Source organism: Mytilus trossulus, chromosome 9, assembly GCF_036588685.1.
Source record: "Mytilus trossulus isolate FHL-02 chromosome 9, PNRI_Mtr1.1.1.hap1, whole genome shotgun sequence".
Classification (NCBI taxonomy): Eukaryota; Metazoa; Mollusca; class Bivalvia; order Mytilida; family Mytilidae; genus Mytilus; species Mytilus trossulus.
This window is the reverse complement of record NC_086381.1, coordinates 12,482,196-12,626,374: the sequence shown is the minus strand read 5'-3', so window position 1 is coordinate 12,626,374 and position 144,179 is coordinate 12,482,196. Positions and strand designations below refer to the sequence as shown.

General features: G+C 31.2%; 7 protein-coding genes across 9 annotated transcripts; 4 read left to right on the top strand and 3 right to left on the bottom strand.

The window, feature by feature from the left end:
* The first annotated feature begins 36,825 nt into the window (after positions 1-36,825).
* Positions 36,826-46,319, top strand: LOC134683597 (uncharacterized). The gene is made up of 10 exons (XM_063542905.1): positions 36,826-36,919; positions 37,843-39,675; positions 40,008-40,117; positions 40,604-40,810; positions 41,075-41,188; positions 42,638-42,736; positions 42,997-43,074; positions 43,868-43,978; positions 44,528-44,611; positions 45,986-46,319. The coding sequence occupies exons 2-10, from the start codon at positions 37,863-37,865 to the stop codon at positions 46,043-46,045; spliced, it is 2,676 nt and encodes an 891-aa protein (XP_063398975.1). The 5' UTR covers positions 36,826-36,919; positions 37,843-37,862; the 3' UTR covers positions 46,046-46,319.
* A 2,147-nt stretch (positions 46,320-48,466) lies between these two features.
* Positions 48,467-71,654, bottom strand: LOC134685139 (uncharacterized). Its single transcript, XM_063544607.1, has 8 exons — positions 71,403-71,654; positions 63,456-63,616; positions 62,919-63,095; positions 61,491-61,640; positions 60,442-60,631; positions 58,564-58,655; positions 56,386-56,496; positions 48,467-55,416 (listed from the first exon to the last, which is right to left on the bottom strand). The coding sequence occupies exons 1-8, from the start codon at positions 71,545-71,547 to the stop codon at positions 55,210-55,212; spliced, it is 1,233 nt and encodes a 410-aa protein (XP_063400677.1). The 5' UTR covers positions 71,548-71,654; the 3' UTR covers positions 48,467-55,209.
* Positions 71,655-77,243: 5,589 nt separating this feature from the next.
* LOC134685137 (V-type proton ATPase subunit C 1-A-like) lies at positions 77,244-90,217 on the top strand. Of its 3 annotated transcripts, none has more exons than XM_063544604.1 (13): positions 77,244-77,419; positions 78,559-78,701; positions 80,347-80,414; positions 80,684-80,769; positions 81,883-81,977; positions 82,721-82,812; positions 83,222-83,320; positions 84,266-84,334; positions 85,421-85,513; positions 86,554-86,647; positions 86,998-87,095; positions 88,084-88,210; positions 89,075-90,217. In XM_063544604.1, the coding sequence occupies exons 2-13, from the start codon at positions 78,570-78,572 to the stop codon at positions 89,168-89,170; spliced, it is 1,149 nt and encodes a 382-aa protein (XP_063400674.1). In that variant the 5' UTR covers positions 77,244-77,419; positions 78,559-78,569; the 3' UTR covers positions 89,171-90,217. The 3 variants fall into 3 exon arrangements, with proteins under 3 accessions (XP_063400674.1, XP_063400675.1, XP_063400676.1); XM_063544605.1 differs by lacking the exon at positions 77,244-77,419 and adding an exon at positions 77,510-77,529; XM_063544606.1 differs by lacking the exon at positions 77,244-77,419 and adding an exon at positions 77,567-77,585.
* A 6,699-nt stretch (positions 90,218-96,916) lies between these two features.
* Positions 96,917-110,679, bottom strand: LOC134685136 (dynein axonemal assembly factor 1-like). The gene is made up of 14 exons (XM_063544603.1): positions 110,598-110,679; positions 108,197-108,350; positions 107,678-107,774; positions 105,812-105,903; positions 104,104-104,325; positions 103,683-103,849; positions 103,151-103,225; positions 102,381-102,445; positions 101,671-101,756; positions 100,636-100,851; positions 99,362-99,409; positions 98,413-98,444; positions 98,018-98,080; positions 96,917-97,603 (listed from the first exon to the last, which is right to left on the bottom strand). Exons 2-14 carry the CDS (start codon positions 108,327-108,329, stop codon positions 97,130-97,132), a joined length of 1,770 nt encoding a protein of 589 aa, XP_063400673.1. The 5' UTR covers positions 108,330-108,350; positions 110,598-110,679; the 3' UTR covers positions 96,917-97,129.
* Positions 110,680-117,416: 6,737 nt separating this feature from the next.
* Positions 117,417-120,824, bottom strand: LOC134683596 (sulfate transporter-like). Its single transcript, XM_063542904.1, has 2 exons — positions 120,728-120,824; positions 117,417-120,404 (listed from the first exon to the last, which is right to left on the bottom strand). Exon 2 carries the CDS (start codon positions 120,402-120,404, stop codon positions 118,167-118,169), a length of 2,238 nt encoding a protein of 745 aa, XP_063398974.1. The 5' UTR covers positions 120,728-120,824; the 3' UTR covers positions 117,417-118,166.
* Positions 120,825-122,068: 1,244 nt separating this feature from the next.
* LOC134685135 (uncharacterized) lies at positions 122,069-126,984 on the top strand. Its single transcript, XM_063544602.1, has 3 exons — positions 122,069-122,298; positions 122,583-123,307; positions 126,787-126,984. Exons 2-3 carry the CDS (start codon positions 122,718-122,720, stop codon positions 126,857-126,859), a joined length of 663 nt encoding a protein of 220 aa, XP_063400672.1. The 5' UTR covers positions 122,069-122,298; positions 122,583-122,717; the 3' UTR covers positions 126,860-126,984.
* Positions 126,985-131,517: 4,533 nt separating this feature from the next.
* LOC134685134 (sulfate transporter-like) lies at positions 131,518-138,840 on the top strand. Its single transcript, XM_063544601.1, has 2 exons — positions 131,518-131,717; positions 136,499-138,840. The coding sequence occupies exon 2, from the start codon at positions 136,534-136,536 to the stop codon at positions 138,616-138,618; it is 2,085 nt and encodes a 694-aa protein (XP_063400671.1). The 5' UTR covers positions 131,518-131,717; positions 136,499-136,533; the 3' UTR covers positions 138,619-138,840.
* Positions 138,841-144,179: the final 5,339 nt, after the last annotated feature.

Here is a 144,179-nt window from a genome sequence, read left to right as displayed (position 1 = left end):
ACACTGTTATAAATTTAATTCTAGTCTAATCTGGTAGGTCACATTCGTGAAAAGGTGAGGGTATTAGGCCGGTGATTTATAAAATTTTAATCGTCAAAAATGGTACACGGCTATATCATATATCATTGGATTTGGAAATATGTGTACTTTGAGAATCTTCTGGTCGTCAAATGAAAATATGGTGCAGTTTTTCAGAAATCTTGATCAAAGGTCATATGTCGTTTTCAAGGAAAATTAAAATTGAATATCTAACTCCAATTAAAATACCCTTTTTACAGTAGAATGATTGAAAACTTAAATCTATTGTCTTCCTTATTCAATTTGTCATCCAAAAAGTGGAAATCCATCATTATATGAGATTTCCGAACACACGTATGCGACTGTACAAAAAGGGGGGTAGTTTTCAGTTTTACATGATGTTTTTTTTTCAAAAACTAAGAGCGATCTCAGTCAAAACTTAACAAAATTCATAGAAAATTATGAAAAATTATGTATTCATTGATATAACCATCTAGTATACATCAATGAAAGTGAAAACTTAAGTTTTTGCCATATACGTTGAACTCGGTTCATGCAAAACAGACAAAACAAATTATTTCAAAACATACTTATAGCTGAGTTTTGACAATGTCATGACAATTTCTATGAAATAAATTTGTATCAATAGGAAAATAAATCATTTTTTAGATAAACTTACAACTTTTAAAATGTACATTTTATGAAAGAATAGCCTATTATTCGTTTGAAAATGAAGAACGTTTCGGTTATTCAATCCCAAACTAAGTGACGCAAGATCATTTTTTTATGCGGGATATATTGACATAGCACTAAATATACCTATAACTTTAATCAGTAATTCAGACCTCAAATGACTTTCGTAATGTGGGGACGTTATAACGACGTTTTTACCATTGGCTGGAATACGTATGTTCGCAAGAGGAAGTTTTAGCAAATCTCGAATGTCAGTATTGGTCCGTAGTGTTTAATAGAGAACACGACCAAATGTTTAAGTCACAAATCCTATAGCCTTAATACTTAAACTGTTAAACTTCGGACATTTAACGTGTTGTGCCTTGCAATACAGTGGTGGTCAAATGTATGTGTACCACATATAGCGAGCTTTTATCAATCACCATTGGACATCATCGTCATTGCTAAATACACTTTGGCCATGTCAATCTATTTTATGGGGGACATAAAACAACTGAAACATCAGTGCATCTCTAGGACAAATGTCAAAAGAACCCTGTATTGAAAAAAACGTCTTGTCCTGCTGCTTGAAACTCAAAATATCTGTAAATAAAAGCCAAGAAAAAAAACCATCTGAGATCCGCATCGACAGTATACACTAGCCATGATCACATGACTGTATGTAGTCTATGCAATGTTTCCAAATTTTGTGGTCGTTATGCCTTACATTCTGGTCTGTATAAGTGATTTGATATCTGAACTAGGGATGTATCACACTGCTGATGGTAAACAAAACTTTCTTCTGTGAATGATCTTGTAATTTAGAATACAACTGTTTGACTTCCAGTAAAGGTTCATAGTGTCTCTATGACAAATAAGCATTAAACAGCCTTAACTTAAATATTCTGTTTTAGAGAATGAAATCCTCGTCTTGGTTGTAATTTTCTTAACAATAGATGCAAGCATATGAAAGAGAGACAAAAGATACCCAAGGGACATTAAAAGTCATAAGTCGAAATAAGCTGACAACGCCATGGCCAAAAAATGAAAAAAAACAATAGTACACATAGCAGAACCTTTGATAACCGTGACTTCGGTTTCTTGACTTGAGCCGGCTGCCATTTTGTCTGTATGTCTCAAAAAAACACAGGCAACAGTACGTAAGTTACCCATGGTTATGTTTAAAATAAGGCCAGGAAAAACAAAAAAATAGTTCAGTTTGGTTGTGTCAACAAATGTTACCCGTGTCATGCGAATCAAACGTATTATTATATTACAAACAGGAATGGAACACAAATTAATTGCAAGTTTTCAGATATGATCTGACACTTAGTATCTAAAAATTGTAAACCGCAAAAAGACGTGCTAGTGAGTTGGGCCACGACAGAGCTTATGTATCATTATTCGTGATACTGTAATATAAAAACCTATTTTGTGTCTTTTTCAGTCGTAAGTTCTTCATATTTAAGTACATGACACCAAAATTAAATTTCCACGTTCGACACTCATGTGTTACAATTTAAACAGAATTTTCTAAACTTTCCGGGGGCACACGAGATTACCTTCTTTTCAGAATGTTTCGTGTTAATCTTTGGTGGTATATTTAAAGTTTTGCAGAATTTTGTTTGTCATTTACGTCGTTCACCTAATTTAACCATGCCGTTTTGATATTATTGTCGACTAATATGTTTGAATATCCCTTAAAATTCTGCGGCCTGTTTTAAGTAGTCAGGGGTACACCCCTGTCCAAGAAGACTGTATTGACTCAACAAGCACCAGCATAGGGTATCATTTGAGATATGTGCACATAATACGATGGCGCAGAGAAGTGTAGTACATTGAGACCTAGCTGGGGAATTGACATCTGGAAAGTTAAAACCGCCCTCCAAAGGTTGTCATAGATTTTTGTTTGTAGTCGTTAATCCGTCTCAATATCAAAGAAAAAGGCCAAGATATGAAGCGAACATTCTAATTTCTGTAGTATCCTTTATCACTAGCTAACTGGGAAATGTAAGTACTGACTGACTTAAATGTAGGTAAAAAAGAGAAAGGTAATCTTCAATATATCTGAATTTTAAAATCATAGAACTAAGCTAAAAGGTTCACTTTAGGTCTTTAAAAGGTTCTGCATTTCAAATTGCAGTGCGAACTGTAGATATCACTATGCCATGTAGACTTATGCATTATTCGTATCCATTTTTATTATAAACAATTTTCTAGCGAATAGAATGAACCCAAAATGATAGATGTACATCTATGATTTAAAGTGACAATTATATGCGCAATCTTGTGTATATTGTATCATGAAAACAATAAACTGTGTCAAAATACCTCAATTTACTGTACGTTTGTAAAATAAATCAATTATTCTTCTTCTCCATTTAATAAAAATAACAATATTTAAGGTATTAAAACGAATGTTTGCTTCTTTGAAATGATAACGCAAAGTTGCAACGGACTTTCTAGTTTTGTTATCTTTTTGGGATTTTGTCGGATCCCTATTTCTTAAATAAACCATTGAAAAACTTATTTCGCCTTTTACATAAATAAAATCAAAATAACACAACCTTAAAAAAGAATTACGGACACCAAAATAATTCAACTAAATAATAAAACAAAAACAAGTAATATAAAGTCCAAATATTACAGGAAAACTATGTCCCAGCCCAATCATGGACGGGACACAACTATCCGGAATATTTTTAAGTAAATGTTTGATGAGAAGAGATTTCTTAAGTTAAAAAAAATATCGTTTTAAACAATATGACCTCATAAAAACATGTGTACATGAAAAGAAAAATTGTAGTTGTATTACTTTATAGTAGATACGATATAATCCATTCATCAGCGCTTTGTTGTATGATGTTGGAATCGGGTAAAACACACAATTTTCCCGTTAATAGTAGTTTTTACCTTCATAATTTGTCGTCAAAAGGCTTTGAGGATTACCCTTTTTGCCTAATGCATAGAACATTATGTTTCACGTTTAAATAAAACAAAAAAGAAAGATATGCGATGGCAGCTTTTGAATAAATAGCCAAACTGCATGCCACTTCTGATCTGCATTTGATGTCAAATTTGCTGACTAAAAGCTGAAATAAAAAAAAACCTGCACCATACGACTTTTTGACGACCAATCTTAAATTCAAGTAAAATCATTTTTCTAGGACTGTGCCAACTTTTAGCCGTGTACCATGAAGTAAAATTAAACTCCTTTAATAATCGACTTTTTCCTATTCTGTCACTGCACTAAATTGTAGATAAGGATAATATCCGATATCATCTGTGAAACGGTTTTTCCATAACGGATCATAACGGACTACCATCTGGTGATGGTGTCCGTAAAATTTACGAAGAGATGATTTCAACTTCACCCTTTGGAACTCTTGATTTAATAGCTTCATTGTGAGCAGCAATCCTCCATCAAGGAAATCATGATTTCGCTAGTTCGATGTGATATATTCGTTCAACATATATAGTCACCAAATTTTGTATTATCTATTTATTTGCCTGTAGGCCTGCAAGCTCGTCTTGTACCATATCACATATTTCCATTCCTACAATGACTGGCCCAATAATATTCAAAGATATAACAGGAGATGATTATCTAAAATAAAACAAAACAAGAAACAGGAAAAAACGGTGGGATATAACGCAATGAATCAAGATATTTATGTTCAGGGTATGACAACACTATTGTGTTTCTTTAATGTTCAGAGAACATTTATTGCAATGATGGCCGACAAATGTGAAAGAATGCCCGCATCACATTGATTCCTTGGTATTAAACCTGATACAGATTACCATACCACATAGGAATACCGTGTTATAGTAATAGAAGAACAATAATTATAGTTTTCTATCAAATTGAATTCATTGCTTTAGTATTTCAATAGCTGTCGTGTTATGTTGCGTTATTTAAAAATGATACTAAAACATAATCCGTGAAGCACATATCAACATCCAGGAATTCTTCAATTTTCTGAATTACATAAATTTTAATTCAAATATCTAGGTCCAATCAAATTTTTAAACTTTTCTTTCTCTGTACGCACAATACAATTTGGTGCTTAGATGATCATGTTTGGGGAAAAGATATCAGGCCAACCTTAAGTGCATTATGAAAAAGTTAAACTTATTTTCTCCTATTTGGTCAAGGTCGTTTGGTGTACCTGCTTTTCTGCATGTTGTTGATTAGTTTGATTGTTTAGTGGAACATCGTTGTTTAACTTGGTCAATATTTTGATTTTTGATAAAGATAGCAACAAAAACCAGAATTGTTGACCTAGATTAAACATAGCCTTGGATTTGATCGAAAAATATCTGTAGAGTATACTATGGGTTATTTCTTCGTTTTTTTGGCGATGCACTTACTTAAAAGGACTTAAGTTTAACATACAAATTAATGAGACCACCCAATTATCAATTGTAATCAACAAAAGTTGTTCACAAAGTAACAAATTTTACTGTTATAAAGGTTATGGTACTTTGACCGGATGAAAACATGTTTTAAAATTATTGTGACTATCATCTTTCTGACTTTAATTATTATATCTTTTAATTGTCAATATTAGCTCAAATATTCCTCCCCAATTATCTTTTGGTTAGAAATACGTGTTTTTACAAATCCGGGTATGGACTTCGTATCTACGTGTCAAAGACAGTTTTCAACAGATTATCTTAACAATGGACAATAATTGCTTAATCCATAGTTACATGTATTTATTTTATTATTCTGTTTTATATATTTCTTAACAATCATTTATATTAAGTTTTGGTAAGATTCTTTGCCCATAATAGATATAGGAAGATGTGGTGTGAGTGCCAATGAGACAACTCTCCATCCAAATAACAATTTAAAAAGTAAACCATTATAGGTTAAAGTACGACCTTCAACACGGAGCCTTGGCTCACACCACACAACAAGCTATAAAGGGCCCCAAAATTACTAGTGTAAAACCATTCAAACGGGAAAACCAACGGTCTAATCTATATAAACAAAACGAGAAACGAGAAACACGTATATATTACATAAACAAACGACAACTACTGTACATCAGATTCCTGACTTTGGACAGGTGCAAACATTTGCAGCGGGATTAAACGTTTTAATGGATCCAAACCTTCTCCCTTTTTCTGAAACAATAGCATAACATTACACAACATAGAAAAACACACGATAAAATATCAATTGGCAGACTTAACTCAATGAAAAAACGTATGATTACACAATGAACGAATAAATTTGATCTGCGATATCTGAATACAAATGCAAAGTTAATTAAATATTAGAGACAAACATTCATGACCAAAAAGCTAACAAACAAATTCAAACACAGGACATCACTGAGAAATATTTAACCAATCAATGTTCACTTTAGAAAAAAAACCCGTTTTTTTATAATCTTGAAGTTTATACAAATGTTGTAAGAATAAGTGAAAAATTGAAGATATTACAAATAATCAAACACGGTTCAAGCTACACCTTTTATTTGTTTATATATTCCTGTAACTATTCTTTTTCAAGGGCATAAATAAAGACAACAGTAGTCCACCGCTGTTCGAAAATCATAAATCGATTGAGGCCTGAAAAAAACAAATCCGGGTTACAAACTTAAATTAAGGGAAACACATCAAATATAATAGGAGACCAACGACACAACAGAAACACAATACTAAAATGGAACACTCACAGAAACGAATTATAATACTTAGTATAACGATTGCCAGTTTCCTGACTTGGTACAGGACATTTTAAGAAAACAATGGTGGGTTCAACCTGGTTTTGTGGCTAGCTAAACTTTTCGCTTTTATGGCATACATCTAGACTTTAAAGTATTATTTTATTGATAACTGCTCAGTGATTGAACAAATACATTGTTGTGATAAAATATTAGAATATCTAGAGAAATTCTTTGTAACAATATGGTATATTCCAAACAAAAGTGAAACATTAATGTGCTATGCTAAGGAAATGAAGCAATATTGTGAAATGTAACTGTACTTTTTCTTACAACACCTTTACCAGGTCTTAAAAATAAAATTATCAATATCTTCATTGCTTAAATTAACAGTTTATAAAATTAAACAGAACAAGCAATGAAATTACAAAAGTACAACGGGAAACTGACATGTCTGCAAAGTACTCGCCTGCACATTTTTGTGTTAAACACTGACACTATAAAAAACAATATGGAATCAAAGAAAACAATATATATTCATTCGGTGTCAAATAACGTAATTGTTTTACAACAGGAAATTATTCAGGGTAATTTTACGTTTTATAAAGATATCAAGTTTCTTTACTATTTAAAAACTATGAACTGTGCTACCAACCGATTCTTTTTAAAACCGGAAATATATTTAAAAATTGACAGGATATTTCTTTTTAATGAAATAAACACAGTTTATAAAAGTATCAAATCAGTTGAGACTGTCGTATTAAGTAAACATACTATAGAATTTATTTTCGATTTTGAGTTTCGAAATCTGATACGTAGCTATTCATACTGTTCTACATAAATGTGTTTGCCGTATCATATCTGCTTTAATTATATATCATCTATTGTACACACGAAATAATATTATATAATAGTAATGGTTAGATAGATTCTCTTACACAACATGAGACATATCACACTTACATTTCGTCTTGCTCTCTGAATTAGACATATCACACTTACATTTCGTCTTGCTCTCTGAATTAGACATATCACACTTACATTTCGTCTTGCTCTCTGAATTAGACATATCACACTTACATTTCGTCTTGCTCTCTGAATTAGACATATCACACTTACATTTCGTCTTGCTCTCTGAATTAGACATATCACACTTACATTTCGTCTTGCTCTCTGAATTAGACATATCACACTTACATTTCGTCTTGCTCTCTGAATTAGACATATCACACTTACATTTCGTCTTGCTCTCTGAATTAGACATATCACACTTACATTTCGTCTTGCTCTCTGAATTTTAAACACAAATTGCAATACCTTCGTAAATGTTATAAATGTAAAGTTTTATTCAAAGTCGGTGAAAAATAAATCGGTAGTCATTTAAACCCAGAGGCGGATTTAGGGGGGGCAGGGGCCCGCACCCCCCCTTTTTGGGAAAAAAATTGGTTGCTTATATAGGGAATCACTGAAGTGTGACCCCTCTTAGGTCAGTCAGTGGGCCCCCACTTATGAAAATTTCTGGATCCGCCACTGAAACCGACACAAATTGCACGATTGATATTCGAACACTTGTTATAATCATTTTTGTTATATACAAACCTAAAAGTTTACAAATGTTACAATCAGCATGCACATTCACGCATTATAAAGTAGAGCAAAACAACAAAGATTTCAGGAAGGTCTGGTCGAGTATAGTATGTATGTTGTAGATTACCCATCAATAGAGGTCCGAAGAGGGAAATATCTATTGATTTAGTTCATTTTTCATTCATCAACCCCATTTCAGGCAAAATTTTCCTTATTTCCTGAAAATCCTAAATTCAACACACTCCTACAAATTGATGACAAACATATCAAAGACATAGAAATCTCACCGTAACGTTCGGTACAAATTATAGCTTTGAATTGAAAATTATGATTATATCAATTGGGTTAACGAAGGAAAGGAGGTCAATCATTAAACAACAAAAAAGGGAGGAGAAACCCAATAGACACGAATCAAAGAAAAACAGACCAGAAAGAAGCCAAAAGAAAAAACACGAATGGTCAAACATTGGTCAATGAAACATCACACATAAATCCAGAAACTGAGATGCATGTATCCCATCAAAACTAAATACGCTGTTTTCCTTAAATATCTAGAATTTTTTCTAAATTGCATTCCTTTATTCTTAAAAATAAACTACCGTAAACTTTTTGAGGATTTTTTTAATATTGAGCCGGCAGACATATTGGAACACAGCCAACACTTTGTACAAATGAACTGAAAAAGATTTGAATTTCTTTCAAAAATATCTTATATCATCGTTATGCAACACTGCATATATACTTAAACTTAATTGAAATTACATGATATATGATAGGTCAAGACTCTAAAAATTGTATACCATCATTAATCACTTGCATTTTATACATTGTATGCAAGTGCAGGTAGTTCAACGTGCTCCAAATATCTTTCTTATACCAGACAATATTTAGATTCAGATTGCATGACAAATAGTGCGACACTATTTAACTTTGAAAACTAAAAAAGACTTACTGACAAATTAGGCATGGCTGTTAAAAAATAATACATGTGTACATATATATGTTTAACCAGGGAAATTTTCAATTTTGTTTTATTATTATACTCAAAATTACAAATTCTATAAAAGACAAAAACTATTCTACACAGCGACTGACTGCTACACCTCAATAATTATTCGTGTGAAACTGCATATACCATATATATTTTTCCTTACTGAGACGATAAATATATAACTAGTACCTAGTATCCTCTTTACGGAATGACTGTTATCTTCGTATTTGATCACTTAAGGAAGCCATCTCATTTAGAAGAATGAATTTCCGGGTAAATGATAAGCACAGTTTGTCCTTGACTTTCGTGTTTTGAAAGCAGATTTCGAATGTCTTCTCGCTTCTTTTTTTTTTGGATCCTGCATAATAAGTTCAAATATATATTTGGCGTTTAAGTCATGTGGATTCGGACAATCCTTGTCGTCCAAGTTGATTGCCTGAACATATCCTTCAGATAAACAAATTATTATATAGTGTGCATGATTGTATCGGTTCCGAAGCCAAGGTATATTGGTCTTGTTCACTAACAAATCCCTTACTCTTAGCCAAAACAAACGTTTCTCTGGAAAGATCTGTTTTACGCTATGTCCTTGACGTTGTATTTTTAACCCTAAATTAGTTAAATCAGCTTTCGCGTCATCAGTATCGGAGATGAAAATATATTTGCCTGTAACAATTAAAATGTCATTATCATATATATGATAACAAATAGACAAAACTAACTCTATAGGTATATTGTGATACATAAAATTAGTTAAGTCGAATAATGTAATACATAAGACGTACAATTAGTTCCAATGCCTCGATTCCATTTAGTACTTGCCTCATGAATTTGAATGAAAACAATACACTGTATAACAACATCACAACACCATCACAACAACAATAAACAATTTAACAGGCAAAGGAATAAAGTATTCATTGACAATATAAGAATGATTTGTAATTTGTCTAGTGAGGAGCAATCTCACTTAAAAGGTATCAACTGGGCAAAATACGTTATTTATCTAAGATAACAGGTCGTTTTGATATTAAACTAATGGCAGATCAACGTAAATTACAAAAAAAAAATACACAAAGGATCAAAACTAATTTCAATATCTATTTCTTATGTTTAAAAGCCTCATCAGTGCTCTCTTTTATAGACAAAACATGTTTTCCATTATGTTAACTTACATGGACGAGAAGTCTATATGGCATATGTCTAACGAAAATGTCTTTATCTAAAATAAAAAAAAAAATAAAAAAAATCCAAACTTTTTTCAAATGTTTTAACAATAATTTGCTGAAAACGTCTGTTCTTATTAAGAACCATTGGGTTCAAAGTTTAATTTACAGTACTCAGCATGCTATGCATACTGCAATCCTCCTGCATCCTATAGCTTGGTAGTTTGTGTAACATTTCAAACATGTGAGATCGAACCAGCACTATAGGAGCAAACTCCTTTTACAATGAAGTCATGTATCTAAACAATCGACTAGCTTTCAGAGAATGGATCTTAATCAAAACGTGTACAAATGACAAAAAGGAGTCCAGCTTTCAATATTTACAATGGTTTTCTTTCTTTTTCGCAAGATATGTGTGAGTAACGTACCCTCTGTCTTCATTTACAACCAACATAGTTTTACTTATTAAATTGACATCTAAAACATTTATTCATCATTGAAATGTCAGTTTATTAAAATTGTCGTTTGTTTCCTTTAACTGTTCGGCAGATGCGTCAGTTTCATTTTATTTGGTATATCAACAACTTCACAAACGTAACAATTGAATGTCATTGACTTGATGCTCATGAACAAATACTATTATAGTTTTAGCCATTAACCTTGGACGCACTATATGGTCAGAAACTGCAACGAGAAAAAAATAAACACGTACCAATCCCCGCTAATTCAAATATTAAATTCACATAACATAAAACAAGCATAAATTATCGCTATTATTGTCCTTGCAATTCGTCTTATGTTTACTATTAGAACGAAATCATATACTATTAACAATAAAAATATTATGATAAGCACATACCCATGCCAGCTAATTTCTTTTGAAAAGACAACTTCCTAATACAGTATTGACCCTTTTCGGGTATGTGTGAAGTCGCCTTTGCTTGTTCGGTTATCTGAGGCTACTCTTATCATGCGATTTGTTATTGAATACCAATGGTCACTAACATGGAAACTATATTTGTTATTTGTGGATCGCCCACATGAATGACGACACCTCTTTCCTTTCAAATAATGAAGACAGAAGCTTAAACTGTCTAAACATGCGTTATACATTTACCATAATGACTATATAAACTGTTATTTTGTGTTTTTTTTCCTCTGTCCAAGATTTTTTTAATCCTTTTAAATTTCAAATTGGTAGATCTCCACTTATAGAAATTACATGTACCTGAAGTATAGAGAATTTGAAAAAAATAATATAATGCATGTATAACTTGAACAATAATGCAGGATAACTCAAAACTCAAGTTTATAATATATAGATGTTTATTTTGTTATCGAATGTAACAGAAAATCCATTATTTTCTTTCTATCCTCACAATGTAGAAAAGAAAATGTGTCTTACTAATTTTTAAGATCTAATACCTACACATAATAATCTGTACATACTACATTGAGGTTTAAGGTTACTAGGATGATACATTGATATACTGTTCTGTACAGGTTCAATTTAATAAACTTGAATAAACTGGTGTTTTATTCGCGTCTACTCAATTTTCGATTTTTTCGCAACACCAAATGAAAGAAACAATACACTGGTGATTATAATCATAATTGTTGAATTGATAATTATTATATTTTACTGTATAAACATATTTATCATATACTTAGACTAAATAACATATGGTTTTTACTGTATGATAATAGCATTAAATTAACGTAAATTCCATATTTTTCGAATTGGTGCTTAGCGGGCTGAAATGAAAAGTTTATCACATGCTTCGAGTGTTACCACATGCATTTCCGTAACGTTATCGCATGGCATTCCGGTGAAACTCGGCAAAACCCGGAAAATACACCTCAATGCTACGTTTTCACTGAAAAACATTACAAAATAGTGTACAAAACAATTATTTGGATACTAGAAAGAAAATTTTGTAAAATGATTAAAAAAACAAAAACAAAAAAAACAACAATCAAATTATTAATTAAATGCCTTTTTTTAAAGTTTCAAACATAATTCGATAGAAAGTTACTTTAAAAAAAAAGTTGACTTTTCCAAACAGTGTTCATTATGTTTATTTTTTAATTTTTTTTTTTTTTTTTTGTCAAAATCTAAATGTTTTTCTTCTCTGCAGATGCATATGATAGAAAGATTTCATATCGAATGTACTAAGTTTGGGATCCGACGTCCGTGAACTTTTCACTCTTTGAACTTCTATTTGGGAACCACGTAAAAGGATCAATATATGAATCTGTGATTTTTCTCCATCGTTGAAGCATATGATAAAAGGATCATAACATGTCATTTTTCATATCGCATGTATTATCAGCCCTCGGTCAACACCAGCCCTCTAGCCATGCGGCTCTTGGGCTGATATTGAACCTAGGGCTGATAATACATGCGATATGAAAAATGCCATGTAATAATCTGATAATATACAGAATAAGTTTAACGCACATCAACTGATATAAGGTAACTATCAAAATCGTAAAACAATTTCAAACAATGATGGGTTTAATTTAAATTTAAGTATTGAACATTTATCTTAATCAATTAATAGAATTTATGTAATATACATAAATTCGTTGTTTTAATCTCGTCCGTTGCAGTGCTTTCTTTATATATTCATATATAGTCATTAAGATGTATAGTTATGACGCCAATTTGACGCTAACGTTGTTTTTTTTTAACTTTGAGCTGCAAAAAAGCAGACGTGTATAATTACACAGAAAAGTATTTTGAAAATATCCGCACTCCCTCCACTTTGTATAGTTAAACCATGTATTTTGTTTTGGGTACTGCTCTTTTGTTCTTTATATTTTCAGGTACATGTATTTACTAGTACGAAATTTATTTTTGAAATAATGCCAGTTATATTAAACAAAAACAAGCAATGAAACTACAAATATACAAAAAAAAAGAACAAGTCAATCAATTTGAAATAATGTAATTTATATTAAGGGTTATTTATATAGGTTCACTCAAACAAATTAGTTTTATATACACAAAACTATTTTTCACGTGCACCTTATGGTGCCTCATGCATGAAGAGTGAAGTCATATAGCACATGCCTATTCCATTATTAATTTGCAATGGAGTAGTGTGGTCGATTCTATATAAACTAACCACCACCTCCCTCACCGCCACCATTGTTTCTTATATTTAGAAATTTATAATGTACTACTAACTTGCTGTCTCGATATATAATATCTTTTAGGTCAGCATATTTTAATAATTATTAACTCAATTTCCCCAGATTTGATGCAGAATTATTGATGTATAAGTTGCTTGTCACAGTTAATGGGACTTAAAGCAGTTATTTGGTTAAATTTTCAATAGACCAGACACATGCTAGAAGTTTTCGGACACTAACTAACAACAGATCCCTGTTCTAAGTCAGTCCTGACGCATGTCACTGCATGGACTTCTATCACTGACGTTTTTGATCTACATGCTTGTAGTCATAAATAAAAACAGGTCCAGCAGTAAGTGCAAGATTGAAATTAAAGTCACCGTCATATCGTTATTCAGAAGTTCAAGCATGAACTTAGATCTTCCGATTGATTTGGAATTAATCAATCACTGTGACAGTCAGTTTTGTTGAAATAAAAACACCAAACGATGTTACTTACAAACAGATAAACAGTGATTATTATACAAAACCACGGACTCTTATTGTAAAGTTCCAATTTTTTTCTGGAAAATAATTACAGTAACCTATTGTTTATGACTTTCATAAAGATTTATTAAGTTCATCAGCTTATTTCAAATACGAAAAATGATGCAACAATGCAAAACTGTATTTACTATCATTTAAAAGCTATCCGTTTGACGATTAGGACCAACTCAAAAACCTGTTTGTACAAATTGTCGAATACATGTTGACTATATCTAATAACATGTTTTATAGTAATTAATACTGCTTTGTATAAAGGTGTTTGTCGTGTCAAGTCGACTTTATATAATTATATCATCTATTGTACTCATAACATGACATTCTAAAATAATTTACTTACATATTTAGTTGTTCTAATTAGATAGATTCTTTTATATAACATGAAACATATCACATATACATCTCGACGTGCTCTCACAATTTTAAACAAAACTTTTAATACTTTTGTAAGTTGCATCAAACATAAAGTGTAACGTTTTATTTAAAGTCGGTGAGTTTTATGACACATTGATCAGTATGGGTTTAACCGATATAAAATGCAAGACTGGTATTTGAATTCTATGCCTTTCTTTATCAATCATTGCTACTGTGTCTATCTTTTATTCCTATTGTATTTATTACTCGTATAATATGTATAGTATTCTATAAACGATTTGATTTATATGCATGCTCATTATTGATTTTAAATTGTGTTATGCAGAAGACTTCATAAGTATGATTTTACTGTGTCTCATCTGTTTTGACTCTTATTCAGCAAAATATGTCAAGCCAACTCTTTTCATGAGAAAACACAAATTTGATACATACAAATGTTACAATCATCATGAAAATGCAAGCATTATAAAGCAGAGCAAATAGCACCAATAACTTTCTGTAAATTCTAGTCGGATATAGTACGTATCCTTTTGTAAGCTGTAGATATAACATGTTATCTTCAATGGCATAATATGAGATTGAATGGCGGAAACTATATACTTTCAGTACATTTCGGAATTATTATCGCATCTTAAGTTAAGGAAAATACTATGTCCACAACACTGCTGTGAAAGATAACAATCATACAATACATAGACAACTGACTGTAACGTTCCGTTCAAATTATAGATTTGAATTGAAAAAAACTATGAATATATCCAATTAATCAAAAAATTGGAAAGGTTAATCTTTTTAAACAAATAGGAGAAGAGAACAATCAAAACAAATTTCAATGAAAAATAGACACGAAAGAGGACAAAAGAAAAAGCCACAAATGAACAACATTATAATTAGTCAATGAAAAAAGACTATTCAGCATTAATCCCATCAATAAACAACGATAAACTATAACAAGTTTTTGAGGAAAGTTTGAGGTATTCGTTTTTGCTAATATGCACTCCACTTTACTCTATTAAACTACGATAAACATTTTGATTTAGATGTTTAAATAATGGGACCGACGTTTTGGAATACAGCCAAAACTTTGCACAGTTGCATTCAAAAGGTTTTATATTATATTGATTATCGTTATGCAGCACTGTATATATGTTAACACTTTTAAATTGATACCACATATTGTGGTGTCAAGAATGTATATAATACATCAAGACTTTAAACTTTGTTTTGCCAAATAGACACTTCTATTCCATGCTTATTATATGCATGTGCAGATAGACCAATTTGCTTTACATTTGTTTTGTTTATTCCAGACTATAATTAGATAGCATGATTAAATGGAGATTAATTACTTTTTAACTTTGTATTTTCGACTTGAGGATAGTATGGGTTTTCCACATTGTTAACAATATTTGGTTGTTTTTTTAGTCAAGATCAGTATTATAAAGTATGGTTTTAATGTTCCAGCAAAGAAACAAATCGTATCGGTATTCGATAAATATCTGATAAATATTGACAATTATACTTTAATGTAATTGCTACTAAGTAGGATCACCGAAGATGTTCAAGTAATTGTCAAGATAAATGACAAACCAATAAATGCTCTGGGTTTGTTTTCATATGTGACTGGTGCTAATAGATATAAGAAGATGTGATATGAATGCCACTGCGACAACTCTCCACCCAAGTCACAATTTGTTAAAGTTATAGGTCAAAGTACGATCTTCAACACAGAGCTTTGGCTCGCACCGAACAGCAAGCTACAAAATGCCACACACATGACTAGTGTAAAACCAATTAAATTGGAAAACCAACGGTCTAATCTTTATAAAAAAACCAGAGAAACATTCATTAACCGAATCAACAAATCATATGAGGTAATGTATATGTATATTTTGAAATATGTGGCCTTTGTCATCCTGTAAATAATTTACACTTACTAAAAGATATCATTAGTGAATCAGCAGCTGCTCACAAATATTTATATCAAACCTGAGTTTTCTCTATTTTTTGTTGGGTTTGTATGTTTTATTTAATTTATTTTATTGTGAACGGTTGAGTGGACATATCAAGTTTTGAGTTAAATATATTCCTAAAATCACGAAATATTTCAATTTGTTTTTTATTTTTATATTCAAAGTTATAAATTTATTTAATATCAACAATACAGGTATAACAAACATCAAAAATGCATTAAGATCATTTTCAATAACTACTTTGTATATACATATTTCTATAAGCGTAATGAGATGCCTCCAAACGACAAGTGTAACATTTTATTTAAAGTCGGTGAGTTTTATGACACATTGATCAGTATGGGTTTAACCGATATAAAATGCAAGACTGGTATTTGAATTCTATGCCTTTCTTTATCAATCATTGCTACTGTGTCTATCTTTTATTCCTATTGTATTTATTACTCGTATAATATGTATAGTATTCTATAAACGATTTGATTTATATGCATGCTCATTATTGATTTTAAATTGTGTTATGCAGAAGACTTCATAAGTATGATTTTACTGTGTCTCATCTGTTTTGACTCTTATTCAGCAAAATATGTCAAGCCAACTCTTTTCATGAGAAAACACAAATTTGATACATACAAATGTTACAATCATCATGAAAATGCAAGCATTATAAAGCAGAGCAAATAGCACCAATAACTTTCTGTAAATTCTAGTCGGATATAGTACGTATCCTTTTGTAAGCTGTAGATATAACATGTTATCTTCAATGGCATAATATGAGATTGAATGGCGGAAACTATATACTTTCAGTACATTTCGGAATTATTATCGCATCTTAAGTTAAGGAAAATACTATGTCCACAACACTGCTGTGAAAGATAACAATCATACAATACATAGACAACTGACTGTAACGTTCCGTTCAAATTATAGATTTGAATTGAAAAAAACTATGAATATATCCAATTAATCAAAAAATTGGAAAGGTTAATCTTTTTAAACAAATAGGAGAAGAGAACAATCAAAACAAATTTCAATGAAAAATAGACACGAAAGAGGACAAAAGAAAAAGCCACAAATGAACAACATTATAATTAGTCAATGAAAAAAGACTATTCAGCATTAATCCCATCAATAAACAACGATAAACTATAACAAGTTTTTGAGGAAAGTTTGAGGTATTCGTTTTTGCTAATATGCACTCCACTTTACTCTATTAAACTACGATAAACATTTTGATTTAGATGTTTAAATAATGGGACCGACGTTTTGGAATACAGCCAAAACTTTGCACAGTTGCATTCAAAAGGTTTTATATTATATTGATTATCGTTATGCAGCACTGTATATATGTTAACACTTTTAAATTGATACCACATATTGTGGTGTCAAGAATGTATATAATACATCAAGACTTTAAACTTTGTTTTGCCAAATAGACACTTCTATTCCATGCTTATTATATGCATGTGCAGATAGACCAATTTGCTTTACATTTGTTTTGTTTATTCCAGACTATAATTAGATAGCATGATTAAATGGAGATTAATTACTTTTTAACTTTGTATTTTCGATTGGGGATAGTATGGGTTTTCCACATTGTTAACAATATTTGGTTGTTTTTTTTAGTCAAGATCAGTATTATAAAGTATGGTTTTAATGTTCCAGCAAAGAAACAAATCGTATCGGTATTCGATAAATATCTGATAAATATTGACAATTATACTTTAATGTAATTGCTACTAAGTAGGATCACCGAAGATGTTCAAGTAATTGTCAAGATAAATGACAAACCAATAAATGCTCTGGGTTTGTTTTCATATGTGACTGGTGCTAATAGATATAAGAAGATGTGATATGAATGCCACTGCGACAACTCTCCACCCAAGTCACAATTTGTTAAAGTTATAGGTCAAAGTACGATCTTCAACACAGAGCTTTGGCTCGCACCGAACAGCAAGCTACAAAATGCCACACACATGACTAGTGTAAAACCAATTAAATTGGAAAACCAACGGTCTAATCTTTATAAAAAAAACCAGAGAAACATTCATTAACCGAATCAACAAATCATATGAGGTAATGTATATGTATATTTTGAAATATGTGGCCTTTGTCATCCTGTAAATAATTTACACTTACTAAAAGATATCATTAGTGAATCAGCAGCTGCTCACAAATATTTATATCAAACCTGAGTTTTCTCTATTTTTTGTTGGGTTTGTATGTTTTATTTAATTTATTTTATTGTGAACGGTTGAGTGGACATATCAAGTTTTGAGTTAAATATATTCCTAAAATCACGAAATATTTCAATTTGTTTTTTATTTTTATATTCAAAGTTATAAATTTATTTAATATCAACAATACAGGTATAACAAACATCAAAAATGCATTAAGATCATTTTCAATAACTACTTTGTATATACATATTTCTATAAGCGTAATGAGATGCCTCCAAACGACAACTGCACAGCAGTGTTTGTATTGGCAACTTGCGTCTATTCACTAAATCATCTGACCAGCAGAATAAGGTTTATTTACAAAAAGATTCTCTTGTTGAACTATATTAACAACTATTCAAATTGAGTTATCCTTGAGCAAATTCGCTATCGAACGGAATCGGCCGAATCGAGACCAGTGCAATTATTCTCAAATGTTCTCAGTCGTAGTAATCGTCTTAAAATAACAAAAAATGTCAATGAAAGACAAACACTATGGCACAGACGGAAGGAGAACAACTGCATTTACCAAAATCTTACTTTTAACATTGATTGCATGAAATGTCCATGACTAACGAACGATAGCTTAGTCTTAAATTTAAATTTAAATTCGCTAATTGCTATAAGATAACGATTCGTGTGCAATTTTATATATCAGTCGTACATTTCCTTTAACTGGTAACTGAGAACTTTATTATATGACTATTCCTTTTAATCAATGACTGTTATCTTTGTATTTGACTTATAAGGGAAGCCATCTCATTTGGAAGAAGGAATTTCCGGGTAAACGGTAAGCAAAGTTTGTCTTTAACGTATGTGTTGTGAAAGCAGATTTCGATTGTCTTCTCGCTTTTTTGTGGATCTTGTTTAATAAGTTCAAAGATATATTTGGCGTTTAAGTAATGTGGACTAGGACAAACTTTGTCCAAGTTGATGGCCTCAATATATCCTTTTGATGAGCAAATAATGATATAGTCCGCATGTTTGTATCGGTTTCGAAGCCATGTGTATTGGTCTCGTTCACTTACAAATCCTTGATTCTTAGCCGAAACAAAAGATTCTTTATGAAGGTCTGTGTTCACAGTGTGTCCCAGGCGTTTTAGTTTTCCTGCTATTTTAATCACATCTTGTTTCACGTCATCAGTATAGGAGATTAATATACTAATGCCTGAAAAAAAATATAAATGTTAATGTTTCAAAACTAAAATATCTAAATAGTTTGTGTAGCTTATCTAGGTCTATTAGATTCTTCAACAATAGACACCTTCCAAAATTGCAGATTAGAATATAATCCAGGAAAAGATTTTTTCAGTAAAATGACTTGATCAAGTTCACTCGGGTATAAGAGATATAGTCACTCATAAATGTATATTTTAAATAACAGGATTTGCTCACCTAATGTTTTGCATATAAATACGAGAACATGTCGACTAGCAATGACGTATTTGTGTTCATTAGAATTTCGACGACTGTCTGATGGAATATCACTCCATCACGCAATGCAGTCCAGAATATTTGTTTCAGAACAAATAAAAGGTGCGTAAATGTTCTATCATAGATTATCAAAATGGTGAACACTTCATTGCGAAATACAAGACCGAGAACTATAAGTTATCATCATGTCAAGAAAGAATCGATTAGATTTAAAAACCTTTAACCATACTTTTTTCACTCACCATGTTCACAATACAAACTGCTATGAATATCTTACTAACTTTTGGGTTTGAAGCTTCTTACGAAAAGACAAAACGTGCGTCTGGCGTATATACTAAATTTAGTCTTGGAATATATGATGAGTTTATTTACAACCACTGGGTGGATGCCACTGCTGGTGGAGATTTATTTCCCCGAGGGTATCACAAGCCCAGTAGTCAGCACTTTTTGTGCTGACATGAATTGTCATTGATATGGTTATATTTATAAATTCACTGTTTACAAATTTTTGAATTTTAAAAAATACTAAGGCTTTTATACATCAGGCATAGATCACCTTAGCTGTATTTGACCAAACTTTTTACGAATTTTGGTTCTCAATGCTCTTCAACTTCGTACTTTATTTGGCCTTTTTAAAAAAAAATATTCGAGCGTTACTGATGAGTCTTTTGTAGACGAAACGCGCGTCTGGCGTAGATACTAAATTTAGTCCTGGTATCTATAATGAGTTTATTTACCTGATTGATCAATGGAGGTCCTTCTATTTCCAGGACTAGTACTTAAGTTTGGATCAGAAATTGATGGCACTGAAAGCCTAGAGGAATCGATTTCACTTGCATATAATTTTTCAACAGGTGTACTTAATCTTTTCCGATCATCTCCGCTACATGAGTTTTGAACCTCTCCTTTTCTGCATGTGCACACAGGTGGTGTTTTACATGTACATTTAAGTGTATCTTTATTTGAACATGAGTGTTTACTTGTAATTGAAGACTCCATAGCAGACAAATGAGAATTGCCGTCAGGACACGCTCGAAGACTGAACGAACTTGATGGATTTTCCGAGTAACTAACATAGTCTGTTTGCACATTATTATTTATGTTTCTTTCATCATTCACAGGCACGTGTCTCGTTGTCCTAGAAGAAAAATTGTTTGACCTTGTCGTGTTCATTGGCTGATTTCTGTATTCCCTAGGCGGGTAAGAAGACAATACTGTTGTTTCTTCTGGGTCAAGCAGTCGTCTTTCCTCGCATTCTTTACAGTTTCTATCGTTACAATGACATTCACATTCGGACGGATGGATCCAATCGGGTTCAATTTCCATGTGTCCAGGTTGGAAAGGCTGTACATTATTTGGTAATCTACTTTCATGTAGCAAATGAACGGTATTTTCATGTCTCGAATCGTTTTGTCTTTGTTGATATGGTATCCTGTTGTTTTGATTTGTTCCGAAAGGGGGAGACCTTCCTTCTACATATCTTTGACGATTAGGGTCATTTTGTATTTGTCCATCTGGTGTTCTGTCGGGTTGGTTATGGTTAGTCCGGGGTCTGAGGCTGTGTGGATTTGGTAGGGAAGTAGAAGATCTATCTGCCGCATACCTTTGATTGTAAGAGTGATTGTTAATTTGGGAACCCCGAACATCCCTTTCTCTACACCCTATACAGGTGCAATTGTGTTCTGATGCAGTAGATGTGCTAGGATATCTCATCATATCATGGTTGTACATCTGAGTAATATCTGCAATATACATATTCCCCGTTTGAATGGTTTTACACTTGTAATTGTTGGGCCCTTAATAGCTTTTTTTCGGTGTAAGACAAGGCTCCGTGTTGAAGGCCGTGCATTAACCTATAATGGTTTATTTTTATAAATTGTTATTTTGATGGAGAGTTGTCTCATTGGCACTCACACCACATCTTCCTATACCTATATATGATTATTAAGTGTACGTTTTGGTTTAAATGTTAGTATGTCTTATTGTTTTATAGATTGTATGATTTTGTCGTTACAGTTCTACGTTTGGTATGTTAATGATCGTCAGCCAAAACACCGACAACTGATCGATTGATCAATTTTCGCCTTGATTCACGCTACCGGTCCGAGATTACATAAGAATTTATTACAGATACAGAACAGAAATGCAAACTTGTTCTTTGCTCTTAGAATATTTCTAAAGAAAATTTATTTAACAAACAAAATAAATCCAAACGTTTTCTTTGCTATCTTTTCAAGATAAAGAACGAATTTAGACTGTATGTGTGCTTTATGTTTTATTCGGGGTGTATTGTGTTGCTTTATTTCATGCACATTTTGTTAATGTGTCGTCTATATACCAAACAATATGTTGACATATACTAATTTCAATCGCAATGTTTACGTAGATCTGATTCCTATATTTGAGAACGTTTGTGTTAAATGAAACATATCAATATATCATTTAAGAATTGAATGCTTCTTTTTGTAAATTTATTGGGGTGTAAAAGCGTTGACCGAAGTACATTTTGTATGAAGCGCGGAAGCGCTTCATTCTAAAAATGTACGCACGGTCAACGCTTTTACAACCCTATAAAGTTACAAAAAGAAGCATTCAATACTTATAATTACATTTTTTAGCTAGGATTATAAAAACACGATTTTCATGAAGTTAAATTTTTAAGTTCACCTGTGCACTTTATTGTAGGACCTCGTGTCATCATGAATGAAATGTTATTGTTTCATGCAGCTGCTTACGAAATAACATGTGATGTGCAATTAGCCAATCAGAATAACGTATTATAATGAAACATACATCTAATGTAATTATTATTAGATAAAACAATATTTCATGTTAAACAAATTAATAACTACACTATCTAATAACATACCTTTGTAATGGTTTATAAAGATGTGGCGAGTCGCTGCCCCCATGTTATCCAAAACATATTGTACTTGTCCAATTGTAATTCCTAATTTCATTAAGTGTCTAAATAAAAGTTTGGTTGGTCTCTGGAATATTTGATATCGAAACGCCTGAAATATATATATATGTTACGCTACTATAGAATTTATCTAGTAACAATCATTTTGTTTCTATCCCATAACATAATAATATCTAAGTTTATATCGGATTCCTTTTATTTTTTTCAATATTATAAAGGTGAGTTGTAAATGCCAGTGATAAAACCAAACTTTAATAAAAAAAAAAAAACATATCCCTTAGGAGAAACTAAATTTTCGATGATTGACAGTAACTACCTTAGGTTTTTTTAATTCATGGATATTAATGGTAATGCGCGATGAATGTGTCATTAAGTACTAACACCAAAGCTACAATCGGTTTTTAAAAAATAGTAAAAAACTCAGAAGAAATTTACCTGTACTCTGCTTGTATCAAGGTCTAGCTTATGTTCATGCTCTCTATTTATCTTCTCAGCAAATAACTCCATGCAAACAATGCCAGGTACATCTAGTATATCTGCCAACTTTTCTAATGCGCTTTCTGGTAAATATTGCAAGCCAATGTAGTATAATGGATACTGGGAGATATGAAGGGGATAACCTTGTGCCATTTTTATCTATCTATAAAGTAAAATATAATTTCAACTTAATATGTTGAACAATGTCTGTTTCACTTCATAAAAGTTTATTTCATAATGAATTCGATGATGTTTCCGGTACATGGTCATCGAACTCTAAACATAATGAATGTAATAGTTATATTATTAACACGTGTTATATTCCATAATTGCGTTATAAATGTTTAATGCGCTAATGTCTATACTGATTTTGACAAAATTGGGTCATTATTTAAATGTATCTATATCTATTTATCATAGTGAAACACAGGTTTTCTCCAAAATTTCTCTACTTTCCAAGAAGAACGTTCGACAAATAGATAGCCATAACCGTCAATGTGTATGTACCTACCACAGGATACTTCATTGATCTGTTTTTGTTTGTTTTGTTCAATGATATTAATCCTTTTTTTTAGAAATTCTTTTTGTGTCACATAAAGATCACATCTAGCTAAGAAAAAATATGGGAATGTAATACTTTTCTGTTCTTATACTTTTTACGAGGCAATGAAATAAGTATCGATTGGTAACAAAAAATACAATTTATTTCAAATTTGTAAGAAAAGAGCTTGTTTTTTATTCATTGAGTAATCATTCCCCGTTTTCAGAGTACTAAGTAACCAACTGACTCAGTCTGAAAACTTATTGGATGTTATGTACTATATTTTGGACAACATTTAAATATTTGTGCATGGCATTTAAATAAAAATGCTCGTAAAATACAGTGTACACACTGAGAATTTTCTTGCTACTATTAATAAATTTAGGCAATTTCCATTGGAAATTTCCACACATTCATTCATAAAAAAAATCGACCGAATAAAAAATACACAATTAGAATTTGTTCTTTTGTAAGCATTGTTAACCTTCTATACTCAATTGAAGTCCTGTTAATCCCAATTAGGATAATGCAATAGTTCAAATAAGGGTATCTTTCAACTTATGCTAATGATCAAAAGATCGAACAATTGCTAATGGGATGTAAATGAACTCAAACTTTGCAATCACACTTGCCAACATAAGGTAAAAAATGCCATCCATTTTTATTAGATTATTACTGGTTGGAAAGTTAGAGTTCGGTCAACAGTTCATCTAGCAAGAGATCAAGGATGTGCCACAAAAGGGATTTTCGAGTTCATTAAACAGTTTATCTAGTAAAAGATCAAGGATTTGCCACACAAAAAAAGATGTTTGAGTTCGATAAATAATAACAGTTAAACCAGTGAGGGATCAAGGATTTGTCAAAAGAAATGAGGACATCAAATATTGATGTAAAGAAGCGGACACTAAAACAAATTCAGAAGATTTATTGGTCAAGAAAAGAGTGCAGTCCATCCTGTCATCCTTGCATGCGCCTCGTTAATTAAAGGTTACATATCACAGTTGTTACTGATTCATATACTACAGTCATTTATATAGTCAAAACTATGGGATCTAATATAATACTAACAAATAAAAAATCAAAGTATTATACACGAACTTGAATTTTTTTGTATGGAAGAGTGTTTTTTTGCAAGCACACATATGACATTTTCTTAACTCCCAACAACAACAACATTTTAATGTTAAACAATTTATTTCTAAAATAAAATGACCCTTTCCCACCAAACTCACACATCCTCATATCCACGTACACGCACATAAGAGGAATGAGCGTTTTTTTTTTTTATAATTTAACTACTAGTTATATATTAATCATCAATTCTGTTATATGTTTTATACATTTTTATTTTTGACCTGTAAGTAAAACATTCCCGGTTATATCATTTTTGCTATAGATTCAATTTAGTATTGGCACTGCTTTTGTTGGTCGACTGATACTTGGTCAAGCAAAGTAGCAACGTACTTAGTTTTTACACTGCTCGACATTATTGTAAAAATTTACTTAGTTATATATTTAGGTATGACGTGAGAGGGTGTTATTTCTAAATGAGCAGATTAACATAGATAATAAACAGATGTTTGTTAAATGACAATTTGATAATGGATAGCAATTAACACAACAAAACAAGCTAGACGTCGACCTTCCACTATATGTCCAGAGCTAAATTTCACAAGTTATCAATTTGAGAATTTAAATCTAGTTATATTAAAGATCTACCATCCCAACCAACTTATTCACAAGACTTTTTTTTAAACTTTAAAATGTTTATACATGGAAAATGTATCGGAAACTCTTGCGAAGTATTTTATTTCATTTTTGGCATTGTGATCAATGATCTACAGACAATAACTGATGATATTTCTGACTTAGAACATTTGGTAAGGTTATACTAGTTTGTTCTTTAACAATCTCCTTTGATCTTGGTCTTTGTAAAAGCCCATTGTACACAAAAGAAGACTGCGGAAACGCACATCACTCTATGATAATATCATATGTTCAATCAAATAAACATTTTAAGATATGTGATAACAGGTTCGGCCAGATTTCTTTCTCTTTGTTGAATAACTCAGTAGTATATATATATATTTTAATCAATCTTGAGCATTGAGATATATTTGTCTAATCAAGGTAACCGATGCATGGGTATAGTACAGACAGGTAAATTTTCTGGTTTTCGTGTTATGAAAGCTGATACACTTATTTTTCAATGTGAAGGTGTAGTAAAATAAAAATTATAGCTCTCAACAAAATACCCTTTCGACTCTGTCTTTGTATAAACTATATCAATTGTAAAATTCGTCTAGTCATATATAACCTTGAACATATACACTAAGCTGTACTCTATCACGTAAACAACCATACATGTTAGGAATGTACACAATTAAGTTATATTGATTACGGTATACAAAGCTTTGACCCAATTTTGTTTTTAAAAACTAACTTGATACAGACTAGACTTCAATGATTTCGAATATTGTGTAATCAATTTAAGTCAAATTCAACATATAATAATAATGGTCTTTCGTCAAGAAGACTGTTTGCCTATTTGTTGTTAGAGTGGATCAGTACTCTGGACAGTACTTTTCCTTTTTAAATATATACATATTTTTGTTTTCAAATATACAAAGTAATTGCATAAAAAGCTTTATTAGGCCGAATCAGACCGAATCGAAATAGATACTACTAAATTAAACAACATTTCTCCTCAAAGTTGATAAACACTCCGAACTTTGTAACCATAAAATTCAGAATAGTAATGAGGAATGTGCTACAACACGACCGAAGAGCAGAAAAAAGCAGAAGGCCAATACAGGATCATCAAACCATCGAGAAAATTCCGCAACCGGAGCGTTTCGGCTAAACAAAAATGTATATTAATTTATATCTAATGTATATTCTTGTCAATAAGTGGATATATCGGGGTCTAATAGTTTAACAACGAGTACTGTAACGATAGTGTTAAAGTTAACATTTGGTGCTGTATCCCAGAAGAAACATCCAAATTTGGAAATTTGGTAGACAAATGTCATTCACTAAATATATTGTTTGTCTCATCTAAATGGATATCAATTATACGGTCATTTTTAAAAATTTCTGTTAACAAAATTATGATTTTTTTGAAATACTAAGGATTTTCCTATACCCTGCACAGATAACCTTAGCCGTATGTGGCATAACATTTTTGAATTAGGGTCCTCTTCTTCGTTCATGAGTCTTATGAAGAAGAAACGCGCGTCTGGCGTATTAAATCAAATTGTTGGTACCTTTGATAACTATATGGTATATATAATATAGAACCAGGACAAACATATACCTGGTAGTTGTAAACAAGTGCCAGACTTTTGACCTGTTCTTTATCTAGCTCGATCACAAGCGTTATCACATCATGTGCACTTCTGACTGATAACTTTTATATGCTGAAGGTCATATATACCCTGTATGGTAAATTATCAAAATTGAGATGAAAGGTTAAACCCTTTTCCTAGCATACATTTACAGAATGTTGGCATATCAAACACTGAAAAAAAATCTATATTTGTCATACAAAAATGGGCTTTCTACTGTACATTTACTATGATTTTGGACAAAATAAAAGATAAAATGTTTGAGATTTTAAATACTAAAAAGTACCTATCTTATATAACGTTCCTAAATGAAACAAGACTGATAAAAAACAACTTTGCAAAAAAACAACCGAACGAAATGCATTAGTTGAGTCTATAACAAACAGAAAAAAGCAAATGAACATGGCGAACATATGTCATTAATATTCGACATTAGTTTCGTTGAAAAACCCCAAGATAACGCAAGTTACATACCCACGATTTTTATCTATCAATTTGTTTTGAGCATAACCAACACTGAAACAAACACGAATGCGTTCTGACTTAAGCATCACGTGTTAGTATATATTCTCACTTTTTCTCAAGTTTGCAAAAAGAACAAAGCAGTTAAATTTTCAAGATAATAAGTACATTTTACATGAACTACATGAATATCCGTTATGAATTAAAAAAAAAAACATATAAGAATACATAAAATAATCCATTCTATTTTAAATGATCGGATGTACTCTCAAAGAAACAAGTTAAGTACCAACTAAGTTATTAATAATGATGTATTTGATGATATACATTGATAATCTGTATTTTATAAATTGCCAAATCGTTGTTATTTAAAATTGAGAATAAAATTATGTTTAACCTGAATTTGTTTTTTTCCCTCAATCGATTTATGAATTTCGAAATACATCTGTTGCCTTTATTTGATTTTTTTAAAAGAAATTGTTCTTGCTTAATTGTAGACAGCAATGTTAACTTTTGCTCAAAATAAAAGCTATTGTTCTAATATTTATATTCAAAATGAGTGTGGCTTTACATTTTTATATTGTGTTGTAGCATTGCAATCTGTAACCCACACTTAATCATAAAGCCATATGATACATAATCCAATCATTGACCACTCAACAGATGAAGTATTTATTTAAGAAATTCCAAACTATTTTAAACTTTTCAATTTCAATTTCATATAATCAAAATTGAGATGAAAGGTTAAATAAATATCCAATTAAAGGTACCAGGATTATAATTACGTACGCCAGACGCGCGTTCCGTCTACATAAGACTCATCAGTGACGCTCATATCAAAATATTTATAAAGCCAAACAAGTAAAAATTGAGGAGCATTGAGGATCCAAAATTCCAAAAAGTTGTGCTAAATACGGCTAAGGTAATATATGCCTGGGATAAGAAAATCCTTAGTTTTTCGAAAAATTCAAAGTTTTGCAACAGGTTATTTATTAAAATGACCACATTATTGATACTCATGTCAACATCGAAGTGTTGACTACTGGGCTGGTGATATCCTCGGGGACGAAACGTCCACCAGCAGTGGCATCGACACAGTGGTGTAAATAGTTATCAAAGGCACCAGGATTATAATTTAGTACGCCAGACGCGCGTTTCGTCTACATAAGACTCATCAGTGACGCTCATATCAAAATATTTATAAAGCCAAACAAGTAAAAATTTGAAGAGCATTGAGGATCCAAAATTCCAAAAAGTTGTGCCAAATACGGCTAAGATAATCTATGCCTGGGATAAGAAAATCCTTAGTTTTTCGAAAAATTCAAAGTTTTGTGACAGGTTATTTATTAAAATGACCACATTATTGATATTCATGTCAACACCGAAGTGTTGACTACTGGGCTGGTGATACCCTTTTCCTGACATACCTTTACAGAATATTGGCATATCAAATACTGATTGCATTTCGTAGTAGGGAAATATCTGGCCCTTGTTACAAATACCAATAAAATTGAGAATGGAAATGGGGAATGTGTCAAAGAGACAACAACAAGTATAGGTTTTGTCCTAAATATGTTGTATGTTTATTCATAATATATTTGTATAAATGAGTAATTTAAATGCAAGAGAATAAAGTAAGGTCTTTTTCTTAATTTAAAAAAAAAGGAAAGCTTCTTAAAATATATTTCCAAGAATTCGCCATTCGGCCTCAGACGTGAACTTTTCTTGGCACGTTTTTCTATGTGAAATCAGCTCGAGTAAACAGACTAAAGATTTGACACCTGTGGGAATGTGTAAATAGCAAAACCAGAAACCAAGAAACCAGAAATCAGAAACCAGAAACCAGAAACAAGAAACAAAAAATATAAAAAATTGTAATGTTGAATATTATTTTTTTAATAACTAAATATAATTGACATAATATAATTACACATTTATATTAAACTGATAAGGACTGTTCTTTATGCGTCTGCTGTAGCTGAAAACCTTATCAGATGAAACAAAACTTATATACAAAAAAAGTGTCAGTTCAGTGTTGGACTGCATACTCAACTTGTTACATTGAAAGGATGACATTGATTATAGATGTTTTAATAATGTTTTATATTCTGGCTGTAAACATATCTTTCAAGTGGCATTTTGAGTACAAATTGTGTCATGTTATTTAATCATTTAGATAAATAGTGATCAGAATACCACAAGTGAAATTGGAAAAAAAAAATCAGTTACACTGTTCATAGTTTCTATGTAAAAATGAGTAAAAAAAAGTTATGTTTGTGGTCTAACACTGAACTGACACTTTATAATTGTTTTACATCAGCAACCCTTTACTATAAAGTAAACACACGATTAAAACATCTATAAACAATGTCAACCTTTCAACACAATTAAAACTCCAACACTGAACTGACACTTTTTTGTATATAATTAAGTTTTATTACAATTGATAAGGTTTTCAGCTACAGCAGGTGTATAAAGATCAGAGTCCTTATCAGTTATACATGTGTATTTATATCAGGTCAATTATAATTAGTTATTAGAAACATATTCAATATTAGATAATTTTTAATTTCTTGTTTCTTGTTTCTTGTTTCTTGTTTCTGATTTCTGGTTTCTTAGTTTCTGGTTTTGCTATTTACACATTCCCGACACCTGTTTTTAACCTAGATTATTTAGGGACGTTGTTATAGTGCACACGTTATACAAATACCATTGACATAAGTTAGAATTTCTTAAAAAATATTTCATCTATGGAATGGTCAATGATTTGATTTTGTGTCAATTGACTTTATGACTAAACGTGGGTTTCACATTGCAATGCTACAAACAAAATGTAAAATCCAAATCCACCGTCTGTTTTTACTACTTTATAGTGATTACATAACCAAACTTATACATTTTCCTTTCTTATTTGCACCAGAATACGTTCGTTTTGATAATTGCAAGTCATGTTAAGTATTCACACATACCATATTGTTTGAATCATACTGTATAGGATTCAATAGGTCATGTCTAATTTATAGTTTTACACTAGATAAAAGTTTCAACTTGAGTTAAAAATAATCTTCAAAAACATATATCGTTGCTTTGTTTGCTCTGTCCGACCATTATCAATATAAGTCTCTATATATATATATACATATCATTTGTTAAAAGACAGTATGTTTTCTTAAAGATTGGTACTTTATAGATGAAAATATTTTGTAATAGTGTGTCAAATTAATTCTGATTCATGAAGAAGACACAATAAATGGAGGGACTGAGACTTTTATTAATGCTGGGCGGTAAATTCTAAATGTTTCCAAAGTATCAGGTACATTGACGAATACGTATCTTGGGGAATATGCTCAAATAATTACCGTTACCAAAAGTGTTATCCATTGTATTATTTTAAGGAATAACAGGGAACAAACGTAAAATCACATAACTACTGAACTCCGGAAAAAATTAATCGGAAAGTTCCTCAACAAATGGCAAAACAGACGTTGTGGTACTGATAGATTTGCATCCTTTTATTTCTAAATCATTCATATTCACATTTTATTTCTGAATCATAATAATAAAAGTAATTCAGTTAAATGTAAATATGTTCTTGGTCATTATTGGTCACTGATGGTTATGCCCCATCCTCATCTACACACCCAGTGACAGTATGTAAAACTTATAAAAAAAAATCAGTGCAATTTAGCAATACATAGCAAATTACATAGCATTATAAGTACATTTCCCTATATAGCCCCATATTCTATATCCATACAGATATACATATAAAAATGAAAAGCAATGTACTAAGAAACAGATAACTCCAATCTTTCCCACGGTATAATTCATAATCATGACCAGTTTTTAAATGTTATTAATTTCGATGAAAAAAATATATCGATTTTTAATATAACAATTTATAAAGATGGTTAAAACCAACAGTGGCTTATATCCACGTCATTTGCTCTATGATGGATAGTTGTCGCAATGGAAACCATACCAAAGCCGAATATTCGTGTTTATTTGATACTGTCATAGTTTGCACAGTCTTCATCACATTTTTTTCATATCACTTATGTGACACTAATATGCCAATAACATTCATACGCAGATGTAACAGAACCAGCAATAACTGTTTGTTTTTTCTGTTTAAACTACATGTTAGTTTAATGAGTTATTAAACAAAGACTAGTTTATCTAGACTGGCTACGCCAGAAAAAGATTTGTCTGGTCACTTTTCTATTAAACTTGGTCGCTTTACTATCAAACTTCGCTTCAAGTGTAAGTAATATTACAATTGAATATTGCATCTACATTATGTATTCAAAATTGTAAGCTTTGCAATATTTGTTCTGTTTGTTCTTAGTGAGGCCCTCAGGGTAGATTAATGTATGCTAACTGAGTCATCCTTTTTAAATAAAGGCATTACTTACTTACTTACTTAATTACTTACTGTCTTACTTACTAATAAACTGCTACAAAATTCAGTGCTAACATTGTACAGCTTTCTTTCATTTCCATATCAATTTTAACTTAATATCAATTATAAATCATGAAATATACTTCATTAAGTTGGTATCCACACAAATGATATCGGTTAACTTTGACATAGTTTTAAATGGGTTTTTCCATCAAGGAGATATAGGAGTGCAGTGTTATTGAACTTACCTATATTTTTCACATTATATATCCTTTCACTAAATTATTTTTTTTCACTTCCATGTTTTAAACAATGTTTTGTATATTCCTAATCTAATGAGGGTCCATTTTCCGTGGGTTCGGTCGCTGTGTACCTACCATGTCGATATCTAGGGCTGATAATCACATGGGCTCGGGTGAAGGGTACATATACAAATGATTATTTATAGAACTACCAAAGTTTAAAGGTTTAAATGTTTTATCTATGCATACCTTTACTGACTGAGTTACGAAATACGTGTGACACTTTAAAAAAATATCCATATAAAAGGTCATGTGAAAGACTCTCTTTCATTTGTCCTTTTCATCATTGAAGAACTAGCAGATAAAACATCATAAATAAGTATTCGAAAAATCTGCTTTATTACAAAATGTAGCATATAAATATTAGAATAAGAATTATTAAAAATACGGGGGAAAAAACTATTTTAAACAAAAATCATAAAGGTATAAGCAATTTTGCTTTTACATGGAGAATGGTATAATGAAAATGGTAACTTACAAACTCATTTTAAGGATATTTTTAAAAGACAAACCCATCTAAATGCTGTGAAGAATTTTGAACTAGAAATCATCTCTGTGATACAAATAAGTATTAGTGCTCATAAATAAGATATTAAGCAGGGTCGTTATAGAAAGACTGACAAAGATAAACGAACCTGTAAATGTTATTCTGTAAATTGAATTTTAAATTTAAGGTTAAATCTGATCGAATGTCCTGTATTCCAATAACAACGACAAGTAATGTTAGTTTCAGCTTTAAAAATATGTAAACATTTTAAAAATCTAAATAAAGAAAACAAATTTGTTTGGCTTCTTTTATGCGAACACGAAATATGCAGTCGGTGTCTTTAATTTGTTATAAATGTTTTACGCTAAGAAACAACTGATAAAGTTAAATCCATATTGTCACAAGCATTATCATTATTTTTTTTATTTCCTTATGTATATTTGTAATAATTATATGTAACATGCCCTTTGTGAAAAAAAAATAACCCTGTTACAGAACAAAAATACTTTTTATGAATGTTTTTGCCAATTCGACTTGCATATCAATATTTGATATAAAAATAAAGTCCAATGTTCTGACTGGGTCAAACATAGTCATCTTGACTTCTCCCATCCGATAGAAAAATCAATGAAAACAGAGACATACGTTTGGTTGCATGCCGGTGTGTAATTACAATCAAGACGTCTGTAAAAGGGGAATATAATCCTATGCATTGTGAAGTGAGAGAGTCATATTCACTGCACCATAAAAAAAACTTTGTATCAAATACTGCAATACAATGCAAAATGTCTATATATTTATATTTATCATATGTTTAGTACAAAATACAGCAATTTTGTATATCTGATAAAGGTTTTTTTTCAGCCTGTATCACCTACCCTGTATCGCATACCCCGTATCGCATGGCTAAACCCGTATCGCATATCCCTTATCGCATAGCAAAATCCGTACCGCATACCTATGACGTCATCGTTTTAAATATGACGTCCAGTTGCTGCATTTTCAGGCTTAGGGGTTTCTATTTAAAAAGAATTTCCTATCATTTTAACTAAAATCGATTTGTTTCCAAATAATTATTACCCAGTAACTTGACGAGCGATAAAATAGTACAATAAGATGTAGAAATATCTGAAGTTTTATTGTTTATTTGGTCATAACTTTCGTGAAGTTTTTTTCTGCCAAATGCATTTTTTTACGATTTTAATTTAGTTTTTAAAAATATATGATAAACAGAATAATACATGACAAAATTCGTATCACATGCCGTATCACCCTCGACCAATATCATCCCTCGGGCCTAAAGGCCCTCTGGCTGATATTGGTATCTCGGGATGATACGGCATATAATACGGATTTTGTCATGTATTATTCTCTATGTATATCAAGCATGGTTTAATATCTAGTTGGAGTATCAATTCCCGCTCTTTCATCTATATCGCATGTCGTCCATTCAGCATTCATTGTTTTTTTTCTTCCCCGTCCGGAATATATAGGAATTATATCCCACTGTAAGCTAAGCAAGAGGCGACCAATCAGATAAAACTATTATACATCCGTTTTCAAGTGTTATAAAAGTTGAAAAGTGTGTTTATTTATTAAAAAATTTTGAAAGACTAAGGCTTTTCTACCTCAGGCATATATTAACTTAGCTGTATTTGGCAAAAAGCTTAGGAAGTTTGGTCCTTGATGCTCTTCAACTTCATACTTTATTTGGCCTTTTTAACTCTTTGTGGATTCGAGCGTCACTGATGAGTCTTTTGTAGACGAAACGCGCGTCTGGCGTATATACAAAATTTAGTCCTGATATCTATAATGATTTTATTTAGGTCGATATCTGATACTACAACAGTCATTCAGACATTGGAGATTATACAACTCCTTTGTATAAAAAAGAAAAGACATAAAGAATCAAATTTTAATTCTAATAAATTGAATGCAAATGACATGAACCTACAAAGTCTTGTATTATATCCCTAACCGCACACATACAGTCAGTCAAACATTTGCCTCTGTTTATCATTACTTTTTCTGTCGGATCGGAGAAGTCGAGAGGTACTATATATATCTAAGACCGTCTGAACAAGTAACAACTCTATGACAAATCCCTCCATTGAATCACAAGTAAAGGTGATACATGGCTGAAAACACATGTTATATGCATAGTTACTCTAAATATCAGCACATTAATGTTTAATTTGAAAACATGCGGAAGCAAATGTTTATACAAAATATGCATGATATGCATGTGTGTTCGAATCCCTGCTAGGGAGGTACAAAAATGTACTTCCGGAAATATGCAAATTTTAAAGTTTTTATAGTTATATTTAGAGTAAGCATGCCTGTATATATTTGTTTATAACCGATACGACGAGTGTATCGTGTACTCGTAACAAAAACAATTGTATATGGTTTTGCGACTATATGTTTGTATGTCAATATTGCACCCATATTCAAGGCTTGTCTGAACAAATACGATCAGATATGTGTAAATCGATGGCCAACCTTGGGAGTCTACCTAAACTAGTGGACAAAACGGAAATTAATGTTCCTATTTAAACTTTGTGGAATGAAGGCCGATTCACTAACCGAACAAAGTTTCATCTATAGACTAATCCGAGTACGCTAAGTTCTGCACTTAGTGTATTTTTGCTCTTGGGTAGATGTAGTTCTATTTATATCCATCTGATAAGTGAAGCCTCTTTCAACTGATTTTTATAGTTCGTTCTCATGTTGTATTGTTATACTACTGTCCAATGTTAGGGGTTGGGATCCCACTAACATGCTTAACACCGCCAAATTCTGTGTATACTAGTATGTGCCTGTCCCAAGTCAGGAACCTGTAATTCAGTGGTTGTCGTTTGTTGATGATTTCCATATTTGGTTTTCGTTAATTTTTTTGGTATATTAATTAGGCCGTTAGTTTTCTTGTTTGATAAAATTTTCATTTGTCATTTCGGGGCTCATGATAGCTGATTATACGGTATGGGCTTTGCTTATTGATGAAAGTCGTACGGTGACCTATGGTTGTGAAATTCTGTGTCATTTTTTGGTCTCTTGTGAAGAGTCGTCTCATTGGCAACCAAACAACATTTTCTTCTTTTTTTTATATATATTATTGGGTTATTACATGAATATTGGGGAATATTGTCCCTAGTAGAATTGTATATTGCACGAAATTGCGAGTATAATATTTGTTCTTCGAGGGACAATATTCCACAATATGCATGCAATAACCCTTTTATTGTATAGCAATATAATATTTGAAAGTAAAAATTGGTTTAAACTAGGATTTTGTCGTTGATGACGTCCTGAATGTTGACGATTCATGACACTAGTGCAATATTAGAATTTATAGCATGCTAACTCTTTGTTACTTTCTATGTGAAATATTTTATTGCTATGCAATAAAATGCCTTACTGAACATACTTATTGTATTGATTGTTAAAAGATTCTCTCATTTATTAAATATGAAATGTTCGTCACTGGATGTTATCAAGTAGAATTCAATCAATCAATCAAATTTTAATAAAACCGGATTTAATATATTTTTTTACAGTTATGTTTCTTCAGAGATAATAAAATAATTGTTGTAGATAATATATATATTTCACTAAAAACGGAATCATACACGTTTTTCAATGTAGTTTTGTAGATTGATTTCGACTGGTGTTTATTCACTTTCGTTACCTTTGTCACCAGAGTTAAGATTTATATCATCCTCAACTCATCAGGTATCTCACTGTAACGTATAGCATATATAAATCTGTTAATCAACCCATTGTACCTTTGAAATTAGTCGAATAATTAAAAATCATCGGGAACTAAAAATTAAAAACAAATAAACAAATAACGTGTTCCAATTTAAAAATGTGATAAAACGTGCTTTCTTTCGGTTTTTTTCTTTCTTTTGTAATTGGTTAATCAAATGTATTAATATTTAAATCAGGTTGACTTTTGTTAAGTTTATTAACTTGAATACTGTTGCTCCTGTAGGTTATACATATAGACTTTACGATTTGTATGAGCTAACTTGATTATTCTATCAATCAGAATAATTAACTCAGCAATAATTGATGAATCATGGTTCATTACTGACCATCTGTCGGTTTATAACTTTGTAGACAAATGTGCGACACTTTGACAAAATAAATTAGTATGTGTAACGCAGAGGATAACAGTAAAGGTAATATAGAAAATTTAACATGTTCTTGAAATATGAAAAAAAAATTAAAAAATGCATATATTTGTCGCTGGATATCATTAAATTTTGTATGTTATGCAATCTACATTCGTGTAGATGGGACACTGCATGAAAGACTCAAATAGACAAAGTTATGATTCTGATTTTAACAATTGTTATATAAATATATTGTACTACTGCATGTATGCAAGGCGTTTTCCCTTAATAACTTGAGGCAGTACTAAGCTGGGTAAGATCTCCTGACGTGTGCGGATCAGGGTACTGAACACGTACTGAATAACTGAAAAAAGTTCCTTGCGATTATTTCAGACACTTTAGAGTTGTTCAGTTTGAAACGACCATTTCAGAAGTAAACCCCGTTACTAGTGATTAAGAATTATTATTATTTTTGAGAACTTGAACGTCCAAAACCACGTTGGTATGCTGTTGTAATTCCAATGTGTTGATTACTAGTATAGTAATCAAAGGTATCATACTTATAACTTAATACGCCAGACGCGCTTTTCGTCTACATAAGACTCTCATCAGTGACGCTCAGATCAAAATAGTTTAAAAGCTAAGATTAAATATCCTTTGCCCATATTTACCCATCGATACAGTCTAAGAGCTATATCATAAGATGACAGCTCACGATACATTTTATTAACCAATGTTTTTAAAAGAGTTTCATTTTCTAGAAAGCGTGTTTCTGAACTTACAGCATGTTTGTCCTATTTTGCATGCATTTCAAAATAATGAGTTATTTTCAATGTGTTCAATTTGGTATGCTCACTTTAAAAACAAAGTCATTCAAATTTCATCTCCTGGTTATCGATGAGAAACAAACAAAAAAGTAACCTCTCTTTAACAGAACTTATAATTTTAAGTAATCTGTATACTACAGCATATATAATGTTTCATTTTAGAATTGTATAAATAACTGACCATGAGACGTTTTTCTTTCCTTGGTAACGTTTTCGGTAATAGACGAACTTCCAATACGTCAAATTCTAAATTAACTGCCAGAGATACACTCGAATCTCCAGAAATCGAGTATCCGTGTTCTGAAGACGAAGATACAGATTGTAATGTAAGGGAGCACCAGTTAAGTGATGCTAGTAACACATATTGGAATGATGATTTTGACGAGAAACAAAAAAAACGGACAAAAGTCGAATTTAAAGATCGACAAAACAAATCAGGAAATTTCCATAATGTTCAGTTAAAAGAACAAAAAAGAATATATGAACCACAATGCAAATCGTCCAAGAAATCACAATTTGGCAATGGCAAAGCTTCAGACAATGAAAAACCAAAGGATACTTTAAATGGGAACACTGATAAACTTGACCAGGATTATTTACAGGATTCAAATAAACATCAATTTGATAAAGCACATCCAAACCGCTATACCAAATTAACAGCAAACAAAGCTGCGATTACGGATTCGGAGTCAGACAGTGACATACGTAAGAAGATCACTATAGCCCTAAACGAACGAATATCAAATAAACAAAAAAGCTCATATAAAAAGAAACGGAGTCTTAAGAATGTTAAACAAGAACTAAATGCCAGAGATGACATGTCAATCTCAAGTAAGGACGACAACTGGTTGTTACGGAAACAGGCTACCAACAATGGGGTTCTTCTGCATGTATCACTGGATGATATGAAAGCGATGTTCTCGGATAATCAAACAGGGAAGCAAGATATAAAAGAAGATTATCTAACTTCTGACACAGATACAATGCATACAAGTAGCAACAATTCTGGTGTGGCTTTACTACCACATGGCAGAAAACTGAACAAAAACATGACAAAGTCAAAAGGATTATTGGCTTTAGATTTGATTGACAGAAGTTCAATGGCTACTACCGATACGTGTTTATCGGCTGGTAAGTATGATGCAGAGCGCTTTCCAACATCTAACCAAAGAATGTCTACCACTGAAAAGATCAAGGCATATATTTTATCTCAAGCAAGAAGCAATAGCGGTAACTATCGTCAAACATCGGAATATCTTGATGAGTGGGATGCATATGAATTTAATCATGGACATAACAAAAATGTCGGATACAAGATTCATCGACCACACTTTGACACAGATGGGCGACATGAAGAATATAAAATGAATGATTGTCGATTTGCACAAGGCCATTTGTGTGATTCTCGATGTTCTGACAATTTATATAAAGATCACATCTCAAGTTTTCACCATTTTGACAACGGTAGCTTTAAAACCCGTGAAACGTGTAACAACAGCAGTTGCAAAAACAATGGAACTAACAACTTACAAAACGGAATTTCTAATCATAGTGGATTTACAAATTACCCAGTACATTATAACAATATAGCAACAAATGGTACTCGTTATCCAACACAGAATAACTACGTGAATCAACAATTCCAAAATCAAAATGCTTCACCTCAACAGTTCCCAGTAACTACATTCGATAATAATTTGTCTGCCAGTGCCCAGGGACTGTTACACAATACTACACAAGTACCAGCATTATCATATAATTACTCAACGATACCAGGATTGTCACATGATAATACGCCAGTAGCTGGATTGTCGCAAAATGTATTCCCAAGCGCGGTATTATCACAAAATATCAATCAGGCGGTACATCCTGCTCTTGTCCAAACCACACAGCAACCAAATGACCCAACAAAAATCGACTATAGCTCAAGCAATTCAGTAGAACAACCGGATAAAGACAAAGAATATATAAACAGGGAAAAGGCAGAAAATAAAGGTACATTTAAAATATTTTGAATTACAATCACAATTTGCTAATATGAAAATGAGATCATTATTATCAAAATTGTAAATGAATATATATTGTATTTTACGCCGGTTGGAAAATAAATGGGTTTTCTCGTTAACTTTTCACCTTCGTTACAAAATCTAACATTGCAAAGTGAAATGTATTGTATGAACAATCATTATAATACATAATAAAGGCTGTACTTGAATTAATGTAACCGGTGGTTTTAGTCTTCTTTTACATATTGAAATATTGAAATAGATTAAATTACACGGTAATACTACAAATAATTGCATAATGTTTTATTATGATATTTTCAGGTTTACCGCCAACAACAAACCCAAAGAACACTCGCAGTAAAAAGAAACAAAAAATACAGAAAGCTGGAAATCTTCGTCCACTGGCTATAATAATGACCATTATAGCAGGGGTAAAGATTTTAACTCCCTTCGTTTGGATGTTTCTTCTTCTTATATAGTAACTAGACACAGAGTATCTGATATTATGTTCATTTGATTTTACATGTATTTAAAAATGAAATTTTAGAAAATAGGAAAATATCAGAAAGTCCAATTATAGAAGTTGGCGATTGATTTCGTCTTTTGAACCTATTAGTAAGCTTAACTCAAAATGATAGTACATTATCTGTATATCATTCTGGAATATCATTGAACGGATATTCTTCATATGTATGAACATTGGCATAGAATCATGAACAATCAGTATATATATTGTACAGTCCACTTTAAAGGTCTTCAAGTATCATTGCAGCCTTTTATTTCAAAATAATTTGTTTTTCTATAAAATACCTTAACAGATAATCAAGTATTTAATGACCATTAACTGTTAAAAGCTTTATATTTCTTATATAAATCTTCTTTGAATGAAATTTAAAGATATTTCTCATATGTTTTAGCTATGTGGATTTGGTGTGATTGGTGTTGGAGTTTGGAACATGATGGATGAGGACATTACCGTGTACATAGATGTTGTACAAGAAAAAGACAACCAGAACTTCATATACTACTGTTATGGACTGTGTTTCTTGGGCATCTTGTCTACTATAGCCTTTGTTTTTGGATTTTGTGGTCTCTTAAAGCTGAATCCATGCTGTTTAAAAGTGGTATGTACAGTTTAGTCTGAAGAAAGTTGAGAAACTTCTTTTCTTCAAATATTTATGAATATTTTTAATGAACTCTGAGGAGGACGGAAACATGAATTCGTTCGACTCATAATTTCTTTTTACAAAGCTTGGTAAACCAATACATCAAACATTGATGACATTCCAATTTGAAAGCTTTTTTAATTAAGGAGTAATAAGGTTAAAAGAGGAAGACAATTGTGCTAATTTTTATTTTACATGAAATTAAAATTTTCTTTTTTCTAGCATTGGTCAGCAGAAATTGGTGGCGCTGTTTTGATTGTTGTAATCGTGGCTTTGATTTATTTGAACTTGGACAATTTATACAATATTCCATTATTGACATTGGTCACAGGGAAGGTACAGTTAACTCTTCCTGATATCATATTCCGAGTATTTCACTTTAAACTGAACCTCTTGGTGAATAGTTTTTAAGTTTGCTTGTTTCTTATACAGTATAACCTTTGAGTTTTATTAGCGCACAAAGTTTTAAATACTCTTGTTCTTTATTTTCTCTTCAACCAGTTACTATGAGCACAACTTTATAAGTATGTATGTTTCTTAAACTCTACTGGAGAAATTACTTAGAGCGCACATTTGAGTTTAGTGGTTTGTTAGACTACGAATTATTTGTGAGCTATTGAAAATGGTAACAAAGCTTTTCAGTCGTCACCTTTTCACTTGTTCGATGATTTTATTATATTCAACTAATTTTAACTGTTTTATTCATTCGTACGACGCATAATTTGTAATTAATTTATGCTGTTTTTGCGTACTGTGCTACATTATTTTAGGTATTCGTTATTATTCTGTGATTAACTTGTTGAAATGTACTATTATATTGCTTATTTATTTATTTCTCTGTCCTGAGTGTTCTTGCATTTATTTTTACTGTATTCCTGTCATATAATGTTATCATTTTAGCAGTATTTTTTAACATTGTCCTAAAGCGCGAGGTTTGGCTAGCCACAAAACCAGGTTCAATCCACCATTTATTTCATAAAATGTCCTGTACAAGGTCAGCAATATGACAGTTGTTATCTAATAGTTCGTTTCTTTGTATGTTTCGTTGTCATTTGTTTTTTGTTGCTCCTCCAATTGTTGATTTGATTCCCTCTGTTTTACTTTGTAACCCGGATTTGGTTTCTCTCGATCGATTAATGACTGTTGAAAAGTTTGAACAACTACTATTGTATTTAATTATGAATAATAAACACATGCGCTTTTTACATCTAGTAAACAGCAACTCTTACTTTTGTTACTTTTGTCTTTGCACACATTGAAATAGTAATAATGTACTCACGATTTGATGATAAAGTTTTTCCTCTCAGATTTATTTGAAACTATCGTTTAAAAACTGAGTCTGTAAAATTTCAAAGTTTAACCATATCGCAAAAAGAGGGAAGACAATCTGCAGGAATTGAAATTCATAAAATGTCTTACTTTTTTAGATTATACGATGGTAAGTTCAGTTGAAAATATGGAATCAGTTGCTGATTGTTTATATTTCTTTGACTAGAAATTGTTCTATATTAAGCGGTTCAATTTCCGATATTATATTAAAATCTGAACATGTTTAAGACAAATTCTTGATGTTTGCATCTAAGACATAAAAAGTAACCTTATATCACTGACTTACAATTGTAATTTTCCAAAAAAGTTTCTAGATTCACAGGTAAAGGATGTTTGTTTTTATATCCTACACATTAATGTCATGGCTGTTACCCAACAATTTAATCCGCGATCTTATAAATTGATAGTGCCATTTATGTTTCCTTTCAAATGATAACATGACAACATTCGTTTTAGGTAGAAACAAATCTAGGCAAGTTTTTGAAGGAATCGCTAATGAACAATTACTTAGATGGATCACCTGCAGCCCTATTCTGGAACAGACTACAAATCGAGGTAAAACTAACTGGCATTACTTTATTGACAATGATTTAAGGTTCAGATTTTCAAATATAATAACATATATTATCATTAGTTAATTGATTTTAATGTGATTAGCTAAAATGAAGTTGAATGCCTTTATGTCTTGGAGTACTGTTTGAAAAAGAAAATATCATTGTTACATTTTACATTTAAAGACTAAAGATTCAGTAATTCCTTATGAAAAAAAAAAATTTTACAATGTTAAATATTCATCGACTTTTTTGTTTTTACAGAAAAGCTGTTGTGGGATCAAGGGCATACAGGATTATGCGTACAGTGCGTGGACTAATAACTCTAGAACGTATCCAAAGGTACTGTTTTTTAGCTCATGGAATATTGTAAAATAAAACTATATTAAAGTTCAATAAATAATAAAACATCACATCAAATAAATCATGTACTAGATATCATAAAATCCTTCTGCTACTTAAAATGATCAAATTGCGGAACTCAAACATTTAAATGCAAAGACAAATATACAGAGCAATTAAATAAACTACGGCTTGTTCACTAAAATCACCTTTTAACTATTGTCATTTCTTAATATTAAAACAAATTTGCTAAAAATATTTTGTTAGGGGTACCCAAGACAATTTGCAGATCTAGTTAAAATTTAAGTCAAACTAACCTGGCTTCACGGTCATAAAACTTCCGAGTATGATTTTTGTACTCAGACTCGAAAATTAACCAATTAAATTGCTGGATTTCATGTTTCTAGCATGATTTTCGTGTTCAGAGCACTGAGCAAAGTTTTATGCCTTCAAGGCCTGGTGCAACAAAAAGTCGGTTCTTCACTATGGGCTAGTTTTTGGTGTATGCCAAACTTTTTTACGTCATAATTCACTTGGATAGCATGCAGAATTGAATCATGTAAACCTGCATTGTATTGGCGTATTTGTATAATTTTGAATATTTTTGAAATTCCTGTGAAATAAACTGAATACAGTTATGATCAGATTTGTTTTTCTACTGTTGAAATATTAACATAAAATCAAGATAATTCTTCGCCAATCTTAAATTCAAGTTTAGGGAATAAAAAAATATAAGTAGTATGCACTTTTAAAGTGTTTGATCAAGTTTGACTCTATGATATTTTAATTTTAGAAAAAGTTCCCAAACAGTTGTTGTGTTGTTAAAGAACAAAACTATATCGACCCTCAGCCAACAAATACAATGATGTGCAATTTGCAGATCAGTGGATTTTATCATCAAAAGGTATAGAACGAAAAATCGATATACTAATTATGTTAAAATAAGAAATTTTAATTTCTTGTCTCAATCCCATACCTGTTTCAAGTTGGATTTATATTCTCCACTGCAATATTATTTCACAAGTCATGAATTCTTCTATTAATCTGACCAAATTAAATATGCTTTCCAATAGAAAATTATTAGTAGTGCAAAACGATTTACGTATAGTGAAAGCATATGGTCTGTGATGAGAGTAAAGGAGGAATAATATCCTCTGGTGAGAATGCAAAAGTTTGTCTGACCTTTGTTGATATTGTAAGAGGGTGCCTGACCTTTGGTAGTAGTACAAGAGGACGATTGATCTTTGGTGAGAGTACAAGAAGAGGGTTGGTCGCAAATGATATTGCAAGAGGATGAGTGAGTTCTATTGTGAGTGCAAGTTAATAATTGATCTCTGTTGATAGTACAAGAGGGTGTGTGACTTTCGAAGTGAGTCCAGGTGAGAGTGTTAATAGAAGCAATAATTAAAAGCAAAACACACCCAGAAATGTCACTCTGTTAATTTATTTATAGGGCTGTCTCGAAATGGTGATGATTTGGTATGTACAAAATAGCCTAATTACACTTGGAGTTTTAGGAGGACTTTTTTTATTTGAGGTATGACATCACAAATTGTGTTTTCAGAAAATAAGATATGATGGGAAATAAGCTTAAAAGTACTGTCATTTATGCAAGTGATTTCCAGAAAATTTAAATTTTTAAAAAGGTATTTTTTGGAAATTTATTAAGTGCTTATTTCATGTATTTGACCTTGTTTATAATTTTATAAAATGATATGAAAGCACTTATCTGTGTATCTAATTGTTTTTCAGTTAAATAAATTATAGTTGAGGAAGCCTCTTTGTTTTATTATCCTATAACCCCAACTGGCTAGTCCTGTGGTATAAAAGACATGTTTTAACTGTTATGTGTGACTATCGTGTCGTACATGTTTGGCCATGCAAAAAATATAAATGGCTGGGTTTTTTTATACGACAAGAAAATTATTACTAAGATGCGTGTTCTTCAACAATTAAATTGACATGAAAAATAAAGGTTTTTATTGCTTTTATGTTAAGAAAACAGAAATAAATAGATTTGAAAAGGTGTAGAACCTTCATATGATAGATAAAATATATTTAGAACAGGGCATATTTGATATTACTGCCTCAATAGTTTATACGCACAATCTCTTTACGGATAATTTCATATTTGCCATTTGGTTTTCCTTATTATATAGTTGTCATTTCAAAAAGAAACAATACATGTAAAAGAACTTGGTTTTTTTTCAAAATATTTTTAAGAAAAAATAAGAAAAACTTATAAATCATCATTCGATCAACAGATGAAAATTTCTTATGTGTCCCATGATTATCCAAAAGAATAACGGCAACAGTAGTACAATGCTGCTCAAGTCATAAATCGATTGAGAGAAAACTAATCTGTGTTGCTAACTTAAACTGAGGGAAGCACATCAACAATAAGAGGAAAACAATGGAAGAATAGAAAAACTGAACTGTTTCTAAAACAAACGCCAACATTCAAAGACACGGATTATTTGATAAAACAGGACTTTTTTAAACCGAGTGGTGAATTTAACCTGGTTTTATGGCTAGCCAAACCTCCCGTTTTATGACAATATTAAAAATATCGCTAAAACGACAACACTACGTGTCGGAGATAAAACACAAACGCAAAAATACTCATCACAGAGAAACGCACACATAAATAGTCGTAACCACATGTTAGTTTTCGTTACAAGCATATGATTCAGAAAATAAATTTCTCTTTTGCTGTCACTTCATAAAACAATATCAGAATCAACAGTAAAACTTACCTTTTGTGCCCCTTAAAAAAATGACATATTTTATTATCTGTGAATGAGACTGCGATGTGACATAGAAACCACAAGATACGGTATTCACGGAATTGTAGGCTAGGAAAATATTTGACAGTACATGCTAAATACCTTCTTACAATTTCAATTTGTAGGTTGCTTGTTTTCTGTTGGTTTTAAAGATATCTAGAAGTATTGTGTTAGACCAAACGTGAAAGAAACAAACAACCATATGATTGAGTAGTTCAAATAAATATGACTTATGGTTGCAAGTCGTCAAAGCAAAAAGTACAAAATTCTTTCAAGACGTCATAATTATTTTCTACTAAATAAAAGAAATATTAGGTACATTTGTCATGGGGAACTACAAAATGCTGATAGTTCAGTCTATCATATAGAAGGAGAGAGAAGAGAAAACATTGGTGGTAGCAGATCAAGTGGAATATGTCAAACAAGTGATTGCAAATAGAAATAAAATGTATCTATTATTCTATTTTTTATTCTTTAAATAAAAAACCTACCTAATTACATATGTATAATCATAATTGAAATCATTATAAATTCAAATGTGGATACTAGCAGGCTCAATCCAAATTCAAATAAGAACTATAAAGAATGGTAAAGAGCCATTTTATCATAACATATGTATACACATAGTAATGGGATATATACATGTCTCCTTGGCAAATCTAAGATGTTATTACATCTTATGACCATCAATTTGTGATATGCGCATACCAGCATATTCATTTATTTGTGAAGAAACAGCTACTTGATTTGACTTCGATATGTTGTAATGTATCACTAATTTATATCAGGATTTATACAAATATGATTTTACTTCTTAAGCATGCCAGTCTGAAATAGTGATCAGATGGCTCATCTGAGGACATTCTAGTACAAGATGGTCCATTCAATAAATACCTTTTTTCACATTTCAAGTTTCAACTTTGTGATTGTAAATTTACCCAACTCTTAACAAGTAGTGTATGTACCACTTTATGTTTTCTTTTAGGAGTGATGGTCCTTAAAAGGAAGACTTTATACATTTTTGCAGATTGGGTTATAACACTAAAAACCGTAACAGAACAAAGTGATAATCAAAGTCAGCTTAACACAATTTCTTTTAAAATGTGCAAAGTTGGGAATAAATGCAAAAATGCACAATTTATCAATTGTTCTGATATGATGACTCATCTTTTTATTTTTTTAATTTGAAGATGTTTGACTCTAGTTGTTATGGGTTCTTTTTTGTATGTGCTACTTTCAGGAGAAGTATAATACTTGGAGTGAAACTAGACAACTTGAAGGATAAAATTGAGAATGGAAATGGGGAATGTGTCAAAGAGACAACAACCTGACCATAGAGCAGACAACAGCAGGTCACCAACAGGTCTAATAAATAGACTAATAAACTCTGAATAGAAAAAAACAGCAAACTGGATTTTCATGCAGTGAAAATGATATTTGCAAACTTTGGTTTAATTTTTTTTTTGTAAGGTTATAAAATGGAACAGCCAAAATTTATCGAAGGTCTACAAGTCAACAACAATAAAAGCTGAAGTCATAAAAATTAAAATTAATAGACAACTTTCGAGTTCGATGCATTTCCGTCAAAAACTCTGGTTTTAGTGAACGTCATTTGTGCGTTTAGGGGCAACATTACTTCGGTTCCAATGTTGAGCGAGTGATTGGAAAACTACAATTCTATATTGTACGAATTATTCAGCAAATTAAATTCTCAAAATTGACAATCAGTACTGCTGTCATTAGGGAATTGTCATTAAGTACCTACAGAACAACAATTATTTATAGTTTATCTTGCACAATGACGATCACTAAGATGCTTGATGAACGTTAATAGTGCAGGGATACAGGCGAACTCCTCTATCTGGTAAATGACGTCATAAAGGCGTGTATTATTGACGAGTTTTTTCCAGTGATGGATGAACTCGAAAGTGGTCTATTGAACTTTATTTAGCTCAACCGATATTGTCATGTTTGTAACTTGATGAGCATAAGCTTTCAAAAAGATATTTGAAAACTGGCTTAACAAAATCAAAGATTTCATCTGATTGCCATATTTAAAGCAATTTGAAATAAATAATTTTGTGTTATAAAGGACCTTTTATATATGATTGATGCAAAGTTTGTTTCAAAATAGGTCTGGTGGTGACAGAGAAATTTAAGTTGTCAATTGTTTGACAATGAATGAACACAAAGTGATGACGATTGCTTGCATGTCCCATTGATCAAGTGTTTGAAGTAAGCTAAAAATCATGAACCTGCAGAAAAACAACTGCTGGATGAATGACTCCTGTTCTTCTTACCTTTATACATTTGGCTGTTTTCAGACTACCCAAGACATAATTATTTGAATTCAAAACAACTGTTTGTGTGTGGTCCGTGTGATTTTTGGAGTTCAGCATTATTGAAATAGAACAAAATACAGTAAAAAAAATTGTCTTCACTAGTGCTTCATTCATTGTGTGGCCACTAATGAAAAAGGGAGAACAAACTTCCAGACATGTTGGGGGTAACATCATAATGCTTCCATTAGGGAGATATGTCATCATGAAAATTGCAAGAAATATCAACTATTTAGTGTGATTGATTTCATAAAAAAGAATACAAAATATTTTTTTTCAGATTTATTTAAATTGTATAACAACTACTGTAAAAATAACAATAAATAAGATACAGTTTCTAATGAGTTGGTCAGATTCAATGGGCACATTACATAAATATTATGCATTGTAATAGGATTATTTCTGGAACTTTTGAGTATTAAAACAATACAAAACCTTGAAACTGTATTATAAAATATACCAAAGTTGGTACATGTATAAAGAACAACATTTCTCAATGCAAATAATACAACACATTTGATTTTTAATTGCATGGATAGCTTCAGTGTTCAAGCCGATCAAATTCGCTGTTAAATATTCCTAATTTTAAATCCTTACATCATGAGAAATAAGCTGGTCTGTCTGTTCACAATTATAATGCAGACCAAAAATGCAGTAAGTCATTTATCTTTATCATAACAAACTAAATTATTTTAATGAAATGTCCTTCACTTTAAGAGTCAATCATGATTTAGTTTGTTAACACAACAAAATGCAAACTTTTAACATTAAACTGCAGCAATCATGAACTTTAGAGGCTGAAAATGTAGAAAAGTATGACTTAAGATATTGTGTTAAAAACACCAGGCACAATTTAATTATAAAGCTATTTATAGTCGATTCTTCTTAAACAAATTGGAAAGAAGAATATCTTATTATTTGGAATGTTAAAGCTACATAACTTACATAAACACATTATAACTTCATTATAACTTTTGCAAAAAAAAAGCAACCAAACAAGTGAGAGTTCTATAAACGTACTATCTATGATTTTTTTTAACTTAAAACCTATCTATGCATTTAAGATAAACAAGATCTTCAATTTTAAAACATTCTATTTCAGAATGGAGAATACTTTATGTACAAAATAAAAATATATTCTATGGTAATATCTTCATACAATAAAAAATCTAATAATCTGAAAAAATAAATAAAAACAAGAATACAACTTTGCACAAGTGCCAATGTTACTTTAAAATTGTTCATATAATTCATAGAATCCATCCAAACATTTTATTGCAGTCATTGGATTAATTTTTTTTCACATTTTCTCTAATAGTGATACAGTTATAAGATTTATGTATTACAGGTAAAATGTGAACATCCAAAAAAAAAATGACTGCAAAAAGAACTGTAAATCAGGTTAGAGATTTATAATAATTTAGCAGCAATGCTCCAAACTCCAAATGATTTATACAACAGAAGACAGACAGACAAGCTGATTACTATATATTGGCATTCCGGTCATTTAATTGAAAAGGTGTCATGCCTTTATTTATGGAACAGCTGAGCATTACATTTAAACATGAATATTTTGCAATGAAAAGATGAAATTGCAACAATTAAGATGCATAAAGGAATAAGATGATTGGTCCCAAAATGGTAAATAAATATTTCCTGTAAAAATACAAATCTTCCTATAATTTTAAATTGAGTAACATCAATGTACAGATCTATATGTTTAAAAACAAAACAAAAGACCAGGTTAGACCTTTCCTTTGCTGTTTTCCTGTATTGAAAAGTTGTGGAGCTGGAGTCATAATTTTTTTAACTACATAATTGTTCGGTTTTTTTTTTAAGGTTTTTTTCATTTAAATCAATACAGAGAACTAAAATTAAAAACAATTTAAGTTGTGATACAGATTAGTTTTCTTTGAAAGAGTTGGTAATACTGTGAAAGTACTCTAATTCTTGGGTATCAATTTTCGTGATTTGAGCAATATTAACATGTTCATGGGTTTTTAATTTCGTGGATTTAAGTTGTCTAAAAAAAAAAGACAAATGAAAGCCTTTAGAAACAAAGGTTACAAATAGTCTGGATTGAGGAAATTTCAAAGTAAACAATGACCAGTGTAAATGGTAGTTATAACACTAATTAACCCATAATAAAGTGATCAACAGGTCAAAGCCATTCAAAGGTGTTAATTAGGCAATACACATGTCACCTAAAGGAAACAGTAACATAAGCAAATGCTATAAACGTACCTTGATTTGTCAAATAATTCTTATCAAAATCAAGCCCAGCATGAAATTATAATTTCCCATATGTACAAGAACTATGAGGATGTAAAATGAACACTTTATCATACTAGCATATCAATACTGGAAATCTGACTTTCATCAATCAAAAGTATTTTTTAAGAGAATAAAACACCAAAAGTAGTACAGTTTAGGTTATTTAAGATTAAATTGGTATAATCCTGCATGCGGTTGTAGTTATGTGACTGCTATTAAAGTATTATCAGATTTGGCGTTATTCAATATATTCTCTAGATCATATCATTAGTCAAACCTACCAATGGGGATCTTAATTTCCATGTCTTGATGTGTACAATGGTTGTTTTATTTCGTTGGACACTTATTTTCGTGGATAAAGTCATCCATGAAAACCACAAAAATGGATACCCAACGAATAAAAGTTTACAAAGCCCTTATGGCATATTTGACATTACAGAGAGGTTATCTGACAGATAGCCCTTCATAATGCTCTTTATAATCTTAACCTTGATCAATTGAAACTATATAGCGAAGAAACGAGTCAAACAACCAATTGATCAACTCAAAACAATATGGGTCATTACTCTGGTGCTCTAAAAGGTTTACAAGCTCTGCTCAATTAGTGAAGATTGGTATTACAAGTTTTTGTTAGCAAAACAATACTTTTAAACATATTTTTCTAAAATACACTGGACGGATGGAATGAGTGCAAAATTAAATGCCAGTGACTAGAAACTACAGAAAAATAATGGATAACAAATAATAAAAATAACATAAAAAGGAACCAATAAGGCCACAGTAAAGAATATCATTAAATATTGCAAAAAAACAAGTCTAAAGTATAAATCTGAAAATATGATTAAACTAATAAAAACAATGTAGTGCTACTGAATATAAAATATTGTTAACAGCTAATAGTATGTTAAAACATAATGTACTGTTAGCATTATATAACCCTTCCTTACAAAATCTGCTTTGCTTTGAGAAGATTTTTTTTTATATTTATGCATAAATTGGAAGAAACACATTTGTCTACCAAAATGTTTTAAAAACTTTTTTTCCACTAATTCAGTAAATGTGCAATGGGTGCAAACTAATCCAAATCTGAAACAAGAATGTGTCCATAGTACACGGATGCCCCACTCGCACTATAACTTTCCATGTTCAGTGGACCGTGAAATTGGGGTCAATACTTTAATTTGAAATTAAATTTAGAAAGATCATATCATGGGGAACATGTATACTAAGTTTCAAGTTGATTGGACTTTAACTTCATCAAAAACTACCTTGACCAAAAGCTTTAACCTGAGCTTCGCACTATCAATTTATATGTTCACTGGACCATGAAATTGGGGTCAAAACTATAATTTGGCATTAAAATTAGAAAGATCATATCATAGGGAACATGTGCAGTAAGTTTCAAGTTGATTAAACTTCAACTTCATCAAAAACTACCTTGACTAAAAACTTTAACCTGAGCAGGACAAACGGACGCACAGACAGACGAACGGAGGCACAGACCAGAAAAACATAATGCCCCTCTACTATCATAGGTGGGGCATAAAAATGGCAACTTCTGTTTTTGATTTAAGAGACCTTTGAAGTCCTACAGAAAAGCACATTGATATAATATACATTAATAACAATTTGTTAAATCATTTTATAGAGGTTGGAGAGTTTGAATACATGCTGATTTGAAATCTTTGAACACAATATAGAGTACAAAAAAATAATGCCTTTAAAATGTAAAATTAAATTTAAATATGAAAATAAGGAGATAATAATCCATCAGAGGCCTAATGACTGAGATGTCAACAACAACAACTAATGCATATAAGATAAAAGTAATTAAATTCTGGTAAAATATCTTTCTGTCATGAGAAACACATTTTAAGAAATGTCACATATAATCAGAAATAAAAAGTTAAAATGGGTTGACGAAAAAAATCATTTAAGCACCATGATCCATGCAACTTTTCTAATGAAAACAAAATCAAATTCAAATACTTGAAAATTAAATAAATGGTGTATTCTATATAATGTAATGAAGTTTACTTCAATTGTTTCTCTGACAATTTTAGCACAGGTGGAAAAAGATTAATGCCTTTTCTCAACAATGTGTTTAATCATGTTCACCTCGTTGTTGACCTCATGAGTGTGAAAATTTGAATAGTTTTGGGTAGATGAGACCATTAAAATACCCCATGTACACAGAGCAAACAAGAATGTGTCCAAAGTACACGGATGCCCCACTTGCACTATCCTTTTCCATGTTCCATGGACCGTGAAATTGGGTAATAATCTAATTTGGCATTAAAATATGAAAGGTTATATCATAGGGAACATGTGTACTAAGTTTCAAGTTGATTGGACTTCAATTTTATCAAAAACTACCTTGACCAAAAACTTTAACCTGACATTCCCACTTTCATTTTCTATGTTCAGTGGGCCGTGAAATTGGGGTCAAAAGTCTCATTTGGCTTTAAAATTAAAAAGATCACATCATAAGCAACAAGTGTATTAAGTTTCAAGTTGATTGGACTTCAGCTTCATCAAAAACTACCTTGACCAAAAACTTTAACCTGAAATTCCCACTTTCATTTTCTATGTTCAGTGGACCGTAAAATTGGGGTCAAAAGTCTAATTTGGCTTTAAAATTAGAAAGATCATATCATAAGCAACAAGTGTATTAAGTTTCAAGTTGATTGGACTTCAGCTTCATCAAAAACTACCTTGACCAAAAACTTTAACCTGAAATTCCCATTTTCATTTTCTATGTTCAGTGGACCGTGAAATTGGGATCAAAAGTCTAATTTGGCTATAAAATTAGAAAGATCATATCATAAGCAACAAGTGTATTAAGTTTCAAGTTGATTGGACTTCAGCTTCATCAAAAACTACCTTGACCAAAAACTTTAACCTGAAATGGGACGAACAAAACGCACAGACGGAGGCACAGACGAAAGAACGAACAGAGGCACAGACCAGAAAACATAATGCCCCTCTACTATCGTAGGTGGGGCATAAAAATATAACATATTAGTCAACTAAATATTCTTCAACAATGAGAATGAATGAAAAAATATACCAAAGCCTCAAATAAATGTATAATAATTTGTCCAAAACAAGCATAATATATATCAATTACTGATTACAAAATCAGTAAGAACAAAACAAATAAAATAATGAAGAATATCATATCTGGTTTCCTCTTATACTATTAAATGTGACAGGGATATAAAATAAACTTAAGGTGGCTCGTGGGTACAAAAATTTTAGCAAAAAATTAAACCTTTATTTTTTCATTACAAATTTTATTTATTACACTATTAGTTGTTACTCTATGAAATGGTACAAAAAACAACCCCAAAAAAATAATTTGGTTTGGCCCCAGATGACTTTAAAAATTGAAAAAGCTCCAAATTATCTCCCTTTGGTACCAAAATGCAATTTTTTGGCCTTAAATTTGAAATATCTTTTTAACTCATCGGTGACCTATATTTTTTATTATTGTTTTCAAATAAGCTGTACATAAACTAAATAATTGTAAAATTAAGCGATTTCTTATATTAGGTTAATTTTTTATTTCGATATTTCCTCTTTTTCTCCTATTAGTTCAACAGAAAAAAGGACACTAACAAAAATGTATACTTCTTCCTGAGGCAGATTTTAGCTTAAATGAACGGTGACCCCATTTTTTTATTTCATTTTTCTTTTAAGTATATGATAATGTTCATTTATGAAAAAATATAGCGAAATCCTATATTAGAAAAAAAAATTCATTTATACCCAGGAGCCCCCTTAAACCACTAACATGTTCCTTTTTCAAACGTTACTGGCCATCAACAGAAACTACAAGCTACAAAACAAAAAATCTGGCTGCCATTCATACGGATCAAGTGCAGTGAGAGTATAACATTACTTCTAATAAAATTAGGAAGTTAGTAATATGATACAGCTTTTCAAATAGAATCGAAGAACCACTCTGCACTCATGTCATGGTCACTGTTTTTTCATTCAAAGTTGCAAAACTAAGGAAGAGACCATGCTGAGTTTTTAAACATTGAAGAGCCATGAACAATCATACCACACATTGTTAACAGACAAAAATTTATCAAATTCAAAAGATTATGAGTCATAAGATATATAAATCTACAACAAATCAAAAAAAAATAACAAATGTACAATGCCCCTATTAGTTCATCAGTTATTACACCAATCCGTCTCTAACATTCTTTTCCTTAATTCTAAATGTAGGAATATAATCTGGGTGTTGTAACCTACAAAAATGATACAACAATATAGCTTGTTTGATTTTTGAAAATAAATAACTGAGGTGATGGTATGAAACATATCCATAACCTAGAGAATTTTCCAGGCATACAATTTAATTTTAACTAAAGCTTGTTAATGAAAAATTGACAATCTTGAAAGTAATAAAAAAACACCTGCATAGACAATATATTATTCAATATAATATACACTTTAGCTTATTCTATTTATAGCCTACTATTTCTTCATTTGACAGTAATGCTACATTGCCAATTCATAATTTAAAAGTCATATAATATAAATTCTAATTCTAGATTTCTAGTTTTTCTTCTTAATTCTATTCTGTGGATTTCTTTAGAAAAAAATAGCTTACAAGTAAAAATTTGCATGTCCAAAAAAAATATTATTTGATATAAAACTGTCCCAATAACCAAGTATTGCCATTATCTATAAAAGATAAAACTGAAGCATTAAATACAATATCAAATATCTCTTGCCGATCTCATCACACTGACAATCCAATGACATAGAATGATGGGTGTATCGTCAGGGAAGAGACACAGTTCATTTTCTGTAGAGGCTATAGCCTTCAGATGAGTAGGCTTCACTTTCCCAGGATGAATCAGCGGTACAAACTTAGTCAGTTCATATGAACCAAAGTCCTGAAATACTATCTTTTTCTTATACTCCTGAAAAGTAAATTATAGTTAAAAAGTAACATTCCTATTCACATAAACCTGTTAATATTTTAGTAGATTTTTTTGTATGATTTAACCTGGATTTCTATTTACAGATATGGCAATATTGATTTATTTATAAATGGGAACATTGGACATAGTTTTATATAACTACTTCCAAATATGATTGTGTATATTTTATATAGATTTTTTGGAAATGAGACAGTGTCAAGTGATGGCAATACCTCATACTGGGCATTCAGGTTAAGTAACCACAAACAAATAACCTCATCTGACCTGAAGATAAGCATATAACTCACTGCAAACTTTAATACTTCATGTTTATATATTAAACAAAACACAGCATAAAATAATATCAGGAAATACACATGGTATCATTAAATTATGTGTGAATTAGTGGGTCTCTTCTTAAGGTTATATTGAAAAAAACTAGTCAGAAAGATGACTGTTCAAGTGTTAAGTGCATACAAATGGTCTCAAATCATGAAAATTCTAAAGGATAAAAAATAAATTTTATTCAATTAGTGAATCAACAGAATTTTTTTCATGAGATTTCATACTTTAACAAGAAATTAGAATCCTGTGAATATAGTCATGTTTTATTCCTTTTATATTTCACATTTAAAGTTGTGTTTGATAGATTTATGTGTCACACCCTTATAGAGATAATCAATAGAGATATAGTCGACCTGTTTTTATTTTACATGACAGTATTACATGAACTCAGAACTTGATAGATGAAAAATTCTCATACAGCTGTTGCTTCATCCATGTCATCCTCATGTGATTTTTATAAATTTATTCTCTTTTCAACATATCATAACGAAGACTTATTTCTAAAATAAAGAATTCCCTATTTCTTTTTGTCAGCTTTTTAGCTTTTTATTTTTGTTTGTTTGTGATTTTACCATTTTAACTTTCTGGTCTGACATGGTTATTTTTCAATTTCCATTCTCTTACCTCAGTTAAAGTGTCTTTTTGTATACAGGTACCTGAGCAATCAATATTGTATACTTTCTTTATAGGGTCTGTTGTGTCTAATAATTTAACAAATACTTTTATCAACTTTTCCTGAAATATAAAGGATCTTATATTCAATATGTATAATTGAGGACACTTATCTACACAATTGACTGCTTATCCTGGACATTCTGAAATTGAGAATTACAATTCAATGCTTTCATACTAACATCAACTACATATTTTAACTCCTTTATAAACATCTGATGTAAAGACCTTGATTTATAAATTCTTTTTCCCTATGTTTTTTAAAATGGTTAATTTTAATGTTATTGTTGGCATACAGCATCATATGAATACAAACAGATAAATTCATTACATTGTTATACTTCTTTGACTGGTTTTAAAGTCATTAACTTATTTATGACTGGCCTCTTAGTCATTATATTGTTATACTTCTTTGACTGGTTTTAAAGTCATTAACTTATGACTGGCCTCTTAGTCATTACACTGTTATATTTTGACTGGTTTTAAAGTCATTAACTTATGACTGGCCTCTTAGTCATTACACTGTTATATTTTGACTGGTTTTAAAGTCATTAACTTATGACTGGCCTCTAAGTCATTACACTGTTAAACTTCTTTGACTGGTTTTAAAGTCATTAACTTATGACTGGCCTCTTAGTCATTACACTGTTATATTTTGACTGGTTTTAAAGTCATTAACTTATGACTGGCCTCTAAGTCATTACACTGTTAAACTTCTTTGACTGGTTTTAAAGTCATTAACTTATGACTGGCCTCTTAGTCATTACACTGTTATATTTTGACTGGTTTTAAAGTCATTAACTTATGACTGGCCTCTAAGTCATTACACTGTTAAACTTCTTTGACTGGTTTTAAAGTCATTAACTTATGACTGGCCTCTAAGTCATTACACTGTTAAACTTCTTTGACTGGTTTTAAAGTCATTAACTTATGACTGGCCTCTAAGTCATTACACTGTTAAACTTCTTTGACTGGTTTTAAAGTCATTAACTTATGACTGGCCTCTAAGTCATTACACTGTTATATTTTGACTGGTTTTAAAGTCATTAACTTATGACTGGCCTCTAAGTCATTACACTGTTAAATTTTGACTGGTTTTAAAGTCATTAACTTATGACTGGCCTCTAAGTCATTACACTGTTATATTTCTGAATTAGGCTGATTCGGTTTTTTTAAGTTTAAAATATAAATATCAGTCTGATGATTAAATATATTGTATTCTAACATGACCTCTTTCAAACGCTTTGAGTACACACCGGTGGTAAAATATAAATATATTGCTAGGGCTGTTTCTATTGTAGTCCAACGTCATACGTATTTTAATGAATGAGCTACTCGACGTCATATAACAACGACGTCAGAATATAAACATTTTACGGGAAAATACACACTTGTGAAAACAAAAATCATCACAACAAGAAAACATAAACAAATGATGCTAACATGTGATATAAGCCTTTTTTTTTTTAAACATATAAGACATTTGAGGTAATTATCATTAAATTCATCCAAAACTATTTAAATACATTATTGTAAACAGTTTAAGCATGTCACTTATTCAGTTTGTTCCATTCTTTTACGAGAATTGAATGGTGCGTTTATTTATGGGAACGGCAAATATCAGCCTCCACCTAGAACACTTTGATCCAAAAGAATTGCCGTATTTGTCCTATTAGAATCGAAATAATTCATGGGGGCTTGAATATATCTATATTTTACCACAGGTTTTCCCTTTATGCCAATATTTTACCCCTCGCTATCGCTCAGGGTAAAATATTTGTCATAAAGGGCCAACCCGTGGTAAAATCACGATATATTCAAGCCCCCATGAATTATTTCTTAATTAATCTTTAAAAAAACCCATAAAAAAACAGATGGACACTGACAAAAACCTGTATCATTTGATGTATTGAAATATTTTTTTTAACATCTTATTTCATATAATTTGTATATATCACTATTAATATTCACAAATCATCAGACTTATAGTTATATCCGATTTTTGAGGTACCATCATTTCGAGGTAATCTGATTTATAATAAGTTTGCTGGCGGTTAGTTTTCCTATCCAGTCCTACCTATCATGGCATGAATCTCCTTTAAACTTTGCATATAATATTTCAATACTTACTGCAGGCTGACCAAGGTCAATGGGTAAATCTTTGATACAAATTCTATCTATGTTATATCTATCTATCTCAAGCTTTACACAGTCATCTTCAGCTGATAATACAAATGAAATATAGAAGCTAATGAGTTAGTATTCACAATACAGCAACTTTTATATGTGACCTAAACATCACTCACATAAAGATTTATATTTATTTTAATATTTATTATGAATATGTCACCTTTTAAATAATAGAACCTTTCCTAAATTTGAACACTCAAGGTAAAGAAACTGTTGACATAGATAGTCTTGCCTGTTTGTGTGGCAGAGTCATATTTGATTGATATATCAAATATGATATTGATGATATTAATTTTATTGGAGTGTTTGATAGTTTGGTTATTCATTATTTCTATTTCTAGTACTATTGTTCTAGTATCATTCTCTTTTCCCTTTGGTGAACCTCTTTTCTTTCATATCATTTTGGAGGGAAAATTCTAACCTTTTGATTGGTCAATCTTTAGGCCAAAGGTCTTACTATATGTTTTCATTGTTTCTGGTAGATTTATACTGCAGACATTTTGGAATATAGTGAAAATTACCTGCTTGTTATATTCAATTCTGACATTGATGATATTTGTATTATAATTCTTGGATTCTCAATATTCTTATATTCAGGTCAGTTGATTAACCTTATTTCTAATTAACAAACTAATAGTATGTCATTTTAATACTTTGTGAAAGGATTCATTGTATGTATTGAATGGAGGAATATTTGGAGTATGAAAGAGTAAAAGATTCAATCATTTTATAAAAACACAGAGTCATATTAAACATTTTAATATAAAACATTATAGTACTTTAAATATTCAATGATAAAGTTACAATAAAAGTGAAAGACAGATAAATTTGGTATTTGAATAATACAGAACTCTGAAACTACATATTTTAGATGTAGTTGTATATTTTATTAAATTGGTGAAATAGTCCTGCCACTGGACTTATGAATGTTATATTTGTATTTATTCAGGATATGGATTGATACCTTGTCAAGTTGTTAAATGAGTAGTGCTCAGATTTTAATGTACACAGCACTGTGATACTCCAGCTAGTACACTGACCTTTGTACCATATACATGGTAAGCATTGTGTTCTATGTTGTTTATTTGTAATGTCTGTACTGTCTATGTTTTATTCAAGTAATTGTCTGTTTATGTGAAGTGTAGTTTATGTAATATCTTTATGTTGGTCAGAATTTGTATACTTTGTATACAAATATATTTATAAAATGGACAACTCATTTATAGATTTGAGATGTATATAATTATTAATTATTATGAGATACATATGAATAATGTATTGGAAAGTTAACCAAAGAGTTAGATTTGAGTGCTTTTAGGATTTATTTCAGTATATAGATATCTAAAGGAATAAATATGAATTGTAGTTATTCCCCTTTGCCCATATGTTATATGTACTGTCTTGTCATGTGAATATTTATTATTTGTTATTATATGTTGTAGGGTCTTAAATATTGTGTATTAAAAGAACAGAACCCTAGAATAGTTTTCGTTGTATTTGACCAGAAAATACCCCGTTACATTTGTAAGTTTCAAAGTCAATAGACCATGATCATGATGATTGAAGGTTAGGAGATAGTCAAATAATCTCAATGGAAATGAAATGTCCTAAAGCTTATAGATCTGCATACCAGATATCATTGACTTAACATTAATTCCCCTTACATTGACTTGACCATAGACTACAACGGTAGTCAACTTTCTGTTTGAAAGATTTCCTAAATTTGGACACTAAGCAATTTTCAATCTATATTTCAGTATTTAATTTTTTTTATCCAGCAATATAATATATCTAAAAACATGAAGAAAATCTACTTACTAAATGTGAATAAGATGACATTGTCAATTTTTCTAGTAAAACTTATATTCAATTCAGAGAAGAACTCCACTACTTTTTCCCATAAATCATCTGCGTTTCCAGTACTCATATCTAATGTTGCTAGTCTGCCAGTTTTGGTAAACAGGTCAATAAATGGTTTGACTGCGTTTGTAAATAATGTTGCTCTTTTCTAAAATGTAATTAGAATACAATGCATTATTTCTTAACAAAATGTCTTGGTATATGTTCCTAGTTTTTAAGTTGCCAGACATAATATTTTCATATTGGGGCCTTTTGTAGCAGACTATATGGTATAGGTATTTTTCATTGTTGAAGGCAGTATGGTTTTCTATAATTGCTAGCATCCACTTCATTTAAATTTTGGTGGATAATTGTCTTATTGGCGACCATACCAAAAATTGGTAAAAAAAAAACATCAACAGATCATCAAAGTGAAATTATATCTTATACTCTTTTACAAAAAATATAATTGTAAAGAAAACTCTGGGTAGTGTTGTTATAACAATGCAGACTTGCCATAGTCATATTTTTGCCCAGGACAACCATATTGCAATGATATGGTAATAAGTTTATTAGAAAACAGACATGTAATAATATACAATTATTATGTTTTAATATACAAATATATCACAACACAGATTGACAAAACAAATACAGATAAGGTTAATCAGATGTACATCATTAAGAGATATGAGGTTTTTCAACACCCATCAATATTAAACATCTATAAAGAAGTGCTCATTCTATATTGGATCAATATCGCAATCATAAAATTGTAAACAAAAAATTGCTGTGATATTAGACATAGTGCTGATTTTGAGAGCAGAGAACCTTTAATTAAAGTTGTAATAAACTTTGACAGAGATATGACTTACATTTGTAATTTTAATGGTATAATGCAAATGTTGAAATTATAATGGCAAACTTTTGTTTGGCACATATATATGGTAATTGTTTTTAACAATCAGCTGATCAAACCATCACAAAGTTTAAACTGACTCTAAGGGCATAATTAAGGTTAACCTTACAGAAGTTCTAGTAACATCAGCTTCATCTGTCTGAGCAGCTCCTTCCTTTCCTTTTGGGGTTGCTGTCGGGTGTTTTGCACATTCAGCCACAGCTTTCTTTACAAACTTTTCTTGGGATATTAACATGTAGAAGGCAAATGATACAGGATACTGAAATGAATTGAAAATTCAAAACTTAAACAAAGTAGATTTCAAGATGTCTTTATACTGTCAACATTATTTTAAATATTTTCTCTTTCTACTTAATGTAAAAGTGTTACAGAAACTTATGTGGGAGCAAACAAGACTACTACTGACTGAAATTAATGAAAATATTCTGGAATTAAATATCAAATTTAGTATGTTTTCTGCACCAATGGAACTTGTTGACACCTGACAAATTGAAGGGAATCCCTGAATTGAATACTGTTGATTCGTGTTTTACCTTCAATGTATGCAAGTTAACTGAAAAAAGCAACAAAATCCCAATGTGGAAAGAGTTTCAACTTGTCTTTCTTTCCTATCTTCAATATATATCCAAAATGAGTACACAAGCAGGCTTAACTGTTAAACAGGAACTGCTTATTTTCTAGACGACTCATTCATTTTAATGAAACTTAATTATCATTTTCAAACTCATTTCAAAGTGTCTGTGGTTTGTTTTAATGAGAAAGTAATTTTTATATAATGATTTTTGATGGTCAAATTTGTAGGCTTGTCAATCATTGCCAATCTATCACTCTTCTACTTCCCTAAACAATTTCATTGTACGTTTCAAAGATGTTTAAATGTTGTAACATTTTTTTTTTATTTATGCAAACAAATGTATTTTAAATTTTAGTTTCCAGGTTTCCAGTAAACATGGTAAAATATAAACAATCCAATTACTCAATCCAATTAGCCATTGATTATTCTTTTTAAACAGACATGAACTCCTATAAGTATTTTCTTTGTAGTTCTTTCATCTTGCATGGTTCTTCATTACTATTTATTGATCCAGAGATCTTAACTTGAGTCTTTAATTATTTGCCATTATTTTTAAGTGATTAGAGGACATTTATGGAAAATAATCATTTGATCTAACTTTCTTGAATCACTGCAATATTGATGTTCAAAGGAAAATATGTATATAATCTCATTATTAATGTGGACATGAAGACTGTTCTTTTGTTATATCAAACCAACATAATTTGCTCTGTCTAACTGCTAATGGTTCTAACTATGTATTGTCTAATGAATTTGTTTACATACGATTATTGTTGAACTTTAACAGTATTTCTAAGGAATAAACACAAAAGACATTATCTGAACAAGGTATAAAAGTTACTTGAAGTTTTAAAATATGACAAATGCTTTAAACAAACTTTAGTATCTTTACTTGATTTTCTATGCTACAAGTAAAATGCAGTATGCAAGTTTTCATGTGACTTTTTCATTCAAAATAATTACCTTGTCCTCAAAAAATCGAAATTCATGATTACAATCTTTAACGAATGTAGAAACCATCTGCATATATTTCAAATTGGGCATCCAATCCACCAATACGGGCTTGTCCTTTTCCATGTCACTCAAAGCCTTGGCAACCCACTTCAATACAACGTCTAGTCTGAGTAGTTCTGGTTGTGCCTACAGATCATGAATCCATAAAGATGGGTTAGCACAATGAATCATGTACAAATAACACACAACTCACCATTTATGTCTCTTCTTTACAAAAATAAAAACATTCAAAATATTTATAGAACACATACTTCAGTCTATCAATGTACTGTCATCCAATGTATGAAGACCAATATGTGCTTCAGACAGAGAAAAGACGAAAAAGTTCGGATTTCTAAGGTACTATTAACTGACTTATGGTTTCATTAAAGAAAGTAAATTTAATCATATCAATTAATTACTATACTCTTTAAGGTTGAAAATTTTATCAATATATCAACAGGGTACAATGTATAAGTAGTTTTTTATCAATAAGTTGTGACTTACTTTGATGAGTTGTTGAACTTGTGCTGTAAGACGAGAGGGGTCAGGTTCTTCTATCTTCTTTGCCAGTTCTTCCAATATTATATTTTCAACATTAAGAGTATTGAAGCCAAACACTTGAGCTATGTTGTAAACCATTTTTCCCTTTTTGGAACCAGGCCCACCTGAAAGCAAAAAATAACACAAAGGATAAGCCTCTGAATAAGAGGTAGTATGGTAATGGTACCTATTCATGTTAACGAGAAAGGAATCTCTAATCTAAAACACAGACTAAAAAGTTCCAATTAAAAAGTATGGATTATCCATCAGGCATCACCTTGTAGTTATGACAAAGGGTACACCAAAACGTATATTCAAGTAACGAGTTTTATTACACCCACTGTATAAATGTACATTTAGGATAGTTTTAAATGAAATTGTCCTTGAAATAAATTATCTTATCTAAATACAAGATGAGCTATAATTAGCCTATTGTTGCTCACTAATGATACCCCACCATAAGTATTCAGTAAACTGAAGGATGTGAAACAGCACTGTATTTTATAGCAGACTCACGTGAAGATTGATACTGAATTTCAGATATGGCCCTTGTGTATTAAAATACATGTTTATAAGTATAGTTAGCAATAAATGTGAAAATGCATCGAAGTAAAAGCATACTCGCATAAATCTTGCTACCAAATAACAGAAAGCTCTGTATTGTGGTTCTGGAGAAAAGTGTGAGAAACTGGCAGACAAATGGCAGAGGTAAATCAGTATACTAACTCCACCCAATCCTTTGAAGCTGAAGTAAGAGGTACTAGCGATTCCCTGGCACTAGCAGGGATTATGGACATGATGGAGGGGTTTATAATTACAGAGTGTGTGAGCATGATCACTATACAACCCATACTAACTCCTCCCAATCCTTTGAAGCTGAAGTAAGAGGTACTAGCGATTCCCTGGCACTAGCAGGGATTATGGACATGATGGAGGGGTTTATAATTACAGAGTGTGTGAGCATGATCACTAATACAACCCATACTTCACAAAGCATGGGGAATATACATATCTGTAACAACTGATTAAAGTATAGGTAGTGAATATCAATTTATGTTCAATTAGTTTTCAAAGGACTAGGGGCTATAAGGGCCAAAAATGGCCCCACCCCCAAATTCCATTTAATTTGTCATGTTGTAAGTTTATACCATAGACCTTCTGAAAATAATCGAATTTTGGGTCTAGCTTGTTTATTCTGTTGCCTAGCAACCACTAAAATGGCGGAGTTAAACTCATCAAATATGATTATTATACAGCTTAAATATATCTATATTTGAAATTGAACCTGTTTAGCATGTAGTGAACTTAACACTTGCACACTATTTAAATATTACATAATTAATTGCACTTTTTTGCCAATTCACTGTTGTTTCTCCCTAGCAACATATCTGGGCCCATGGCAACCGCGATTTGTTTTCTATTTACAAGATTTACTTTTAAATATATTGAAACAGAAAGGCAATTTAAGATGTAAATTGTAAAAAGAAACAAACTCCAAGGTAAATATTAAGGGGGAAAGCAATATTGAAACACCAACAAACAAAACAAAACACCGGGTATTGCTGATATATACAAATTGTGCATCTGATGCTGGATGGGGTCTCACTTATCAGCGACAAGAAGAATAATATAAAAACAAGACACATTTAGCGCTTAGAAATCTTAATATTGATTATCTTAAATAAAAAGATACAGACACATGCATTAAAGGGTGTTTTCAAAAGTCAGTGTATTTCAATCACAGTAGTTATGTGTCCGGAAGGGGTTGGGGTTGAAGGGGGCACTTCTATTTACACCTTTTTAAGCTTGAATAAGTGAAAAGTTGAGAAAACTATCAGATATATATAATATAACTTTTTTTCCTACGCAATTTATGAAAAGGTATATATTTTTAAAATGTAAAACTGGGTAAGGTGACAAAACAGCGGCACCCCCTTTTAAACATGTTATTTTTGCGATCTCAAACCCCCTCTCCCTTTACCTCTAGGCAAAGTAGAAAAAAATCAAACACACAATACAAACAGTAAAATTTACTTAAAAAAAGTCTGAGTCTGATGTCAGATTCAACTACCTTGACCAAACACTTAAACCTGAAGCGAGACACAAGGACAATCGGACGAACAGACTGACATACGCACGGACGAACAGACGCATAGACCAGAAAACATAATGCCCACAAATGGGGCTTAACAACAAAGCCGGGTCACATTTTAAAATTTACACTTCATTTTTACGCATGATTATAAAACTATTCAAAACGTAACCTTTAAAAAGGTAAAAGACATATAGTATGCTTACAGACTTCAGGCTCTTGTTTCTATGCATGGAAAGGTCAATTATCCATATAGTACACTAGTAATTTTGGGGCCCTTTATAGCTTGTTGTTCGGTGTGAGCCAAGGCTCCGTGTTGAAGGCCGTACTTTAACCTATAATGGTTTACTTTTTAAATTGTTATTTGGATGGAGAGTTGTCTTATTGGCACTCACACCACATCTTCCTATATCTATTTGCAAATTTACAGATCTTACATTGTTGGGTTGATGTTTAAACGAGTTGTGTATACATAATGTACACAGCCATGTATCACCATCACTGCTGGTGATCCAATGAATAAATCTGTTGTAGAGTTGTCACAGGCTCAGGCATACTTATATAATAATATATACATGTTTATACGGATATATGGATAGACTACCTTAGGCCGTTTCCGTTGTTTTACCATCAAATTTTATTAGTGTTGTCAAATCGTACACTTTTGCCTAACCGGTTACTCGGATAATTGTTCGACCGATTAACCTGTTAACCGGTAATTTAAGTTGATATTTGAACTGACTAAAGGTCCCGCCCCGAACTCTAATTAATTTTATGTTTTTAGGACTAACACGGCAATCAATATACTGGACAATTGATCTGTCAAACTAATTACCACGACGACAATCGTTAAATAAAACATAACTATTTAATGATTTTCAACACAATTTTTTATCAAATCTATCAAAATTGAAAAAAGTTCGGTTAACCGGTTAGCGTTTTTGGGTTTTCGGTATTCAGTCGTTCGACCGATTAACCGGTTAACTGGTTAACCGTTGACAACACTAAATTTCATAAAACATGTTCTCTATGCACATTACCCACAAAGACACATCCAATTGGAATATAAGTAGTTTCATTTTCGAAATAAATCTCGTGTTTCTCGCCAATTATGGAAATTTAAGTAAAATACCACCCCCCACTTTTCGTTACATAAATCATGGATCTGACCCTAATACCAGAGAGAGAAGATTGCCCCATTCAAACAACAAATTTTGAATTTATAATTAGCAAAAACACCAGAAATGTACAGATTTTGTTATATTGAAGGTCTATCTAAAATTTCATAATTAAAAAAATTGTCCTCAAAGTTGTTATTGACTCCCTTACACATGAAGTCTATTGCTGTCGGATTTTTTAAAGAAATTTAACTAAATAAACTTACGGAAATATAATTCGGAATACACTTTACATTCATAAACAAAAAATAATAAGTTTCTATAGGTATAAGAATGTATAAACTAAACTTTTTCAGATGAAAAGGTCCAATTTGGACGGCAAATTTCAGCTTTTTATTGCTCCGCTTGGCTATGAAAAATATAAAATAAACTATCGCACCAACCTTGCACCAAAAAGATTTTTTATCCGAAGTTTGATATGTATGAACTTGTCAAAATGTTAAAATTTCTAATTGGTGCAAGCATGGTGCGGTGGTCAAAATTTAAAACAAAATTCAAATTTTCGGTATTTTTGCTTATTTTCCCAATTATGACGTCATTTGCACCTACCATTGTGACGTCATTGAACCTTTTTTAGTTAAATAAAAACATTTTTTTTAAATCATTTACTCATATTCTAATAATTTATGGAGAAAAATCTGCTCTGTTAGAATTTTTATTATCTTGTAAATCTGGGGCCATTTTAGGCCATTAAAGCCCCTACTCCTTTGTTATTAAACTTTGAGTTTTTATGATTAATTAAATCTTAGAAAAACAAATAAAATCATGTATAACGAATTTTTAAAGTTCATATAATTTCTTTTTCAAATAATGTGAAAACACTTATTGATATTCACAAACAATTCTGATAAAATTTCTATTAAGTTTTTAAAATATATGTTAGTTTTGTAACAATTTACACAATAATTATTCCATTTGTTCGCTAAAAGTAGTCTGAATAAACTTAAGTATCTAACAAATGAAGAATAGACCAATCTGAACCATGAAAACAAACAGTAGTATATTAACATGTACATGTATATTTAAAGGTTTGTAAATATTTGATTATTCCCTGTATTTACACTTCAGATTTATATTTGCTTTTCTTACATGTTTGTCTTAAAAATGATTACTGTTACACAAACATGTCCTTAAGGAGACATAAATAACTCCTTCCTATTACAATGAAGGGTTATTATCAATTTGCAATAACCTACAGACCCTTTATCATGTTTATAAATATAATGCAGTTTAACAATATTATATTTCTGATTACTATGCCTTATGCTTCACTAAAAGCCTACACAAAATCACTAAACTGAAATTAACAGAAAGTAAAGAGAGAAAGGATTGTGTATTGAGTTAGATTAATCAAGCCTATCTTGAACAGTAATATTATTATGAATCAATGTTTTCTCACGACATTGCATAAAGTATTGATTGATATTTGATTTTTTAGAAAGAAATCTCTGTTAACCTGCATCATATTCTTGATTGTATACTATCATGACTCTACTCATCCATTAGACCATTTAAATCTCTATTTAATCAAACCATGTTACTTATATAGTCAACACACTCTCACTGTAATATCCAAAGATCAATTTCCTGCTTTTTCATGGTGTCAGAAACAAAAATTAAATCCTTGAAGGCGAAGCATATATATTTTAATTTTTTTTAACTGTCATGTCATTTAATATTATATTCAATGCATTAAATCCCATAGTTTCTATAAATTTTACAGAATGCTGTGTTGAAGTAGAGACAATCTACTAATGGGACTGGTCACTTATAAAAATGTCTCTACAAATGTGCAGACAGAACTGTGCCGTCACTGATGTCACATAACTCCATAAAAAAACATTTCACATTCATAGTGTTCTTTATAAGTATATGTTCAAGTTCAAAAAGTAACATTTTTATGAAATTTTATACATTTTTTCATCATTTTACTTTTAGATTTTTATTTACATACATGACATATATATAGACCTTTGAACTTTTGAGACATTTTGTTATAAATTTTGTGTTTGATAAGTACCACATTTTGCACATCTGGAATGTTCTTCAAATGAGATTTCTCAGTCTAACAATTTAACATTCTTTTAAAATCTAATATTTTTTGTCTGACATGTTAAGCATGTTAAATGGCTATCCATCAGATTTGTTTGATTTAAAAAAAAAAATACAAAAAATAACTTCTAGATTCTTATATATATCAAAGACACTAAACTAAGTTAATTGTTTGGTGCTTGCTTAATACGGGAGGCGTAGTTATTAAGCCAATAGTGACCCATCATGTTAGGAAAGACTGTCCCTGGTTGAAGCTGTGAAATGTTAGTTTTGTCACTTTGAAGAGATTTTCAGTCAAATTGAGGGCAGATGATCAGTTTCACATTCATTATCCGATTGTCATTTTTGTGATTTTCATATTTGTTATAGATTGAGATAAGAAATTTGAAAAATCCTTCAGTCTTTCCACATAATTTTATGTAGAAAGCGCTATTGTATATGTTCTAGTTATTTTTTTTTCTTCTTCTGCTTAATTTCAAAACGTGTTTTGTAGTTTTGCAAGATTTCGCTTAGATTTTTTGCATATGATATGGAACAGCTATTGAGCTTTTGAGACTGACCCTGTTTAGTTGAAGACTTTTTAATTTGTAAGAGTTATCTGCCCAAACACCGTTTTCTTTGTGGTGACATGTCCTTGGTATCAGAAAAGAAAGTGGAAAATTTATTTTTTTGAATTTCTCGCTATATCATTCATGTCCTTAGGATTTTATTTCCAATTTTGAAGAAACATACGAAGACTCCATTTGAGAGTTATTTCCCCTAATGTATTTGTAATAAGTGATATGTATTTTGTTACTGGTAACCATAAGTGATAGAGACCTAGGGTTTGTTGACTGAGGTCCTTTGTCCAAAGAATAGAAAATTAGGTCAAGGTCATATTCTAAATTTTGACTTTTCCTTGTTCCAATATTTCCTCTGTCACTTTTAGATATACATATAAGAACTAGTGCAAAATGTTTGCCCAATTATGATTAAGATAGGATACATTTGGTCTGAAAAATCCAATGACATCTTAAAAGAGTTATTGCATCTGAAATGATTGAATTAAAGGTTAATTGATAATTACTCCATTGAACTTGGTAAAGGTAAAGCCATATAGGGTCTTTTGCAAACTGTTGGTTCCCATGCGATCTTGAAAAATATCAACCGGAAGTGACCTTGAGTAAACCCTCAGAGTAAACCAGAAGTATTAATTTCATGGAAATTGGAAAAGTACCCTGTACATGTAGAAACTTAATATTTTTTAAATATGTCATGCATGTATACATAATTTATGTACCAATCACTTTAAGTTACTTATACTATACCAAAAGTTCCCAATATATCCCATATTACAGAAAAATGTATATAGAAATCAAATATTTATGGAATCAGTGTAAATAAAGCTATCATGAGAGACAGTCAGTGACATTTATTAACCGAAGGTTGGCAATTATCTTCCTTATAACAGGCAAAAAATATAGACACATTTATTTATTGATTCAGTATGAAAAAACTTATGCTTGGACATCAAAATTATCCTTGAGAAGTTGAGTAAACCAAAAGTAGCTTCTCATCAATGATTTATAAAATTGATGTGGGAAGACCTTCAATTGTTCTCTGAACAATAAATTCTAATTCTAATATGGGTTTCTTATTTGGTTTTGGTCTAATTCCATAGAACATGAAGTGCATGATTGATGCTAAAATCAGAAAAATACTAGATCCTATAAGATTTTGGCTTCATCAAATCAAAATCGTGAAAATGTCTTGTCAGTTTGCTTCGGGGTACAAAAGTTCAAAATTTTCATATTAGTATCACAATAATTATCCCTTGCCATTTACTATATATGTTCATTTTTATATGACCAAAAGTCATACCATGAAAAGGATTTTTTTCTTAAATAAAACAACCTTAGACTAGTGACAATGTTGCATTCCACCACTGAAAATGATCTTGGATCATGTGAAGTGGGTCTCATCGGGGTCTAAGACTAAGCATGACGCGTGATTGAGGTTTGTTTGTAAGTGTGACATGTGAAAGTCAAATTATTGTTCTGTGAAAACGGGAAATGACGTCTAGCGGGACACCATTAATTACAAAAAAATGAGAATTGCCTACGTAAATAGAGTAAGCGGGATACAGGAATTTGACTAAACGGTAAGAGCGGGATCCCGGATTAGAACCTCCCATGAGACCCCTGTAAAGGTCAGGATTATATAGTTCAAACCCAATAAAAGGTAGGACAGTAGTGGATATTTGAAAGGATTTTTCTTTCGCTAATTGAATAACATCATCTCGAGTGAATGAAGCTGATATTTTAATTTTTTTCTATCAAAAACAGAGCCAATTTTACGTGACAGCGACTATTTTGCAACAGTGTCATTTCTCACAACTGTTAGATGGGAATCATGTGTTAAATTAAGGCATACAAGTGTATATGTAAATAAAAAAACTGAGAAAAGTGCATGGAACTGAAAATCTTGAAGTAGAAACCAATATTTAAAGATGACCAGCGCAGTTAATCAATATAGAAAGCACGATATTCCTTTAACAGTCTTTTAAGGGGTGGTAACGTAGTCGATATTTTTGATATTACAATCACCTACCGAACACAAATATTAATCTTGGATTTGAATCCTTCAGCTTAACATTTTCTCCTATTTCCAAATTGACCACAGGTTTTGCAAAGATTGAAGTTTTTCGATTCCCATGCTCAGCCTTTGGGCTATCTGTACTCCCGCCACATCCCATGTCAGTCTGATTTATTATGCACCATTTCCTTTTAGTATATTATTTCAATGAAAATTATATATTGTTTGTCACTTGCGTCGACTGCTAGGGTAAATGTCAGTGCGCAATCATTTAACGCATTTTCCGTTGGGAATATGCATTTTTCGCCCTTTTTCAATCTCGTCCCTATACTTGCTGCATTCAAAAATTCGACAGCAGGCTTTTCTTTTGATGTTTGTTGCCAAGGACCTCAATACTGCTAATTTTGAAGTATTGAAATAAAATAACCACTTTCCTTTTGCTCAATAACAATGAAAAATATGGGTTTCAGTCAATTGATAATAAAGGAATTCAAAAGTCAGTTAACAAGAAAGAAAAAAAAAACTGAGTGATAAAATATGCCAAGCCCGCTACCCCACTTTTTTGTTGGTAAAATTTGTTTGCTTATACATGTACATGTTCAAAAAAATCACTGATGACAGACTTGAGGGACCCGGGTCCCCATATGGTTAGTCAGTGGGCCCTCCTTATGAAAAATTTTCAGGATCCTACACTGTAAATATTGACTAAATTAATTCATGTTTTAAATGTTTAACTATAAGTTAACGTATATACACAAGTTCTTACTGCTCAAAACGTGACTGAAAACAGCATTATTCTAGTATTGGTCCGACAGTTACATGGAAATTCAATTTAATCTGACTGCTGATTTCATGTCGTTCGGCGCATTGCCGGACAGAACATTGCAGAGAGAGAGCAAAATCGGACGTTTTAGCGCCAAAGTAAAACCCATTATAGCACAAGATTTTAAAAAAAAAACTTTTTTCATCGAGAAGTGCATTTATAAGTGCTCTATCAGAGACAGGATATGTGAAAAATAAGCAGAGTATAAATAAATGTAATATTTTATTACAATACAGCCACATGCAGGTACTTGTTTACCCCTCTATACCTTATACAATTTTTTTCATAAAATGGAGAAAGAACTGTAACCATTCCTCCTTCGCTTAATCTGTCTTAGATTAAGGTGTATATTCATCTTTAATTCTTATTTTGATATAGTGTTGCATGCAATTTGATTATGGTATCGAGAACAACGTAGATCAGTATGGTTCAACAACATTTATTTCGCTGGAATGAACCAAAATTGAAATGCAAACAACGTAAAAATCAGTACAGCATACTTTAAAGGTGGCTCGGGTCTATTCGAAGTTTCTGTCAGAACTGCCGTATTTTGTTATTTTAATATTTACAGCGAGTAAATTAAAATGGTCGAAAATAAAAATAGGAGGTCCCGGACCATTTAAGCTAAAAAAAGAACCTACACATTTTTTTTTTAACAGGTACCGTATACATGTAGGAGGGACCATTTTTCAATGAAATGATCAGGAAAATTGAGACAATCGAGGTGTTGACATATTTTTATCGGAATATAAAAAGACCCAGTTTGTGACAATTGGTCCCAAACTGTAATATAAAAAGCTGAAAAATAGCTTCAAAGAATAAGCAAATAAAAGATATAGGTCACCGGTAAAGAAAACAAATATTTTGCATTAAAACGGCCGAAAATGTTGTCGGGAAAATGGTAAAATTAGGTGAAATGTCATTTTAAGCCTTTCACTGATACACATTATCACGCTAATAATTTTTAGTAACAAAATAACCATTATTGCATTTTTAATCAATCTAAATATTAAAAAAAAAATAGTGAATTTACGACATAAACTTTTCAAGTCCATTGTAATTCCTGCGTGAATTTATGCGATAGTCCCGATCTTCCTCAAGTATTTCGAGTCTTATTCAAACGCAAAATTGACCTTAGGAAATACACGTTTGAATGTTTCCAACCAAGAACAACCAACGGAATAATTTTTCGCTAAAATGGGATATTATGTCTGCGCTAAGATGTCTCGCAGTATAGTTCAAGGATGTTCGTTAAAATGTCCTGCGCCCATTTACTCGCCCAGAGTGAACGATTGAACCGTCGCCCGGTATATTTCATGTGTAGTTTTCAGTGGTGGCTGTGGCTCGGGACATTTTAGCGCCGGCTATTAGTTGAGTTTCAGGTTTTGAATATTTGTCTTATTTGTTTTACAAATAATATCTAAACTATTGGCGAGTGCTCATATTATTAGTAATTTATTAAGCAAATACATGCAGTGTAAGTGGATATGAATGTGATATGTGTTCAAATGAGACAACTATCCACCAAATTCCAAATTGGTCAATTTGTTTGTGGCGCTAAAACCTCTATAATTACCAGGATGACACACATCGTAACTTCGAAAAAAACTCTTGCAGTCTTAATAGGTGACAAGGGCCAGAGTCATACAAGGAATAAAGAAACATTTAAAAGGTGTCGTAGTTATCATGGTTATATCGCTGCACAAAATTTTGGTTCAGCATAATTCTAAACGAGTGACTTTAGACTTATAAATTGAAACTTTTCTTACGTTAATTTTAACTCTCATTGATATCGTCATAAATAACTTATATACTGTTACCATCTGAAGACCTTAAACCGTCTTTGTGAAAATTAATGTTCATTAAAGGTATTTTGTATATATTAATATCCCTTTAAATAACACTGTTTTTATATTTTAAAACAATTTGACAGTTGAAAATTAAATTATTTTAAATAGAATGTTTAAAATATAATTTCTGTATTCGCTAATCTAAATATGTTTGTTACGCCATATATTCATTAATTATGCATGATATCTCCAAATTTCTATGAAAATAATCTCATGGTATCGAGCACTATTTATTCATGACGTCCAGGGGTTTCTCCTGCATTTCACTTTTTTTTTTTATCCAGAACATGTGTGTTGCAAACACAGCTTAATAGATGTCAAAACTGCTATTTTAACATCAACCAGTGATTCAATGAGATGAAAAGGAGTATTTGTAATAATTTTATATTTATCCGGAGATTTCGTTTCGTTCTACGAGTCCTTTCATGATACGATTGCTGTTTACAAGGTAGATATTGAATCTACTTGGTTCCTAATAATAAAGTTTGAGTCGTTCTTTTCGGCACCATCATGAGTGGGTTGACCATTATGGGAAATTGCTGTCCAAGATGACCATGGATATGTTCTAATAACCAATTTCTGTTCTCTTTTTTTATGTTGTGATAGAACCCATCGGCTGTAGTGACCGAGTCCTCTAGATGGTCCCAATCTACTCAGTGCGCACTAGCTAAAATAGAGTTTTTATACTGGCCAGTCTTACTGTTGGGAACTATGATCGCCCGTTTGATTTTACGGACTTGTTGTTCTATAATGTTCTTATTTACAAAGTTATTAAATATTGTTGCTTTTGTTTGTCGTTTGGGTCTATGGAATTTCATTAGATGTCTGGAGGAAGCCCCTTTTTTTCCCCTCAATCACTTTAAAAAAAGAAAATCAGTCGTTGCTGTTGTCGTCTTCATTGTAGTGACGGAAGCTGAAGTTCTGATAGCATTTTGGTCATACATCCTTCATCCGTTGATTTGTAGTCTTTGATGATACATCTCGCCCCTCTTTTTTATATGGATTCCAATTTGTCGAATGTCTTTTTGTCGGTATCATGGGTCCCAAATAATTGATCGTACTCCATGATAGATCTTACGAGAGCTATATATCATATACTAGTATGCTATTTTCCGGTATTCCCTAGGGCAATGTTGTAGGTTTCCCTCAGATAACTTAATGTGGTACTTGCTTTGTTGCATGTGTTTGTAAATTGTTCTTTCCATTTAAGATCTTCTTGTATTTGTAGCCCGAGTTATGGGTTGGATGACACTTGTTCGAGTGTGTGCAGTTATTTAGGTTGTAGAACCTGATAAGGAAGACCTTTTTTAAACGAATAGTTCCACCGAGGCTCAAATTAATTTCAGTTTCATAAACTTTGTTATAATGGTTATTTTCCTGACATGTAAAGGATTAAAAACATTGTTTTGTATTTTTTGTATAGACTCTTACGGAAACCGAATAAGGATTATATGAATTAACCTATAGGTTTCGTTTCTCGAAAGCACAAAGTTCAGACCATTTCAAAGCACCATCACTATTTGTCACGTTTTTTATACCAAAGATTTGATATATTTGTTAGACTCATTTCCACGTCTGGTCTCAAATCGACGTCCGTTCCTCAAATCGTTCGTTCCTCAAATCGACGACCAATTCTTACATCACATTCTCAAATCGACGTCCAATGTTTTGATCCTCAAATCGACGTCCAAATCTGACGTCACATTCTCAAATCGACGTCCAATAATTTGTTCCTCTAATTGACGTCCATAATCGGTGTCCAATATCAATGAATAATAAACTTACCAAACTAACACTAAATCAGGCTTAAGTAACTTTTTAGTTAAAATAATTTTACATTTTCCATGTGGCTTTTTATCAACTTTAGCATAACCATATGTTGTTGTTTTTTGTTATCTTTGTTGAATGCCATGCAGTTGCCTATAATTGCTCACATTCATTTTATTTTAACTCTGGTGGATATTTGTCTAATTGAAAATCATACCACATTTTCTTGTTTTTTTAATCTTGAAAGAAACTAATCTAGTCGATCTACGTTGACGAATTTCGTTCATATTCATATTGATAAATGACATAGGAGTATACATCAATGAGAAATCAACGACAAAGAAAACAAAACGACATATGACGGCAACATTCAGTTTTCAACAATGGGCAAAATGAAGAGGTAAGGCCAACTTTAAGATATTTTTCAACAAATGTATAGCTTTACTCCTGCAGTGAAACAAACAAATAGATAGGCATTATGTTTTTTTTAAAATTGAGCTGTTACAACACTGTTCCAGTCAGTAAGGGTTACGCGCTTAAAAACATGTTTAACCTAGCAAAACATGTTATGCGCCTGTTGGCCAGTGGTTGTCCCTGGTTTATGTCTGTCATATCTGTTTTTCGGAATTGTGTTGATATAAGTAAGACCGTTAGTGTTTAGTTCCAATTGTTTTGCATTTTTCATATCATGGCCTTTAATTGCCAACTTAATCGTTGTTGTAGGAAGTACGATTGATTATAATTGCTTACATCACTTCGTTTGAACTATAATGCATAGTTGTTTCATTGGCAATCACTCCACATCTCGCCGTTTTCTTCTTCTTCAATAATCTATTAAATTACTTAAAAAATTGATATTCCAACCTGTAAACATCGGTAATAATAAATTTAGAAAATTATTGTTTAATATATTTTTTTTGTCACACTTAATAAATGTATGTTTTGGTTGTAACTATATTGATCTATTGCATCTTCTATTGGACAATTTTCAGTTCTCAGTCCTCATTTGCAGTTTTATTCATTTGTTTAGATATTTCATATAATACGGCATGTCGGCCCAAATGATATATCGGCGCCTTGGATCTTTGCGAACGTCGATTCGAGAAGCCGTAGTAAAAATTGGACGTCGCCGGATTAGAGAGGCCAAAAATTAGACGTCAATTAGAGGGACAATCTCCGGCGCAGAGTTCATATCCGTTCCATACATGCTTTGCAATACTGCACTTAATACTCCCTTGCCAAAAAAATCACAAACCACAAATAAATCGAATAATTAAAACATATTACCCGAAACGCAACAAACAAAAATACTAACAAAAGCGCAAACAAATCGCAGTCATATCCGTAATTTGTTTTGTATTTTAGACACAGCTATTTCGGAATACTCCAAAAGAGATACGTTCTAATCAAAGAAAAAGTCAATCATAATATTATTCCGAACATATTTTCACGTGAGAGGAATATGTTTCGATGATTTTCTTAGTTTTTTACATTTGATTTTCATATAATCAACCTTCTTGAATTGGACATTTATTTCCAGTTAAGCCTTTTTTTCCTAAAAATCCACTAAATTGTTTCATTGTAGAGCAGAGGTGAGTGTAAATAGTCAATTTATCACCATTATGCCGAAGCGGATCGGAATTTGTTGTTTCTACCGGGTAGTACATATTAAACTAAACAACTGCAGCAGGCAAGAGACAGTGTACGGGTTGGAAGAAAGTGGATATATTAATGGACCTGCATCCTAATTGCATACATGTAGAAATTACTAGGGAATAACCTGAAAGGATACATTAAAGTCATCATATAAAAAAAGATGTGGTATGATTGCCAATGAGACGACTCTCCAGAAGAGACCAAAATGACTCAAATTTAACAACAATACGTCACTGTACACAGCCTTCAACAATGAGCAAATGTCAGCTTGACCATGGAAGTATCATAATTACAAGAACTGTATAGTACTATGACCTCACTTCAAATATGTATTGCTGCACACAATATAATGATGTGTTAATTAACTTGAAACATGCCAAGTGATGTACACACCAGCGTGTGACATTCTACAGGTTTATCATTATCAGTTGCTTTCTAGAAATTAACGAAGAAAAAGTTCTAAGGAAACAGCAATCTGCAAACCATGGCAGATTCCGTTACCCTATATCTGTTTACGTGTACTGATTGATAGATTGATTGATTTGTACAAGCCATTATTAACTATAGAAAAATATACATTGAAGATAAAATTGTAATATAACGGTCTGAATTTCACAGATGCAAATTTAAAACAAAATTAGAAACAATTTAGGTGCATCATTTTTTTTACTTCATGTAAATTTGTTATATAATTTCTGTGTTAATAAGTCTCTCATTGATTAATTTTCATATTTTAAACTGAAAAATTTCAACTATGCAGAATTATCCAGGTCCTTAAACATACATTGTACATTTGAATCTATTCCTCACAGTGTATTTTTACCTCAGGAAAATGCATCGTGACTCAGCAGTAACCTAAGTAATTTCAGTAAAAATACATTGTTCTTGAATTCGATAACACCTGTAAACACCTTTTTGAATTAAGTTATTACATCTTGCATGAATGAAAAAGAAAAGGAGATATTAAACAGAAATGTATCCCATAAAACAATGTAATTAACAAATATCTGATCATGCTGATAAATGTCTGTAATAATTTAGATTACATGGAAAATGTGTTTTTTTACTTTTTCAGTTGTGAGAACCATGGCAGAGTTTTGGTTGGTATCAGCCCCTGGAGATAAAACATGTCAACAAACTTTTGACAAATTATGCATGACAACAGCTAATCAGAACATGCTATCTACAAACTATAAGTTTGCTATTCCTGATCTAAAGGTATAAATATATGAGATTTCTAAAATTTGTAAAGCTAAATTATACATTAATTTTGTTGGGACAAACTGCTGTACTTTATTGCTTCTGTGTTCTCAGTGCTGCATATATATATATAGTAAATGTGCTTGGTTTACTGCCCGGCTGTATAACACCATTGAGTTAACAAGATGCAAAATACATGTTTTGATCATGCCTGCATGGTCAGTTAAGGGAAAGAGCAAATATGTATACGATTGATGACAGAAAGACATATCAAGTGTCATGCCAAAGAAATTAGTATCACACTTTTATATCAAAATAAGCAATACCCTGGCCATTTATATATAATAATATAAATTTGTTTATTAAAGTGTCACATATTGATTGCCATAAAACATATACAACAATTATAATATTTACACATAAAACAATCAATATCCAGCCATAAATACTGACTTATGAGACACTAACAGTATAAAACTTTATACAATTAATGATCACTAGATAAAACAACTAAACATTCAGTTACTCATTAAAATTGTTTCTTATACTTATAAAATTTTCCTATATCGTAGTTCTTATACTTGTAAAATTTTCCGTTATCAAAGTATTTTAAAAACAAATTAAAAATCTGAATATATAATAATTTCTTGACTATCATTGTTAAAATTGACGTATACAATGTAATATAAAGTTTAAAAATTACTGCCTGTATTAAAATTTTCTACTGGTAAAAATATGTATGTTAAATTAAGAACAGTTATAAATTCTGATTAAAATATATTTACTATGAAAATAATTTTCTTCGAATAAAAAACTTATGTAATATTTTACACAAATAGTGTTGGATACTCGAACAGTTCATGATTTGTATAAATTTATCGTCCATATCAAGATTGCTAAAGTTATCAATATATTTAGAGCATTCGGAAAATAAATTATACCGTAAGTCACTATAAAGTTCACATTCAAGAAGAAAGTGTTTTTCATTTTCTACAATATCAAGGTTACAAAACACACAGAGTCTTTCTTCTACCGGAATAGGCGGCCTGGAGTACCTGCCGATCTCGTAGGCAAGGGGTAGTGCACCGGACCGAAACAGAGCCATAGTTCGTCTTTCCGGCCTAGCCATATTTAGGCAAACATACGGTTCAGTTTTTACATTGTTTTTAAACAGTCTACATGTGCGTAATTTATTACCATTTTGTATATTGCGCCTATCATTGAAAAGTTCTCTGTGCCACTCTGTAACGTCGAGTTCTACCAATTTTTCAATAACAGTTCTCATAGCAGTTTTTATGGAATAAGACAAGTCGTATACAATATCTCTAATGTTTAAACTATTTACAATTTTGTCAACTTCAAAAGCCCAGCCCTTTTTCTTCCTGGATGTCCATTTCATATATATATAATGTATATTCACCAAGCTCTAAATACAACATTTATAAGAAAGCCAATGAAATCGTTTTTTTATTTTTAATGCCAAGCAGAAAATATTATAAAAAGATAAAGTTGTTGTTGCATCATTTTAGATGATTCACATTTTCCATATAATCCTATTAAAAAAATCGTAAATATTTGATTTCCTTAAATTTTTTAATGCATTTATTTTATTTGTTGTCAAACCTATAATTGATTGTTTTTTAAAAGATTTTTTTCTCCACAGGTTGGAACTTTAGACATATTAGTTGGTTTATCAGATGACCTTGGAAAGTTAGATGCTTACTGTGAAAGGTGATCATTTGATTATACTTTATATTGAACCCTTCAGCATAGTCTCTACTTTTTACCATTATTACTACCAACCACCAATATAAGAACTAAACAGCTTGTGGAGTACTGTTAACCCAGAAGAGTGATTTACTGTGTGTATTCCTATTCTATATTTAATCTAAGTGATGTTAATATGCCAAGGTTGCCTTCCAGTATGTTATAGGAATGAAAATTTTAAATTTGGAGATTGTTTATCGATTTGTTTCATTTTGTTTTTTATTGTTTAACAGTGTAACCAAGAAGATAGCACAGTATTTAGGAGATGTTTTGGAAGCACAGAGGGACAAACTTCAAGAAAATTTAGTAGCAAATGGAGGTCAGTGACTGATAATCAATAAAGACAGCATAAACTACATGTATTCTACTAATGATATAAAATGCATAACTTTCATGCACAAAATATGTCTCAAAGTGTAGCCTTTCAACAAACATTACATTGATAAATAAAGGGTGGTATGAGGATACAATATATGTGCATGGTAGAATGTTAATTAAACTTGATTTCACAATAAATGGAAAATACTTTATGACCTTGAACTCTGTTAAATTTTATTTTCATGAAACATTTGAAACTTGGCATATACCCGTCATTCATGAAAAAAAACCTTATATAATAAAAATCAACTGACAAAATACATGAAATTTAATCTATACATCCTTAATACTCCTAAATTAGAACTGCTGATCACCAAATTATCATGTACTATGTTTGTTGGTGCTACAGTTTTACTTGGAAGCTAACAACTTACCCTATACTTTCTATTTGTCATCAGTTCATGCACTCATTTAAAGTCCTTCTCGGAATTTATTAATTGAAATGAAAATAATAAGTAATTTAAAATTAATATGACTTTTCCTAAGCAATGATATTTATTGTATTTGTATGTCTTAAGCTCTCCTTTAAGGTGGCTCGTTGGTCTAAATCAATTTTTTTTTAATATAGGATTTCCCTAAATTTTTCTATAAAGGAACTTTATCTTATACTTAATAGTAAAATAAAATAAAATAATGGGGTTACCGTTCAGTTACGCCTTCGAAAAAGCATACATTTTTGTAAAGGTACCTTTTTTCTGTTGAACTAATAGGAGAAATAGGGGTCATATCGAATGAAAGAACCTAATTACAGTCACTGATGAGTTAAAAAATATATTTCAATTTTAATGCAAACAAAATGCCATTTTTTTGGCACCAAAGGGAGATAATTTGGAGCTTTTTCAATGATATATACATTTCAAAAGTCATCTTGGGCCAACACAAATTGATTTGTTTTAATGATTTTTGTACCATATGGTAAAGTAACAACTAATAAAGGTAATAAATAAAATTTGTAATGAAAAATAAATGTTTATTTTTTTTCTGAAATTTTATACTCTAAAGCCTCCTTAAGAGATGAAATATTTTGTTGACTTTTACCTTTTGTTAATTTCAGTTGACTTGGTGACTTATTTGACAAGGTTTCAGTGGGATCTAGCCAAATATCCAATCAAGCAGTCATTGAAGAATATTGCAGAAATTATTGGAAAGGTTTGTACAGACTAGATACAAAAAAAGTACAGAACTTCAAGGAAAATTTAAATCAGAAAATCCCTTATCACATGGCAAATTAAAAGCTCAAACACATCAAACAACTGTCAAATTCCTGACTTGGAACAGGCTTTTCCTTACATAGAAAATGATGGATTAAACCTGGTTTTATATCTCACTGATTAAGCTAGTTAAAACGGTAAGACAAGGAACAGTTTCTTATCCCATTTATGATCAGAATTAGAACTAAGATAGTTAAAGTGGTTTTGTTGATGACCATGGACAGAAAAAATGCTGTGGTGAATTTTCATTTGAGCTTGCTTGTTGAAATTTAGGTTAGCTATTACATGTATTACCCACTGTTGTACTTGCCTAGTTTTAGTTTTCAGTTGATTTGCATATTATTTGTTTCCCTATGAAAGTGCTCTGACGGTCAAATTTAAATACAAATTTGGCATTAATAATTATAAACGTTTCATATAAAATCACTTTTCTCACCAATTTTGCAAAAAATGGTTACATTCAATATAAAGTTTTTTGTGGAACATCATTTTGGAGGAAATCTGGCTTTTAAAATTATATTTTTAGAATTTCAAGTTAAGATAAGATAAACTTACAAAACACTACACCAAATACAACATAGAAACAAATTGCATTTTATATGATAACTTCATGTTCAAGACCTCAATTTTTTACAAAAAGGAACTTACACATGTAAAATAATTGTTTATATATGTTGACAGCAAGTGTCCCAGATAGAAACAGATCTTAGAACTAAATCACAGGCATACAACAGTTTAAAGGGAAATCTACAGAACTTGGAAAGAAAAGCTACGTAAGTACAATTATCTTTATAAAGTGAGAAATTGTTACGTGAAAGTAAATGTATATTTTCAAAGTCATAATGATGTTTATGTGAATGTATAAGGTTAAGTACTAAACATTTTTTTTAGCCAAAATAGTTTGTTTCATACATTTTATGATATGCTGAACCAATTTTTCTTTTCTTTTTTTTTCTTTAAATATCAATAACACACATACAATTTGTAGAATAGTTGATTAGAAATATGTAGATGTGGTATGAGTGCCAATGAGACAACTCTCCATCCAAATCATAATGTGTAAAAAGTAAACTATTAAAATACATAAAATTTAAAAAAAAAAAAAGCAATCAACTATTATAATTGGGGCAATGCTGTATACACTTAAAAAAAACACTGATAAGTTTTATGATATTGTTTCAGTGGAAGTTTACTAACCAGAAATTTAGGAGACTTGGTAAAGAAGGAGGACTTTGTACTGGACTCTGAATACTTACAGACACTGCTGGTGGTAGTCCCTAAGTAAGATATTTTACAAAGCTTTAACTATAGGTTATTCGCCTATAATATTTCACTCGACAAGAAAATGATATAACAGTTTGATATAAGACACTGACAGACACAGTTGTTCCAAAATCATGATAGGCAAAGAGTAACTTCATCATTGCATTAAATTGAAGATAACTGTACATATATTTTGTTAAATATTCAAGGTATATTAATGTGATTTCAAAGAAATACAGTTAAAAAAGCTTTCAAAGTTTTAAATGGTAGTTTTTATTTTTGTGAAACCTATCCCATTTCAATTTGTGCAATGAAAAACATTGCAACATTTTAATCTAAAGCATGTTACTTGAAACTTAAAAACTGACATGACAAAGAACGCTTTATACATAGTGGCCAACCATTAGGATTTTTCCATAATATTTCCTATTCTGGGGTCAAAACTAGGCTATAAGAATCAAAGTCGAATAGTTATGGATTCCCAGTCATCTACTTTCAATTTTGTAAAAAACGCCAATGTAATGCTTCAGGTTTCTTTTGAGTTATCAACCTATCGTTTGGTAATTAACTGACTTCCAAAGAGTCAAATTTGAATTTATGAAGTAGCTTTCCCCTTTTCTCTACTTCTCCTTGACAAAACGAAAAATGTATGAGTCGAGAATGTCTGAACAATTAATGAATATATACTACAGATAACATGTTTAACCAAACATGTTAGTGCACATCACTTTGCAACTCATCAGTAATGTTTTTGGTAAATGCATATTTTGAATGATTACTGAAAACTTTTCAAAATTACGGAAAATTTGATAGATTCTTACTGAGTGTGTCAAAAGGGGGTTGGTATCTACATGTATGTTTATAAAGATTTCAATATAATCTATCTTGGGACTTTTCAAGAATATTATCTCGCTATTATGAAAAACATCATTAAGGTTGATAACTTGTCTTTATTTATTTCAGATCATTCCACCATGAATGGGCAGCTAAATATGAACAACTAACAGACATGGTTGTACCAAGATCCTCTAGGTAAACTTCTTCTTGCTTCAATGTCATCCACTCTCACACACACAAAATAGCAAGAAAGAAAAATTAAGTGAACCAGAATAGTTTCCACTGATATTGTAGTGACAGAAAAAATACTAATTCAAAACAAAAAATCTCATCAAGATATAATTTATCTGTAAAAAAATTTAAGGAATAGATAAAGTCTCTGTTCATAATGAAAATGGCTTTTCTTTTCTTACCTTAGAGACATACGGTCAACTTCTAAATAAGTGCTAATGATATCTAAGTGAGATTTTGTACACAGATACATTATATTCAATGCATCTTGATATGCATGCAGTATAACAGGTATCATCTGCTAGGTCAAACTTGATTGGCCGCCTCAATAACTTTGTCAAACCTCATGGATATTTTTGAAGCTTGGAAAAACTTTCAAATGATCAAAAGCAAAACATTTTTTATGCCCCACCTACGATAGTAGAGGGGCATTATGTTTTCTGGTCTGTGCGTCCATCCGTCCTTCTGTTCGTTCGTTCGTTCAGGTTAAAGTTTTGGGTCAAGGTAGTTTTTGATGAAGTTGAATTCCAATCAACTTCAAACTTAGTACACTTGTTCCCTATGACATGATCTTTCTTATTTAATTGCCAAATTAGACTTTTGGCCCCAATTGCATGGTCCACTGAACATAGAAAATGATAGTGCAAGTTACAGGTTAAAGAATTTGGTCAAGATAGTTTTTGATTTAGTTGATGTCAAATCAACTTGAAACTTAGTACACATGTTCCTTAGGTTATGATCTTTCTTATTTAAATGCCAAATTAGATTTTTTATCCCAATTTCACGGTCTACTGAACGTAGAAAATGATAATGCGAGTGGGGCATCCGTGTACTTAGGACACATTCTTGTTTCTATTTCATTTTATACTGATAAATAGGACTTAGCTTTTAGCAGTCAACCTTACATTTTTACTTAGACAGCAACAATAGCAGGGGTTAGACAATGTTCTGAAAAACTTTTTAAAAAACTTTAGAAGATGTGATGTGTAGCTTCAATAGAGTGCTTTGCATATGATACATTTTCATATAGTTGATTAATTATTTTTACAGGATTTTATATGAGGATGATGAGAATTGTTTAGTCTCTGTGACAGTGTTTAGAAGAGTTGTGGATGAGTTCAGACACAAATGCAGAGAAAACAAGTAAATATAGACATAACTAATAATAGACATAACTAATAATAGACATAACTAATAATAGACATAACTAATAATTAAAATTACTAGTTCTGAAGAGAAAACCAGTAAATATAGACATAACTCAAAATTAAAATTACTAGTTCTGAAGAGAAAACCAGTAAATATAGACATAACTCAAAATTAAAATTAATAGTTCTGTAGAGAAAACAAGTAAATATAGACATGACTCAAAATTAAAATTACTAGTTCTGTAGAGAAAACAAGTAAATATAGACATGACTCAAAATTAAAATTACTAGTCCTGTAGAGAAAACAAGTAAATATAGACATAACTCAAAATTAAAATTACTTGAATTACTTGTCCTTCTGTTACCAATGTTTCTTTATTTATTCCTCTCTACCTGCTCTTTGTATACTCCAAAATTTCCATTGAAATTTGTGTAATAATTTTCACCCCTTCAAATTGTATTGTGTGTTTCTTACTTTAAATAATTGAACCAAATGAAAATGAGATTTCTTATAGCCTAATATTGTCTTTTTCGTATTTATTCTACAAAAGGAGGTATGCATCTTGTATTGAAAGTCTTTTTGTAAACTATAAAGGGGTACATGGTAAATCTTTCACAAAATCTTTCTCAGTACATAACGGTAGAATGCCTGTCCTTTAAAGTTCGGAGAATACTTTTTTCTTGTGTTTCCCATAACAATTTAATAATGGTGGAAAAATAGATAAAAAGCTTTAAGTTGCTGGTATTTTGCTTATTCTAGCTTTAATATGTTTTTTTTCACAGTATCTTGGAATGAAATTGCTTGTCGAATGTATTAGCTTATTATGCAAAGAATTGACAATTTACCTTGTAGGTATAAGTTGATGTAAAGGTACTCAATAATCAGATAAAATATTCTCATATGTGTTTGTTGATAATACAAACATATGTATTTTGTTTTTAGCTTAAAACTCAAGCATTGATTAAAAATTGAAAAAAAAATCAATCCCTTTTGCCGAAAGTCTTTTCATTGATACAGAAATCTTTTATTTTCAGATTTAATGTTCGTGATTTTCAGTACAGTGAGACTGAAATGGCTGCTGGTAAAACTGAAATTAACAAATTAGAAGCTGATAAGAAAAAGCAATATGTAAGTTTAAAATAATGATATTATCAAGTTTTATAACTATATATTATAAAAAAACTGATTTCTGATATTTCAGCAAAAACTACAAGTAAGACTTTCATAAAAAATAATTTGTTTCATTTTAAAAAGACATTTAGTTGCATAGAGAAGTTACAAAACCAAATACAATCAGCATACCCTCTAAAAGTACTTCCCTGGTTAATTTACTTAGTGTAAGATCCATTTTATGAACCAGTGCATTTATGAGATTCAAGTTAGTATTAAATGACCAGAAATAGAACCAGTTATCAAATGCGTCTTTTACATCTTTTAATTGTTCATAACTTAATGCATTTAACTTGTTGTTTTTGCAGGGACCATTAGTGAAGTGGTTAAAAGTTAACTTTGGAGAATGTTTTACTGCTTGGATACATGTCAAAGCATTAAGAGTGTTTGTAGAATCAGTTCTAAGGTAAATAACTGTAATAAATTAGGCCTTTAGTTTCTCAATTGAATTGTTTCATACTTTTCATGTTAGGGCGTTTTACAGCTAACTGTATGGTATGGATTTCTTTACTGTGGAAAGCCAAACGGTTGCCTTTGATTGCTTACATGCACTTCATTTGTCGTTGGTAGATAGTTGTGTGTTTGGCAATTATACCACATCTCCTTATTTTTATGCCACACCTACAATAGAAGAAGGACATTATGTTTTCTGGTCTGTGCGTCTGTTTGTTCGTCTATCTGTCTCGCTTCAGGTTAAAGTTTTTGGTCAATGTAGTTTTTGATGAAATTGAAGTCCAATCAACTTGAAACTTAACACACATGTTCCCTATGATATGATGTTTCTAATTTTAATGCCTAATTAGATATTTTTCCCAATTTCACTGTCCACTGAACATGAAAAATTATAGTTTGAATGGGGCATCCGTGTACTTTGGATACATTCTTGTTATAGTCTGTCTTTCATTAATATAGATTCAAAGAGAAGTGTCTTCCCAATTCCGTCTTCTAATCATGAATTTTGGTTTGTCCAGCTTGGTATCTTCTGCCTCTAGTTTTTACATGAAAATAAAAACACATATTAAGAGTCAATGAATATAGACTGTAATTTAATAAAATCAAAAGTTGCGAAAAAAATTTAATATATTGCACAAAAACAGTGATCAATATATATGGCAAATTTATGACTGTCTCATAAATACAACACATTGTGCAGATTGTTTTTAAATCTGTTTAGTTTTGCTTTATTTTTTTCTCTCACTCTCATGGTTTCATTATTACTTTTCTAAAATGACAATAAAACATATTGATACAAATACATTAAATCAAAAAACTTAGTTATCTTCCCTTTTCAAGCCAAATTTTTAATTTTCATTTATCAATAAAAAGAATTGTGAATTTATAAAAAAAAAACTACAGTTGTACGAAAGAAATAAGAATAATATGTATATTTGTAGATATGGTTTACCAGTGAACTTCCAAGCTATGTTATTATTACCACATAAGAAATCGCTGAGAAAATTACGAGAAGTTTTGAATGATTTATATAGTCATCTTGATAACAGTGCAATGTCAGGGGATATGGTAAGTGGAATATTTTTAGTAATTCCTACTTATGTAATAATGGTCTATTTTGATGGGATGAAAGAAATGACATGTTTTCACAATTTTTATATATATTCAGATTTTCTTTCCTCTACCGGGGTAATTGTCATTTAGGAATTCCATGTGCTGAAGTATGCTAGCAAATACCATGGCATATGGGAAATTCCATGCTAAAAATAATTTACTGCAGAAGACCTATAGTCTGTCTTTCATTAATATAGATTCAAAGAGAAGTGTCTTCCCAATTCCGTCTTCTAATCATGAATTTTGGTTTGTCCAGCTTGGTATCTTCTGCCTCTAGTTTTTACATGAAAATAAAAACACATATTAAGAGTCAATGAATATAGACTGTAATTTAATAAAATCAAAAGTTGCGAAAAAAATTTAATATATTGCACAAAAACAGTGATCAATATATATGGCATAGAATATGTTTCAAATTGTTATAACAAATTTAAAAATGAGTTTTTTCCCTTGTTGATAATTTTTCCTATGGCACACATTTTTTACATTTAAATATCTTAAAAAATCAATTATTTTACAACTTGAAAGGAAATGTTTTTTATGGTGTTTCTTGGTGATACTTTGTTCACAAAAAGATATTTGGGACTAATAAGAACATATTTTATTCCATGATATTTTTGTACTCGTTTTCTTCATAAAAAAAAACCCAACTCATCATCTCTTGTAATATTCAATGTACTTTGGTTGCAGTTATTTGGTTTAGTCCTGAAAATATAAAAAAAAGGCTCTTGGTATTTACAAAATTTATGTTTTGTTAAGATGAATTATGTGAAAGATCAATAATGTTGAATATAATTTATCCATGTTTATATTTTTCAGGCTGGTCAGATGGACATTCCAGGTCTCATGATGGGAAATGTAGACTATTATCCTTATGTATTTTACAAAATTACAACTGACCTTATAGAGAAATAGGCTAGCAGATATCAATTTACAAACAGTAGAGAACATTCCACATTATTTATGTAAATGTTGTACATTACAATAAATTAGGAACTCCATGTCTATTAAATGTTGAGATATATTTGTAATAGTATATTTTGCTGACATTTTATTTAAAAGGAGGGAGTTATATTATTGATGGCATAGTCATGTATGAATTTAGGACCTGCAAGGTTAAAGTTCAAAAAGGCTGATAGTTCAAATATTAATCAGATATGTGTAATGTCAAAAAGTCTGGTAAAATAAATTAATAACCAAAAAGTATCAGTGTAAAGAAAATTTGGTAAATAAACTTTTCAATGAAATTCATTTCTGATAGGGTTAAGAGTAGATATTATAGGTTCAGCTTACCTGAAGGTTATTTACCTTTTTTCAATCTATAGCAATCTGGATAATATTTTCAAAAGTGAACAGTGAAATGATGTGATTGGTTAAAAATATCATTTACAATGAAAATTCAAACAGTGCTGTGACCTTGTCATCATTTTGGGGTACGAACAATAAAATTGCCCATAGTCCTTTATATTGTTAAATTATGAAGAGGTGAATTGTCTAAGATGGAGTACCAATTTAGAATATTCTGCTGTGTGGGGAAACTGCTGTTCAAACAATACTTATCTCAACTATATAATTCCAAAATGGAGAGAGAAAAAAAGAATGAAAATAAGAAAAAAATGCTTGACCTTTTTTTCCCCATAACTTTAACAGTTTATAAAGGCGTGTAGTGAGATGATGGCAATTAATTTTCTGTAATGAATTGAATTCTACATCAGCAAATAATGTCTCTTTTTCATAAAATTGTATACACTTGTTTTAAATCATGAAATATTTTGTATTGCAAATTTGTGGGTTTCACGATTTAATCAATTTAAATAGAATGTTTTAACAGTGAATGAATGTGTACATATGATGTCCAAATAACCAAGACCATGCTAGTCAATATTGTGAGAAAAGTGTGATACACAGATGTAGATAGTTTAACACTGTAATTGTATAAATAAAATAAACTATTATAACTTATGTACCTTGTTTTATTCACCCAGTGGAAAAATTAGAAAATCCCACAAGATAGTCTAGCCTGCAGCAAAAGTGTTAAATGCATTACATTGGGGTTCTAATCCAGTAATTGCACAAACTTTTTGTATAATGGTTTATATTTTAGCAGATGTAGAATGCCTTGTTTACAGATGCTATTTGTTGTTAAGTTTCAGTCTGGCATATGTCCATATTCATTGGTCAGTGTTAAGTTTTTGTAATAATGTCTCTTTTAAGCATTAGGTCAGCTATATTTGGTTCACAGAATGATGCATTTAAATTATTTATTTCCATCTGCCAGTTTAATGGGTTGAACTTCATTGTGGTAATCAAAATCTGACAGGAGATCAGACTGAGTTCAAAGTATGAAAAATTCATCAAAAAGTAAGTCAACCGCCACAAAATGTCAACTAATAGTGTTTTCCCCAATGGTCAATTATCGGTAAATGCATATTCAGGAGAACATGTTTTAAAAGAAGGAAATTAATATGAACCTTACTTATACATGTACTAACATTGACACACTAGCTGGATTTTAAATGTGGTTGTTGGCAAGGTAACAGTCATTATTCTGACTAAGCTGACCAGTCTTTAATCTTACTGGTATTTTCAAATGCATAGTGCTCAGAAGAGAAGCAGCAAGTACCCATGATAAAGTATTTAGATTGACTCATCCAGGGTTTGAACATGCAACCTCCCTTATTCAAGAACACAAGACTACAAATGCTATTATGACATAAAAATTTAAACCAATTCATTATGAACAATTGATGACTATAGTTTTTTATGTGTAAATAGTAATACTACTAATAGTCAAAATGACAACACAGTAGTCGGTATAACTGTTTTAATTGTGGATACCAACTGTCACATAAACTCAACATAAACCAAGAAAATGAAACATTGATCATCAAACCATAAAAATGAGTTCAAGGTCAGATAAACCATGCTAGACAGACATGTATAGCTAACAATTCTTCAATACAACAAATATAGTTGACTTATTGCTTATAGATTAAGAAAAACAGACCAAAACACAAACGCTTAACATTTAGCAATGGACCGTGAAAATGAGGTCAAGGTCAAATAAAACCTGCGTAACAGACATAAAGATCATAAAAATATATATAGTTGAACTAATGCATAAAGTATTAGAAAAATAGACCAAAACTCATGAACTTAACTTTGACCACTGAACCATGAAAATGAGGTCAAGGTCAGATGAAATCTGTCAGCTAGACATATACACCTTACAATCATTCCATACAACAAATATACAAGACCTATTGGATATAGTATAAACAGACCAAAACACAAAAACTTAACTATAACCACTGAACCATGAAAATGAAGTCAAGGTCAGATGACACCTGCGAGTTGGACATGTACACCTTAGTCCTTCCATACACCAAATATACTAGACCTATTGCTTAAAGTATCTGAGATATGGACTTGACCACCAAAACTTAACCTTGTTCACTGATTCATGAAATGAGGGCGAGGACATGTGACTGACAGAAATTTCGTAACATGAGGCATCTATACACAAAGTTTGAAGCATCCAGGTCTTCTACCTTCTAAAATATAAAGCTGTTAAGAATTTAGCTAACGCCGTAGCCGCCGCTGGATCACTATCCCTATGTCGAGCTTTCTGCAACAAAAGTTGCAGGCTCGACAATGATAAACACAGAAAATGTACTGTCCTATCAAATCAGTTTCAAAGTATAATAGGGGCCTTTCCTTGGTACTAAGTGGTCTAAGTAGTTCATTCACTATCAACAGCCTGTTAATACTGAATGTGTGAGTTTGAATCCTGCACATGGCAGGTGCCCTCCACTCTGACCTTAATTGACTAGGATTGTCAGTTCTCTAGCTTCCATATAACAAGATTGCACACACTGAAATGTCTCGCCTTCTTTACTTATCATTGATATTATGTTGATAGTCCTAAGTATAAAGCTTTATTAAAAACTGTCACATAAACTTAACCTTGTTCACTGATTCATTAACATTAACCAAGATAACTAAACAAAGACCAATGAACCATGAAAATGAGGTCAAGGTCAGATAAACCATGCCAAGCAGACATGTACAGCTAACAATGCTTCCATAAAACAAATATAGTTGACCTTATTACTTCTAGTTTGAGAAAAATAGACCAAAACACAAAAACTTAACACTGAGCAATGAACCGTGAAAATGAGGTTGAGGTCAATAAAACCTGCGCGACTGACCTATAGATCATAAAATATTTCCATACACCAAATATAATTGACTTATAGCATACAGTATAAGATAAAAAAAAAAAAAAAACTCAAAAACTTAACTTTGACCATTCAACTATGAAAATGAGGTCAAGGTCAGATGACATCTGCCCGCTAAACATGTACACCTTACAATCATTCCATACAACACATATAGTAGATCTATTGCATAAAGTATGAGGAAAACAGACCAAAAACACTAAAACTTAACTATAACCACTGAACCATGAAAATGAGGTCAAGGTCAGATAACATCTGCCGGTTTGACATGTACACTTTACAGTCCTTCCATACACTGAATATACTAGCCCTATTGCTCATAGTATCTGAGATATGGATTTGACCACCAAAACTTAACCTTGTTCACTGATCCATGAAATGAGGTCGAGGTCAAGTGAAAACTGTCCGAAAGGCATGAGGACCTTGCACATACCAAATATAATTATCCTATTACTATTTATAAGAGAGAATTCAACATAACAAAAAATCTGAACTTTTTTTCAAGTGGACACTGAGCCATTAAAATGAGGTCAAGGACATTTGACATGTGACTGATGGAAACTTCGTAACATGAGGCATCTATATACAAAGTATGAAGCATCCAGGCCTTCCACCTTCTAAAATATAAAGCTTTTAAAAAGTTAGCTAACGCCGCCACCGCCAGATCACTATCCCTATGTCAAGCTTTCTGCAACAAAAGTTGCAGGCTCGACAACAAATGATTATGATATATTGTCCTTTAATTGTTTGACAGTATTGAAAACATTGATGTAACATACTAGTTACAACTATTTGCATACATGCATATAGCTCTGTATTTCAGTTGAGGTATATATGAATTGGTTACTGTGTACTGTAACTTCTAGTCTATAAAGAGGGTAGTCATGTAACCTCTAGTCTATAAAGAGGGTAGTCATGTAACCTCTAGTCTATAAAGAGGGTAGTCATGTAACCTCTAGTCTATAAAGAGGGTAGTCATGTAACCTCTAGTCTATAAAGAGGGTAGTCATGTAACCTCTAGTCTATAAAGAGGGTAGTCATGAGTATAACAGAAATGATAAGGAAAGACAGTCAAAGGTAAGACTTATCATGCACATTGCCTAGCTTCTTGGGCATCAAAATAACTGCATATGGTTTATGTCAAGTTTTCTTGCATACTTTAATATGTAAACTGTATAGAATTTTAGGTTAAAAACATAATGATAAACTGTTATCACAGAGATATGTCTCGCCTTTTTGTAATTTTGGCAATGAATTGTGCCAATTAATGCTAATACAATTGCAAACCAAATATCAATGACCTACCACAAGTGGATCCCCATAAATTGACCTAATCACAAACTAATACATGTAATGTAAGCAAACCAATCAAAGTCAATAGACCATGACTGAGGGGACGGAGCCAAATAATCTCCATAGCAATGAGATGTGACAATGCTAATACATCTGCATACCAATTATCATCGATGTACCACAAGTGGATCTCCATAAACTGACCTAATCACAAAGTAATACATGTAAAGTAAGCAAACCATTCAAAGTCAATAGACCATGACTGAGGGGGCGGAGCCAAAAAATATCCATGGCAATGAGATGTGGCAATGGTAATACATCTGCATACTAATTATCATTGACGTACCACAAGTGGATCTCCATAAACTGACCTAATAACAAACTAATTCATGTAAAGTAAGCAAACCATTCAAAGACAATAGACCATGACTGAGGGGGCGGAGCCAAATAAACTCCATGGCAATGAGATGTGGCAATGGTAATACATCTGCATACCAATTATCATTGACATACCACTAGTGGTTCCCCATAAAACTGAGCTAATCACAAACTTGTACATTGTTGACGGCGTCGCCGACGCTGGAAACAGCATACCTACCGGTATGTCTCGCTTTTTGACTCCGTCAAGGCGAGACAAAAAATGACCAACAAGAAATAGCCCAATAGTTCTGAAAGTGGCTTTAAACACCAATCAATCAAAGTATTTACAGTTGATTTAGACAGATGACAATAATACATTAAGAATAGATAGTGATATGATCTTCTATAATTTTATACATCAACAAACAATCAAAGAAATGAGTTTTTAAATACTTTATTTTTACATATTTAATAAATAAACAAATAATTTTATTTCAATTAAAATTCTTAATAGTCACACATTCAAAACAAACAAGTTATATACTGCTTTAATAAACAAAGAAATAAACAAATCAAATGATTATAATTTCAGAATAAAAGTGAGAAAATGGAAACATAAAAATGATACTGGCTTATTTTTATAAAGCCACAAACTGAAATAAATTCTCACATATTTGAAAAAGATTAGAGATGGGAAATATACAGAAACACGAATTTATGTACAGTTAGATACTTAAATCAAACAGGAAAGCCTGCAATTATGCATCTAATCTAAGTAAACATTACACAAAATAATATTGTCACAAAATATAAAGCTATCTTAGTGAATAAATATACATTTGCATTTCTTACTGTTAAAACTGATGTTTATGGAATGATACTGCACCATTTTTGATCCCTGACTTATTGTAACCGACTGTAGATTCAATCAATGCCATAAAATGAAGGGAACATGAATGAGTCATAACAATAAAATGTATTTTGATTTGTCTCCAATTGGAGTAAATTATTTAAAGCATAATAAATAACCAAATTTAACATACTTTAGTATTAATGCTAAATTAAGGAGAATAGAAGAGAAGGGAGGCATAGGGCATAGGTCTATTAGTATGTATCTATAGAAATCCCTAAAGTTTCATCCCTTTTCCAATTTAAGACCTGTTTGAACAGTTTTCCTAGCCTCTTAAATTGTTTACCGATTATTCCAATATTTGTATCACCCCCTTTTCATCCTTCATTTCTCTTCTTCACTTGAAGCAGATATAGAAACTAAGAAAATTGCTAAAAATTACAAAAAGCCAAGGAATAACTTTCTACCATTTTAAATATATTCCCCCAAAGTTTAAATATATTACATAACATCTTACTGACTAAAAACCAAGGGACGGAATGTTTACTGTAAAAAGATTATAAAATACAAACATATCACACACTATTATGAAATAACTATTGACAACCTACATGATATTGTAAACGGACGGAATTTGATATTTCAACATCAGATTAATGTTTGCATGGGTTTTAATAAGTCTGAATGAAACAATAAATAAATAAAATATATGCTATGATCAATAATGTTTGATATACATGGTAAATGGATAGCTCTTGAAACTTGAATATATTAAATATATCCGACAGTTCGTGCATTTTGATGTAAAGATCTCATTACACGTTATAGTCAATAACATGTTTTGGTTATGAAGATAAATACAAAATTTAACAAAAAATACATAGTATTCAAAATAAATGGAGAAGTATTGAAAGTATTCTGATAAATAATGTAAGGAATGAATAACAATTTACAGTTCTTTGATATTAAATTGACCTTGATTCAAAATTATTTCTTTTCATCAACAAAATTTAAAGTGATTTTATTTATGTTTTAACCCTTTCAACGCTACACAAAAAAATAGAAAAATGGCTGCTGCTGCTGCATTTTTTTTGTGTTGGTTCATTAGAACAGTATATTCTTTTTCAGACTGCTGTATCTTTTTTATTATATGAGATACAGAGAAAGTTATTGCATGAAAAATGCTCAGGAAAGCATGAACTGTAATGTTAGGCAATTATTTTAATGAAATTATTATCAGGTTACCTGCATTGTCAGGTAATTAACAGGTAAAAGGTGTAATTTATTACATTTGTATTGAATTTTGAAAAAAAACTACTTTTAGTTTTCATTTATTTTGTTGTTTTATCTGCCATATAATAAAGAAGACACCAGTTGCTCGATTCCGTAGCGTATTGCACCATACATAATGTTTTATGTAATCGAGGCGCAAATAAATGGCTCCGTCCTAAAAAATTTCAGTCAACCTCCGTTTTCCCCCCTTTTTCTACGTCTCGTAATGATCGATCAAATCATATTTCCCACACGAATTAAATGTAATAAACACATTGAGATAACAAGAAACCTTTTAACTAATACTCGTTGTTAGTTTCGCAATAGAAATGCTGAAATATTTCCATATTTACAGCGTCGTTTCCGATTTCCGCCATTTGCATTTGTCAAAATATTTGTTTTTATTTTCCTTCTATTTTCCTTCTACTGCATGTTTTTACAATAAAAATTGCCGGGATTTCAAGCGCATATGAGACCTTGTATAACCTCGATTCAAACGAGGAAAACTTAGAGAGAACCCAAATGAAAACTGAATGGTTTAAGAGTCCTTATGAAAAATCCTTTGTCATCGCGGCATATGCCGCGAATAGCAGTGGGGAACAGCGTACGTCATCGCGGCATATGCCGTGTGTAGCGTTGAAAGGGTTAATACAATTTCTTTTAATTCATTCGTTTCTATCATCCGCAGCTCATAAAATATTGCCTTGTATGATGAAATAAGTCTTATTGTATATCTTGAGGCAATTTCTTTCATTAATTGATAGGTCCATTCAACCTTACACTTTTTTAAAATTTTGACTGCATAAATATAATTTCTGAACACATTTAATACAAAGAAGGTTATTTTTCCATAAGTTTTCAATCTAATTCTGAGTCATCCCAGTCAGCTAATGGATGATTGTTTGTTTTGGGACGTTTAGACTCAATCACATTACTGGGGTCCATTACACCTGTTTTAATAAAGTTTGTGTCGTCCATTGATTTCATTTCCTGTAACAATTGTGCCGAATGCTCATGTTGGACGGAATCATATGACGGGGTGAAGTCGGGATTGATGTCATTCAAATCTGTTTCTGATGATTCTTCCTCGACGGCGTACTCATTCATTTCATCTATAAGTGATGGTTTATTCTCTTCAATATCTAATGTTAAATCTTCAGTGTTTTGAGATATTTCTTCAATAAGTGGTTTAGATGAAGATGTAATATCCTGTATCAATGGTTTAGAGGAAGATATCAATTCCTGTATGAATGGTTTTGATGACTGGTTCTCTGTTTCATCTTCTGATTCTGATTCACTGTCATCAAGAATTTCAATCCTTGGCTTGAAAGCCTGAAAATTAATCAAAACACTTTTCAGATGAGTTGCAAAGCAATGTTGTTGTTTTTTTGTGCAAATTTTTTGTGAAAGGCAAATGACAAATGCTATTGTTTTTAAGTCTCTCACAAACAGGGAAAAAATATTTGCAACTTTTACATTTTGATATCAAGGGCTATTTATATCTCATTATATCTTATGTTTTCATGCATGCCTGTAGAATGGCTGTACAGTGACCTGTTTATGTGTCCCTTTTCTTTGATTTTTAGTGGATATTAATCTCATTGGCAATCATACCACAAGTTATTTTCATGTATATGAACTACTTATTTCCTTTGTTCATGCTATAAAAGTTTTAAAATCTTATATCAACCAGTCATTAAAGAATTTACGACATCTTACATAGATTCAGTAAACAAAATACTGTACCTTATCCTGGCTTTGTGTAAGGATCTGGTCTGTGACATCTACATCTTCTAAATCTGGTAGATCCTAAAGAAATATACAATTATTTACATTATTTTCAAAATTCTAAACTGTTTTTGACAGAGCAAAAAACCAACATCATCAAGTATTGTGTAACATAATGCACTTCATTTTTCACAATTCACATCCTTAGATATAAGAAATGGAACAGCAACATTATATATTTCATGGTATATTCATGATAAGAATTTAGTTTGGTTACATTTATTTTGTACCAAGTTAACTTTTACTGCTTTAACTCAATTGGATTTTTTTAACTTTTGAAAATTTAATAAAATTGTTTCTCTTGCATAATTCATTTTAAAAAGTAGAAAACTGAATCAATAAAGATAACATACCTCTAATTCATCATCATCTTCATCTTCTTTTCCTGAAATGTACAAAACTTAAGTTGTAATGAATACTATATCAAATACATGTTTAAAATTTATTTAACATTCTGGGGAATTTATTGTTTTGTGGGTAAAATTAATTTGATTCAAGTAAAATAAAATTAGTATATGTTTTAAATACCATTTCTTCAGCTACTATTACAAGCTTTCAGATATATCATTATGATTTTTGAACTTTGATGTGAAACTTCAGTCTACGGAACATTGCAGTTTTAAATTTGTTTTACTTGTATTTGTTGACAGATTGTAATTCACAACAACTGTTAACTATGCACGAAAATCCATGTAGCAGGGATTGATATATAAACTTAAGTTAAATTTTACATCAAGATTTTTCCAATGCTATTTGAAAAATATGTTCCTGATTATTTTGGAAGTGTAAATAAAGCCAAATTAGGTCACCTTAAAATTTGATGTTCCATATAAAGAAGTTTCATAAACATTTGTCTAGATGGTCAGTCAGAAATTAGAATCATGAAATGATTCAATATAACTCTTGAAAACAGTAACCTAGATATCCAGCTTAATTTAGTTTGGCTTTATTACAACTAAGTTTCATCTAATTTCAATCATGATTCACATTTCTAAGTACTGTATATTCAGATGTCCAGTAACATACCATATAGCAGGTTATTTTCGAGGGGTGTAGTTTTCGCGGAAAGAACAAAGTCGCTAAATTAAATTCCACCAATATAAAAGTGTACATGCAATGATGCAAAAGTATTGATAAAAGTTATGAATCTGCCATAATATTTCGTATACCTTATTCAATGAAAATAGTGAAATTTTATATCCGCTAGAATAACCTGCTATATGGTAGTAAGTTCTGTAGACTTTGTATTCCTTTTATCTTTTAGTATCATTGACATTTCATTTAAACTATAGTTAATCTCACCTGTGTCTGTGATAAATATTCTTGTGGAATCTTCCTTTGTTATATTTTCTGAAAACAAAAGAGTTAAAATGGAACATTAGAATGGATTTTCAAAACTAGAATACAAGAAAAATGTGTTACTGATCAGGATTCAATTTCATTTTAAATTATGAAATTAAGATTAGAAATAGGGAATGTGTCAAAGAGACAAAAACCCAACAAAAGAGTAAATAAAAAGCCTTTGCCATATGGCTATGAAAGTCTTATAAACAAAAATTTTATGATCAAGGTCTTACAACATGAACTTTACATTATCACTGATCCATAGATTTATACAGTAATAGTCAGCTAAACCCAGTTATATGGACAGGTATCCCTTACACTGATGCAATATGCCAAACATTTGAAATCTTGCTTAAGAAATACAGAAGAAACAGACCTTATCAGGAAAACTAAATGTTGACTTAATGTTGACCAATAGTGAACTGTGAAAACAGAGGTCAAGTTCAGATGAACCCAATCAAAAGGACAATAATATCTTACAATCATTCAATATACTCCAAATACAGGGGGTACAATCAAAATCACGTGATGGATATACACACACCGGAAGTAACAGTCAAGCAGACCGCTTGAAAGGTAAGTAGTCGTCTTTACTTGTTTATATTAATTAAATTTAATAAATAAGGTAGTGCACCGAATGTCGGATACTATCTAGTTTTGAAATACACAATTATCCTTGCTGGAAGCGTGCAGTTAATGCTAACACTTCGACACAGTTCCAAAATTTCAACAGATAACTGTGTCGAAGTGTTTGCAATAACTGCACACTTTCTAGCAAAAACAATTGTGTATTTTAAAACTACATACTATCCGACATTCGGTGTGCCAACTTATTAATCACAATTTAATTGATATAAACAAGAAAATGCAACTACTAACCTTTCAAGTGGCGAATTCGACTGTAACTTCCGGTGTGTGCATATCCATCATGTGATTTTGATTGTACCCCTTGAAATAGATTTCATCAATTGATACTAGTGAATGAAATACAGACCTAATCATAAAACTTAATGCCAATCAATGAACCATGAAATGAGGTCAAGGTCAGTTTATATCCCTGTCTGATGTACACATAGATCTTGTCAAATTATTTATAATGACTTATTTTTTTTTTATATACATGTAATTGAAAAAAATATAGTCAAATAAAAAACTCATACTAAAAGCGGTCACTGAACCATGAAGATGAGGTCAAGTTTGAAAGAACACACAATGTTTAAAATGAAACTAACTTCTAGTAGAAAATATTCCCTCCTCTTCCTCAGCCTGCTTCCCTGTTATGACTGTCATTTCTTCTTCTGTCTGTTCACTGTCTATATCTGATTTGAGCTTGTAAGATCCAGTTAACCAATCAACGCTCTCTAAATCAACTTCTCCCTCTTCTCCTCTCTCAACCATTTCTCTCTCTATTTTCTGCTTTATATTTGCTTTCCTTATTTTGGTCAAGGCTGTAAGGTTTTTAAAGATAATAATTTATGCTAGCATAAGAATTTTAATAGGAATAAAATTTAAAAAATAACAGAAATGCCATTGATCGTATTGACAAAGTTGAATTAAAATTATATTTTTATTCAATAGTTATATCATAGGCATTAAAATAGTATAAATCCAACCTTTTGGGCTTCAAAATGTATGTTGCTAGTTCTAGATACAGATTAATTTCCCATAAACAACTTTTAACCATTTTTTGTTTTTTTTCATGATGTAAACATTTTGTTCTAGTAAGATACTTTCCAATTTGTTTCTGTCTTGTTATCTCTTTTATGCCATGCCTGTCTATCATAATAATCAATTTATCAGTTTTACTTTTCTTGCCCTTAAATGTTTTGAAGCAGTTTCTCATTACAATAATGATTTATCTCCCTTTGAAGTATTTCTGTGCCAGTGAATTCCTTTTAAATCATTTTTCTAATGAATGAAACATAGATAAATTATTTTTTTAATAGACCAAAATATACTTTCTGGTTAATTTCTACCCTGTAAAATATTGTTGATGCAATGCAATCAACAATCAACTTGACTTTTTTTTTTGCTATTTAAGTCTCTCATAAAGATGATTTATCTCCCTTTATAGCATTTGGGTGGTAGCAATTCAATAAACTGATGACAGAATCATAGATAAAAAGTAAAACATATCTTGTGAATTTCTAAACATGTAAATTAGTTCAAAAGTAACCACTTTCTTATGCAGAATTTTTAGAGAGGCATTTCAATATATTTTGATGGTTTTATTCCTTTTATGGTATTTTGTATTATTGTTTTCTTACCTTCCACACTGTCAGTGATCTTTTGTCTTTCTTTATTTATCCACTTTTCTCTTTCTTCCTTTTCTGCTTCAACACCACCTTCTGCCCTGAAGATAAAATGTCCCCATTTGTTTACAAAAGTTTCTTAATAGTTCTATAGTATAAAAAAGAAGATGTGGTATTATTGCCAATGAGACAACTATCCACAAAAGATCAAAATGACACAAACACAAACAATTATAGGTAACCCTACCACTTCAACAATGAGCAAAGCCCATACCGCATAGTAGCTATAAAAGGCATGTTTGAAGCATATATTTAAGACCTGATTTGTATCTAAATGTAGCAGTAATTTAAAATAAGCATTTGATGGGTAACCTTTGAAATATTATGAAACTAATTGTATACAGTAATGAATATTACTAAAATATGCTATGAAATTAATGCAGCTTTTGAAATGCTTCTTTTATAATGATAATAACTTGGCATTGCAAACTATTTTGTTTTAATCATAGATTCTGCATTTCACAGCAACAAACTATTTCATGAAATATGAAGAAGTCTGAAAACTTTATTTTTTTATATTTACAAAATATATTGCATAAAATAGAATATGTCATCAAAAGAATATTATAAAATCACAAACTGTCCATTCTTAAATATTTACAAAATATGTTTAATTAAATAGCAAAATGCCATTGAAAGAAAATCTGTATTGCAATGTATCTTACCATGCTTCAGCACATGCTCTATCTTTAGGGAATACTGGCCTGTCATCAAGATAGTTCAAATGTTTCTGTAATATTGAAAACATTCATTATTGCAAATACATGTATATGTTAGAATAAAGTTACAATGATTCTATTATCTATATCATTGTTCAAGATACAAATTCTGTTAGTTTTTCTTCCCAAAATTGATAGTTTTTTGTTATAAATGCTATCTTTAAATGAAGAAAGAAGGATTGTAAAGAGTCCAAGTATATGTCCTTCATATGTATACCTTTTTAAATCACCTTGTACAAGGAACACTCAAGAAACAAAAAACCTTAAAACCCTGACATATGATATTTTTAAATATTCAAATTCCATATTATGGCTGGTTCAAAAGACAGTTCATGTGTTTTCTGACTACTTTGGGGATATGGGTTTTGCTCTTCAAACAATTATGAAGTATTAAAAATAAATGATATTTTTTTCAATTAATAACAATAACTTCTTTCAATTCATTCATAAAACTTCATAACAAAGTGTTTGTGGAAAACCCTTATTCTTTGGAAAATGCCCAACATTAACTAATAAAATGGCAGAGTGAATACAAGTAACAACACTCCATTTTGCCAAATAACAGGAAAAAGTCTTGAACCCCAAACACAGAATTGATAGACTGAGGTAAAAAGTCTTAGTAAAAATCAACTGACCATCATCCTAACTCCTTATAGTCACACATGTAACTTGCTATGTGTATAAATACACCATGGTATGTCTAGTTAGGTACTTACACATTTAACTATGAAATTCTTCCTGTAATTCTTTATATTCCTAATAACAGTATTGCCCATTAAATTTAATACTTTCTGAAAAATAGAAATCAGTTTAATTATTACCAGTAGAATAAAAGTGGTGAGATATAACAGTTAAAACCTTGGAGCAAAATTAAAACTTGAATTTGATGTTTTTCTATTTTGTATTAACGTGAAAATTGGACATATTTGTGCTATAAAATAAAAGTAATCATTTTTATTATAAAATTTGTGTCTACACCATCAAGTATTTGTTTCTTCAATTAAATCTAGCAAAGTGAATTAAGATCTTCATACACATTGCTAATAAATTTGCTATATTGCAAGTATACACATACATGTCAATGATAGTCTGTAAATTATTTTAAAACTTTTGTTCAGTTATAAAAAAAAATCATAGGAAACCTTTTGAAGTTTTACCTACAAGAGGATTACAAAATTCCTGGTAGTCCTAACCCTTTTCAGCAGGGTTATCATAGATATTTACATATGTATCATACATGTATCTTACCAGATTTTTCATAGCAGCAAAAACTTCTAGAACTTTAGGATCATCTATTTTGTTATGTGACAGATCTACTACACTCAGTGAATCACATTCTGCTAAGTGTTCAATATCCTCAACATCCTCAATTCTGTTGTGTGAGATATACAGAGAATTTATCTTGGGTAAACATGCTGAAAAAGGTCAATTATAATTATAGTTATCGAACAAAATATATTTCAGTATTATTCTTAGTAACTGAGAAACTTAACTTTGATGATTAAACTATGATATGAGGTTGAGATCAAATACCAGGCCACTGTTAGACAGTCATGTATACCTTACAATGATTTGACACATCGTTCAAAGTTACTGAGATATTGACTTTCACAAAATTCTTGATGCAGACATTTAAATTTTTATTTCCAACCATATTTCAAAATCTTACATATATTTTCAATTTTCTTGACTCTATTGTTGCTGAGTTGCAGTGTATCTAACCAAACAAGAGGCTCCAGATTCTCTATATCTGAGATTAAGTTTTGTTGAAGATACAGACATCTCAATTCTTTCTGATTTTCTAAGTTTTCTATTTTCCTCAATCCATTACATTCCAACCATAAACATCTCAATCCTGTGTACTCTTCTAATGATTCAATCTTGAAAATACCTTCAATAATAAACCATGGATAAAAACAAATAATAATACAACTCTATAAACAAAATTAGTGACAAGCTTGAGGTATACTGGAACCATTTGATTTTAGTGGTAATAAGCTCCAGGAATAATAGAATGCTATCTGTAAACTTGTCTGTATTGTTGAAACTCAAGGAATGCAAGAACACTTACTTTAGTGGTGAGTGGATAAATTTCTGTAATATTGACAAGCTAATAAAATACTTGTATTCTTTCTGTAACAGTGAAAGCTTTATAAAATGCTGATCACTTTAACTTAAACTCTTAAAAATTCTGTAATTGATCTGGATTTACTAATCCTTTCTGTATTAAAGTCTTTATTGTATAGGAAAAGTGTTAAAAGAATTTTGTTAACACTTTTTTGTATCTATAATATGATAAGCCTCAGGTATACTTGAACTAGGTTGGACAAACTGATGGTCAAACAAACAGACCAGTGGGTAATTAATACACCCCTCCCTAGTTTTGTTTGTCGCAGCATAAATAAAATGCATCACTGAGCACAGTCTGATACGTAAGCGGAGGTTGAACGGTGAACAGTTATGGCAAATTTGAACACAATATTCAAGCTTGATTCTGTCTGAATTTGGACTGTGATCAAAATGTAGGTTTCTAACACAAAAAAATTGTCAAGATCTTACAAATATATTGCACAATACTGTGCAATTGAAGATTCTTCTTGAATATTTAAAACAATTTAAAATTTGAAGAAAAAAAAAGATCCGGTTAAAAAATTGGAAACCCCTAAACTTTTTGAATCTCCCCTTGGAGCAATACCCAACACTCAATCCCAGCCTTTTTTTATAGTAAGATTTCAGAGAGATGCATATTCTTAAACACAAGTTATTGTCTGGAAATTAAAAAAATGCTTGTTTTTGGCCCCCAACTGGCAAGAATTGGGCAATTTCCCCCAAACTCAATCTTCCTTTTGTGATATGGAACCTTGTGGTACAATGTAAGAGAGATCCATACACTTACACACAAATTATTTCCAGAAACAACAAAAATGCTAGTTTTTTGCCCCTTTATGGCCCTTAATACCTAAACTATTGGTACCATGATAACCCCCACAATGAATTCAAACCTTCTGCTTGTGGTATTAAACATTGTGGTACAATTTCAGAGCAATTGAAATACTTATACACAAGTTTATATCCTGAAAGTAGAAAAATGTTTGTTTTGGGACCCTTTTGGGACTCTAATTAGGCACCATCATTTCCAAAATCAATCCCAACCTTCTTTTTGTGGTACATGTATTGAACTTTCTTATTAAATTTCAAAGAGATCCATTCACTTTAACTATTTGTAAGTTATTGTCCAGACATTAAATTTGTCTTTGGATGATGACATAGACAACGTCATACGATCCCAAATTTTTGTTTGTGGTCGTATAAATAGATGGGGCATAAAAACATCATTGTTTAAACTGAGCAGTCCTCTGAATGAAAAAAATGCTTACCTTTATAATGTAGATAGAGAACATCATTTAGATGTGGGGTACGATAAAGCTTCATATCTTTACAGTGCTGTTTTAGAAAGGCTTTTGTCAACCTGTAATAAAAACAAAATAGATTAATTAAGGTAGGAGTTTCAGTAAGGATTATAAGCACGATTAAACATTTAAAATATCTCAATAAAATGCCAATGCAATATATGAAATATGTTAGCAGGACACATACATGTTATTTAAAAATACTGGTACACTTAAAAAGATTAATCTTTCAAGTACAGTTACACAAGAACAAAACTCATCCAGGCATTTAAACTGCTTACTATGATCAAAGAACTATCAGTGAAAATGGTAAACTAAAATTTTTAACAGCCCAAAAAACTGTCACCTTATATTTAGAGCATATGATACAGCTTTGAGCCTGTGTTTAAATTTTGCTGACAATTTGCATATAGGCTATTTTTTGCCTGATTAAATCAAATATGTAATAAAAAATATACCTTCATGTGCTAATTTTTGTGTAAAATGAGGTCCAAATTTTGCAATTTACTCCAAATTCTGATTTGTGGACCTATTTTTCCTTTTGACAGAAATACAGAACTTTTTTGTTTTAAAATATCAACAAAAACTGTTTTTGTTTAAATATTTGTTCATTCTGTTTTATATAAATGTCCTTTAAATTTGTGCAATGTGTTATTCAAAATAACTCATATTTATCAAATGTTCACAAATGTAGAAATAAAACATCACTTTTTGCTGTATATTTATCAAATTGAAAAAAATAGTACTATTTACGTTTTCATGAAATTTAACACACATAATCTTCTTACATAATCAAACCAAATGGGTTTTTAGAAAAGAGGGGTCCATGAACATGTTTCAAGTTAGATAAATTTGAATGATAAGTCATAGTTTGACCCTGCGAAAATAACAAATTTATGTTAGCAACGTCATTACCTCCCCTGTAACTGTATTGTATGCCCTTAATGCATATTTGACAAAAATAAATCCTATAGGTCTGGACTAGGAAAGATAAAAATAATAGAAGAAAAAAATATATTATTATGCACAGGGTGTAGTTATCAGACTAATAGTATACATAAAATGTAAATTAAGGATAAATACAGAAAGATTGGTACATTGTTTGTAATTTCTTCTAGAGCTGCAATGAAAGTTCTGTGATTCATGCTACAATCCTAATTAATACATGTATATGAATTATTGAGAATTAAACTTCAGTAAGTGTGTTATATGAAACCGCTAAAAAGTAGTTTCTAATATTCGGAATCTATTTGGGCCATAATTGACTGATAATTTTTCAATGTTTTTATCATATGCAATACATACAAGTCTAAATTAAAACAATATTCATACCTTGATTGCATTGGATAAATAACAGAATTTTTATATTTGTGCATGCAAAACAAATATCATGGTAGAGTGGTCTAAATAGACCACAAACAACATTTTCTAAAAAACCAAACAAGTAAGAATTATATTTTAACAAAATTCAGTTGACTAGCAGGTCGAACAACTGATGTTCTTAAACCCTGCTCAGTGCTGAATGCCATTGATGATTGTCAAAAAAAAAACGAATCACAAGATGTAATAAAATGAGTCTTCATAATTAATTAATTGCTTAACAGAAAACAATAAACTTGCAAAATAGATGGTATACCGCAAACATGAGGTGCAAAAATTTATACACCATATTTGGATTTCCACAATTAATGTCTTTTCAGTGATGTTAAGAATCAAATGGTATTTGGAAGACCATATAATTTACATATATATATATATATATGCTATAAATGTGTAATGTGTTATACAGTTTGTATAATTGGACATCCATTATTCCACTATTTGAATATTTACCTTGGCCAGTTATCTTTATCTTTCTTCTCTATCTCATTCTGTTTGCCATTTTTGTTGGGTTCTGTTTTATCTCCAGATCCATCAGACTTCAAATTTTCTGCAAAAAACAGAAAAAAATAGGTACCTAACACAACAGGGAGATAACTCTGTAAAATGAGCATTTAAATCATGTTGTATTGTTAAGGAAATATCAAGCTCCTCAATGATCAAAATGAGTGTTTTTCACTTTGATAAATATCAAATGAAATTTTCTTTTTTTTATATTTTTGTCCAATGGTCGAAGTGAATATTTTGTCAAAACTTTATGAAAATAAAAGAGCCAAATTAATTTTATTCAAGGTGTTTGGTACCACATTAAATGGTACCGAACATGAAATTTGATATAATGATATAGATAATGAATATACATGTACAATAAAAATATTCTTTGTAAAAAATACAAAACTGTACAAATTCCCAAAATGAATTTTCAGAAAAAATAAGTAAATCAGGAAAATCTTCCAAGATTATAATACTCACCTTTGGTATTGTTAACATTGTTTACATTGATGTTGTTTTCTTTATCCTCCATGACCTCTATTTTGACCTTTACTGCCTTTTCTTTCTGAGGGATTTCAACATTGTCCTCAAATATTTCTTCTATCAAAGGCATTGTATGTGTTTTTCTCTTTTTCTGAAATGATATTGGATTTAAAATATAGTCAGAATGAGTATTATTCCTTCCTAAGTCTTCGCTATCTGTGAATTTTCTTGTGTTACAAAATTTTATGAATACACAAAAATGAAAGCATGTAAATGAATTAATGCCAATTTAAATTTTTGTGTGGGAAAATGCTAGGTTTTATTAGAGACAAATAATACCAGAGATTGGAAACTCTATTCAAAGGCCATATATATATAATCTATTTAAATATCATACAGCTTTCTCATTACTTTTCAGATTACTATTTCACATAGACATATTCCTTCTCTTTTATTATATTCTCCTTTTCAGAATATTTCCAGATAGGGTTTACAGGTTTGAAAATGAAACTCAAAGTAGCATTGACCATGTTGACATCAGAAATTGAAAATTAATGAAGTCCTAAAAAGTGGGATGGTTTTAATTTATGTATGGCTGATACATCTTTTTTGTTTGTTTTTGATAGTAAAAATATGTTATCAAACATGAATGCCTAAATTACTTCTTGAAAGCCTAGGGTATTGAAGGTGTTTTTTAAATACTTTTAAGTGGTTTACGAAAATAACATTTTGATGTGTATGTTACCATACTGCATAGCCATTAAAATTGTTAGCCTAGTCATGTGATTCACATGATGTGACATTTATACAATATTTTGAATTTCTTATTTTATATGTCTCTGGTTTTATCTATTTCATACATAGTAGTATATTGCTGATAACAGATGTCTCCCATGGGGAAAGTTAAAAATCTAACAAAACTTTAGAATTCAAATTTTTACAATATGATGTTTTTTGGCTTTATTCATGATCACAGTTGAGTAATCAAAACCAGGGGCCCAAATCCTGTAGTTCATGTCTAAATCATGAAAGTTGGCAGGTGCAAATAACCCTTGTTGAAAAAAACTAAGATTAGAATGTACAGAAAATTGAAACATTACAAATTACATTTTTTTTAATTCTTACGGTATTTTATAACTTGTATGTATTAATTTATCTTGCTACATTTTATTTTATTCCTTTACATGTACACAACTACACATTGAAGTAAAGTTGAAACAGTGTTATTTTTTTTATACATCTATACCTATTTTCAAAAATGTTTATCATTATCGGGTTACACTAATGTCCTGACAATGTCCTGACAGAAATAAGTTTTCTAACTCTTAAATTTTATTTTTATTTTTTTTTAAAATTTTATTTATTAAATATAAGTTCTCATCTTGCTTGATTCCAAATTTCAAGTAAATCCTTCCAATAATAAAAAAGTATTAAGCATTTTCATTTCTGTCAGGACATTGTCAGGACTAGTCCGAGATAACTCTGACGTCCAACGGCTGTTATGCCAGACAAGCTGGGGCCGTGGGAGGTCAGAGCTTGTCCCGTATCAAAAAGTGGATATTTGCCCACCCAAAATGGATGCGCTACTTCATCGCTTCTGGAGCAAATAACCATGATGTAACACCTCGTTCATTTAGGATGCAAGTTACCTAAATGTCTTTTATATATATTTTTTCTTTCTATCTGGGACGCCTTCCGTGGAAATAGCCTTGTTGACAACAGAAGGTGTCCCAGAAAAAAATGAAAATAGCCTTGCCAGACGTCATAATTATTTGGACTACTCATGAACTAGAAAATGATATAACATAAAGATACTGAAACAGTGATAAACACAAAGCCAAAGGAAAAGAAAATATATGAAACATAGGCCGAGTTTGTAGATAAATCATACATGTAATATCATGTATTACCAATTTTTCACAAATAATTGTGGGTCAAGTTAATTACAGTACAATTTTTTTTAATTTAGTTATTCAGCAGCGAATTATATCAGTAGCAGAGTAGAAAATTTGGGTAGTTTTTAAGTATTTCTAACACCAATACAAGGACTTATATAGACGTCCCTGACCAATATCAGACATACGGTTTTAAATGTTTAAAAACTAAAATAAAATAAAAATACGTATAAATTTAAATGTTGGAACTTGCAATTTGTGTTGTTAAAAATAACATGACATTATAATATGATACGAATTCTTTATATCAACTGACAACTTCTCTGATATTCTTCATTCATTCTAGAACAATCCACAATATTCTATGATACCGGCTTCGACAATGCTTTTTTTAAAAGATCTTTAAATAAAAACCAAACAAATTTATAGATTTCGAAGTTAAACCCGTATTCCGTAATAATTATCTTTTAAGGAGTTAACCCTTTTACAACATTGCTACTTACAAGAATCTTTTAGATTTTGGAGCTCTGTCAGAACTTGAAAATCACGCGTCGATGTAAACAATAATGGCGGCGTAGTAACAACAGCAAAGGGAGATAATTTTGAGGGCACCTGCTGGTTTAGCTTATTACCAGAAAATGATTAAATAGTACATATTCCAACAAGGGAATGTAATAACTTTTATTGTTAATTTAAAAAAAAAAACATTCGCTTAAATGTTAGAGAAACCAATATGCACCTTGTTTGCAGAGATGTAGTGGTAAATTTTAAAAAGGTATCAGACGCATTCAGATCTCAGAAATCACATAAAATTTATAGTCAAAATGTCTGAGGCATGTCCAAGACACGACGAAGTTACGATATCGACGATATCAACGATATCAATATTAACTTTAACTGTATACACCCCAATCATCTACTTCATCAGTTGTCCTGGTTTAATGTATGAGTGGATATCGACGATATCGATGTTCAGGTACCTACTATAAATCCCTATTTACCTATTTTATGAATAATAGTAAACTGTCCTCATTGGTTCATCTGTAGGTGTTGATATGAACGATATCGACGATGTAGACTCGATATCGACATTCCAATTTCTCTAGTCATTGGTTACTCTGAATCTTGTCGATATCTACGATAACGACGACATCGAATCGACATTTCAATTTTTCATCGTAATCACACGTTGAAGCATTTCAAAATAAGTTCTGTACTTCAAAATTTCAAAAATTGGTCGAATTACTCCTTTGTTTATCATCAGTGTTGTCGATGTCGTCCATATCGAATCGATATCAACATCTAAATTTCCCTTGTTATGTGTAGCATTCATTCTTTACTTTGTATAAACTAGAGTCGATATCGTCGATATCGACATTTAAAATTTCCCTTGTTATGCGTTGTTTTGATGCATAATTTTTATTCATTTCAAACAAGTTTCAATTTCAACAATATTTATTCCAAAAAACATTCTTATACTTGATGTTTGTCAGGTTAATGGGTCTTCTCTGTTGTAATCGAGCGATTTCTGTTACTATTAAAAGAACTCGTCATTGATACTGGACTCAAATTTTAAACTTATGCAGACGCGCGTTTCTTCTTCAAAAGAATCATCAGTGACACTCGAACTCAACAAATGTTTAAAAGGCCAAATAAAGTATGAAGTTGAAGAGCATTGAGGACCAAACATTCCTAAAAGTTTTGCCAAATACAGCTAAGGTAATCTATTTCCGAGGTAGAAAAGCCTTAGTATTTCAAAAACTTGTTTGTTAACAGTTGATTTATTATTATGAACATCTAAATGATAACTCAAGTCAACACGGAAGTGATGACTACTGGGAACTGTCCTTTACCTTTTTCAATAAACACTGTAAGAGAAAGTAGTACTTCTAAAATTTCTTTTATAAATCATTTTTTCATAATGTATTAAATAGATATAGGATGATGTGGTGTGAAAGCCAATAATCTATTTAGTGACAAATATTTACATTTTCTTGAATTCAATCAAATAGTTTCAACTTGTGTCTAGTATTCATATTTTGAACAAATATAGTCTTTATAAAAGCGAATATTACCCTGCCTCTGATATATTGACATCTGGTAAGTCTGGGTTTCTCATGGATGTTTAAATCAAACACCGATATCGATTCGATATCGTGTCGACATAACTGATATCGACGATATCGACATCTGGGTACATCTTGGACATTAGAGGATTTACAAAGTTATTCACTTCCCAAGTAAGCATATCAAAAACGGTTTACGAAAATAAATTAAGAATTATCTGTATACTATATTTCTATAGAATTGAATTATTACGCTGAAACATGATACATAGAAACACCAAATGTAATATATTGAGAGTCAAATGTCTGCTTATCAAAGTAAAAAAAAAAATATATGATAAATTGTGAGACTTATACATGCATATCATTGAGGTGGAAAACATCGGTCAATATGCATGACAATCGCCATTTATTGTTCCGATTATTGTGAGTAATTGATTAATTGATTGATTGATTGATTGATTGATTGTTGCTGTTTGTCTAACACGAAGAGGTTATTTATATTATATATGTTCAAAACGTGACTTACTAGCTAGGTAGTCGAAATGTAAAAATAGATAGAATACAAGAAACATAGAATGCCACTAAGGAAAGGTGTTGTAGGTGGTAAAATTTTGCCTTGCAACATGCCAAATGCGGACTCATCGCAGAGATGTAGTGGTCAACAATTACATATGTACTTAAATAGTACAAAAATATCAATACAATGTAACATTTTTATGTTATTCAAATCTGAAATGAAGGACTGAACAGTCCGACTGCCATCACTGAACTAATTAAAGAGTATTGCAGTTACAAAGGACACTGAGGTTTTGATTGCTTCAACATTATCAGTTACAATTTTATTTTCTTGGGCTGGTAAAATGTATATTTCATTTTATAAGGAAATAATGAGTCGTGTGTACTTAAGAAAGCCCTTATCCGGGTTCACCTTTATTATATCCTTGCAATTATAATTAATCTGTTGCATCAGACTGTTGAATTGCTCCTGATTTGTTATCGATCTCACATCCGTTTCCCCAACAGACTGTTCAACCTAAAATAAACGACACAACATGTACAGATATTTTGTAAGTATTTGTTTTTTATTTTGTTGTCACAAAGCATATGTACACTCAAATAATTTGATATAATGCTGCTTCATAATGTTTTGAAATATGTTTCATTTAATAACAAACACACACGAATAATATAACAATCATCGAATTCATAACAAATAGTAGAAATTCGTTTTATGTGCCTGTGTAAATCACAATAGAAGTTCGAACATTGAATATTAACAGATTTATATAGTATAGTACGTCAAACGAAGCTCATTAACTCATAGTCTCGTTACGCCAGAGTTATCGTTCTTACTGCGAACTATAACTATAGGATATGGAGCGTCCACAGGCACTTGTCTCAGAATTTTTTTTCCTATATACCTTATTATAACACAAGGTACTTAACTTGCATTTTAGAAAAATGTTGGGTGGTGACGAAGTTCCGTTATAATAAGGTATATAGGATTAATTTTTTTTCTGAGACAAGTGCCTGTGGGAGCGTCTGGATGATCGAGACTAATTAACTCAGTGTGGCGAAGTGATATGGTTCCATTTTCTTTTTCTTGGAAAAAATCGATATCTTTATTACCATTTGACAAATGTATATTTAAATGATCCAGTTTGAAATCGAATTATAAACAGAAAAATGACGAAGATACACAAATACTTGTGTAAAATGTATTTCTTCTCTCATTGTGGTTTTTGTTTGTTATTTCTGTGTTTTTGACGTATAATCTTCACATCGTTTTATTTAAATGTAGCTCATTTTCAATGTCGCAAATCGTAATTAAGCCGGACAATGCATCGCGCAACAGACTCTGAATCCGGCAAAGAATGCTTCTTTTGTAATAAACAGAATAAACATTTCATTGGATTATGAGATTTTTTGTTTGTTTGTTTTTGTTTGTTTGTTTTTGTTTGTTTCTTTCCTCAATGAAAGTTATATGAGTATCAAACTGTTTTGTTGAACTGATTTGTCATCACTGTCAAGCAGTTTATATAAAATTTTGAAATCTGATTTTTTTGTAGAAAGACTGGTCCCAATTTTCACGAAACCACGATTGATTTTTTTTTTATTGCATATCAATATTCTTCTCGATGTATTTGTTTATAAATAAAAAAAACTTATATAATGTACTGTCTTGCCTTAACATGACAAACTTAATTGGTAGTAATGGCGTAAGAATATACTTTATCTAACAATATTTGTACCGGTCCCGACAACTCATGTCATGAAACTGTGTCGTTACTGATTTTCTGTCGTCAATTAAAGACAAGGAACAACTGTTAGTAAAATAAGGTCCACATGTTACTAAGGATACCACAACTGCCTTTCCTATTGCATAAAACCATTTTTCTGCCAACGGTCTTTCGTTGCGTATATGTATAAGAACATACCATATTCTTCTTCAAATATCACTCTTGATTAGTCCGAATATTCCTGAAAGAATAACGAGTTAAACCACCAGTATGATGAGCTGGTTATGTGTATAACCATATACAAGGAATTATAATTCTAATTTTTGAAGTTCAGATGGCAGAAGATAATCAATAACAGTTTCGAATATTGTCTTTTTCCTCTCGGAGTTTGAATTTTCTTGATGATTCTATCTTTTATGTTCAACTAATTCTTAGATGTCGGCCTTGTCAATATTGTTTATATACAATACGGATTCAAACAACGTTTGACATTTGTTTTAACCAAATAGAAATGGTATACATGAAAGAATACAGGCCACTAGATATTACTTTACACACAAAAGCTGACAATATCAAGTCACTGGATCAGGCCAGAAGCATCAGTCATCACACACAGTGAAGACATGAAGCTCAAGCTGATTCTTAGACAAAAGTTTTAAATAATGATGATATACATGCAAATTGAATGTAAAGAAAAGTCTTGATTTATATACTTCGAAGTGATGTCCTGGTTTAATTAAGTATAATTATTGGTTGTGTAACGTGAATTTTATCTGATTTGTTGATTTTGCTTTATTTGTTTGTCCCGGCAGTGGCAATTGTTTCATGCATATCCAGGACGAGAAAATTAATGTCCTTTTTCCTGTGATTGCGTCATTTCATTTTGTGCACATACATTTTGTAGTTGATAAATAAGTATAACTCTGGTGACCCATATTTCTAATAAGATTTATCTCTTCATCAAATCATGGAAGCATTATATTGACTTCATTTTACTTCAATGATCAAATCTATCGTATGCAAATGTCGTGCGTGTATACCTATTTGCATTGATAAGCTCTAATGATTACAAGAAATCAACACTGTGAGATTTGAACGTCTAGCATACAAGCTGAAAACGGATGGTTGATTGAATTAAATGAAAACACTTCGTTTGTGTTGAAGAAGTGTATTTATAATTTGATAAAAGTTAGATATTCACGTGGAGTAAAATAAAAAAAAAAAGAGAATCGATGTTTGATTTACCTACTTGAGTGAGTTACAATTTTGAGACAGAAAAGATCTGAAATATGCAAGCGAGTTTAATGCTTTATGCAGACGGCAATATGACGTCCATGCACCCAGAAAATCCATTAGAAGTTAGAGCAATCTCCGACTATACTTGACAGCTCGTGCGATCGATCATTTAAAACTGGCGAAGACGACTTGAAACTGGCGAGTACTTCTTTCAATCTGATGTGCACGACTTTAAAACTGGTGTACATTACAATCAAACTGGCAAACTTAACTTTTAAACTCAATCTAGATGGTATATTTTTAATGCACTGATTCATATAGTTCATAAGATACTAGATTTATCATATTAAAAGTGACTTTTTAAAGTAATACTAGTAGCTAAAGTTATACATGCTTCACTAACAATTTATCCATCTTTTTATGTGTATTATCATATGCATTTGAAGATCTCTTTGATATCTTTAAATAGCATCAACATTAAAAGCTACTTATTATACTGCAAAATGTAAATTAGACGAAACAGGTTTAATAATATAACCTAATTTGTAGAGATTTTTTACGTTTGAATAAATATGCACTCCAATAAAGTGCAATGTGTAAGCTTGCTGTTCGATGTGAGCCAAAGCCCCGTGTTGATTGATAACCGTACTTTGACCTATATATAACGGTATTTTATAAATTGTGACTTGGGTGGAGAGTTGTCTCATTGACACTCATACCACATCTTTCTCTATCTATTTAGTTCATAAAACATTGGATTTAGTAAACAATGATGTTTAGGAGAACTTAATTTGAATTGGTTATGTCTGTAAAACACATGCATCTGAACTCCTTGTCATAGTTAGTATTTATTCCAAATTACAGAACATTTTTTGCCAACTAATACGAATACTGAATATGACACTCGCCTCTACGTACTTTGATTAGATACAAAAAGTGCAGCAATGCTTTTAGAAAAAAACCCAAGAAGTATCTGCTTTAATATCGCCTGTACTTATGTTTCGTTAATATCTAGTAAGTACTACAAATTACAGTTGCACTGAGTCTTCTTTTGGGGATCCAAAACGACATATTTCAATATCAACAGCGTCTGATATCTTGCATATATGATTCTTTATACAGAAACACACCTTCATTTACGAGCTAATTGCAATTTACGACCGTAAATGCATTTACGAAGCTCTAACTATAATTAACAGCATGGGAGTCACACTTATTAGACCATCTGAAATGGAAGACCGGCTACCATCTATAATGAACGAGCGTGAAACTATTATTTACATTGTAAATCTATAATTGTCTGATAATGAGTTTGCTGCATTCTATTGACCTAATACAATAGAACAAACTTCACGGGTAGATCAGGTTTGACTGATAAAGTACAAGTTACTTCCTATTTATACTATTTATACGAGTTTATGATGTTTCAATGTTTGAAAAGTTCTGAACATGCATCATATTTGTCACTGGGCATTTAGCAAAAATAAATCAACCAACAATATTTGAAACACTTATTATTTAACAAACGTACAAATATAATGTAATCAAATAGGGTTTCATCAACTTTTATAAGATTACATAATATATGAAAAATTACAATATAGATTTACAGCGAAGTCACAACAATGTTTTTGAAATACAAAAAGCTTTCTCAAATTCAAAATTAATGTGTTTTCATTTTTGTAAACATTCTTATATATATTCAACTAGATATGAGTTCACATTTGAAAGGATTATGTATAAAAACTGAGACTAATACATAAATCTAATAGTCGCAGAAGAAAAAGTTATGTGTCGTCTGTGAAAATTATCATAACAAACTTGACAGGTGATCCATTTATTGAGATTGATACGTCCATTTACCACACAAGCAACAACAAAAAACCCAAACACGTGTAGACCTTGAAACTTATTCAAATGGTAACTAAGAATTTTTGCCAATTTTGAAAAAGTCAAAAGTCAAAAATTCGCACAATTACTGAAATTTCTGTGCCTTCTACTGATATATTTAAGGATGGCAATGTTGCATTCAAAATAAATGTGTCGTCTGTGAAAATTATATAACAAACTTGACAGGCGATCCATTTATTGAGATTAATATTACCATTTACCACACATAAGCAACAACAAAAAGTTTAGACCTTGAAATCTAATTTGAAATAGTAACCAAGAATTTTAATCAATTTTGAAAAAGGCAAATGCCAAAAAGACGTCTTTGTACAAATAGTGAAACTTCTGTGCTTTCTATTGATAACAGATTGACAATGTTGCTTCACATAAGGATTGTGTGTTCGTTCGAGTCTTTTGCATTTACGAAACGAAATACTTCATAAAAGAGACGCAACATTCACGTTCGAAATTAAAGTAGGGTTATATACGACAATATTTCAAAACTTCTCAGAAATGTTTAACAACTTATCCAAACATTGTCTTCTGATCATATCTAACACATCACAAACATCGAACTTTTTAAAGATTTTGATAAATAAGTGACTAATAACAAAACATATCTCTTTGACAATCTTTTTCATAGCTTTGTTATCTCTTCGACCATTGAAATTTTAAGCGGGGTACCTAGAAAAGAATTGTCAATTGCAAATATGGCATCAAATACATCGTAGAAAATGTGATCTTTCGGGAATGTTTTGAAGAAACCTGCAGCTTGTAGTACATCTCTGACTCTCGTCGAGCAGTTAACAAAATAAACATTGATTTCAACTTCCTTGTATTCTTTTATTACTTCAGTAAGAACATCTACTCCAGAAATATCAACATAATTCACCTTTTGACAATCGATAACCACGTGTTTCAACTTGGCCACTGAACAAATTTTGTCATTCTTTACATGCACGTGACCATTTACGTTTAAGTTATCACAGTAGTCGCTTTCATTGGTTCTGTTCCCAACAGAATCACTAGATGGCAAACGAGCAGCTTCCGTCTTAATTTTAGGTTTAGGAACATGTCGATAGAGTTTGTCTTTGAATATTTCAGCATTTGCAAAAATAATTGGTGCATCAAACATAAATACTTTAACCGATGGAAATTCTTTTACGTGAATTCTTCTCTTTTCATCAAAAGTTACACTTTCTTTATCGGAAAACCCAATTGTGCGCCCTTTTGCAATTTGGTGTTGGATGACAACAGATAAGAACGAAAAAACAACCCCAGTAACTGATCCATAATCTAAATCAGCAAATATTGATACCAGAAAAGTGATCATCCACGTGAAGAAATCAAACCTGTTAACTTTCCAGTACTTTGGTAATTTAGAGAACTGAGCAAACAAATCTATCATCGATGCCACAACGATGGCTCCTATCATTGCCATAGGTACGGATTCAAAAACACGTCCAATCCATAGAATGACTAAAACCATTATGATTATAGTTACTATCGCGTGAAAAGTTGTCTTAGCGCGCAAGTGTTTGAGAGTCATTGTTCTTGGTGGTGAAGTGGCTTGAGGAAAACAAGAAAAGAAAGAAGAAAAAACATGACAGAGCCCATATGCTATCAGTTCTTGGTTGTAGTCCGTATACTGTTTTTCTTTTACCCCTGCAGTTCTTACTGTTGAAACGGAAATGATAAATATTAAAAGCGCCATAATTAAGCAATCAGAAATCATGTTAGAACTTCGTTGTAATGTAGGCACTGAAGGTATTGGAAATCCGACTGGTACCTCGCCAAGTACCGTAATGTCGTAATTGCTCTCCAGTTTCCCAAAATAACAAGCAACAATACCGATTGCCACAATAAGCAGTTCTAAAGGTATAGGGAATTTTAGATGTATTTTGTATTTACTTGTTATAATTCTATATGTCAAGATGGTAACCAGAGTAACCAAGGCAATTGTGAAGTCACCAAGAATGGTCATCTTAATTTCTGTAAATAGGTCAACATACAGATATACTAATCTTCCTGCACCAAAACGAGGTAAAACTTGTATACCAAGCATGGTTGGAATTTCTAATGATGCAATATGAATGGCCAATGCAGTTGTGAAACCGCCAATAAAACTAGTTGACAAATACTTTGAAATCCATCCCAATCGTAAGATTCCAAATCCTGTCAACCAAATACCAGTCAGCAAACAAGCAATAACACCGATTTCTCCTTTTAGCCTAGAATAGTCATCGTCATCTGTTGGTGGTATTACCTTTGTAGTGGTAGTGTAATTAACAGGTTGGTATGACGTATTTGCAGTCATTGCCCCTGATGAAATCATAGTGGGCTCTGTTGTAAAGGACATGTAACCTTCACTTGCATTTATAGGAAACTGTCTGGCATAGGCAGAAGTTGTAGTGTTCAAATAATAACCTTCTCTCTGTAGTTCAACTTCTCTCTGTATTACATTTCTGGTTAAAATAGCCAACACTGCGTTTGACCCAAAGGAAACGTGCTGAGATGTTCCAAAGATAAAGTATATTGCAACTGGAAATATTGATGTATATAACCCGTATTGCGGTTTGAGACCGGCCAACATGGCGAAGCTTATACCTTGTGCTATATGCAGCATTGTGACTGTTAATCCACTGATGATATCACATACTATATTACTAACTTTGTATTCTGCAGTAAATTTCAAAAACGGAAGGACGGTTGTTAGAATATTCCATGCCCGTTTATTGGAACAATAACATTGAGATTTGAAATTTTGCAAAAAAGACCTCCTCTGTGGATTTACTCTGCGATATGTTTCGTCCAATTTCTCTGTCGAATAAAATCTTCTTTTTAAAGATATTTGATCAGTTTCGTCCATCAGCATCTGAAGAAATGGATTACAAAAAAATGATCCAATTTTCAAATTAATAAGAAAAAAATAAACAGCTGTCTTTACTTTTAAATTGTTATATTTAGATGAAAGTAAAAAATTGCAAAAAGATTAATACTGAATATCGAAAAAGAATCTAAACTTTCTATTTTACAGTGTGTTCAGCTTCGTTCTTTATTAATCTTGTATTTATGATGTAGTTTCTTTACTTTGTGAATATTAAAAAATTGAATAAATCATCACTAATAAAGAACTTAAAAACTGTTTTGTTTATAGTTTGAGATAAGATTTTAGCCTGGAAAAATGAAAATCCTTACCTTTGATGCTGTAATTTGCTTGTCTTTTATTGAATAATGACGGAATTTTAACCCTTAAATCACAGGTAGGTTTGAGAAAATGTCACGAGCTTTCAGGATAATTATACATAGGGAAAAGAGATATACGATATTTCAAAGAGAAAAAAACGGTTTCCATAGAAACAGAATGGAAACCTTCTGAATTCAATTGAACAACGAAATAAATATGGATTTGTTGGTAATGCTAATTGAGTTCTATATTCTCGAAAGGTATACTATGCAATCAAGACATTTCTTTTATGATACTTAAGTTAATTAGGTCTAACAATGAAACTTTATATCATATACGTTATTATAGATATTGAAACTCAATACAAGGTATACTATGACAAAGGTGACGACCGTGATGAAATTGTGTTTTGGTCTAAATAAGCTCTAAATACATGATAGTTAAAGCAGGTGTCATTCTCTGGAAATCACTGAGCCCGGTATACATGATAGTTTAGGCAGGTGTCTGTAATACGCTCTCACACAATAACTGGTTTAGAATTTTGATATGTACAATTTTCACAGGTACCGCAGAACCATAAATATCCTGCAATTATATACTAAAAAAGGGTAAATGGTTTAAAATGAAATGTACACGATCATTCTACGATATACATGCTGAGTTAAAAAAAAACGTCAACTACACATCAATTATAAATCGCCTCTCTGTTGTTCTGTTAGTCTGTAAGCAATAAGGATTTTTTGTTGTTTCATCTATTTTTTTAATAAAAAAAACCCTACTTAATTAATATATATTATTTTGGGGTAAACTATTTTATATACGTACACGCAAATTAAACAGAAAAGAGCTTTGTTGTGTTGTTCGGAAATATGCTAAACGGTTTATATCATCTAGCTTAAATGACACTAATAATATCATACAATTGCAAGACTGCCTCCTCTTTTGTAAGTTGCATTTAACATTGTTTTCAAACTATTTTGAAAGATATGGTATGATTGCCAACGAGACAACTCTCCACAAGAGACTAAATGATATAGAAATTAACGACTATTGGTTAAATTGTAATGTAAAATTGTGTTTTACATTGCAATCGTTCAATATAAAGTATAGATTGTTGATGCTTTAAATTATAAAAGTAGAGTTGACATGACTTTTGGACAAACTATGGTGTAAAGTATCCATCTAACTATTCCTGATATTATTATAGATTATTGGTATCAATATGCTGTTATTAAGAATGGAAATTGAGTTTCTAAATTCCACAAAGACTGTTAAATATTTTATTAGTCAGGTCAAGTTAAAAATAAACAAATTTATGACAATTTATATCATAATGAAAATGTAATTATGTATTCTGGGACAAATAGCAGATGCTACATTAGATTCTGTTTATTCGAAGGTCAAGTATTGGACGTATAATTAAACAATAATCGTAAACATCTGTTTGTTACGTCCATGATTCGAAAGTTTATCAGTAGTGGTCGTGGCTTCAAAGATAATTTGATAATCCGTAATTACAATAAAGTCTATAAAAGACTAGGTTTACAATTTGCGTTCAATTGGAACACTTATTGTATTCTAGGTAAGTTTGAAATAATTTGAAATAAACTATTTATTTTTCAGATAATTTCTAATAGTTAAATTTATTTATTTTTCAGTAAAGAAAGTTTTTAGATCATATTAAAGTACTGTATTCTTTATTACTGTTTTATCATAAAACAACAATTTAAAAATGTATGTTTCATTTTTATTAATGTTTTCAATTTACAATTACTTTGGAAAAAACAATGTGTCAAATATTATCTAATATTGTAATGTTTTAAATTTGTTCTTCATTAAACAATTCGAACAATTATTGTATTCTAGCTTTTCCTGTTCGGCTGATTCCGACCTCTCTACAGTTGATTGTGAGTTTGTTTCCCCCTTCATTGTGGCAAACGTCAATACTTTAGCTAGGGTTTCAAAACACGATAACAATTGACACAATAGAATGGTTTGAGGATGTTTAAAGCAACAGAAAAACCTACAAAGCCTGGTAAAACACCTCTTAATTACAACAAAGAGGCAGAACATCATAAGTTAGACACTACGTTTTACCAACTGGACATTTTGCCCGAAGAGGAGGAATTGGTAGTTAAACATCAGTTCGAACATAAATTACCTGAACGTGAAGACACAACAATACCTTTTGTCCAAGATCCGTGGACACTACCTCCTCAATATAGTTGTGACCAACCAACTGGACCTGTTCTTGTTTACAACCCGTTTATACCGTCCATCGTATCAACCACAATAAGGACTTTACAACCAACAAGTTTGGTTCGACCTAAAATTCCGCAAGCCTTACTGACGATTTCCGCAGGGACACGAACACCTGGACCAGTGCAACCACCTTATCTTGGAACTCCATTGGCGGTTAATAAACTCTCATTGCCTGTCTTTACAGATACCGTCTCATTTTTCATCCAACACTGCAACGGCATTAATAGAAGTTATGACAGCATCAACAACCGCATCTACTATAGCAGTTTCAACGACATCTGCACCACCAAGAACAACAACATCAACCGCAACAGCAGCTATTTCAGCAGGTAGGACAAGAATACCTCCTATGAAAATATTTAATATGTCTTCTATTTTAAAAATTGAAAAATTTAAGGGTGACAATTCACAAAACCCTGAAACGTGGTTGAATACTTTTAGACAATACTGTTCTTGTAATGATTTATCGAAACAAAAGAGTGAAGAATCTTTCCTTTTCCATTTGGAAGATCATGCAAGAATTTGATATGACACTGTTTCGGCAACAACAAAATCTGATTTATATGATTGGTGGAATAGTCATCTTTTTAAAGGGAGGGCGATTATTGTAATGTAAAATTGTGTTTTATATTGTTATTGTTCAATATAAAGTATATAGAAAGTTGATGCTTTAAATTATAAAAGTAGATTTGACATAACTTTTGAACAAACTATGTTGTAAACTATCCATTTAACTATTCCTGATATTATTATAGATTATTGGTATCAATGTGCTGTTATTAAGAATGGAATTTGAGTTGCTCAATTTCGCAAAGACTGTTATATAATTTATTAGTCAGTACAAGTTAAAGATAAACAAATTTATGACATAATGAAAATTTAATTATGTATTCTGGGACAAATAGCAGATGCTACATTAGTTTCTGTTAACTTGATGGTCAAGTAGACAAGATTGAAGGCCGTACTTTAACCTATAATGGTTTAATTTTTAAATTGTTATTTGGATGGAGAGTTGTCTCATTGGCACTCACACCACATCTTCCTATATCTAAGACAAGACAAAGACAAATACTTTATTAGAGTCTCACCTCAAAATTGACATACATTTATACATTTATAAAATTACAGTAATATTTAAAACAACATGAGCCACTCTAAAAAGAGTTATGAGAGACTATAAAATTTCTACAAAACACATTATTATCTACAATTATATATAATACCTTTTCTTTTTAATAATACATCATAGCAGATTTTGGCTAAAAAGTAACACACATTTTCATCAGTGAATAAAAATTTGAATTTATCATCATCAGACAAATTAACAAAATCACAATTAAAAGAGCTAGCATGTCTAAATAAAATAGCTCGTAAATCTGCATATACTGGGCAGTTAATTAAGACATGTTTCTCATCTTCAATAATGTTATTTTTCTTACATTGCTCATTAAAACATAATCTATTGTCAACCATAATGCCTTCATATCGGCCAGTTTCTATTCTCAGAGGTGCAACACCACATCTAAATTTAGCATATGCACTCTTATATTTTCCAGGCATATTAATACATAAATATTTTTCTCTATTAAAACATTGCTTAAACATTCTATACGTTCGCAATTTACTTCTTTCATTGTACATTAAGTCAGAGTACCACTTCTCTTTATATCTACAAAAATTTTCCTTTTCAATTTGTTTAATTGTATTTTTATCAATAGAAAAATCAGTATTACATAAAAACTCCATATCCATTTCTTTAAATTTCACATTTACTCTTTAATTCCAATTTTTAAATTTACTATTACAGCATCTATTGCCCCATAAGAAAACCTTTTTATTAACTCTACAATGAGACATTTTAGTAAGTCTCGACCATAATCTAAAAATACATGTCCACTGAGATATAATACTGGGCATCCAACCCATATCTCCATATAAGGCTAAGTTAGGGGTGTATTTACCCACACCCATAAAAAATCTCATTGCTCTATTTTTTACAGCATTAATACAAGAAAAATCCTGGTGACCCCAAATTGACGCACCGTATTCAATTACAGACATAACAAGTGTATCAAAAAGTTTTGTAAATGTATCAAATTGAAAACCTCCATTAGCTTTACATTTAGCTATTAATAAACCTAATGACCTACTTGCAGATTTAGCTACTGCCTTAGCCATACAATTGTAGTCTAAAAATTCTGACAACAGTAAACCTAGATAAGTATAACTAGGAACAATTTCCATATCATTATTATTAAGTACAAAAGTAAAATTTGTCTTTGGTATAGACTTAGTTCTGAAATGTACAATTTTTGATTTCTCTAGATTTACAACTAAATCATTTTTACAACACCATATATTTAAAGTATCCAACATTTTTTGTAAATCTTTCTCATTTTCTGTTATAAATACAAGATCATCTGCATAAAGTAGTACACAAATTTTTTCATCATCAATTTTTACTCCAATATCTATTTTTTTAACTTCATCTACAAGGTCATTAATAAAAATGTTAAACAAAATTGTAGACAGAATACACCCTTGTTTCAAACCACATTTAACCTCAAACCAGTCAGTAAAATTACCATTTACTTTTACACATGAATATACATTTCTATAAAGTGAAAAAATAGCATTTAACATTTTACTACTTATACCTAAATTTTCCAATTTACCAAAAAGCAAATCCCTGTTTATCCAGTCGTAAGCTTTTTTAAAGTCTATAAATGCTACAAATGTTGATAATTTACGCAATTTACGTGTTTCTATGACAGTAGTCAAAGTAGAAATATGGTCTATAGTATTTCGTCCCTTTCTGAAACCATTTTGTTCATCATGAAGAAAATTAAGTTCATCAAGTTTAACGGTAAGACGAGAGTTTAATACACCACAGTAAAGTTTATAAGATACAGGAGCCAAAGTTATTCCACGGTATGCCATAGGGTCTCTTGGATCTGCAGTAGAGCTCTTTGGAATCGGATTAATGATACCTTTCGACCATAAAGCAGGTATCTTACCAGAGTCAAAGCAAATATTAAAAATTCGAGTTAAAGCTAACAATGCAGTTTGATTCTTATAAAGTTCAACCGTAATTTCATCACAGCCAGGCGATTTACCATTTTTTGAAGACAACAGTACATTATACACTTCTTCATATGATATAAAGCTATCAAGATAATCATCATACATATTTTCATTACTATGAATATATTCAACATTATTGGACACACATAAGATTATATATAAATTAAAAAATAATCGTGAACATCTGTTTGTTACGTCCATTGTTCGAAAGTTTATTAGAAGTGGGCGTGGCATCAAAGATAATTTGATAATCAGTAATTACAATAAAGTCTATAAAAGACTAGGATTACAATTTGTGTTCAATTCGAACACTTATTGTATTCTAGGTAAGTTTGAAATAATTTGAAATAAACTACATGTATTACTACAGTTAAATTTATTCATTTTTCTTTAAAGTAAGTTTTTAGATCATATGTACTGTATTCATTATAACGGTTTTATTATATTAAGAACAATTAAAAATGTATGTTTCATTTTTATTCATGTTTTTAATTTAGAAATATTTTGGAAAAAAAACCCAACGTGTATAATATTTATAGATTATTACATGGCAATTTCCATATGGCCCTGGGATCAGCCCTAGACTCCCATATCAAGCCAGAGGGCTTTAACCCGAGGGCTTGATATTGGTCGTGGGCTGATACCACGGACCATCTGGAAAATGACATGTTATAATCTATTTATCACATATTTTCAAGCAAGAGAAATACTTTTTGTTTGACAGGTTACCAGAAGTTAAACTCGGGGGCTCGATATGGATTTCGAGGGCTGATATCGATATTGGCCCCGAGGGCTGATAACCAACCTTGACTTCCGGCTATTATTGGCCATGCAAAAACGTACATATCAGTTCAAAATATGTGATAATATGTAATATTGTAATGTTTTAACTTAATTCTTTATTAAACAATTCGAACACTTATTGTATTCTAGCTTTTCCTGTTGCTGATTCCGGCCTCTCTACAATTGATTGTGAGTTTGTATCCCCCTTTATTCTGGCATACGTCCATACTTTATCTAGTGTTTCAAAACATAACAATTGACACAATAGTAACCATACAGCCTTCAAAAATAAGCAGAACCAAATAGGCTCTTTAAAACATATGAAGACTAATCCTGAACAAAACGAACATTCAAAAAAATATTTACCAGTTTGCTGAAAAAGGTTAATTTTCAAATGTTTAAAACATAGAAAAATCAAAATAATCAAATCTTGTGTTATCCTTTAATGTGTTTACAACAAGCAGAGGTCTCGTTCATTGAATGTTTAGAAAGTTTTTCTAAAATTCTGAGTACAGATCCCGGGCAATTTAGAAGTTTGCTTACAGAGCCTCAATGGGTGTTTTTTTAATTATGCCACCCTAAGTATAATCCTATCAATTCTATTTGTATCATTTTTATTTGCGCTTGCATAAGATGTACATGTATGCATTCACCATATTATATTTTATGTAATTAATGATGAATAAATTTTATGTTATAGTGAACTAGGTAGCAACTTCCTTTTTTCTATCTTACATAATTTAGTTTCATTTTATACATTAGGTATGATTTGCATGATAAACGTAGCAAGTGTCATGCATGCAAAATGATTAATAAATGTCATTACTGCATACCTTTATATTTGATCACAAACTTCGGAAGTTTCTATTAATACATAACACTATGTTCAAAAAGTGGGACAAAGGAATAGACATAAGAATTATCTCATATTCTGGTACAGCCAATGTATTCCTCGGCGTAGATCTAGAGAAATCAAATGCATATACAGTAAACTTAGTATAAATATATACCGTACGAGAGTTTATATGGATAAGATGTGGTATAAGTGCCAATGAGACAACTCTCCATCCAAGTCATAATGTATAAAAGTTAACACGAAACACCGAAAAGCAACCTATGAAGAACTAATTTATTTACCACAAATAATCCAAATCCAGAAAAATAAACCATTCTAGTTGTTATGACAATATCTAATGGGCAGTGCCTAATTTGCAATATATTTGTTCATTTCTTCAAATTGTCTTTACTTTTTCTATATCATTGTTTTAACTTATACACACTCATCAATTGGTTTATCACGAGTCATGTGATCAAAAGACTTTGACATGGTTTCACAAAAAAAAGTAAGCGTCAATATTGGTACTGCAACCAGAAAGAGCTTATTATTTTAAATGACAAGGATAAAAACAGCTTTGGCGGTGACACTGGTATTTGTATGAGAAACGAGATACAGATAAATATTCCCAAAATCTATGATAAGTAAACTTTTCACAGTTTACTAATCCCAAATGTAGATACATAGTGTATTAAATCTATTAAGGTTTGAAATTTAGATAAATTTATTGATTTTGATTAGGAAACTACTATTAAAACACACAGTTGTAATAAATGGAACAAGTGCTGGTATTGATCGAATTCAAGCTCGGCTATGCAAGAATGTTTCTGTTATTTCTGTTTTACAGCCGATTGCATTGAATGTGTGGATAAAGGTAAGACTTACTAGCTGAACCGTGAAGTCATTATTATGTTCGGTAAAACTACCCTAATTTAAGAGTAGACTAGTCCTACAGATAGCCAATCCATCTTTTTGTGGGACTAGGAAACTTTGAAAGGAGGGTAGTATCCCTGACCTTATAATGACTCCACGGTTTAGCTAGCAAGCAAGTAAGCTAACCAACGATACAAATGTATTACCTTTATCTACAAACTCAATGCAATTGTCTGTAACTAAAGTATTTAACTTCTGTTCTGTTAATGTTCCAAATATGTTGAATAAGGGAACTATAACACCAACAAATGTGACACCAGACCATAGGGATACTTTATCTGAAAGGGATATAACTTCAGCTCAATTTGAATACTATATGTAAATTTTTGCTGAATGATTAATAACAAAGCACTGAAAATATAGAACTCTTAACTGTGGATTTGATTATACAAACAGTTTTCTCACACAAGTCCATACTCCATAGTTGCAACAACAGAAAAATCACAAAAATACTAAACTCAGAGGAAAATTTAACTTGAGGGGAAATCTCTCAACAAATGGCAATATCAAAAGCTCAAACACATCAAACGAATGAATAACAACAGTCATACGCCTGATTTGGTACAAGAAGTGCATGACTTCATTATTCGTGCAATCTTCATGTAAAGCTTCAAGTATCTGGGTTGAATACTGTATGAGGAGTTGACAAAACAAATTAGGTACCCACTTTTCACCACACCATGTACCGCCCGACATCACACTACTATGTGCTGGTTTGGACTTCCTCAAGGAACGATTGTGGTTTGAGAAAAACGCATTCAATCCATCTTGTGTTGTAAAAATTTCGACACTATGGTGATTTAAAGTAAAACATCTACGTTTTCTGAATATACTTGCATATGTTTATTTTTCATTGTCGAAAGGTGAATTTTCAGAATAAATTTATATCTGTGAGATGAATGTTCGAAGTTTGAGTTTTAGGGTAATTATAATTATCCTACTCTGTTGGTTTGTGAAATATATATATTTTTAGACATACATATATGTAAATATCTAAATAAAATGGTGTAACTGTAATAAGATTTTTATAACAAGACAGAAGTAGGAAACTAACCCCTGGTTAACTTGCCTTTGAAAGATTAAGAATATATTTCGTGTCCATCATTAATCAAATGCATTTTTTCAAAGTAATGATTAGATCTCAGAAATAAAAATAACTTTCTTAACTCGTAACTAGACATGCTTAACTCGCAATTCTGCAGTAGCAACTCGACATTCTTTTCATATTCATATATTTATTACAGAGCATGCCAGTATTTATATTTATGTATTGTTCAATAAGTGTATTATGTCTGTAAAGGGAGACAGATTTGTAAAAGCAAATTGCTTGTTTCTGAATCCCTAATATTATTTCATTGTATAATATGTTTAATGTTGATTTATCTGAATAAATATTGTTTAAACTAACTAGACTTTTTTAACTCTCAAATTGATATTTGTTACTCGCAACTCGACTTACTTTACTCAAAACTCTATTTGTATATCTCACAACTCGCGTCTTTTCTAACTCGCAACTCGACTTTTATTACCCGCAGCTCGACTTTCTTAACTCGCAACATGATATCTTAATATTAACCGTATGGTTTAAACCCCCAGATTAATGAACCCGTACCGTATAACTGGATGTTTGCTTTTATTACATAAATGAATGTTAAAGTATCCCATTTGCAACTTCTGAGACGGTATATAAATGCATTTTATGTCAAACTTTTGTCAAATGTTGTATAACTTCAAGGTAAGAAGAATATATTTAGTTTTAATATGATCTTGATTTGGAATTTTCGAATTTAAATTGACTTTTGAACATTTAAGATGGGTGATGTATATATACATATTGATTCTTATAGAGTTTCAACAATTATTGCAATGTAGAAACTTTGAAACAAAAATATCTAGTAAATATTCTATTGCGACACACACGAATAAAGAATCAATGATAAAAATTAAGATGAAAGCCTCAATGTTTGTGACTATACAAGAATGGGATTTACAATCACAGGCACATGTCTCAGGAAAAAAAGTATATAGGGGGGGGGGTGGGGTCTGAGACAAGTGCCTATGATTACGATCTTAATACCAGGTCGTATCCTTTACCCAATAAACAAGTGGCGTAAACAAGGAAGGAGGACATACATACTCTACAGTACACTTTACTTTGCATTTAACTTATACATATACACAAACTATTGTTATATTCAATTCAACATCATAGTTTCAGCCAATTCAGGAAACTCTGTTTGAAAATGAAATGGACGCATACAGCTCATTTCTTTTGTTTAATAAAGTAAACAGCATAACTCGTGACCACCCGAATATGATTTACCAAAAAGCGTAGTTTGAATAAAGGCTTTTTACCACAGAAAAGTATCTTTATCCACAGGTTTTACTATTGACTTATTTGACCAAGACCACGTGTTTTGGCTTAAAGTCAAGCGTAATCCCGTTACCTTTGACCTTTGAAAAAAAACAGCAAATAACACGATAACAAATCAAATATTTAAATCTGTTTTATAACATTAAGTGTTTAAAGGTTCTACTGGTATTGTTAAATACATTAGTTATCAATCAAATTCACTCAAATTTACTTAAACTAAAATTTTCATCAATACTAATTATTTTTTTTTTATCAAAGTTCATACATCAAATTCTAGGGAATATGTATTTATTTTTAGTATTCTATTCTTAACCTTGTGGAATATCGCTACAATGAGGACGTAAAGGTCACTTTTCTACAACTTTAAAGTTTTTTTGAAAGAAACTTTTTAATATATAGTATTTGACAGAATTTACGTAACGTTTGCGGAGCTTTAAATTTTAAGAACCTAAGATACACTCATAAAAAATTGATTTAATTCACGCATTTAATTCAATTTTAATCTATACATGCTAGAATTACATATAATCTCTCTTTCATCACTATTCATTTGTTGCTATATTTAAAATATTGATCTTTATACTGCCGGAAGTGTATTCTTTATCTCAAGATTAAATTGTAAACCAGATATGGGTTCGGAAGCTCTGGATAATAAAAACAAACTATATATTTGTTTAAGGAAGAAGTTTACTCAAAGGTGCCGAAAATGGAGCCAACAACTTAAAACATAGTAAGTTCTTTGACTTCTTTATGATCGTGTACGTGTCAAACTTTATCAACAAATTTTTTGGGCATTGGGTCTTTATGTTAACTTGGTTTACAGTCCATGTGACTATCGTGTTATAAAATATTTCGGTGGGTAAGTGTTGATGGTGTATAATTCGATAACACACCAGTGTTCACGTCGTCGAAAACTGTTTTTGCATCTATCATTTTTTTTTTATAAAAACAAATATAAATGCAAACATGTTTTCTCTACTTTTGCCATTGAATTGCAAGTCAAAATAAACGATATAATACCGAGTAAATACCGAGTAAACACAGTGCAATATTTATGTATGCACAATTCAATTCTAATTGCATACATCTACTTTTAAAGCGGCTACGAAATATATAAGATAGATAGATAGATGACATAGATAGATAGTTTATTAACGTCTCACCACTAATATACACAATACAATATTTACATATATCATAAAAACATAAATATATATTAATGCTATTCTTAAAAGAATTATGAGAGACAAAAAGTAAAATTTCATCAAACAACAAAAGGACTTTATAAAACTATGTACATGTACTATTAAAATTTCTAAAACAAATTTAAATAACTTTACAGTCTAAAAAAATGTTATCGATATAAAAAAAAACGTCTCCTTCTGTCTAAAATAGAGTTGCAGGTTTTGGCACATTTGTAAATAACATTAACGTTTTGACATCCCAACACAAAAGACAGTTTCTCACGGTTCGTTAACATGTTAAAGTTCTCATCTACACTGTTTATATATTCATAAAGTTCGTTCCTTAAATCGTCATAAATCGGACATTCAATTAGTACATGTTCCTCAGTTTCAGTTTTACTTTCACACATAAAGCAAGTCCGTTCATGCATTGGTAAATGTTCGAAACGCCCGGTTTCGATTCGTATGGGTGCAACCCCACATCTGAATTGCGAATATGCTCTACGTTGAGCAGGAGATTTTGTGAATGTTCGTGTCATTATACCAGTCACTAATATTACACAATTCAAACTGCTGATAAAGTCTATAATTTGAATTTTTACATGCTTTATACCGCCGAAAACTATGTTCCGCCCAGTTATGGATTCTTTTATTTTGTCGATCAGTGTTCATATACCTTAAACGATTCCAATGATTTATAACAGTTCGCCACTGCCTTACACAAGGTGGTTTCCAGGCTGAATCTCCATTCACTGCTACTTTAGTTGTATACCGTCCGACCCCCATATAAAAACGAATTGCCTTATTTTGTATCGAATTTATACATGAAAATGTTCTATCTCCCCACACTGCCGCTCCGTAGCTGATTGTACTCCAAACAATCGAGTCATATAATTTTGTGAAAGAATCAAACGGTAGTTCTCCAAAATATTTATATTTAGATATCACTAGTCCCAAGGCACGGTTGTCTGATGCTGCTACGTGTTTTGCCATAATTTGATAGTCCAAATGCTCTGTTTACACTAAACCTAGGTATGTATATTTCTCCACCACATTTATGTCAAGGTGGCCACATTTAAAACTGTTTATTGTCCTTGGGGTCGAATTTGGTCGGAAATGAACAACGTTTGACTTGTTATGATTTATTGTCATCTCATTCTCCGCACACCAGAGCTGAAGTCCATGTAACAAAACCTGTAAGTCTGATTCCGAGCCAGCTAGCAATACAAGGTCGTCAGCGTACAGTAGAATCGACACATTTTCCTCGTCAATGTTTATTCCAGCATTTAATGAACATATATACGTAACAAGACCGTTCACATACACATTAAAAAGTAATGGTGAAAGCAAACAACCTTGTTTTAGACCACACTGAACATTGAACCAGTCCGTTAATTGTCCATTTATCCGAACACAGCATTCTACTGACTTACATAACGACACGATAGCATTATACATATTCCTGCATATTCCAATATCAAGCAATTTCTGACATAACAAATTACGGTCTATCCCATCATACGCATTTCGGAAGTCTATAAAAGCTGTGAAAGTCGACAAACGTTTTAGCTTTCTTGTTTCAATAATTGACGATAATGACTTTATATGATCAATTGTACTCCGTCCCTTTCGGAAACCATTTTGACAATCATCTAAAATATTATTTTCCTCCTCCCATTCGAGCAATCGGTTATTCAATATATGACAGTACAGCTTGTAGCAAACAGGAACAAGTGTTAAACCGCGGTAACACATTGGGTCTTTTGGATTCGACGTCGACGACTTAGGTATTGGATTAATAATTCCTTTCCGCCAGAAAGTTGGAATTGTACCACTGAAGAAACATTAATTTAACAAACTTAGTAGGAAGTTCAACAAACACGGATTCTTGGGGACTTCCGATGGGATTTCATCTACACCAACAGCTTTGTTAACTTTCAAACTGATCACTGCTCGTTTAACTTCCTCATGAGTAATGTCATAATTCATCGTAGCACCATTATCTGTACTTGTGTCCGTTGGAAGGTTATCACTGAAGAGACATGTATTGTCGAAATGCGCATCTGGTGCAAGAAAATTGGTACCGTTAATTTTATTACTACCACTGTGTCGATGCCTCTGCTGGTGGACTTTTAGTCCCCGAGGGTATCACCAGCCCAGTAGCCAGTACTTCGGTACTGGCATGAAAATACGGATTTTTTGTGTTATTAAAATTTGCTGTTAAAAAATATTAGAAATTATTATAAATTGAGGAATGTATCTCCCTCATGCAAAGCTCTGATTCCTTTCACGGATTTGGCTATACTTTTTGGACATTTTGGATTATAGCTCTTCATCTTTTATATAAGCTTTGGATTTCAAATATTTTGGCCACGAGCATCACTGAAGAGACATGTATTGTCGAAATGCGCATCTGGTGCAAGAAAATTGGTACCGTTAATTTTATTATCAATACTACCTTCTGGGTTCAACAAACTACAGAAAGATCGTTTCCATTCATTCAGTACAGCGTCTCGATCATGTGAAATACTACCATCCGGTAGTTGCACAGACATAGGTATAGCTTTCCTTTTCTCTTCGCCTACTCCGACCCGTCCGATCTTTTTCCAAAATTCAGTTTGATTTGTTGATTCCAAATTGTCAATTTTATTAACTAGTAATTGGTCTCTCCAGTTACGCCGTTTCAAACGTTGTGTTTCACGGTCGAACAATTTCCGATTACATATGAATTCTTGTCTACATTGACGTTTCCTAGTATCTGATTTACTTTTCAGCATCTCCTTTTCCATAGCGCATACATCATTCCATAAATTTGTGAGATGATCCGACCACCACGGTTTTTCATCCGACGTTTTTTATTATTCGAGCTTAATGACACTTTTATAACTTTGTAATCCATCTTTTCCGACATTTCGTTTTTCAAAAGATTAACAAAATTTTGGTAAACTATATCCAAGTTATTTTGGTTGACATTATTCAATTCCAAGGATAAAATTAACTCTTCAATATCACGTAAATGATCCGTTAAGAACGAATTTGGAATATTTTTCACATTAAACTTATTATATTCACTATTATTTCCATTATCATTAGATGCTTCCGACACACATTTCTTTATATTTACATTCCACAAAAGCATCGAGTGATCAGGTTTTGACACTGATGGATCAACATACTCAAATATATCATGTTTTTCGATTAATTACGACATAGTTATGACGTCACATTGCTCAAATATATCAAGTAATTCGTATGGAATAAGACAATAATCCACTACAGAAGATCCTAGCTGAGATATATAAGTATCATTATTTTTGACACCTTTTCTTCCATTTAAAATACAACAGTTCGAATTTATAAGATATTCGCATAATAATTCTCCATACGCATTGCGCTTAAAATCAACAACATTTCTTTCTGGTATCGTATATAAGACAATTAATATATCAATCAATAATGAAAGTGAAATAGTGAAATAGGAATTCGCTTTTAGCAGCCTTTTTAGTTCAATTTTGTCAAAATAAGATAAGAAGCATGACTGATGAATTAATCAATTGCAGGTGAATAATTCGACCTCGACATTAAAAGCGAAACAAGGATAAACCATTTGATTGACTGATTCGATTCGATCCACAAAAATTCATAATTTTACAGATAAAAACGATGAATAACATATATTTTCAACGTATAATATGAAATCAAACATACCTAGAAAAATACAATATGTATATACCGGGTTATATTACCGTCGGCAGTCTTCGGGGTTGACCTCGAGAGTTAATTAATGGCCTCTACACTTAAATTCACATGAAATGTTGATACATATGATCGAGCTCATACATTGTTTATTGATTATTTAAAACTTTTTTATCATTTGGATATACGTTTAAGAATGTTAATAATCAAATATGAAATCGGTAAAAAAAAGAGTTTGACAGCTAGTGTTTGTTTTATTTCTACATGTTTACATTATTCGTCAATGTATATAGAACTTTGAAAATTGTAAGATCCATACATGAAGAAGAAGGATATACTGCGTTGTTAACAAATATGAGAGTTATTCTCTTTACCTTAGAACATACTACTACTAGTATTCAGTATGTTCTTTTTTGCCGCATCTTTTCTTACATGGTTTATCAAATGCTGATTAAATTTTAATTATTCATGGTAAGATGATAAATTGAAGATGTGCATATAGGTATGATAAGAGTTATGCCCTGAATACATTTCGATTGTGTTATACGAATAGAACATCATGAAATTCGATTACCTTATATGGTGAAGCTATATATTCAGTGAAGAATAATTTGTTATTTCTATATTTTAGGTAATGATTTATCCTGGTTTACTGTTCTAATTATCATGAGTATCAACAACGGAGATATGTCGTCTGATATTTTACAGCTTTCAAGATCTCGTAAAACACAGTCTGAATTGTACGAGTTTTATGGCAAACCAAAGAGCCCATCGAAGTCATTTTCAGAAAATATCATGAAAAAATGTACCCTTTCCAAGTTATGTGCATATTTACTAACACTTTTCCCAATAATAAACGTAATAAGAACGTATAAGATCAGGAAATACATCTTAGATGATTTGATAAGTGGCTTATCTGTAGCTTGTCTTCATTTTCCACAAGGACTTGCATTTGGTATATTAGCATCATTATCACCGGCCTATGGATTGTATACGTCCTTTTTTCCTGTTCTCCTGTATGTGATTTTCGGAACATCGCAACACGTTTCTTTCGGAACAAATGCTGTGATTGCAATTTTTACAGCAGAGCTTGTAGAGTCACGGTTAGAACAGTATGATTTGCCTGGTCATCACTCTGCTGTTAACGGTTCCACGGTTGGTAACCTAACAACAGTTTCACCGGAAATGGATAATGACGTGTTAAAGTACAAAGTGTCTGTAGCAGCAGGTTCGTCTTTTATCGTTGGATTACTGCTGTTCATCATGGGGTTGTGCCGAATGGGGTTCATTACTTCTTATCTGTCATCTTCTTTCATTGCGGCTTTTACCACAACCGGTGCTATTCATATCATTTCCAGCCAAATCCCTAATGCTCTTGGCATAAAAATTCCACCTGTTAACAAACCAGGAAAACTGATATATGTATATATTGAAATATTCAAAGCATTTCCGAAGATTCATGTTGCTACATTGATAGTCTCCGTTATATGCTTAATAATACTTGTATTGATAAAAGATGTCATTAATGAGAGATTCAAAAACAAAATGAAAATGCCAATACCAATCGATATAATTTTAGTTGTAACAGCAACAGTTATTTCACATTTTGCAAAGTTACACGACACCTTCGATATTGGTGTTGTAGGAGAAATACCTCCTGGTCTACCAACGCCGGAGCTACCTCGAGTGTCGGTAGATATACTAGGACATAGTGTTGTTGTCGGTTTCATTGTGTTTGTGCTTACGATTTCAATGGCCCGACTCTGTGAGGTGAAACACGGATATTCAGTTGACGACAATCAAGAACTCGTCGCATATGGTATTGCAAATTTAGGTGGCTCTTTTTTCTCCTGCTTTCCAGCTTGCGTTGCACCACCACGTACAGTTATCTTAAGTACAATGGGTGCAAAGACAACATTGAATGGAATAGTATCAGCTATTTTTGTCTTGCTTGTAATAATGTTCATAGGAAAATATTTAGAATCAGCTCCTAAAGCTGTACTTGCAGTAATGATCATCGTAGCTGTTAAAAATCTATTATACCAGTTCAAGGAACTACCAAAACTGTGGCGAGTAAATCGTTATGATTTTGTTATCTTTGTTGGAACAGTATTGTGTGGTGTTCTAATTGATTTCCCTTACGCCCTGTATGTTGGAGTGCTACTTTGTCTTTTAACAGTTGTCGTGCAAAGTCAGAATTCATCTTCGTACACCATTAGAAAAGTTGAGCAAGAGGATCGTCTTCTGGAGCAAAAGACTCATGATATTCCATTATGTAATTCAAAAATTGCAATATTTAGAATGGAATCATCTCTTTATTTTGCTACTGCTGATCAATTTGTAAAAGAATTGTACAAAGCAACATTTAATCCAAAAGCCTTTCCAAAACAACAAGACAAACATTTAGAAAATAATGTTGAAATAAACATAAATCAAAGCGAAAATAACGGTAACAACGATGAAAGAATGTCGCTGTCAAAAACAAACAATGAAAACGAAATACCCGTCGTACCCCTCACGCATATTATTATCGACTGTTCGTCTATGAACTATATCGACATGAATGGTATGAAGGCTTTAATACAGATCAACTCCGAATACAAATATGTTGGGGTTACTGTAATGTTTGGAAACTGTACTAATTTCATGAAAACGTTCACGGAGAAATCGGATTTATCAGAGACAGTAGATATACAAAATGTGTATTCTGACATTTTAGATGCTTATTTTGCAGCAACTCATAGAAAGTAAAAGATATGATCCATATAAAGAAGGAATACATGAATTATATAAAGTCCCTAGTAATTACTGGTGCTATTTAGAAGAACAGCTAGAAAAAAATTATACCGTGTGCCGACTAATACGGTTTTCGGTCCAGAAATTGCTTTTGTCGACAAATAAAGAACTATTGTGCAATCTTAATGTTAAGATTATCATTAAATGAGATTTTTAACCTGATTTAACTTGAAATGAAGAGAGTATGACATTAAGATAAAAGCTAGTTTTTATAAGTTATGAAATGCGCAATAGTCTTCTTATTGCATCGAATTTTATTTAAATTGGATTTTATTCCCTATTTTATTACAGGTTATTTCTGTTGAATTACAATACAATGTAAAGAATGTAACGGATTTTCATTACATCCTTTTCACATTGTGATACGATTGTTTACATTCTGTTTGAGAAAGATGTTCTATTTTTGATTCTATAAACTATTCTTAAGATATTATATTTCAAAAATCTAATATAATATGGCCATGCACTCTAATAAATTACGTCACTTTCTTTTTAAAATTTGTTTACGTCTCATCTCAACCAAATCTTAACAAATATGTTAAGGTTACAAGAGCGCAATTATTTGTTTACATTTTACCGACAAGAGTTGGTACTCAGAATAGAATCCTATACGGTTTCTGATTGGACGATACAGGATTGGAATTATATTTAATCGAAAGCTTATCTAATTAAGTTAAAAAAATTGCTAAAAATCATATTCACATTTTACGAATTATAAAAAATATCTTCTATTTTCGCACGTTGGAGCCATTTAAATATGCCTTTTTCATTAAGCGGAAAATTTGAGCAGCATAACCCTATATAGTTTTTGGTTGTAATGCAACACTGGCATTTCTAGTAACAGGAACTGCTACCCGATTTTCCCTTGTTTATGTAGTCTTCGAGAAAAAAGAAAAAAACACGAGTGTTACCCTATGGAAAATGCATTACGAATAATTGCGCTCTTGTAACCTATACTAGTCATATTGTATCACAGAGTTACTGTTACTGGGGTTTAAGTGTTTTATCGCATTTTGTAGGTTTAAAAAGAGCAAATACATCATATCATCAAAAACTCCTCCATGGTAATTGAAAAAAATCATTGAGAAAATAAGGTTCCAACTTTCTCTGACAAAGAAGTTGACAATTCTTTCAGGCAAAGTTGACCTCGGGTGGAATTTGCTTTATTTTTTACGATCAGCTTAGTCTTATAGCTCTTAAGTATGAAAGTGTGCATGCATTTTCCGTATTAACTTCACAAAGAATGCACGATGGTCTTGGAGTAAATATACTGGGTTCTGACGTTGTTTATCATCCTAATAATGTGTCAGTATGTGAATATTACTTTCACTGTTTAGACTATTTTTGGTGATATCCATTTGACTTTGTTTGTGGGTTTAGTGATTAAGATTATAACACAATGTTGACTGATATTTACTGTACCCCAATTTTGACATTTTTACCTATTATGTCTGTTTGTTTTGTTCACACATCGTTGTCAATATAATGAAATTTTATGCGACTGTCATACAAGTGAGAGGTGTAGGTAGCTATTAAACCAGGTTAGATTTAGAATTTTGTTCATAACAAATTGCCTGTACCAAATCAGGAATATGACAGTTGTTATCCATTCATTTGATGTGTTTGAGCTTTTTATTTTGCCATTTGATTAGGGTCTTTCCGTTTTGAATTTTCCATGAAAATTGGTATTTTTGTGATTTTACATTTAAACGTTCCTGATGACGATGTGTTTGAACGTTCCTGGTGATTGTTAATAATGAGCATTTGATTGGGAACTTTCCTTTTTGAATTTTCATTGGAGTTCAATATTTTTGTGATTTTACTTTTTAGTCAAGTACAACACATTTGAACTACATAATACTCATAAGGCTCACAATTTTGTCAGGTTGTTATGTCTAATATGAACTTATTAGTGAAGCTTAAATTAGATACTAAAAAGATAAAACAAAATTGGTACAAAGTTGAAAAGAGTATTGCAATGGTTTTTTTTCCAAATACGGCTAAGTTAAACTATTCATGAGGCTGATGGACATCATTGTTTTTCTAAACGTTTCAGACACACTAAATGTATAGGGTTATTTTCCTTTTCGAATTAGGCAAATATTTTGTATTTGTGTTTCGAGATATAAATGCAATGAGATGTATGACGGCCAAATATTCACTCACAGATACAAGGATGCAACAACTACAAGTCCCATTACGACCTTTAATAATGAGCAAAAATTCTTACAATATAATTGAATATAAAAAGATAACAAAGTTTAAAATATTACATAAACAAGAATGCGTCCAAAATACACGCACTATCATTTTCTATGTTCAGTGGACCGTAAAAAGGAGGTAAAATCTCTAATTTGGCATTAAAATTAGAAATATCATATCATAAGGAACATGTGTACTAAGTTTCAAGTTGATTGGACTCCAATTTCATCAAACACTACCTTGACCAAAATCTTTAACCTGAAGTGGGACGGACGGACGAACGAACGAAAGAACGAACGAATGAGCAGACGGACAAACAATGAACGAACGGACGAACGAACGAACGGACGCACAGACCAGAAAACATGCACAAAATGCGGCATAAAAAAAGCTTAAGGTGTGGTATAACCTAAAAATATCAATCGAAAAATAGTTAAGACAAAGCCCAATTAACATCAACCGACAGACACACACATAAAGAATGCGTTGGTAATAATGATTTAAAAAACGGCTTCACTCAACAATCGTAACAAGCACACATAATAAGACTTAAGAGGACTGACAGTTACCAAAAAATACTTAAAAGTCAAAACTCAACTGAATCTTTCCCTTCGTAATCGACAAAACATAAAAAAAAAAAAAACGAACGTCAACGGACTCGACGAGTTGTTTTGGAAAAGTATTTTAGTTTATTGTTCAATGTCTTAATACAAAGCAAACACATGATGCTGTATCAAGTGAATAGCAATACATTCCCAGTTATGATAAAACTTTGGAAAACAAACAAAAAAGGTCAAAAGCTTTAAATGTTATTAAGCCAACCAGTTTATCGATGGTAATTATTACATATGGATACCATCTCAAATAAAAAGCTGCAGAAACAACATCACCATAAAAATTAAATGAGTAAAATTATGTGGAACGAAATATATATCTTTAGTTAAGTATTATAGAGTTTCCCTTGAGAAACTGAAATGGTGACATTCAACTGGAATTTGCAATAAATCAGGAACAAGTCTGATACTGAATGCGCCATAGGAATAATAAATACTCATGATAACTTTTATTGCCTATAGTTAAATGTCAAACCAGAGATTTCTTTAATGTAAATATTAAATCTTGTAGTAAACTTTTAAATGAAATTATTTAAAACTGTAATTGATTTTTACTATAATAACAAACAAGGAAGTGCAATGTGATTGCCAATGATACACATATTTACAAAGGTCAAATAAAGTAGATGTACGTAATTTTACGTAACTGCATTGCCTTTAACAATGATCAAACACACAAACCGTAGTTAGATACAAAAGCCTCAAACAAGACAAAATATGAAAAGTTCAAACAAGAAAATCAATGATTTAGTTTATGGCCGTGCAAGAAACGAAACACAAAGGCTGAAGACCAATAAATTCCGACCCAAACATTGAAAGTTAGTCCCAACCAATCCTCCATTTAGCAGATACGGAAAATGTGTGCAAGACATGTTCATAGTTTTATCTTTATATTTTATTATATCATCTGTTATCATATATTCAGTTCTAAATATAGGTAAGTTGTATGTGAAATACGCTCGATGACAATCAATCGTGTTGTATCAGCCTTCTGTGATCACGATGATAGCGATATCAGCCACAAAGGCTTAACCACAACCCTATCCTGCATGACGTTACGTTATCGATATCAGTCACGGTTCCATAGGCTTTGTCAAACCTCTAATATATAAAATTTCAAGTCCCGTAATTTTTTTTTTTTTATATCTATATGCTATGGCTTATTCAATGTTACAAACCGTATTAATCCCCAAACAATGTAATGTTTCGTATTGAAACGTATGGAGTATTAAAAAAAAATACTATTCTCTATTAACATGTTTTCATGTGTATATATTAAAAAAAGAGGTATCAGTACTTATCTTGATCCTTTCTTCGATATTGACGACTTCAAACTAGGTTCTATGACAAAAGTAATGCTTTCAATTATCGACTTCCTCCTTGCGCCATTCAGTGCGTTAACATATTTCATTTGATACGTTACGCTCGTACATATTCACGCTTCATTGGCAAGGACGTCCTTGAGACACAGAAAAATAGTCCAACATAGTTATTATGAAGAACGACTGAAATTGATACAACATAAGTTTTAACTCCAACATCACACATTGGTTGACCAATGCCAGGCATGTTTGTCTCAACAAACTGGCAATTTGTTTTCATGGTCTTAGATCGTAAAACACGCAATAACAGCCTCTAACCAAATTCGTCGTATAGCAAGTGACCTTTTGGCTAAGTATTGATTCATATGGGCTGGTGATACATGCTTAACAGGAGGTGCTTTCCTGGTCAAAGTACCTGGTATCGTTATGTTTATAGTTTATGCGATTCCTCTCGTTAACTTGTTTTGTATCTTCTTATTTTATTAAGGAGATTTAAGCATAAGTAATCTACTACTGCCTTTTGTAAACCATAGCGGATTGCACGGAATAAAGTACTCATCCATAAGACAATTCTCCTAAGTGGAGGAGAATTAGGTCTAATTGTGTTATGATGGCATGATGACGTACGAGGATGCAGCAACGCACAGGTTACTCAACGATTAGCTTTATATAATTTGTATTAATCGAATCAACAGTTGGAAAGCCAAATCAAGTTTGAAGAGCATTGAAAAAAACAAAACTTCAAACAGTTATGCCATGGTTTGCTTTTGACATGTATGCATAAAGGTAGACAAGTTAAAATGATAACACAGAGAAATGGACATAACCGGTTAATTTACAGATAACATTTCTGATATATTAACTTCTGAAACCTCGAAAACCTGTTGGGAAAAATCGAAACGGTCTAACATTTTCCGATGGTGACTATAAAACTTGTACAGTGACAACTTGCATTGCCCTTCTTTTGTACCAAGTCAGGAATATGACAGTTGTTTTCTTATCGTTTGATGTGTGTGAGCTTTTGTCATTTAATAACGGACTTTTCGGTTTGATTTTTCCATAGTGGTCTGTTTTGTTTTGCTCTTTTACTTTTTACTAATCTGGCAGGTAATTGATATTTCCTTTATTTCTTTACTAATCTATACTCGATCTCCTGTAGCCCAATCATATATATGTATGTAAGCCTCAAATCTATGTCCTGCCTCAAATCTATGTCCTTTCCCAAAATCTATGTCCTTTTTTATATTGCGTCATAGATGTTCCAAAATAATCTCGATCCCATGGAAGGTGCTAGTCCGTATTACAAGGAACTTTACAAAAGGCGCTTTGTAAATGATAGCAACGATAAAGAAAATGCTATTCCCGTAAGTCATACAAG

Coding starts and splice junctions, on each gene's coding strand:
- LOC134685137 (XM_063544604.1), top strand. CDS start 78,570: ATGGCAGAGTTTTGGTTGGTATCAGCCCCTGGAGATAAAACATGTCAA. Junction 80,415..80,683: donor TTAGATGCTTACTGTGAAAG/GTGATCATTTGA, acceptor ATTGTTTAACAG/TGTAACCAAGAAGATAGCAC. Junction 81,978..82,720: donor TTGCAGAAATTATTGGAAAG/GTTTGTACAGAC, acceptor ATATGTTGACAG/CAAGTGTCCCAGATAGAAAC.
- LOC134683596 (XM_063542904.1), bottom strand. CDS start 120,404: ATGCTGATGGACGAAACTGATCAAATATCTTTAAAAAGAAGATTTTAT.
- LOC134683597 (XM_063542905.1), top strand. CDS start 37,863: ATGAGACGTTTTTCTTTCCTTGGTAACGTTTTCGGTAATAGACGAACT. Junction 40,811..41,074: donor ATCCATGCTGTTTAAAAGTG/GTATGTACAGTT, acceptor TCTTTTTTCTAG/CATTGGTCAGCAGAAATTGG. Junction 43,075..43,867: donor ACTCTAGAACGTATCCAAAG/GTACTGTTTTTT, acceptor TTTTAATTTTAG/AAAAAGTTCCCAAACAGTTG.
- LOC134685136 (XM_063544603.1), bottom strand. CDS start 108,329: ATGCCTTTGATAGAAGAAATATTTGAGGACAATGTTGAAATCCCTCAG. Junction 102,446..103,150: donor AGAATTTCATAGTTAAATGT/GTAAGTACCTAA, acceptor TCAATATTACAG/AAACATTTGAACTATCTTGA. Junction 101,757..102,380: donor AGAGCATGTGCTGAAGCATG/GTAAGATACATT, acceptor TTTTATCTTCAG/GGCAGAAGGTGGTGTTGAAG.
- LOC134685135 (XM_063544602.1), top strand. CDS start 122,718: ATGTTTAAAGCAACAGAAAAACCTACAAAGCCTGGTAAAACACCTCTT. Junction 123,308..126,786: donor AACAGCAGCTATTTCAGCAG/GTAGGACAAGAA, acceptor TTTGTTTGACAG/GTTACCAGAAGTTAAACTCG.
- LOC134685139 (XM_063544607.1), bottom strand. CDS start 71,547: ATGGGATGTGGCGGGAGTACAGATAGCCCAAAGGCTGAGCATGGGAAT. Junction 63,617..71,402: donor AAGATTAATATTTGTGTTCG/GTAGGTGATTGT, acceptor TTTTGCTTTCAG/GTGGGCCTGGTTCCAAAAAG. Junction 60,632..61,490: donor CTGATGTTACTAGAACTTCT/GTAAGGTTAACC, acceptor ATTACATTTTAG/AAAAGAGCAACATTATTTAC.
- LOC134685134 (XM_063544601.1), top strand. CDS start 136,534: ATGAGTATCAACAACGGAGATATGTCGTCTGATATTTTACAGCTTTCA.